At 50.2% G+C, this 144179-nt stretch overlaps 1 protein-coding gene across 1 annotated transcript; it reads left to right on the top strand.

Annotated features, from left to right (window-relative positions):
* The first annotated feature begins 28716 nt into the window (after positions 1-28716).
* Positions 28717-97416, top strand: SLC7A3 (solute carrier family 7 member 3). The gene is made up of 12 exons (XM_085608400.1): positions 28717-28917; positions 71755-72149; positions 72967-73125; positions 74083-74257; positions 75422-75534; positions 77209-77431; positions 78756-78895; positions 80728-80830; positions 89770-89969; positions 93550-93716; positions 94953-95061; positions 96801-97416. The coding sequence occupies exons 2-12, from the start codon at positions 71771-71773 to the stop codon at positions 96929-96931; spliced, it is 1899 nt and encodes a 632-aa protein (XP_085464526.1). The 5' UTR covers positions 28717-28917; positions 71755-71770; the 3' UTR covers positions 96932-97416.
* The last annotated feature ends 46763 nt before the right edge of the window (positions 97417-144179 follow it).

The raw sequence follows: 144179 nt of genomic DNA, 5'->3' as shown, positions 1-144179 counted from the left end.
AATTTTTATGGACCCTGGCCTCCCTGCAAAAAGGAAGAAAAGACGAAACACATGGAACCTACAGCTGGAGCCAAGACTAGGGCAAAGAAAAAGTTGCAGGACCTGTGTTAGACGGACCGGGAGGGTCGGCCGAGGAAAAGGGGAGAGGTCTCCGGGGAGAGCCGTCTCCAGCGATCGTACAGATGAGTAACTTCCCCCCCACAGATGTACACCACACAAGGATAGGATTTAACGTTCTTTATAAGCGATTTCTTAAGGTACGATGGAATGGTACAAGGAGGTCTGGACTCAGGGGTCCCCTCGATTCTAGTCTCTTGGTTTGGGAAAGGGGGTAGCGGGACAGTCTGGTTACCAGTCTGGTAGATGTGCTTATGGATAGCTCACAATCCTCGAGCTCGGTGTTCTAGCTTGGACGGGCCGCGGCAGCGCCAGCAGGTCCCGGTGACGGTGGTCGTTACACGGTCCGCGGCAGCGCCAGCAGGTCCCGGCGAAGGTGGTCGTTACACGGTCCGCGGCAGCGCCAGCAGGTCCCGATGAAGGTGGTCGTTACATGGTCCGCGGCAGCGCCAGCAGGTCCCGATGAAGGTGGTCGTTACACGGTCCGCGGCAGCGCCAGCAGGTCCCGATGAAGGTGGTCGTTACAACGGTCCGCGGCAGCGCCAGCAGGTCCCGACGAGGATGGAGGATGCAGAAGGCCGCGGCAGCGCCAGCAGGCAGGACGATAGTTCACAAGGCAGGGCTACGGCAGCGCCGGTAGTCCGTCAAGACTGAGTTCTTCTCGGTGTCTCTCGACTCCAGGATACAACTGCCTTCCTGCTCTGGAGCTGCCCTAGTTATAGGTCTGGCGCCCTTTGATGTCCGGACCCTCGCACTTGGAGGTCGGGGGGTCCGGGATGAGGGAGTCCAGACACCCAGCAGGGGGTGGAGCCAGCGCCTGGGGGAGCTGGAGGGCGATCGGCACCTGGCAGGGGAGAGCCATCGACACTTCTTTCTCCCATTGACCTGCCAAGTGGTCCGTTCACCTCCTGGGTGGATGGGGGTGCCGGGATGTCGGGGCCGGGCCAGGCCCAGGGTTAGGGTCGAGCGGAGGCCACGCGGCCTCGTGGCGCAGTGTCCAAGATGGCGGCTGATCCGGCCGGGGGAGCCGGTAGTGGTTCGGCCCCATGATACATGGCTGTCCGGGGGCAGGAGTTCCGTTGGGAGACGGGGTGCGGGTTGCCCTTGTGGGTAACACCTGGGAGTCCGGGGCTTGGGCCTTGTCATGCGGGGAGGGAGCAAGCCCTTCATGTGGCCTGTCCAACAACCTGACGCGAGGGCGCTCCAGTATTTGTTCACCCGGTGTCACTGTGCAAGACTCGGATCTCACCACTTTACCTAGTCCTGTGGATCACCCGTTGTCACTGTGCAAGACTCGGATCTCACCACTTTACCTAGTCCTGTAGATCACCCGGTGTCACTGTGCAAGTCTCGGATGTCACCACTTTACCTTGTCCTGTAGATGATACAGACATTTTTATAAATCCACTGCAAGAACTTTTATCTAAGAATCTTAACCCAATCCTGTCGAGACTCGATAAGCTAGAGCAAAATGTGGATCTTATAATAAAATCTGTCACATGTCCCTTGGAAGGGGGAGGGAAATTTCCAGTTCAATCTCAGGGTAGTCCCAACATGACGGGATCTCATGGCACTACAGATACCCAATATAGGCAGGGGAACCAGACAACTGTGGATCGATTAGTAGTACTGCCTAGGTCAGGAGGGGTAACTTTGGGGGCTGTCAATAATTCCCCGAGTATACTAGTTATATCAATGGTTATGAAGCTGTGGGAAATAGGCCCAGGCCTGAAACTATGAGTTCTAACACCACTTTCAAGGGGACCGGTGTACCGAGATGACGGCCCAGTCAGTTAAATGCTTTGGCCCACTCTGCTACTCAACCACATGTGGTGAACTTGGACTTACCACCTGAATGTTGCCCCTATATTGTTATACTCACCAACGTTCCCTTGCTACAGCCCAATACCCTAGAAACCCCAATCCAATTCAATCAATCAATCTATCACTTGTAAAGCGTGCTACTCACCAGTGAAGGTCTCAAGGCTCTGAAATGGGGGGGGGGGGGGGGGCAGCTACTGATCAAACAGCCAGGTCTTGAGGAGTCTCCTGAAAGTCAGCAGGTCCTGGGTCTGTCTCGTGGGTGGGTGGGGAGGGTGTTCCCTGTCTTGGCAGCAAGGTGGGAGAATGATCTGCCGCCGGCAGTCGCTCTGCGGATGCGTGGAATGGTGGCGAGGGCGAGGTCGGCGGAGCTAGCGGTTTGGGGTGTAGAAGTTGAGTCGGTCGTTGAGGTATGCTTGTTCGGTGTTGTGGAGTGCCTTGTGAGCGTGGGTGAGGAGTTTGAAGGTGATCCTCTTGTTGACAGGGAGCCAGTGCAGGTTCCCTTAGGCGGGCGGTGATGTGGCTGTGGCGGGGGATGTGGAGGATGAGGCGTGCGGAGGTGTTCCGTATGCGTTGGAGTCTCTTCTGGAGTTTGGCCGTGGTTCCCGCACAGAGGGCGTTGCCGTAGTCCAGTTTGCTGGTGACGAGGGCCTGGGTGACCGTTCTCTGGTTCCGGTGGGGATCCATCTGTAGATCTTGCGAAGCATGCGGAGGGTGTTAAAGCAGGAGGAAGAGACGGCGTTGACTTGTTGGGTCATTGACAGAGAGGAGTCCAGGATGAACCTCAGGTTGTGTGCGTGATTGGTGGGTGTCGGCGCAGTTCCCAGCGAGGCCGGCCACCAGGAGTCATCCCAGGTGGAGGGGGTGGAGCCAAGGATGAGGACCTCTGTCTTGTCTGAGTTCAGTTTCAGGCGGCTGCTCTTCATCCACTCGGCGATGGCCTTCATCCGTTCATGGAAGCTGGTTTTGGCGGTGGCGGGTCTTTGGTGAGGGAGAGGATCAGCTGGGTGTCGTCGGCGTATGAGACTATGTTGAGGTCGTGTGATCAGATGATGTTGGCGAGCGGTGTCATGCAGACGTTGAAGAGGGTCGGGCTGAAGGATGATCCTTGGGGTACGCCGCAGGTGATCTTGGTGGCTTCGGATCAGAATGGACGGAGGTGGACTCTCTGGGTTCTGTCGGTGAGGAAGGAGGTGATCCAGTCCAGGGCTATGTCGCCGATCCCTGCGTTGTAGAGGCGCATGCGAAGGGTGTGGTGGCAGACGGTGTCGAAGTCGGCCAAGAGGTCCAGGAGGATGAGGGCCGTGGTTTCGTCATTGTCCAGCAGGGCCCTGATTTTGAGGTGGGCGGAATTTGCGAAATTCACTTTCGCAAATTATCGCGAAAATGTTAAAAATCTCCTCAGACATGCAGAAATATCGCGAAGATGCAGAAGTTTTTTTACCGCCAGTTCGCGTCATTTTCTGCGTGGTCGCGGCTCGCCAACTTACCCATGCGGTTGTTCGCGGGCGCGGCCATCTTGTTTTCACTTGTCTCGCGGTGCATGATTGCGAGAAGAAAGATGTGATCGCGAGACGAATGACGTTACTGCGGGCGCGAACTGTCGTGAGACAGCGCAAATGGCTACCAACAATCCAACATCTTGTGGAGAACGCGACCGGACTGGGAAAACTTGTCGGCAAACACGGGGATTCAGGTAAGGCGATCGCGCGCACGCGAGAATGTATTATTTTACAGCGCGAGCAAGCAAAAAATTTCCGGTAAAATGCCGCTTGCGGAAATTTTGACATTTTCACGCTCTCCGCGAAACGCGAAAATGTCAAATTATCGCAATTTCCGCGAGCGGAACGGAATTTTAGCCCAGGCCTACCCTAATGTCGCCGGTGGCGGCGATGAGGGCAGTTTCAGTGCTGTGGTTGCTGCAGAATCCGGATTGGGACGAGTCCAAGGTGTTGTTCTCTTCGAGGAATTGGGTCAATTGTCTGTTGACTATCTTCTCGATGACATTCGCCGGGAACGGGAGCAGGGAGATGGTCCGGAAGTTCTTGAAGTCCTTTGGGTCTGCCTTGGGTTTCTTGTGCAGGGCATGATCTCTGCGTGTTTCCAGCTTTCTGGGAAGGTGGCGGTCTCGAATGAGCTGTTGAAGATCTTACGGAGTTGGGGTGCGATGATGGAGCTCGCCTTGTTGAAGATGTGGTGGGGGCAGGGGTCTGATGGTGAGCCGGAGTGGATGGTGTTCATGGTCTTGATGGTGTCTTCGTCGTTTATGTAGTTCCAGGAGGTCAGGCAACAGGTGTCTGTTGGAGAGGTCTGGGAGTTGAAGCTGTCGTGGATGTCAGTGATCTTGCGATGGAAGAAGGTTGCTAGAGATTCGCAGGGGTCTTGTGACGGCGGGTTGTCGTTGGAGCTGGTGTTGGCGAGTTCCTTCACGATGTTGAAGAGCTCTTTGCTGTTATGAGCGTTGTTGTCGATGCGTTCCTTGAAGAAGGTCCTTTTGGCCATTCTGATGAGTTGGTGGTGTCAGCGGCTGGTGTTCTTGAGGGCTGCCTGGTTGTCCGGTGTTTGCTTGTTGCGCCATGTCTTCTGCGGTTGCGGGCGGCTGTGTCGGTGTGGTCGGCTGGTGGGTTTCGGGCAAGGGTGGTGGTTAGCTGGTCGTTGGTGACCTTGTTCCAGCTGCAGTAGGGGATTCTTTGCTGGTGGTTGTGTGCGGTGGTTGTCATGAAGGAGAAGTGGACACAGTGGTGGTCGGTCCAGTGGAGTTTGGTGGTGTGGCTGACGGAGACGTGGCTGCTGGCAGGGAAATTGGGGTAGAGCGTCTGTCCGGCAGAATGGGTGGGTGTTGTGACGAGCTGTTTGAGACCGAGGTTGGTGAGGTTGTCTAGTAGTGTGGTGGAGTTGCTGTCGTTGGTGTTCTCGAGGTGGAAGTTGAGGTCTCCGAGGAGGATGTAATCTGTGGAGGCTAGGGCGTGCGAGCTGATGGCGTCTGTAATGGAGTCAATGAACTGTGCCCGGGGTCCGGGGGGTCTGTACATGAGGGTTCCTCTGAGGGTGGTGTTGGGATCGATGTGGATCTGGAAGTGCAGGTGTTCGGCGGTGCCGACGATGTCCTCGGTGTTGGTTGAGATTCTGAGGGTATTCCTGTGGACGATGGCGATTCCTCCTCCCGGTCTGTTGGTGCGGTCCCTGTGGGTGATCTTGTAGCCATCCGGGATGGCTATGGCAATGTCAGGCGCCGATGAGGTGTTCCTCCAAGTCTCCGTCAGGAACGCAGTGTCCGGGGAGGATGAGTCGAGCAGGTTCCAGAGTTCGATGGCGTGCCTGTGGACGGAGCGGGTGTTGAGCAGTATGCATCTGATGTGGCTGTTGCCTGCCTTGGTGGGGGCGGGGGCGGGATGTGCTGGTGTACGCTTGCTGGTGAAGCTGCAGTTTTGGCAGGTGAATGGTCCGTGGGTGTGCTTCGGGTTGGCCTGGAAGCAGGCGGTCGATCGGCCGGCGTTGAGTGCGTGGAGGTGGTTGGCGTCGTACCAGCGTCTGGTGTCGTGGTGCTCATGGGGCCAGGAGGTCTGGCGCTGGGCGGGGTCCAGGCGGGGGACGGGCACGAACAGGAGCAGACGGGCTTGCCTTTGGCGCGTCAGCGGCGCGAATGCACAGCGGTCGCCTTATAAGTAGGGGAGGGGGGAGGGGCTTGCAGCTGGGAGGCGGGGGCGGGACTGGAAGCGGCGGGAAAAAACGTGGAAGAGCGTTAAGGGCAGCGGGGGAGCAGGCGATAAAAATTAGAAAAACCAAGAGCCAAGCCAGGCACCCAGCAGGGAGGAGGCTCGACCCCTTCTTTGATTGGACCTAAGCCAAGCGCTGTCAGACGGAGCTGTGGGAGGAGAGCTGATCTCTGACCGAGGGTCAGGGGTCTAGCTCGCGCGCCCCACAGCGGTCGCCATATAAGTGGGGGAGAGGCTTGCGCTGGGAGGCGGGAGCGGGGCTGGAAGCAGTGGGAAAAAACGTGGAAGAGCGTTAAGAGCAGCAGGGGAGCAGGCGTAAAAAAATGAAGAGCCAAGCCAGGCCAAGATAGGGACCTATCAGGGATGAGGCTCGAACCCTGCTTTGACTGGACAAAAACCGAGCGCTGTCCGGCGGAGCTGCGGGGGGAGAGCTGATCTCTGACCGAGGGTCAGGGGTCTAGCAATTAAAAAACATGACCTGACACTTTCTTTCACACTCGACGGATTTTAACATCTCATGCTATAAAGATATTTTGATGGTAAGAAGAGTGAGTTGGGTTGGCCCCCTCAGTAAGTCCATCGATGGTGATTGTGTGATTGTAACCTGCCGGAACCCGGATCTTGTAGGGTTTATAAGACTTCCAGTAGGGGCTCAGCTCAGGGGATAGGTATTATGCCATTAGGCTTTTTTTATAGACACCTTAAAACAAGAACCCCATCCCACCCACAAAATGTCTGTCCATCTCGACCCGACCAGTTCACAGAGGCACCCTTCCCCACCCAAACCAGCAATAGATATGAGGCACTATCAGGTTTGGACAAGGTCGATTGACTAGAGCTTAGCAAAGATGCCCAAGTAAGTCCGCAAGGGAGGCCTCTCCAGGGTCTTATCCAGGCCGGCCCCATTGTTGAGGTGCTGTTACCCCCTATTTCTATCGAACTAGAGACTAATAACCTAGCTAGTATACCTGCCAAGAGGCCGTCTCTTACATGTACAATCGGCCCTACACTCGAAGTATGGCAGACAGTGAGGGGAGGCTCCTCTATCGATGAGCAGCTGCATATTCTCTCATGGAACACAGCAGACCTACGCTCTAAACTTAATGATCCCGAGTGGGGCACACTTGTGAATAGCTGCCATCTGTGCCTTTTCCAAGAAACGTGGGCCACTGAACCGATCTCTAGGGTGGGCTTCGTCTCCTTTAGTATTGAGGCAAAACAATCCCCTTCGGGCAGACCTGCGGGAGGCATGCTGATTTGGGCTAATATCACTCTAGCATGTACAATCAAGCGCCTTAACATAGACTCCCAGGAGATACGGGCTATCGCCTTGGGGTCACTAAAAGGGGATACTCATGTCAGGATTTTTAATATTTACAATAGGTTTGCAACCCCTCATAAACCCTCCAACACCATGACAACGCTAGTACATTTTTTGGAATCCGATAGGAATGAATCCCGCCTTATTATAGCTGGAGACGTCAACACCTCGTATGAGCCTATGGACTATGTGCAGGAACTAGTCCTGGAGGAGGAAGTTGCTAGAGGCATCACAAAGCTCCAAATCCCACCACTCAAAAGATGTACTTGTGTAGCACGGCGAGTTTTATCGCTTACTCTTACCTATGCAACGCTTGCAACGGGAGGACTCTCTCAGACCCTGGGTACGATTATACCTTTAAGAGGGGGAACACCAGAAGCAGAATACATTACATTTTAGACGATCTCGATCTCTGGCCACAGGTTATGGATATGGCCGGCATTGATTGAAATGATAGTGACCATAATGCCCTGCTTTTATGCTGCTCGGGGCTACCGGTTTTAAAATCTCAGCGTAGTCCAATGAGGGGTCTGGTAGTAACTACAAACAATAATAAGAGAATTAAGTGGCCAAACGTAGTCTCTGATGGCAAGCTCCTTGCCGGAATTTACAAAGAGGTGACACAATTCCTACTGAAGTTATCGAATGCTAACGTAAATGATGATAGCATTTTAGCCAGCTACCTAGACCTGTCGAATAATATCTCTCCATTTTTCAAATGTTAGGGAGGTTTGCTTCCGTATAAGCAGAAAAATGAACCCTGGTATAATAAGGAATGCAGGCAGGCAAGAGTCGAACTGACGGAGGTAGTAAAGGAGGGGACGAGGCCTAACATATTGATTAAAAGGAAGAACTATAAGAGTATACAAAGGGACACCAAACGTAACTGGGAAACCGAGAGTTGGCGCACCCTCGTTAAGGCATTTACGCAAAAAGATTGCCATTTAATTTGGCATCTACTTTCTAAGGGGGTAATCTATCAGATTGCCGAAAATGACTCTTACATACAGCCGCACACCTGGGAAGGGTATTTTCAGACATTATACTCCTCGGAGGATGGTGAGGTTGCGGGTATTGCAGGGTATGTACCCAGGGGCCAAAATGCGTAGTCTGAATTCAAATGAGGATGTGAGTTTCTCCCCTATGGAAGTTAAAAATGCAATCGCATCCCTCCAAATTTGCAAAGCCCCCGGCCCTGTTAGACTTCCTGGAGATCTTTATAAATCTGAACCCAATATCTGGGGCCCCCTGCTTCATGCTGTTTTTAATGCTATTACACATGGAGGTCCCATACCGGGTACGTGGCAGGGTGCTGAAATTATCCCGATATATAAAAAGGGGATAAAGGGGACCCTGCAAACTATAGGCCTGTTAGCCTTATAGACGTGGCTCAGAACATTTTTAGAACATTCATTTTAACTCGTATTCAAGATAGGGCAGAGGACAACAATACTATCTCGCACCTGCAGGCGGGTTTTGAGTCGCCACTAGCACTCTAGACCAAGTATTTCCTTTTTTAATGCTTATATGGAAAGAGGTCACACTCAAGAGAGGTCATCCCTACGTAGTGTTTGTTGACCTGAAAACCGCTTTTGATTCCATTGACCGCACCCGGCTCTGGACCACCCTGAGGGACATGGGACTTCCCCATGCCCTACTCCACCTTTTAACCCGGTTACACCAGGATAATTATGCCAGAGGCAGATGGAACCAAGATGGGAGGCAGTCTGGAAATATTTTAATTAGGAAAGGAGTACGCCAGGGGTGCGTGTTAGCTCCGACCATGTTCACTTTATACATGAATGAGCTCATAGATTAGCTATATGACTGTGGTGGTGACCCACCGAAGTTGGGTGGTAAGCAAACACCTGCGCTTTTGTTTGCTGACGACAGCTACTTATATCCAAAACACCGAAGGGCATCCAAAATGTTCTAACTAAATTCTCAAAAGCGTGTGAATCTAGGGGTTTGAAAATCAACTGTCTCAAAACCAAGTAAATGGTTTTCAACCCCTACAAATCTGCCAAGGGAAAAGTGCGGTTGGAAGGACAACTCCTAGAGCAGGTTAAAGCCTTCGATTATTTAGGCATTAGAGTTAGCGAGAACCTGGCATGGTCTCCCCAAATTCTGAAAAGCGTTCTGACACTACAACAAGCTGATGGTGCAATTGTTAAAAGAGCCAAACGCTCAGCCTTTCGCCCAGTTTCCCCTGCAATAGAAATACATAGAGCAAAGGGCTTGGGCGCAGCACTCTACGGGGCAGAACTCTGGGGCTCAGAGGACACTAAACAATTAGAAGTTGCCGAAAATAGATTTTTAAGAGCTCTTTCAAACATCCCAAAGAATGCTCCCCTATTGCCACTACGCGCTGACCTTGGGTTAAAATCAATCTCCCATTGTGCGGCACTAAAGGTGCTCGTGTTTTGGGTGAGACTGTGGACCAACAAAACCCAAACACCCGTAAAAGATGCTGTGGAAGAATTGTTGTCCATATAAAGGAAATCAGGTCTCCTGCCCTGGTTTGGGAAGGTCAAGAAGTGGCTCACAAAATAGGGATGAGGACCCTCTGGGATGACCCTCGCTCCATATCAAGGACAATGCTTCCTCAACTAAAAACAATGTATTGGAATTTTATTAATCCTGGTTGCATTAAATTAAGGTCACCAGGTATTTTAACAACACAATTTTTAAATATCAAACGTTGCTCCAAATTTGAAATGTACATGGATGATGTAGACCCCCCACAAGCACGTGCACTTTATATTCAGTTTAGATTTGGCACACTTCCCATAACCGAAGTGAGAAGCACATGGTTGAACTCCACTTTTACCTCAATGTGCCCGTTTGTAACTCTGCCTCCGAAACCATCGCTCATTATCTTTTTTTTTGCCCTGCTTATGCTACATTGAGGAAAAAACTGATTGTTCCCGCATGCCGTGTGCTGTCCTTTTCCTGCCACTCAGAGGCTTTGCGTGTTTTTACTTCGGACACTACTGAATGGCTTGTTTTTACTTTATCCAGACACCTCCTTTATTCCTGGAGGTTGAGGGCCAAGGTGATTAAAAGAACTCTTCCCGCGGGATGGGAGGCACTCTAAGGGTTGGCCATGATTGAAGCCCTGTGCAGTTTGTTAGTTGTTTTTTTTAGACACCTTTCTAACAAATATTTGCTTTTGTATGACTGTGACTCATTCTTATTTTGCACTAAATTAAAATGGGTGATTTAAGCTGCTATATTCCTTTTTAAACAATATTTCATCCTCTTGTGTTCTTAAATCCTTGAACTGATTATTACTTATTTATACTAGCTGCATTTTATGTATGATATGTGTGTATGATCCTGTTATTGATCGAATAATAAATATATATATATACAATTACAATTTACATTTACACCCCTCACCCAATCACAAGCTGGATTTCATCAGCTGACCTCTGAAAGTCCAGCGGAACTGCCGAATGACGCCGGGCCAAAGAAGGCGGGGCTGGGGGGGAGACTTTAGCGATGGGGCTGAAGAAGGGCTCTGGGGGGGAGACTTGAGCGATGGGGCTGAAGAAGGGCTCTGGGGGGGATGGCTAGTGAGCAGGGAGCACTAGCCACGGTGACTACCTCGGCCCACCAAGAGAGCTGAGGCCCCACCCGGCTCTAACCCTTTCTAATTACGGCCTTCTGTCTGCCCGAAACCAAAACATATCAACTCTGTAAATACCAAATACTGGGTGCTGTAACACATTTGGGGGCCACACCAGAAGGGCAGTGCATTTTGTGTAGTTTTATATAGCACAAACATGGGCATCAGAGCACTTTGTATGGGTACCAGTTACATCACACAAGGACACACTCATGTTTTTAGGCACAGGGAGATTACATGATTTGCCCAGAATCACAGGATGTTGAGCAGACGCTGGGACTTGAACTTGGTTCCCCAGTTCCAAAGTCTGCAGCCCTGGCCAAAATAAGGCCACATCCCCTCTCTGTTGAACATTGGTGTTCAATGTATAGAAATCTGTGTGGTTTTCGATGCCAGGCTCATTTATGACGTTCTATCTTTAATTTAATCATATGGGATGTTATACCTGTCGCGCGCCTAATGTATGCATGCCCTCTCTTCCTAATCTTCCCTAACCTGTTACACTGTTTGAAATGCTCTCACGCCCCCACTGCGCGTGCCACGGGTTCCGCCCTCCCTGTAAGATTAGCAGATTTCAACAGAACACGTTTGTTTCTGTCTCAAACGGATCAATAGTTGCTCAAACAGATGTGCCACACACTGCAGCGCACACTGGTCGCTTGTTGCGTTCCAGCCTTCCATAATGAGCTGCAACTTTGTTCCAGACGCTATTAATGTCCCCAATTGAGAAACTTGGGAAGGGAGTTTCTCTCCAGGATGTAAAAATATCCTGGCCTATTTATGTTTTTATCTTTAGTCACAGTTTTTAAACAAACACTCTTTGTAACACTCACTGCCGCGAGCAGTTACAGGTCTGGATAAATCATTCTGTGTTATATAAAGTGAGCCGCCCCAGTTAATGTTCACTCGTTCGTGCTACACATCGTTCATTCCTGCGCGGTTTCCACATATTTCCTGGAGATCGTCTGTCCGTGTCTTCTCTTTGGTCCTCAATTTTAAACGTCCTAGTATGTTTTCAGTAACTATGTGCAGGGCCACTGGAATTATGCAGAAGAAGACCAAATTATTGCAGCAGGGTTGACTAAATTATGTGGCACAAAATAGCAAATTATGCGGCATAATGCACCATATTTTGTGATTGTGATTATAATAGTTCATTATTTTGTCATTTATACGCCTGGTAACAGTGTCTGAGAAAATAGTTCACCTTAATTAGTACCAGGGGCGTAACAAAGGCGCCCGCAGGCCCCAAGGTGTGGGGGCCTCCAAGCTCCAGGGGCCCCCCTCAGAACAGCACTCGGGCTGCAAAGCTCCTGATTGGGCCCTGAGAGGGCCCCTCCACGTGCCGTGCAGGGAGGCCCCCTCGCGTGTTTCGTTACGCCAGTGATTAGTACCAACCTTAATAAGTACCAATTTAACACCCAAATACAGACTAAGCAACACAAAGAGGACCCGCCAACCTTTGCGAGAAGCCTCATGGCACCCGTGTCGCCATGTTTTGTAACTTTTGATCTATTGAGCTAGAAACAACATTTGTGTTTGTTAAAATCTGCAGATTCTGCAGCAGATGATGGATTATGTGGCAAATACGGTAAATCTAGAATTATGTGGAAATCACCGCAGCCACAGAATGGCAAAATTCCTGCGACCCTGACTATCTGTTTCCATCGGCGAGGGCCTTTTAATGCACAGGTCGGTTGGGAACAGTGACGCTGCAGTGATCATTCATTTACCGTAAGGGTCTGATGACGTCCCTGGGGTCCCAGGCCCGTGATCACGTGTGTTCCCTGAGTGCATCACGCGCAGGCCTCCAGGGTACTGCTTTGTATGTTACCCCTTCTGTTCCTGCATCGCCTGCAGTCCGGGGCAGACGGGGGTTTATTTGTGTTGCCCTGGACCCTGCCCCTGCCATGTTCCGTTGCTTCTATCTGGCACTGCTGTTGCCGAGTGAGTTCCAGGCATATTTGCTGCTGAGTCCTCATTCCGCTGAAGTCTAGTTGGGCCGAAGAGTTTCAGGCAGAGCTCTTTTGTAACCGCTGAAAATGTCATGCTTGATGGCTTCCCTGAAACTATGCGTTCTGATATTGAAACCATATTTATTTATTTCAATATTTATTTACTTATATATGTATTTCAATAAAATTCACACCATCTGGAAAGCGCGCGCACACAAGCACACATACACGCGCTACGCACCCACACACACAGTTATTTCAGGAGGAGGACACCTGAGTACAAAGTAATCCCAAACTCTTTCTCTTTTTGAGGCGAGGCGTCTTTTGTCACACACTGCCCCCTAGCGAGACACTTGCGTTACACTCGTTGAATTTACGATGCTGTTCTGCAGGTCGCGACTACACGCTTCTAAAGTGGAATCAAGAGTCAAATAACAGACAGGAACAGTTCTAATATTTTATGTCACAATATGTGGACTCGTGGGCCTGGTTTCTTCAAAGACAGACAGTGTATGTCATATACAAATATTTCACCCTGTGAACTAAAGGGGGCAGTGTTCGGAACGGCGTTTCTGTGCGTCCTGCAGGACAACAAAATGATTTTCAGAGAACAACGTTTTGAGCAGGATCTTGCGACTTCCTTTCGTATCTATGATTCAAAACGAGTAAATATTCAGATAGGGCTGCCACAGACCGCGGTGCACCAGGGTGCACAACTTGCCTTTCTTGATACATACTTTTGCGAACACTATTGCATAATTGGCCCTCCACTGCTGCATACTAGGACCTCCACTGCTGCATACTAGGACCTACACTGCTGCATAATTTGCCCTCCACTGCTGCATAATTGGCCCTCCACTGCTGCATAATCGGAGCTCCACTGCTGCATAATTGGCCCTCCACTGCTGCATAATAGGACCTCCACTGCTGCATAATTGTCCCTCCAATGCTGCATAATTCGCCCTCCAGTGTTGCATTATTAACCCTCCACTGCTGCATAATAGGACCTCCACTGCTGCCTAATTGGCCCTCCACTGCTGCATAATAGGACATCCACTGCTGCATAATTGGCCCTTCACTGCTGCATAATAGGACATCCACTGCTGCATAATTGGCCCTCCACCGCTGCATAATTGTCCCTCCAATGTTGCATAATTCGCCCTCCAGTGTTGCATTATTGGCCCTCCACTGCTGCATAATTGGCCCTCCACTGCTGCATAATAGGACATCCACTGCTGCATAATTGGCCCTCCACTGCTGCATAATAGGACATCCACTGCTGCATAATTGGCCCTCCACTGCTGCATAATTGTCCCTCCACTGCTGCATGATAGGACATCCACTGCCGCATAATTGGCCCTCCACAGCTGCATACTACGACCTCCACTGCTGCATAATTGGCCCTCCACTGCTGCATAATAGAATCTCCACTGCTGCATAATCGGAGCTCCACTGCTGCATAATTGGCCCTCCACTACTGCATAATAGGACCTCCACTGCTGCATAATTGTCCCTCCAATGCTGCATAATTCGCCCTCCAGTGTTGCATTATTAACCCTCCACTGCTGCATAATTGGCACTCCACTGCTGCCTAATTGGCCCTCCACTGCTGCATAATAGGACATCCACTGCTGCATAATTGGCCCTCCATTGCTGCATAATAGGACATCCACTGCTGCATAATTGGCCCTCCACCGCTGCATAATTGTCCCTCCAATGTTGCATAATTCGCCCTCCAGTGTTGCATTATTGGCCCTCCACTGCTGCATAATTGGCCCTCCACTGCTGCATAATAGGACATCCACTGCTGCATAATTGGCCCTCCACTGCTGCATAATAGGACATCCACTGCTGCATAATTGGCCCTCCACTGCTGCATAATTGTCCCTCCACTGCTGCATGATAGGACATCCACTGCCGCATAATTGGCCCTCCACAGCTGCATACTACGACCTCCACTGCTGCATAATTGGCCCTCCACTGCTGCATAATAGAATCTCCACTGCTGCATAATCGGAGCTCCACTGCTGCATAATTGGCCCTCCACTACTGCATAATAGGACCTCCACTGCTGCATAATTGTCCCTCCAATGCTGCATAATTCGCCCTCCAGTGTTGCATTATTAACCCTCCACTGCTGCATAATTGGCACTCCACTGCTGCCTAATTGGCCCTCCACTGCTGCATAATAGGACATCCACTGCTGCATAATTGGCCCTCCATTGCTGCATAATAGGACATCCACTGCTGCATAATTGGCCCTCCACCGCTGCATAATTGTCCCTCCAATGTTGCATAATTCGCCCTCCAGTGTTGCATTATTGGCCCTCCACTGCTGCATAATTGGCCCTCCACTGCTGCATAATAGGACATCCACTGATGCATAATTGGCCCTCCACTGCTGCATAATAGGACATCCACTGCTGCATAATTGGCCCTCCACTGCTGCATAATTGTCCCTCCACTGCTGCATGATAGGACATCCACTGCCGCATAATTGGCCCTCCACAGCTGCATACTACGACCTCCACTGCTGCATAATTGGCCCTCCACTGCTGCATAATAGGATCTCCACTGCTGCATAATCGGAGCTCCACTGCTGCATAATTGGCCCTCCACTACTGCATAATAGGACCTCCACTGCTGCATAATTGTCCCTCCAATGCTGCATAATTCGCCCTCCAGTGTTGCATTATTAACCCTCCACTGCTGCATAATTGGCACTCCACTGCTGCATAATTTCAGTGGTCCCAGGTCCAGAATCATGTCATGTTATGCGGCCTCATAGCAGCGCTCAGCAGCACCCCTTCCCCATCTTCTGATATTCCTGGGTTTCCAGTTAGCCTGCACATAGGTGACAGGTGTGCTCTGAGGCACTTCCCTGTGCACACCGCTCCTGGTTGCACATAGGTCTCTCGCTGCCTGGTGCCTGGGAGGGCTCAGCCAGGTCTAATATGGGACAGGAAACAGAAGGTCTGTTTTATGGCACCTTGTGTAATGCTATTTATTGGGGGCTGAGGAGGCGGCCTGTTGGGGGATGCTCACAGACCCACGGCAGGACGTTGTACAGTCCACCACTTACCACGTCATGCCATCCCAGGTGCTTGGCCGAGAATCCCAGGGGAGGGAGGGGCAGGGCCGATGCCATACTGACGGAACACAGAGCAGACCTCGTGTGGCTCTGGGCATGTCTTGATCCACTGAAGCCTTCCTCGCTGCAGGGGTGTACGTCATCCAGGCCCACCAGATGCAAAGCCAGGGAAAACCCACGCGCGCTGTCAAGAAAGCAGAAACCTTTGGGCTGGAGGAGGGTTAGAAAGGTTTTAAAAGGCTTCTAAGGCCTTAGATGTTGGGCTGACTTCAACCTCACGTGGTCACAAGGCCCCTCTCCACGGGTGGCCGCTACCACAATCCCCAAAGCCTCAATATTTCGTTTTTTTATAAAGACTTCTACAACCTTCGATGGTGGTTGGCGTCCGCAAGGTCCCACGGTCGCAAGTCCGAGCTCCCACAATCAACAAAACTCGAAGTTTGGTGTTTTCGAAAGAGTTGAAAGACTTTCGATGGTGGTTGGGCTGGCGCCCGGCGCCAGTGCTGCCTAGGGTGACCAACTGGCATTGGTGCAAATTCAGGACGGTGAGTGTAAAAATTCAGGACAGGAGGTCAAAATTCAGGACAAAACTTCAGGACAATAGGTAAGTTTTACAGACACATCAGAGGAGGCCGCGCAATAGTATATAAGTAAGCCCAGCCATATCCAAACATATTTAACCATTTGCAAACCTATCCATCGTGTATCCTTCCGTCTATCATTTCACTCATCCATCCCTTCATCCACCCTTTCACTCATCCATTAATTATCCATCCATCCATCCTTTCACCCTATCCATCGGTACACTCATCCATCCACTCTTCCACCCACCCATCCATCCATTCACTCATCCATCCAGCCATTTACCCTTTCACCCATCCAGCCATCCTTTCACTTAGCCATTCTTCGTTCCATCCACCCACCCATCCATCTACTCATCCACTCATGAATCCATCCATTGACCCTATCACTCATCCATCCTTTCTCTCATCCATCTATCCGTTCACCCCTTCACTCATCTATTCATCCTTTTGTCGATCTACCCTCCCTTTCACTCACTCATCCATCCTTACATCCACCCTTTTACTCATCCGTCCATCCATTCACCCTTCAATCCTTCAATCCATCCATCATTTCACTCATCCATCCACCCACTCACTCAATCATCCACCTTTTCACTCATCCATCCACCCTTTTACCCATCCAGCTACCCTTCCACCCATACATCCAGCTATTTACCTTTTCTTTCATCCATCCTTCCACTCACTCATCAATACATCCATCCTCTCTCATTATCCATCTATTCAATCGTTCATTCATCCATTCACCCTTTCACTAATTCATCCAGCCATCCCTTCACTTACTCACTCGCCCACCTTTTCATATTCATTTTGAGCTGAGCTTTTTGAAAACAGGCCCATCAAGAACTTCACCCTCACTGCAGGAGCCATTCCAGGACTGGGACAGAAGCCACCCAGGGCGGAGACAGGATCCACCACGGGGGGGGGGGGGGGGGAGACAGGAGCTATCAGGGGGGGGGGCAGGAGCCACCACATGTGGGGACAGGAGCCATCACTGGGGGAACAGGATCCACCAGGGTGGGCACAGGGGTGGACATGCAGTATTCTAGGTCATTTTCTTGGTCTCTTCCAGGGTGTAATCAGGGCCGGTTCTAGGGTGTTTGGGGCCCTGGGCAGAAAGGGAATGTGTGAAGTCCCGCTAAGAGACATGACACATTCAGGGCTGTTTGCATCTGAATAGATGCCCCTGCGCCTGAAGCCGCAGCCCCTCCCTCTCAGTCACCTTCAAGCACCTCTTAACAGCTCATCAAGGGCTGAAGGTGTGAGGGTGGCCATCCCGCTGTGCCTCTCCAATGCTGCTGGGTATCTGAGCTTTGGTACTGCATCGGAGTCAAGCAGGGAGGTGGGTGGAAGCTGTGCCGGCTTTAGGGTGGAGCGACCGGTGCCCGGTTAAAATTACGGACAAATAGCGTCCGTTAAAGAATCCTTCACGGACAACGGACAGACGGCCGAAATTACGGACTGTCCGTGAAATTTACGGACGGTTGGTCACTCTAGTGCTGCCAGGGCCCGGCTTGTTTTCTAACTCCCATGCTGTCTGTCTGCTCATCTGCTGTCTTAGAATTCACTTGGAGCCCAAAGGAGGCTTGTGTCCCTACCCAAACCAGATAGGACCATTATTAAATTGTATTCACGCTTTTTATCTAGTTGCATTACTGAACCAATTATATATTATTTAAATAAGCGAGCCAATGTCGGCAATTCAAACAAACTGAATACCATTGTGCTTGTATGACAAAAGCGCGGTCCCGAACTAGGATGGAAGACACTGGGCGGAGAGAAGGAATACTGGCAGATTCATGTCTCCTGTCTCCTGCCAGGCATTCGATGACAGAGCGGTGTCAATCGGAGAGTGTATTTACTGAAAGATCTCTCCTAAAACACACGGCCAAGGTCTTGTCCCAGAGGCGAGGGTCGACGCGTTTCAAACCCGACATCCTTTTGGGGTTTTCATCAGGGTCTGCACCTGGTCCTTCTAGTTAGGGAGGGGTCATATTTGTCATACAAGCACAATGTTATTCAGTTTGTGAAAATGTTTTATTGATGTTCAGCATTCTCTGTTTTTTGTCAATTATATATATGTCATTTTTTTGTATATGTTACATTCTTGCACATGTTCACTGTCTGTAATTAAGTTGAATCTGTTGCCCTTTATGATGACGTGATTTAAATGCATCAAAAACTTTCTTTGAATAAGAAGACATAAGAGTGAAATAAATCACACAAGCTTTTGAACTGCCGACATCGGGTCGTTTATTGTAAATAATGTTGGTTCAGTAATGCAACTAATATAAAATTGTGTAGACAAAGTCTTAGAATTCACCCCAGACAGCATGGAAAGTCACTGATTAGAAGCACAATTTTCAGTATTTTTCCGCTTTAAAAAATAAATACACGCAGGAAACACTTTGTTTTCTTTCTGTATATATTTACAAAAATCTGTCAGAACTGACAACTGGGGCCATATTTATACACACCTTGATTGACATCTGCAGGGGCGAGGCTGAAGGCCGTTTCTCGCTGTGCCTAGCAGCGGGTTAAAAAGGTGAATAGTGATCATCCAATCCTTGGCCTCTCAATAGAGTGCACAGATTCCAGTGCTCGCATATTCCAGTTCAAATTGTGTTTCTGTGCAAATGTGTGTGAAAGAGGGACACAGTTGTCAAAATATTAAGAAGGCAAAAGTAAAAGAAAATGTAGTGTTTACAGGTGAGTGGGAATCACAGAAAGGTAGTTTACATGTTTAAGCCACACCCTTAACTACACAGGTCACTCCGCTGTTAGAGACCCACTTAAAGCCCTGTTCACACTCACCCTGCCCCTTTATCCATCCAGCTTACAAGTTCTTTTTCATCTCTTACTTACTCTCTTTTGTCACAGTTTTTCCGGCCCCTCTTCCTTTTTCTCTCCGTCGAAGTCTGAGGAGGAAAAGTTAGTGCCGGTACCCAAAAATGAGTGCCGGTGGGCCACATCTACAAACACAGGCTCTTTCTACTCCCATTCGTATTGTAAATAGTTCCAGGGCTTATTACATTTATTTTCTCTGTTCATCAGGGACATAGCTTGGACAGTGAGATTGGGGGTTGGGGGGGCTGGTAGAGTGTCCGATTGTCCAACAATCACGTTGGTTTATGTTAAAATACGTTACACGACGAGCAGGGCGCAAACAAGGGGCTTAAGGGGCAGTGGAAAGCAGCACTTAATTTGTAGAAAAAATATAAGTGCCAGGCTGCATGGCATTTTGCGATGCAGCGCGCGCTACGAAATTCGTTTTATTTATTTAATTGTTTACTTACCTGTAATTATCCATATTCCGGTTTTTGGAACCCCCCACCCTGCCCCTCCCCCGGCCCACCTTAACGCCCCACGGAACTCCCTCCACGGGCCGCGGCTGGTGCCAGGGCCCTTGCCAGGACGCCACTGCAGCGTGCACCACACAATGCGCCTGCCATGCTGCCAATGACAGAATCAGCACAACTGGTAACCATCACATCACTACAAAGACGGCACATCTGACTATTTCAGGCTCCCAAGCTATAAGAACGGCTTGGGTAGCAGGTACTACTTGTCATTTTTAATGTATATTGAATTAATAATTAACTTTTGTTGTGGCCATCTCTAAATTAGCCAGACAGTGCCATTTTGTGGCAGACTGTCACAAGTGTCGGTGTTGACAATTTAGAGCCAGTGCTGAGCACCATAAAACACAGGCTCAAATTAAGCACTGGTGCAAAGGGAGAGGAATGCAGATTGGTAGGAGTACTAAATAAGAGAAAACAAAATATTTTGTACTAAAGTACCCAACATCTTTGAAGACTTTCAAACCAGAGAGAGAGAGAGAGAGAGAGTGTGTGTGTGTGTTTATGTGTGTGTGTATGCAAAAACTCATGGTGAGTTTTGACAGACACCACACCATGCCCAACTGAAAGCAGCTGTGCCCAACAATATACCAGAAAATACATTTCTTAGGGGGGTGTAAACCCCAAACACCCCCACTGAAATTGCACACCTGGCCATTCCGATGCTTCCCTCCTTGCCGTTAATGTATTTTTTTTTATTTTACAATCGTATTTGGTCGAATTTAATAATTCCATGTTCTTGGGTTCTTGAAGATATGTAACTGAAATGTGTCTCAGCAAAGAGAATAAAACAAAAACATATGTGGCTGGCCTACTTTTGTGGCCCGCCCCCAGCTCTCGTTTACATCCCTCCAAAGTCACGTGTTCCTCTTGCCCTGCCCACCAAGGCAGGGTGTGGCAGCAACCTAAGGGTAGAACCTAGGGTGGCACCAAACAGCAGCAGCATGCCACCTTTTCATTGTAGTGAGAGTACTCTAAATACAAAATCCTTCCATCTTTCCTAGCCCCGTCTAGTGCCCCACTCCTCCGCCCCCCAGGCCACGGTGCACACTCGCCGCCGGTCACTATACCATTCGACAGCATCTTATGGAAAGCAATGTATGGGACGAAACCCCAAAGAATGCATTGGGAATGCTATGGAGGGCACATGCACCCTCACAAAACACCCAGACCCCTCCTTGGAGCATTCAGCTCCCTAATGCAGGAACATGGCTGTGGGCAGACAGGAAGCGGTGCACGGGGGATGGTCAGTACTCTGGGAAAAGTACTCAGCACTGTCTGCGAAGCACTGACTACCATGTGGCAGGCACACACCACCTTATAGAAAATCCACTGAGCGCTTCTGGAAGCATCCAGCAGCAGTCCAGTGCTTAATTTGTAAAAAATAAAAAGTGCCAGGGCCTTCGTTAGGAGGCCACTGCCGCTTGCACCGCCCATTGCCCCCTCCAGCACCGCCATTGACAGCACCAGCACAACAAACCAACTCCTACATGCGTGAACATTCAGATGAAAAATTACAAATACCCGCCGCCCAAGCTCTTCTTATAGCTTTGGGAGGCATATATTAGTAATTTTAATGTATATTGAACTATTAAGTAACTGTTGTTGTGCTCATCACAAAATTAGACAAAGTGCGCCACCATGTGGTAGGCTGCCATAAGTGCCGGTGTTGACAATTAAGTGCCAGTGTCGAGCACCGAAGGTCACAGGCTCAAAAAAGCACTGATTACCTCCACATTAGGCCCCCAGTGGAAAGTGTTGCGGGAACGAGCTTCATGGTGAGCTGGTCACCCCTTCTGAGATCAGACCTCATCTCAGGCAGAAGAGGAACTGAAGAGTAATTTAAGTGAAGGGTGGACACCTGGGTGTAAGTGGAAGCCGGGCACTACCACCGCTCCTGGTTTTGAACCCGTTGTCACAAAATATGTTGACTTACCACCAACATGTCAATAACTTTCACTGTTCAATAACAGTTTGGCCTGTCCGTGAAATATTTAGAGATACTCCTAAAAGCATGCCTGGTTAGACTTGACAAGTCGAAAGCTTTGTTGAGGATTTTTTAGGTGTAAGCATAGGATTCTGGGAGTCAAGGAGCCTTTCTGGGATGGTGCTGTTACTAGTGGACACTGTGAGTAGGGGTGATCTGTAGGAAACCCGAGCTGAGGTTATTACTGGTGGAAGTGAATTCTCGAACTGTGGCTAGGTTGTAATTTGCGCAAAATCAAAGAAAAGTACACAGCAAGTGAATAACAATGAGAAAGATGGTGGAAGTGTATTGTATTGTATTAAAATGTATAAAGCGCAAGCTGTGACTCTACGGGTATCCAGGCGCTCTGACAAAATGGGGTCACCAATGCTGAGAGGAGTCGAACAAGGAGCCATCAGGCTACTTGAAAGAGTCAGGTCTTAAGGCTCGTTCTGAATTCCATTAGCGAGTTCATCTGTCTAATTCCCTGAGGGAGCTCATTCCGGTGAACAACCTTTACAACGCAACTTTTACACCGCACTACCATTACAACGAAACTATTACAACGCGAAATCTGTTACAACGCATGCCATTACAACGAAATGCACTAGATGGCGTGCTAACATTAGAAATAGTGTAGTTTTACTATCCAAACACCTTCCCTACTGCAACGTGGACTGGAGTTAGAATAGTAAATTATACATTTCTAATGTCAGCACTCCATCTAGTGTACGTCGTTGTAAAAGCATGCGTTGTAAAGGCTGGCGTTGTAACAGATCTTGCGGTGTAAAAAATGCGTTGTAACGGCATGCGGTGTAAAAGCATGCGTTGTAACGTCATACATCCGCTCATTCCACATCCGAGCACCCACCACACTAAAGGCTCTTCCACCCATCCTTGAACGTTTAAATCTAGGTTGGGCCAACAGACTGGCGCTAGAAGAGCGCAGCTGTCTTGTGGGGGAGTAATAGGTAAATCTTTCCTGGAGAGGGGCTGGGCCCATCCTGTGGGTAGACAGAGGGACTTAAAAAGAACCCTTTCTATAACTGGCAGCCAGTGGAGCTCGTATAGCGCCTGAGCAGAGGAGGAGTCATGCTTGCGGTTTAACACCAATTTCGCAGCAGCTGACTGGATTCTCTGTAACCCCTGCAGAATATATTGAGGGGCTCCTAAATACAAGGAGTTACAGTAATCCAGTCTGCTTAGTACCGTACTCCTTACAACCGTGTTACGGGTGTTATTGGGCAGAAGTGGAAGGATTCGGCGGAGAAGCCGTAGTAGCCCAAAACAGACGCTGGCCGTCTTATTTGCCTGCGAGTCCAGCTGGACATTAGTATCGAACAGAAAACCAAGATTCCGTATTGTTTTGGCTGGCACCAGTGGAGCCTCGTCCGGAACGAGCCTGAAGTCCACTGGTGAGTGTTGGATCTGTCTTAACAGTGAGTAGTAAAGTAGCTCGGTTTTATCTGCATTGAACTGCAGGCAGTTATTCTGAAGCCAGTCAATGGTCATCCTCATGCAGGTCTGAAACTGTTCAAGGGGGACTGACTGTCTTCCTTCCAGTGAAAAAACCAACTGCGTATCATCTGCGTAGTTGATTAATTCCACCCCTGACGCCTTGATGATCGCAAACAACGGCTGTAGATATATATTAAACAATATGGGGCTGATGCTAGAGCCCTGCGGTACTCCAAGGGCTACGGGGGTTCTTTCTGAGGAAAAAGGCCCCAGGGTCACCACTTGGTGTCTTCCCGCCAAATAGGAGCGGATCCACTGTAGTGCCCAGCCCTTCACCCCAAACTCCTCCAAGCGCTCCAGCAGGATTGAATGGCTCACTGTATCAAATGCGGCTGACATATCCAGGAGCACTAAAACAGCAGTGCTCCCGTTGTCAGCCCGCATTCGCATGTTGTCCAGCATGGTGACCAGAGCTGACTCCATTCCGTGACCGGGACGGAAGCCAAACTGGTCCCTATCCAACAAATGGTTTTCCTCTAAATAGTCGGAGAGGGACCTACTCACGACCTTTTCTAGGATTTTAATAGGAAAAGGAAGGAGAGAGATGGGTCGGAAGCTAGCCGGATTAGTAGGGTGCAGGGTAGGTTTTTTGATAAGGGGTGAGACCATTGCCTGTTTCCAACCCTCTGGAACCAGACCCACTTCCAGGGACTGGTTGCAAATCTGGCGTTGCCAGGGGAAGTTCAGGCGGCGTGGAGGTGTATGTGAGGAGTGAGCTGTGAGGAGTGAGTGGCGTACGTGAGCGATGTACGTGAGGAGTGGAAGATGTGAGGACTGAGAAGATGGCGATGGTGTATGTAAGGAGTGAGTGGATGGTGGAGGTGTATGTGAAGAGTGAGTGGTGTATGTGAGGAGTGAGCAGATGGTGAAGGTGTTTGTGAGGAGTGAGCAGATGGTGAGGGTGTATGTGAGGAGTGAGCGGATGTTGGAGGTGTATTTGAGGAGTGAGAGAATGGTGGAGGTGTATGTGAGGAGTGAGCGGATGGTGGAGGTACATGTGAGGAGTAAGCAGATGATGGGCGTGTGAGGAGTGAACAGATGGTGGCAGTGTATGTGAGGAGTGAGAGAATGATTGGGGTGTATGTGAGGAGTGAGCAGATGATGGGGGTGTATGTGAGGAGTGAGCTGATGGTGAAGGTGATTGTGAGGAGTGAAAGGATGAGGGGGTTATTTGAGGAGTGAGCAGTGTATGTGAGAAGTGAGCGAATGATGGAGGTCTATGTGAGGTTTCAGCGGATGGTGGAGGTGTATGTGAAGAGTGAGCGAATGATGGAGGTGTATATGAGGAGTGAGCAGATACTAGAGGTGTATGTGAGGAGTGAGTAGATGATGGGGGTCTATGTGAGGAGTGAGCAGATGATTGGGGTGTATGTGAGGAGTGAGTAGATGATGGGGTGTATGTGAGGAGTGAGCAGATGGTGAAGGTATATGTGAGGAATGTGCGTTGTATGTGAAGAGTGAGAGGATGGTGAAGGTGTATGTGATGAATGAGCAGATGATGGAGGTGTATGTGAGGAGTGAGTGGATGATGGAGGTGTATGTAAGGAGTGAGCGAATGATGGAGGTAAATGTGAGGAGTGAGCGGATGATGGAGAGTATGTGAGGAGTGAGCGGATGGTGGAGATGTATGTGTGGAGTGGGTGGTGTATGTGAGGAGAGGATGGTGGAGGTGTATGTGATGAGTGAGCAGTGTATGTGAGGAGTGAGTGGTGTATGTGAGGAGAGAGGGTAGAGATGTATGTGAGGGGTGAACAGATGATGGAGGTGTATGCGAGGAGTAAGCAGATGGTGGAAGTGTATGTGAGGAATGAGCGGATGATGGAGGTGTGAGGAGTGAGCAGATGGTGGCAGTGTATGTGAGGAGTGAGCGGATGATGGAGGCATATGTGAGGAGTGAGCGGATGATGGAGGTGTGAGGAGTGAGCGGATGGTGGCAGTGTATGTGAGGAGTGCGAGAATAATTGAGGTGTATGTGAGGAGTGAACAGATGGTGATTGTGAGGAGTGAGCGGTGTATGTGAGGAGTGAAAGAATGAGGGGGTTATCTGAGGAGTGGGCAGTGTATGTGAGAAGTGAGCGAATGATGGAGGTCTATGTGAGGTTTGAGCGGATGGTGGAGGTGTATGTGAGGAGTGAGCGAATGATGGAGCTGTATGTGAGGAGTGAGCAGATAATAGAGGTGTATGTGAGGAGTGAGTAGATGATGGGGGTGTATGTGAGGAGTGAGCAGATGATGGGGGTGTATGTGAGGAGTGAGCAGATGATGGGGGTGTATGTGAGGAGTGAGCAGATGATGGGGGTGTATGTGAGGAGTGAGCAGATGATGGGGTGAATGTGAGGAGTGAGCAGATGGTGAAGGTATATGTGAGGAGTGAGCGGTGTATTTGAGGAGTGAGATGATGGTGGAGGTGGATATGATGAATGAGCAGATGATGGAGGTGTATGTGAGGAGTGAGTGGATGATGGAGGTGTATGTAAGGAGTGAGCGAATGATGGAGGTGAATGTGAGGAGTGAGCGGTATGTAAGGAGTGGGCGAATGATGGAGGTAAATGTGAGGAGTGAGCGGATGATGGAGAGTACGTGAGGAGTGAGCGGATGCTGGAGATGTATGTGAGGAGTGAGTGGTGTATGTGAGGAGAGGATGGTGGAGGTGTATGTGATGAGTGAGCAGTGTATGTGAGGAGTGAGTGGTGTATGTGAGGAGAGAGGGTGGAGATGTATGTGAGGGGTGAGCAGATGATGGAGGTGTATGCGAGGAGTGAGCAGATGGTAGAAGTGTATGTGAGGAGTGAGCGGATGATGGAGGTGTGAGGAGTGAGTGGATGGTGGCAGTGTATGTGAGGAGTGATCGGATGGTGGCAGTGTATGTGAGGAGTGAACGGATGATTGGGGTGTATGTCAAGAGTGAGCGGATCATTGGGGTGCATGTCTAGAGTGAGCAGATGATGGAGGTGTATATGAGGAGTGAGCAGAGGATGGGGGTTATGTGAGGAGCGAGCAGGTGATGGAGGTGTGAGGAGTGAGTGGATGGTGGCAGTGTATGTGAGGAGTGAGCGGATGATTGGGGTGTATGTGAGGAGTGAGCAGATGATGGGAGTGTATGTAAGGGGTGAGCGAATGAGGGAGGTGTATGTGAGGAGTGAGCAGATTATGGGGGTTATGTGAGGAGTGAGCGGATGATGGGAGTTATGTGAGGAGTGAGTGGTGTGAGTGAGTGGATGTTGGAGGTGTTATTTGATGAGTGAGTAAATGTTGAAGGTGTATGTGAGGAGTGAGCGGTGTATGTGAGGAGTGAGCAGTGTATGTGAGGAGTGAGCGGATGGTGAAGGTGTAATGTGAGGAGTGAGCAGATTATGGAGATTATGTGAGAAGCCACAGCCCGTGCAGGTAAGGGCAGTGAAGCGGTGGAGCCGGGTGGGGGGGAATTTGACAGCCGACGAGGGAAAATTCATGAGTGAGTGGATGATGGGGGTTATGTGAGGAGTGAGTGATGTATGTGAGGAGTGAGCAGATGGTGGGGTGTATGTGAGGAGTGAGCGGATGTTGGAGGTGTATGTGAGGATTGAGCAGTGTATGTGAGGAGTGAGAGGTTGGTGGGGTGTATTTGAGGAGTGAGTGGATGAGGGGGTTATTTGAGGAGTGAACAGTATATGTGAGGAGTGAGAGGATGATGGAGGTGTATGCGAGAAGTGAGCGAATGATGGAGGTGTCTGTGAGGTTTGAGCGGATGGTGGAAGTGAAGGTGAGGAGTGAGCGAATGATGGAGTTGTATGTGAGGTTTGAGCGGATGGTGGAGGTGTGTGAGGAGTGAGCAGATAATGGGAGTGTATGTGAGGAGTGAGCAGATGATGGATGTTCCGTAACTGGATGATAGACCCCGAGAGTGAGTCGGCCCAAGGCCAAGGGATTCTTTACAAGGCCTTAGATCAAATTTATTGAGGTGTGTGCTGGGTTTGTAGGAAGATGTGAGGTATACACAGAGGATGGAGGTTTATATGTTTAAGTGGAGGAAACAGTTGGATATGGTGTGAGTGGGGGATGGAGCTGAATGTGAGGTGTATGTGGAGGATGCAGGTGTATACTGCCGTGGAAGTGGACCATTGAGGTCGATGTTTGGTGTAAGCAGAGAACGTAGGTAAGCAGATGGTGTTTGTAAGTGGAAGAAGGAGGCGGATACCAGAAATTTCAAGTCTCACTCAATACGAGTGTGTCTACCACATTTTAGATGAGCTTTCACTCACAGCAGCCTAAATGTCAAATCTGTAGATGAGGACGAAAACTTGAACTTTAATAGCTGCTTTATGATTTCTTCAGCGCTGACCTCCTGGGATGCGAGCATTTATCAGACCAAGACCAATCGGGGCTCGCCCAGCCGAAATTGGATGAGCGTAAAACAAGGCTCCGGTGGAGGGGGGTTTGGAACAGTTTGGGAGTTCAAACTTGTCAGCAGGGCATTATAGCAGTGCTTAATCCAAACAACACCGCCTTAAACATACTTTTTGTATGCAAGGAGGACAAATTTAGTCAGGCGGATGGCTGACTAAATTTGTCCTCCTTGCAAACAAAAAGTTTAGAGGCTTAGGCTATCCACTGGGCAGTTCGGCAGTACCACCTATTATGCACCCTGGGTAATGCGCCCCACCCAGCCCATCTCTCCTGCCCTGTACCAGCACCTTATAAGCCCCTCCCCAATGGAAGCAATGCCGAAAGCTGCAATTGTGTGCCTACTTCTTGCTCTAAAGTGTGTCTTTGAGAAGGTGCTGGACATAACAGATTTGCAGCTTTTTGCAATGTGGTGCTCAATAAGGTTAGAGTTATTTATATTTAAGGAACAATTATCTGCTACTCTTCAACACCAGTAACTTTATCAAAGTCACCAGACGTAATCAATTTGCTGCCAATACTTGAAGGCACTTGTCTGATCATTCTATATTCATGTATTTACTATATTTTATCTGGCTCTTTTATTTTGTCCTAGTATTGTGCTTTCTTTTATAAATGTGAGCAGCTGTTATCACTATTGCACATTGTTAAGGGTTTAATGGACCATATACAATAAATATGTCTTATCTTCTGCTGTGCAGGAGCCTCCAGATACATCAAAAAGCAGCCTTGCTCCAGTGGAAGCCCTGCTACAGGCCTCACCAGTTGATAGGGAGCCGTGCCCTTCACACATCAGATTGCTGCTCATCAACTTCTGCAACTTCCAGCTACTTTAAAGTGCGGTATTATTGTATTCAATTTACGTGTAGCTTGCTGTCGTTTCATTTGGAGTCACTTTTTATTTTATCATTGGTGTCAAAGGTTGTATGACATCACTTCCTGTGACGTCATACACATTGTAATTAGTTCTCTCTGCTGTCCTAATAAGTCTCCAAACTTGAACAAGGAGCAGGCGGGGGTGGGGGCTGGGGTTATTTGAGTGTGCATGGGGGGGGGCTGAGGCCCAGGGTAGGTGGCACGCGCCCCCCTCCCACCCGCCAGCCCGCCCTGTGGGAGACTGCGTAGTTACGGAGCTCGCACGCTTGTGTTGTGAGTGACGCTGGTCCGTGACGTAACGCCTTGTTTGACACGGTTCCCGCTCGCTAGGGCACTGCCCCGCCCACGAGTATGAAAGCTCCTCGCGCTGCCTGCGACAGCCGCGGCAGTTAGAAGTGGCGGAAGGAGACAGACGTGGGCAGCGCGCGCTCAGTCTCTGACGGAAGCACCCGAGCAGGCGCTCGCGCACGGCCACGAGGACAGGCTACGTCTCGCGCTCCGGACTCAGCGCCTCGCGAACCCTCGTGCCCAGACTGCCCTCGCGCCTCCTGTCGCCAGCGGGCGCGCGGTTCACGAGCACCGGTGAGTGACGGAGGGGGCGGGGCGCGGGCTCAGGGGGGCCAGCACCACATGTCAGAGAGAACCGGTGGGGGTGGCACCATGCTGCCCAGGATCCCACCTAGTGTGCCCGAGGAGTTGGGATGAGTGAGTTATGGGTAATCCTGCTCAGGATCACACCTGGGCAGGATGGTGGGGTGGTAGATCACACTGCCAAGGATCACACCTGGTCCCGTCGAGGACCTGGTGGGGGTTTTAGGCCAGTCTGTCCGAGATCACACGGTGTCCGCGAGAAGACGGGGAGAGAGATGCCGGTGGGTATTTCTGACCATGCGATAAAGGCGCTGGGACTCCAGCTGGGGGATGTGGGTCAGTGGGTACTGCCATGGATCACACCGTGTGCCAGGGAGGCGCTGGGACTCCAGCAGGGAGTTAAGGCGTGGAGTACTGCCATGGATCACACCGTGTGCCAGGGAGGCGCTGGGACTCCAGCAGGGAGTTAAGGCGTGGAGTACTGCCATGGATCACACCGTGTGCCAGGGAGGCGCTGGGACTCCAGCAGGGAGTTAAGGCGTGGAGTACTGCCATGGATCACACCGTGTGCCAGGGAGGCGCTGGGACTCCAGCAGGGAGTTAAGGCGTGGAGTACTGCCATGGATCACACCGTGTGCCAGGGAGGCGCCAGGGTTCAGCCTAGTCGTTGGCCTGGAGTTGGTTATGTGGCGGGCGGATGACGAGGGTTACATTTGGAGTCTGCCACGATCCCATTTGGAGGATACCTTTGCACAAGATCACATTAAGGAAAGATGCTGTGCTGTGAACACCGTGAACCGGTGAAGTCTGATTGGAACTGGCAGCAGTAGTGCCAGCAGGACCTAAGGGTGTTAATTGATGGAGCAGCGACCCTACGAGCGGGCAACGGTGCAACCAGAGGGCTGGAGGGGTCCGAGCAGGCGCTCCCGGTGCGATGGGCTGAGGCTGTGAACACTACGTGTAAGACTGGTGCACTAGGCATGCAGCCACCTGTGCGCTGTAGGGGGTGACAGTAGGGCGTGTGCCCACTAGTAGTCCCACCACCCCCCCCTCCTGTCACTACACAGCCTAGGTGTCTAGGGTGACGCGCACTACTGTAACAGCTTGACACCACTGACAGTGTGCTGAGGCCTTCTCCCACCTTTGTCAGGTTGGGGGGGGGGCGTGCCCCCGACAATGTGGTGTTAAGGGGGCACTGGTGCTCGTAGCCTCCCTTGGAGTTGGGGTGTTGTGTAGTGTGGCACTGCTGCCCGTGCTCGGCAGCCTTGTAACTCTGAGATGTGGACAGTCTAGTGTGGATGGGCTGGCGCTGTGTACCACTGCCTGCACGAGTGCGGTGGCCTCCCCTCCCTGGTGATGTGCAGTCTGGGGGGGGGGGGTGTTCAGTGTGGCACTGCTTTATCTGCTGGGTGGGCTTGTAAACACTGCGGTGTCTCTAATGGACAGTGTGGTACTTTGTACCACTGATTGCTCTATTGTGGTGACTGCACGTCCCCAGGTGTTGTAAGGAGCTCGTAATTATTCTGGCGCCACGGCATCACTTCACGGATGTTGTGTAGTCTGGAGGGTAGTGTGCACATGGCATCACTCTCCTGGTGTTGAAGGGGGTGGTGTGTGCGCGGACCTTTGATTCGGACTCAATTCTATAGTCTTAGGTCCGTGCCGTGCTACTTGTGAACAGGTGGAGGCCGGTTATTCATTACTTGCGTTGCTGTTGGAAGTATTTTCTTTTAGCACAGTACAAGGGCAGTGTGTACATGGCATATCATTCTCTCCCCTGGTGGTGTGCAGTCTGGAACCGTGAGAGGGTAGTGTGTACATGACACCCCTCCCCTGGTGGTGTGCAGTCTGGCAGCGTGAGAGGGTAGTGTGTACATGGCACCCCTGGTGGTGTGCAGTCTGGCAGCGTGAGAGGGTAGTGTGTACATGGCACCCCTCCCCTGGTGGTGTGCAGTCTGGCACTGTGAGAGGGTAGTGTGTACATGGCACCCCTGGTGGTGTGCAGTCTGGCAGCGTGAGAGGGTAGTGTGTACATGGCACCCCTCCCCTGGTGGTGTGCAGTCTGGCACCGTGAGGGTAGTGTGTACATGGCACCCCTGGTGGTGTGCAGTCTGGCAGCGTGAGAGGGTAGTGTGTACATGGCACCCCTGGTGGTGTGCAGTCTGGCAGCGTGAGAGGGTAGTGTGTACATGGCACCCCTCCCCTGGTGGTGTGCAGTCTGGCACCGTGAGAGGGTAGTGTGTACATGGCATCTCTCCCCCGGTGGTGGGTAGGCTGGCATCGTGAGAGGGTGGAGTGTAGTCTGTGAGTTTTGCCATGGCATCTCTCCCCCGGTGGTGGGTAGGCTGGCATCGTCAGAGGGTGGAGTACAGTCTGTGAGTTTTACCATGGCATCTCTCCCGGGTGTTGCATCACCCTCTCTGGTAGTAAAAGCCAGCTCTTCCCTGCTGTAACCCGCCGGCCTCTTGCATCAGCTGAAGTCTCTACTTCCGGTTGGGCTTCCTGACGGGGCCCCGCCCTGGTGTCCCGCCTCCGCCCCCACCACTATTGTTAGCAACACTCCGGCGCCCAAATACAACACTCTCCAACAGCCAGCGCCGGGAGGCGGCTGCCGGTGGCTCTAGGCGCTATAGCATTCTTTTATATAGCGCGTACTACTGTGCTTCGAGAGATTCTGAGGGCTATATGCACATTCGTTCTTTGCCCGCTCGCATGCAGAGCAGTAGCGCCAGGTAAACGTAGGCGCTCTTGTGCAAGAGACGATGCACTGCTTGTGCAGCACTAACCGCAGCGCCACCTCAGATGCACGTTAGTGTGCGTCTGTGCGCACACCACAAAACACACTAGTTGCTCAGCACTTTTACCACAACAAAACCAATAGTACTGGTAATTGGAGAAAAGGCGCTGTGTGCGGACCCGGCGCCAAATGTTATTCCGCACAATGTCCAACCTGTGTTACGGTTCATGGAGCGCCAAGAAGCCTTTAGTGGCCGTAGGGCCCCTACCCCAGCAGCACAGCTTACCCTTGCTCAACCAACCCTTTACTGTTCCTTTGTGGGCCAGAGGCTATTAGTGGCAGTCCGTTTTACCCCCACAGTAACCCTCTGCACTAGGCCGTTTGTTGTTCGGTTTATGTTAGTGCCGAGAAGCCGCCATGTCAGTCCAGCGCTAAAGAAAAGCGCCTGACAGCAGATCTAGGAGGGTAGTTTGGTCTTTGGGTGGGTGCGCCCATCCTCTATGCTCCTAGGCACGTGCATTAACCCATGAGTGTTCTGCCCAAGTTCCCAGCACCTGGGGGCAATGAAGGGCAGGAGGAGCCCTCACTACCCTCGGGTCTCACTCATAGTACCCCCAGGGGCATCCCGCTTTCCCCCCTCCCCCAAATTAGGTTACCCAATGAAAACACAAGAAACAGTTGTAAGTGGGTAACAAATGCTGCAGGTTTATTACATAATTCCAGTATATGTAATGGGTGGGTTATCTTACGGGCGATCCAAGGGCAGGCGACCATCTACTTCACCTGCCCGCCTGATGAGCCGGGCAGCGCGGGAACGACCCGCAAGTGCTGCCCCCCAAGTGATTCTTTTTACGATCACGTGCCGTTGAAATTCTACTCACACCCCCCCTCTCGGGGCGGAGCGTCGCATAGCAAGCCCCCGGTTGTTCAGGCCCACAACCGCCCGCAGGACTAGCGGGGCACCGACACGGCTTCCGGGACCTCTCTGGAGGCTCCTCGTTTTGGCTCAGGCGCCACGTGGTGCCGCGCAGAGGTACCCTTTGTACCGGCCTGCTTCCAGATCGCCCTGTAACTCCGCCTGCAACGAAAAGGAAAACATTACAACGCTCAGGAAAACCCCCCCCCCACCCACGCCTACGCCGGGTAAGCGGTAGGGAGGGAAAAGGCGAGGTGGGCGACAAAAGAGGTCGCCAGTGAGGGTGGGGGAAGGCTAAATAGCCTCCCCCTCACACCTGGGCCCGGAAGTGACGCGCATTGCGCGTCACTTCCGGCCCTGACACGGAGGGGGGCACCAGTCTGTGTCCCTGCCCCCCCCCTCCACCCCCCCCCCGAAGGGAGGGAGTGGGGAGGGGTGACCGGGGCCACTAAGGCGCCGACCGCCGAGTGGCCCCCTGCGGGGGCCGCGGTCAGCGGCATAGTACCCCCAGGGGCACCCCGCTTTCCCCCCTCCCCCAAATTAGGTTACCCAATGAAAACACAAGAAACAGTTATAAGTGGGTAACAAATGCTGCAGGTTTATTACATAATTCCAGTATATGTAATGGGTGGGTTATCTTACGGGCGATCCAAGGGCAGGCGACCATCTACTTCACCTGCCCGCCTGATGAGCCGGGCAGCGCGGGAACGACCCGCAAGTGCTGCCCCCCAAGTGATTCTTTTTACGATCACGTGCCGTTGAAATTCTACTCACACCCCCCCTCTCGGGGCGGAGCGTCGCATAGCAAGCCCCCGGTTGTTCAGGCCCACAACCGCCCGCAGGACTAGCGGGGCGCCGACCGGCTTCCGGGACCTCTCTGGAGGCTCCTCGTTTTGGCTCGGGCACCACGTGGTGCCGCGCAGAGGTACCCTTTGTACCGGCCTGCTTCCAGATCGCCCTGTAACTCCGCCACAGCCCTGGAGGCGGCTAACCGTCGCAGCCAGGGCCCCCCACCAACCCACTATAGTCTTACCTGCACCTCTCCTATCTAGGGCTTCCTGCAACTAGCTGGAAGGGAACCATCCCTGCAGACAGAAGAGTTTGACATTCTGCCACCTCATGACAGTTTGACAGTGCTCGCGGGACTCGAACCCTTGTCCTGTGAGACCATTACAACCGTAGGCACAAGACTTATTGAGCTATGGCTCCTGGTTAAAGAAGAGTTTGAAATTTTGCCAACTTATGACACTTTGACAGCGTTTGCGGGACTCGAACCCAAGACTTACCATTGAGCTATAGCTCCTGGTGTTGTAGATGGCCCCATCTAAGCCCCCAAGGCCCGAGACGCTATCCTAATCGGAATAGGGTCTGCTGAAATAAAGGACCCATTGGGCCTGGGGAGATGTGCCAAGAACTATTCGCCCCCCAAGCGGGCAGGTTACCCTCTTCACAATTCTGGGCCTGCCCTCTTAGGCTATGAAGGCGAGAAGGGGTTTACTTAACCTTTGGCCAGCCCCTCTGATTGCTAAACTCGGAGCACAGGAGTGCTCCTCGCTGCCAGCGCGTGACCATGGGCAAGGGGCGACTCCTGCCCCTGCCCACCATCCCCTATTCCTTATGGGAATTATGCCCCTACAGATCCCTCAGTGATGTAACCCCCTAGGCATACCAGCTTCGGGAATCTGTCCGGCTTAAACATTGCGTGCTGACAGTAAAGTTCCCTGCCCCCCCCCCCCCCCCCCCCCCCCCGAAGGGAGGGAGTGGGGAGGGGTGACCGGGGCCACTAAGGCGCCGACCGCCGAGTGGCCCCCTGCGGGGGCCGCGGTCAGCGGCAGACTCTCAGCTCATGGGGGCAGTGAGGAGCTGAAAATCCTGACTGCCCTGCAGTCTCACTCGTGCTCCCCACCCCTGAAGGCAGTGAGGGGAGGAAAGCCTCACTGCCCTGCAGTGTCTCTCTCATGCTACCCGCCCCCAGGGCAGTGAGGGGAAGAAAACCTCACTGCCCTGCAGTGTCTCTCATGCTACCCGCCCCTAGGGCAGTGAGGGGAAGAAAACCTCACTGCCCTGCAGTGTCTCTCTCATGCTACCCGCCCCCAGGGCAGTGAGGGGAAGAAAACCTCACTGCCCTGCAGTGTCTCTCATGCTACCCGCCCCTAGGGCAGTGAGGGGAAGAAAACCTCACTGCCCTGCAGTGTCTCTCATGCTCCCCGCCCCTAGGGCAGTGAGGGGAGGAACACTGCCCTGCAATGATTCTCATGCGCCCAGCCCCCGAGGGCAGTGAGGGCCAGGAAAGCCTCACTGCCCTGCAGTGTCTCCCTCATGCACCCCGCCCCCGAGGGCAGTGAGGGGAGGAACGTCTCTCTGCCCTGCAATGACTCTCTCATGCGCCCCGCCCCCCGAGGGCAGTGAGGGGCAGGAAAGCCTCACTGCCCTGCAGTGTCTCTCTCATGCGCCCCGCCCCCCGAGGGCAGTGAGGGGCAGGAAAGCCTCACTGCCCTGCAGTGTCTCTCTCATGCACCCAGCCCCCTAGGGCAGTGAGGGGCAGGAAAGCCTCACTGCCCTGCAGTGTCTCTCTCATGCACCCCGCCCCCGAGGGCAGTGAGGGGCAGGAAAGACTCACTGCCCTGCAGTGTCTCTCTCATGCACCCCGCCTCCGAGGGCAGTGAGGGGCAGGAAAGCCTCACTGCCCTGCAGTGTCTCTCATGCACCCCGCCTCCGAGGGCAGTGAGGGGCAGGAAAGCCTCACTGCCCTGCAGTGTCTCTCATGCACCAAGCCCCCTAGGGCAGTGAGGGGCAGGAAAGCCTCACTGCCCTGCAGTGTCTCTCTCATGCACCCCGCCCCCGAGGGCAGTGAGGGGCAGGAAAGCCTCACTGCCCTGCAGTGTCTTCCTCATGCACCCAGCCCCCTAGGGCAGTGAGGGGCAGGAAAGCCTCACTGCCCTGCAGTGTCTCTCATGCACACCGCCTCCGAGGGCAGTGAGGGCCAGGAAAGCCTCACTGCCCTGCAGTGTCTCTCATGCACACCGCCTCCGAGGGCAGTGAGAGGCAGGAAAGCCTCACTGCCCTGCACTCTCTCATGCTTGCAGCCCCTAGGGCAGTGAGGGGAGGAAAGCCTCACTGCCCTGCAGTGTCTCTCGTGCACCAAGCCCCCTAGGGCAGTGAGGGGCAGGAAAGCCTCACTGCCCTGCAGTGTCTTCCTCATGCACCCAGCCCCCTAGGGCAGTGAGGGGCAGGAAAGCCTCACTGCCCTGCAGTGTCTCTCATGCACCCAGCCCCCTAGGGCAGTGAGGGCCAGGAAAGCCTCACTGCTCTTCAGTGTCTCTTATGCACCCCGCCCCCGAGGGCAGTGAGGGCCAGGAAAGCCTCACTGCCCTGCAGTGTCTCTCTCATGCACCCCGCCCCCGAGGGCAGTGAGGGGAGGAAAGCCTCACTGCCCTGCAGTGTCTCTCTCATGCACCCCGCCCCCGAGGGCAGTGAGGGGAGGAAAGCCTCACTGCCCTGCAATGATTCTCATGCTCCCCGCCCCCGAGGGCAGTGAGGGGCAGGAAAGCCTCACTGCCCTGCAGTGTCTCTCATGCACCCCGCCCCCGAGGGCAGTGAGGGGAGGAAAGCCTCACTGCCCTGCAGTGTCTCTCTCACTCAGCCCCCTAGGGCAGTGAGGGGAGGAAAGCCTCACTGCCCTGCAGTGTCTCTCTCATGCACCCCGCCCCCGAGGGCAGTGAGGGGCAGGAACGCCTCACTGCCCTGCAGTGTCTCATGCACCCCGCCCCCGAGGGCAGTGAGGGGCAGGAAAGCCTCACTGCCCTGCACTCTCATGCTCGCAGCCCCTAGGGCAGTGAGGGGAGGAAAGCCTCACTGCCCTGCAGTGTCTCTCATGCACCCCGCCCCCGAGGGCAGTGAGGGGCAGGAAAGCCTCACTGCCCTGCAGTGTCTCTCATGCTCACAGCACGTCGTCTGCTTCAGGTTCATTAATCTTTATTTCATCAGATGTCTTTTCCTTCCCGGCGAGAGGGGGGAGGGGGGGCGTCTAACGACAAGATTTCATTATTGGATCGAGGGATGGTTTGGGAAACTGCAAATTGGTTTGTGCGAGAGCTGTGGAAAGATGCGGGCGTTGGTGCCGGGGCTCAGCCTTTCACCATTAATGAGTCGATGAAAGGAGTGCCAGCGGCGCTTCTTTTCTGTGCTTGGGTATTTTGCTCTCTAAGCACTATGTAATCCGCGTCGTTTCCCAGTAGTTCGCGTGTGGATGGCGTTCTCCTATGGCCTGTTGGTTCATGCCGATAGGTGTTACATATAGAGGGTGGGGGCACGCATCTACACATTCACGCAGGGTAACCTGGGCATGCTGCGGGTGGGCACCAGTTGAGGACCCTGGACGTGCGGACTGGCAGGGAGGAATGCCGAGGTTGATATAGTCTGCAGGAGGGTACCCTGGCATGCTGATGGTGGCATAGACTGGCTGAGTGGTATCTGAAGGAGGGCACCCTGGCATGCTGAGGGTGGCAGAGCCTGGCTGAGGGGTATCTAAAGGTGGGTACCCTGGAATGCTGAGGATCACGCAGTGTGCCTTAGGGGTAGTCTGCACGAGGGTACCATGGTACTCTGAAGGTGGCAGAGGTGCAGTTTCTGTCAGTGTACCCTGGGCATGGGATGCAGCCAGCAGACGCTGTAGTTGTCTCCCCTGGCTGTGTGTCTGGTGTGCACTCCTGCAGGTTACACACTGTGTTGCTGCTAGGGTGGTTTGTGCACCCTCGGCCGCCCACAGGATGGAGTGAAGGTGGATCCAACCAGCGGCCCGGATTTAGCAGCATTCAAGATATATGGTGGCTGGAGAGGGGCTGCCCACTGTAGGGGTCGCACCTCTGTCCCATTCTTTCACTGTTGGCCAGGTTCAGGCGCGGGGGCCCCTTGTGTGTGTTTGGGCAGGAGGTGGGGGTCACATTCACTCTGCGCCCCTCATTGTGATTGTATTTATATAGCGCTTACTACCCCTGACGAGGCGTCAAAGCGCTTTTCGACAAGTAGCACGCTACTCCTGAACCCAAAAAGGATTAGTGGTGGATTTGTAGTGAAACATGACTTATTTTGAGCGTTGGAAGAACGAGTCTGTTAGCTGGTTGAATAGGATAATGGAGGGAGAGAAGAGGGAAGACTCTAGAAAGGGTTACTAGAGAGTCAATAGTAGCAATGAACGTTTAGGTGAAACAAGGAGGGGAGAGTCTAGATAGGGTTATTTTGTGGATCATAGCAGTAGAATAAGGTTTGAGATGAGTCAGAGAATTGAGGTAGAGGATAAAAAAGCGCTTTGACGCCTCGTCAGGGGTAGTAAGCGCTATATCAATGCAATTACAATATATTACAAAAATGTATTGAGTGAGATAGAATAGCGCATTGGTGCAAGTCAAATGTGTTTTTTCTTATTTTACAGTGGGAGTAAATTAATAAATATTTAGATACATAACGACATAGAAAGGGTATAGCTGTATCCTAGATAATAAATATCGAGGCGTAAAGTTGTATAGTATAGACTCCGACTCTCAAGTGTCGCTGAACTTGTAGCCAACGTGTGCCATTTTTTAACCTTGGGTATCTTTTCCTCAACGTTTCAGTTGTGAAGCTTTTGTTAAAATACTTGCATATTGTGGTAGTTAATAGTGTCGTTGGCACCTCGGCTACAGCGTCTTTCAGGCCTTGGTGGGGGTGTATGTTTGCATAAACCTCGCTGTGAAGCACCTTTCCCAGAGCCGGAAATGTGGATAATGTAATGTTAGGGTCAAAGCTGCCGAATGTGGAGCTATGGAAATAGGTTTGAGTCCCAGCCTCAGCTCAACATCCTGCGATTCTGGGCAAATGACTTCATTGTGCTAGGCCCAAAATAAAAATGAATTTGATCTTCTGTAATATAACTGGTGCTCATATAATTGCGCCCTTTGGCCGAGGTTACGCTATATAAAACTACAATAAAAAAATATAACCTTCTGTTTGCTAATTTTTTAAGAATCTGTAAAGGCTGGAACTTTATAATGAGAGAGGATTCTTTATTCAATAATAAAAAAGTCTGTATTACTTCTTAACATGGCTTTTCTTCCTTTGTTTAGTTTTAACTATCGGTCACAGATCATTAAAGAATCATTAGACCACATTTTAAGCTGCTTTCACCTTAAGTTTACCGTGCAAACTTCAAAGTACATATCGATAAAAGGGGAGAAAATGCCAGCTTTAGCTGGTTTTCTTCATTTTCGTACTGGCAAGGGTGTTAAAATACTGGTAATGCTAGTTAAAAAAACACAGCCAGCTGGAAAACATAGCCATATCATGGGTTGTGGCCTTTGGGACACTCTATTTCTCTTCGCCCATCCAGCCAAAATCTAGCGCTTCTAGTTTTCACCGATGTTTCTGGCTCTATGAGCTTTAAAATACATCATTTATCAAACATTTCTCTAAAAATGAGCCAGATGAGACTAGCCAAATGCTGTTTCGTGAACGGGCGGGATTCAGGATTGTGGGACACTTTTTGGGGAGTGCCCGGGCCGAATTGTGATCCCAGTCCGACCAATGTGTTCAGATACTTTGCTGACTATGCTTGAGACCTGTGTGTGTTTTGTGTTTTCACACCCCTGAGCAGCAGCACATGTTCGGTATCTTTGTTAAGTTGTGTCGTGGCACCCCATGGAGACAGACAGCACGCTGTAGCGTTGAGTACACATTCACTTTGGGATATGACTGCTTGGCGTTTGTCCAGAATCACACAAACTGTTGACTGACATCTCGGAGACGCTGGGAGCAGCAGTGTGTTCCTTTGGTGAACTGCCCGTGTATCACCGCGGGGGCTTGCCCCAGACTCGCCTTGTGTTCACACAACACAGTCCCAAGGTAGGTCAGTGGGTGTCTGTCCTGCCCCACTCTTACACCTGGCGGAAGAGGTGCAGCCCGGCCTCGCTAGTGTTCGCTTTGACTCTTCTCTTGTATGGGGCTGGCGTGTGGGGCCACCATACCCTTTGTGGTAACCGTATCCAACTTGACGAAAACTCATTCTTGAGACGTCTATTGCATGCCCCCGCATCAGCCTCTACTGAGCTTATTCATAGAGAAGTGGGTCTAGATTACATCAAAGATCTTGTAGCTTTACGGCCACTGGCCTTATGGCGATCTATTTGGTCTAAAACTGAAACTATATTCACCCCAAAAGTAATCAGAGGCTGCCTAAGGCTGGACCACTGTTTGCATATTCCCTGGCTCAGACACATCCATTACTGGTATAAGCTACTTTTTAATTCAGATCCTTTTTAGGTCTCGGGACCATCCGGTCTGCCGAAGGCAGAACCGGAAGTCCGGAGATTTTTTTTTTTTTTTTTTTTTTTTTTAAACCTTTATTTGTGCATAGTAAAAGAACAAATACGGGCCTACAACCATCAGGCCGGCCACAATACGGTTGAGCACAGAGACAAACAGTACATCCCCTGTGCGTCAAGGTCAAGATTAGCAATGATTCAGGATTCATACACTGGAGGGATCCTTGACACCAGGGGAAGGAGAAGTGAAGGTTAATTTTAAGGTTTTCAAAAAAAAAATTTTATCGAGAAAGAAATCAGTAAAGGATAGAAACAAGGAGATTCGAGTCCGCCAGTCGGCTTCATACACTGGAGAGCAGCAGCATCATTAAAACAGCCATAGAAAATCTCATACAGTAAGGCGATGCAGTTAGATAACAGGATCATCACAGTAGTAAATACGCACCCCCTAAAAGCCGCCCCCACTCAATCCACCCCACACCCGGACCCCGAATCGAAACAAGTATAGCGCAGAGACATGAAAGAAAGAGGCCCATAGAACTAAAAAGAAACAGTAAATTACCCCCCCACCCTACACCAATGCGGAGGCTATCGCCTGCCCCCCCCCAGCATAGTGCCTGTCGCCCAATGAACCCGAAATATAGACGAGAGAAAAAGTAGGAATAGAGTAAAGAAACTAAGAGAAGAGAGAAGAAAGGAGGCGGGGAGGAGCCCACATATCCTCGGAGCGCCCGACACCACCGGCCAACCAAGCCTCCACACACTGAAACCCCACTACACCCAAAGGCGGTCGTGTGAAGATAGCATGTAACAACAAGGAAATGAAGGCAGACAGATCGCGACGAGTGCGCACAACATATGCAAACAATTCCAGTCCCAGTCCAGCCCGTCCGTGAAACTATGATGATAGAAAGTAATCTAGCCCTGGCCCGATCGCGGGCTTACGATTAGACCCGCCCCCTCGTGAATGCCCCGCATCCCGAACAGACAAAGACAATATGGCCGCTTGGAAGAAGATGGAGAAGTAGAGTCACAAAATGGCCGCCGATCATCTATTGAGGTCCCCTTGCACACCATATAAAATCCAGACCTGGCTTGTAAAGTACATGAGTTCCACATAAAAGGAGCCGTAGGCCACCGTGAACGGTTCCTCGAGGTCGTCAGGTGTAGTTCAGCAGGAAGGTCCTGCGGGCACGATGAGGCAGGCAACAACAAAGCAGGCAGCAATGACCGGGGAAACAAAGTATCCGCCATTGAGCAGGAGAGCGATTGATCCTGAGCGCCGGGAAAGCCAAACGCAGACACCAGTGGAGCACCGCTACACCCAGTCGTTACTTCCCCGCAGGAGGACCACAGCACTGGCAGACTCACGTCTTGTTGATCACAAACGGGGCGCTCACGACCCGCAGCAGACAGTGTAGAGTCGAACCGCTCACTCAGCGTTTGCAAGCCGACACACAATTGCAGACGAAAGTCCCGCAGGGCAGCCAGCACGGAGCCGTATGTCAGCGGAAGCTGCGCCCCCACAGCGGCAGCAATCCGGGACGGCACTGGGGAGCTGGAGTCTGATAGAGGGCGGGCGAAGCGGGCAGCGGGCGAGACCGGAACATCACCCCCCAGCAGCGAGCAGGCAATCAGCGCCATGTTTTACCGCTGAACGGTACCGTGGCCAGGGGGGGGATCGTGACAAGGAGGCAATTCCCAACAGGTCTGCGCCGCAACAGGTGAAAGCCAACAGTCGCTTCCCCTCCCTCGGGCTCTCTTGCAGCCGACTAGACCATAGAAGAAGGGGGTCTGCAGCCTTCCACAGCGTGGTCCACAGAGCGGGGTAGGAGACCCGTCCCGCCGGGGCTTACCCTCTAGCTCCAGCCCGTCAGGTGCAGGAGGTGTCCGGGCGCCTCTCCCCCGGCTCCCCCGGCGACCGTCCGTGGCGTGAGGCGGGATCGGGACCTCGGGGCTCAGATTTGCACCAGCGGGTCCGGTGACTGCGACGCTTCCAGGGGGCCGGCCGAGGCCACAGTAGAGCAGGGGTCCAGTGCGGGGAACAAAGGCACCAAGAACTCCGGCATCCGGGCGGGCTAAGACTTCGGGAAAGCGGCGGCGAAGTCAGCGCATCGTCGCACGCGTTGGACCTCGAAAATCGGCAAGGATAGGAATCAGGATGATAGTCCGAGGCCAAGGGCCGACGGAGCCGGGCGCTCAAGCGACTGCTCCGGTCGCCATCTTGGCTCCTCCCCCAAGTCCGGAGATTTAATGTTTTGGAGAAGAGGGGCTTGAACCCGCCCCTCTTCTCCCCTCTTCTCCATTGGCTGGCCTCTTGAATGCTGGCCAGCCATTGGAGAAGAGGTTTGTCTCTCCGATCAGGCCCCGTCCTTTTCGGATTCGGGGGCGTGTTTTTTGGCTACTTTTCTCATTTTCTCCTCCAGCCAATGGCAAGAGGAGAGAAGAGAAAAACACGCCCCCGAATCCGCCGCTGCCTTTCTCCGAGGCATTTCTGCTTCGCCTCGGAGAAAGGCGGTGGTGTCTTCCGGTGCCCTCGGCTTGTTCCTCTTTACTTACGTGTGGTCACTCTTTAGCACAGCTCGTGTCAACAGGCTGCCATGTCCGCAATAATTGTTTCCATATTTCAGACTTCGCACTCAGGTCAGATGTCACGGTGCAGGACTGGAGAGGAAACACGTTGGATTGTGTCACAGCGTGGCTCGTGGTGTTCCTGCCTTTTGTTGTATTGTGCTATGTTACAGTTGTGTAAAGTGGAACTGATCCACACGTGGCCTCCTGCCGCTTAGAGGCTAAAAGTCAGTCATAACAAAGTGTCCTTCTATGCACGTCATGCTCCCATACCACTGTAACCCTGTCTTCAAAATGGCGGTGATGAGAGAGATGGCAAGGCCAGGGCCTCACCAAGGGTAAGGTGTGCGTGCTCCCCTCCTGCTCTGCTCACTCTCTTACAGCGTCCACCACCTCCTTGGACTCCGGCGCCGCTTTGCTTGCAAGCGCATTATTTGGCTTTGTGCACAAGACATGAGCTCTGATTAAAGACATACAGAGGAAGGTTGGGCGCGATGGTGCAAGTGAAGCTGCACAAGGAGAGCACGTGCAGGGAATCAGTGAGATACCTCCGCGAAATAAAGCATCTCTTGGGGAGATCTATGCGTAACTGAAGGTCACAGGTCAGAGTCCCAGTGCATGCACTCAAACTTTCATCCTTCTAGGGTCGATTAAACGAGTACCACCCAAGCAGGTAATAATTGACACCTGCTATCAGCAAAGAGAGACCGAAGCATGCGCAGGAATGAGCTACATAAGTGTAGCAGCTGTTAATCACTGTGCTCCACAAACAGAGACTTCGCGGCGCTGTAGAAAAACGCAGGGATGGGGACTGCTCAGCCCACGTCACAGTGGTATTCGAGGCTCTCCTAATTAGCCGCTCCGTGTAGCTGCCCCTGGCTGCTCTCGGTAAAGACGGACAGGTCAAAGCCGTGAGCCCGCATCTCTGGCACGGCGGGGGCCTGTGCGCAGGGCAGATAAGGGATTCCTGGCTCTGAAGATGCTCTGGGAGGCAGAGATGCCCCTCACACCAGCTCCCGTGTCTTGGGGGAGCTCACCTCTGTTTATCTCTCATCCGCAGAAGGCAGCCCGCGGAGAAGCCGGCATGGGACAGCATCAGATCGTATCAGTATTATGAGTGTCCCAGGTGCTGAGTGTGGCATCGGAGATCTGATGTACAACAATTCATTATCCGCTAGCCCAGTGTGATCCTGGGCAAGTCGCCTGCGTCTTGGGTCCCTTATCTGCAAAAACGGGACAGCTGAGTAAAAGGCTGAGCACTGTACAAAGCTCGTTGTGAAACAGATGGGCATTTACAGGCCATGTTCCGAACGATAAGAGTTCTTGACCTGTGCTAAGAAAGGTCAGAACTCACCCCTGTCACCGGAAGACAAACTGCCCAGATGGTCTGCGCAATTCGGACAGCGAGAGAGAGAGTTTTGTTCAAATACGGATGAACACATACTAGATACACAGGCCAGTGCTTTCACACACCGATGTGGTTTGCAGTCTCGCTAATAAACATTTACTAATGTTGTATGTGTCGTGCAGTACCTACATACTGATGCAAATACACAGTATGTTCACTACTCTCTCCTTATGCCATCTTTGTACGCAATTATTCTCTGGTGTTCCAAGCTCGCATTTTTTAAAAGCGCCCTGAAACTCACTGGGATTTAGTAGAGCTACAATAAAAGCTATAACACTGAACAGTTAAGAAGGCTCCTCCTACCTCTTATCGTTGCAGCAAAACATGATTTTAGCGCTATAAGCACTACAAGAACAGCTTGTAATAAGAGGAATGCAAACATCACAGCAACAAAAGGCTGCACACGTGTGTGTGTGTCATGGGGCGGTTTTCTTCAAGGGCGCGTGACTATGCGAAGGCCCAGATTAAACGAGTGCTTGTCCTGTATCATCTATAGCACCTCATTCAGTGTATGTTGGCGCTTCTACGGAACATATGGTGCAACCACTAGAGCCACTGGGCCCGGGCAGTCCATGACCGTCTTCAATGACTTTCAGCTCTGCAATCAGTACTCGCGCTGCTGTGCCTGGCCGGGGCCTTTCATTATGCAGCTCTGTGGTGTCGAAGACTCAGTCGAAATATGCATCACGCATAACTCTAAAAAGCACTTGCAATGCAATAGGTCTCGCGTGTACACAAGTTTCAGCTAGTGGCATTGTAAAATAATGACAACACCTTTTATGTATGCTTTGTTATTTAAAACAAAAATAGAAGGCATTGTCATTTACAATGCCAAGAGCTCAAGCTTCCGTAACTCCGGGACCTATTGCATTGCCAATGCTTTTCTTTTCGGATGCAGTGGGCACATACACATGCTATCTTCTTCTGGCCAACGATGCCACATACACAGCGTGTTTTCCTCTGCTCGCTGAGGGAGGCACATACATGGGACTGTACCACATACACGTGCGTGTTTGTCAGACCGCGGGCACGTGCACAAACCCCGTTCCGTTCGCACAGCCTCTCCTCGGGGTCTCCGCAGGCCTGTCTGCCTGCGTGACGTCACGGGTCTGAGCTCTCATCACATTCACAGAGAGAAACACTGTCACTGCCGCAAGGAGGACAGCAGCCGGTGCGCGTGGAGAACAGCCACCCAACCGTCTACAGGGAACCAATTCAATATAATGACCTCCCTTTTCAGCTAGAGCTCCTTTCTAAGCGCTATAAATTACAAGTGTCGTAACGATTCCAAACGATGATGGTATTTAAGTTTCTCCTAGGCTTTGTTCCCTGTTCCTAGAGAAGTAATAATAACAGCAACAATAAAAAGAATGATGACGACATCCTGACTATGAGCAACAATTAGTAATACGATAAAATAAAGAATAAACACAGCTGTGTTACTATTGCTGCTGCATGGACTAGAGTGACTGTTACGAATGTCAAGCGTCCTCGAAGCTCAGACTTGTCTTTGACAGCTGCCGCTCTACACCCTTCAGGGGCGCTCACGGCAGGGCCCTGGGAGAAAGCATGCCCACTCTGCCAGCTCTGGAGGTGCCCGTATCTTGGCAGCGAGGCTCCTCCCACAGAGCCACCTCACCAGCTTGTGAGATGTACTGTTCTGGGTTAATGCGACGCGATAGTGACATTTCTTCTTTAAAAAAAAAATATATTTTTTAAAGGCTCGTCGTACTCAAGAGCTAACATTGTCTTAGAGTTATCTTTGCTGAGCCTCGCGCCTGCTTTCTGGCAGAAGCGCCGGGCTCTTGTTCTGGTAACTCACGCTAGGGTGGGCACAAGGACGGTCGCATGCAGGCACACACCAGACCAGGAACCCGCATAGGTATGCGCTCACATACACAGGCACATACACACCTTCACAGGCACGCACATAGGACATTGGGTCATCAATGTCATGAGCAATGCCAATAGCTCTAACTTTAACAATGCCGAGACCATTGCATTGTAAATGCTTGTTTAATGTTGGATGAAGCTGTCAGCATATCTAAATCCGTGCTCAAGGTGACCTTTCTATGTAACTCAAGAAAATCTAGAGAATCAGACTGTGCAAAACAACGTACCTTTGTCTTTTACTGTGAAAACAACGTGAATGTAGGCTTCCAGTTATATCTTACGGAAGTCTCAAGAAATTCTCACCGTTTTGTTCTTACTCGTTTAAGGCTTGGTATAGTGCACCATCTTGTGTCTTTCCCTGTTATTAGGCAGCACAGCAACACTCTATGCCCCTGTGATGATCTATCCAAACAGAGTTGTTGCCATTTTATGTTGTTTTGTGAATTTTATACCTTTTTAAGAAGACACTTTTTAAAACCTATCTTTTTAAAATATAATGTTCGGTCTACCAGGAATGTGATGCAGCTAATGTTTACCCTGGAAAGCGCAGATATATGTTTTTATGTAGCTACTTATATTTTAAAATGTATGGCCACCAGAAAATCTATTGTTATTTAATCACCCAGTACTTTAGCAAGTCGCATCTGTCACTTTGTCGAGTACAGCAACATCTGTACTTGCTCCGACATGGGAATTGCACCTTATATAGCGTATTTTGTACATTACTTAGCACTTTAGTAGCTAGCACATGTCAACTTATTGAGTTTATCAGAGCCTTCTCTCCTTGTATTTACACCGACAATTTTAACATGTATTGGTATTGTTAGAGGAGATTGTATCCTAGCTAGTATGTCTTGCACACATTTTACGTATTTGGCTAATATTTTTGTTTTTATTGTTTTATTGTCTGTTTCTTTGTATGATTGTTAGATGTTTTATATTTTATGTCTGCTATATGGTTGTGCAAAACAAACCGAATAAAGCATTATGAACTGAACTGAACTGACTCTTCTCTCCGAGTGAGTGAGTGAGTGAGGGGACCCTAACTTCTGTCCCCCTCCTCCGTGTCTACTCAGGTGTCCGGGCTCCTCCATATGCCCCTGGGTGGCTCACGGGTGAATCGTAAGCGCTTCTGCCCCGCCCACCCTCTGGCCTGTAGTATTCTAGCGCCTCCATATGGCCCTGGGTGCCTCTAGGGTGCACCTTGCTTGCCCTTCTGCCACTTCTGACCTGTAGTATTTTAGCCCCTCCATATGGCCCCTGGGGTGCCTTAAGGGGGTACCTTGCATGCGCTTCTGCCCGCCTCTGACCTGTAGTCTTCTAGCGCCTCCTCTGGCATGTAGTATTCTAGCGCCTCCATCTGCCACCTCTGACCTGTATCATTCTAGACCCCACTTGCGCTTCTGCCCCCTCCCTCCATCTCCACCTGTAGTCTTCTAGCCCACCCCACGGTCTGTATTATTCTAGCGCCTAGATATGCCCCCTGGGTGCCTCAAGGGTGTTTTGCATTCACGCCTGCCTCCCTCTGACCTGCAGTACCCTAGCGCCTACACATGCGCTTCTGCCCTCTGACCTGTAGTGCTCTAGCGCCTACACACGCACTTCTGCCCTCCTCTGACCTGTAGTGCTCTAGTGCCTACATATGCGCTTCTGCCCCCCTCTGACCTGTAGTATTCTAGCGCCTCATGGGTGTACCTTGCACACCCCGCACTGTGCCCGCCAGGCCTCTGGTTATTTTCGGCCCCGCGAGGCATGGGACAGGGGCACACCTGCGGATGGCTCGCTCGTCGCCGGCGTGCACTGTCCATTGACCGGACTGCGGTGGGTCCCAGTGCAGACGGCGCTGGCAGCGCACTGGAAGGGCTGCAGCCTGTACATTGGCCGGGTGGCAGTGGGCCCCGCTGCAGAGGGCGCTGGTAGCGCACTGGAAGGGCTGCAGCCTGTACATCGGCAGGGTGGCAATGGGCCCCAATGCAGACGGCGCTGGCAGCGCACTGGAAGGGCTTCAGTCTGTACATCGGCTGGGTGGCAGTGGATCCCAGTGCAGACGGCCCTGGCTGCGCTCTGGAGGGCTGCAACCTGTACATTTGCAAGGCTGCCCGGGGGGGTTGCGCAGCAGCCCCCCTTCAAAGGGCAGCCGCCTTGGTGCCACAGGAAGGCACTGGAGGCACCGGTCTAGTCCCTGGGCCACGGCCAGGGAGGACGTCCGGCTAACCCACTTCCGGGAAAGGGGGAGGGGACAAGGGTATTTAGGCTGTCCCTGCGCGATGTTCGCCCTCTTGTCCCTCGGCGTCTCGCCTTGTCGCATCGCCGGTCGCAGTGTCGTTGTCCTTCGAACGGTGAGTCTGCTGGCCTCCTTCCCCCGCCCCGGCCCTGTCCCTGGGCAGCACCAGGTTGACGGGGCCCTGTGGTACGGATTACCACGGGGGGGGGGCTGGCATCGAACGTGCTCCGAGGGCCTACGGCCGGGGGTACAGGGGTATGCGGTGCCTAAGGGGGAGTTTAATTTGTGGCGGGCTTGGTACCAGGACGGCGGTACTGTCTCCGGAGCGAGCACCACGGTGACCGGGGAGGCAGTCAGAGCCTTCCGGCTCGTAGCGTGCTGGGACCTGGCCCGCCTGGGCCCACGAGTGGCAAACCCCCTGGTCGGGGCTTTGGCCACGCGTTCGACCCCAAGTAGCTCACCATGATCGTTTAGTGGTTAGTGTGGCCGCAGCAGCCACGGCTCGATTCCAGACACGGTATTGCGGGTGGCAATGTCATGGCAGTTGGGTTTGTGGCCCACGCGGTGGCGGGTGCCCGCGGCCCGCGTGGCTCAGTCGCATGAGGTTCCTCTCTTCGCTGCGCCCTCGGAACTATTTCGGGGTTGAGGTGCGTGGGGGAAGGGGAGCGCCGGTTGGCGCAGTGCAACGAGGCACTACCTTGGTCTCAGCCAGGAACCAGGGATCGAGCATCTCGGCTGTGTCCTCATCTTGTGTTCATGGAGCAAAACAGCCACGCACCGTGAGCGACTATGCTTGTTCCATGGGGCCTAGGCCATCGCCCTTATCCGGCGGGTCGAGCTCGCGCTTTCCATCATCGCTGCTCGCACCTCCCTGATCGCATTTGTGGTCCGTCGACTGCGCCGCAGCCTCGGTGGTAGGGATCCAGGGTTCGAGCCCCGAGGTCGCGTCCACATCCTGGAATTCTGGGCATATCCGCTCACCCCCACCCGGCGCCTGTATGTGTAGTAAACACGGAGCCGCCAGCGCTCCAATACCTTCCGGTTGTGTCCGCGCTACATAAAGATGCAAAAAAACAAAATAAATATGGGTGAATGAGTTCGATCACTTTGGGAGGGGAGGATGTGGTCCGTCGGCTGCGCTGCCGCCTCTGGGCAGGAAACCAGGGCTCGTGTCTCGAGGTCGCGTTCACATCATGTGATCCTGGGCAAATTACTGATTCTCCCAGTGCATGAGTGTGTAATGCAAAGACGATGCTATGTAAAGCGCTCCAATACCTTCGGGTCGAGCTCGCGCTATATATAAACATGCAGTGAGCGGTGGCGACGGGCCCATAGCGGGTTTTTGGTGCACGCGGACGCTTTGTGGCCCGGGCAGGCGCAAACTGCTGAAAAAGCGGGGTCTGCATTGGGCTGAACCAGAGACTGCGACGCTCGGTTGGTGGCAGCAGTTGCAGGATACTCGGGTAGATGCTCTCTTGTCCTGCACGGTCCCCTCCTCGAAACAAGATGCCACTGTTCCTTGGACCTTTCGCTCCACTTGCGTCTGAAGAGGTTTGCATTAGTAGTGTTATTGGTCTACTCTCCTTCGTTGGGAATGTTGTCGGGAGCCGGATTGTATTTGCGATGAGCCGTTTGGCTTTGGCGCCTCGATGCCCTTTTGGGCGAATGTGCCAGTTGTGGGGAAATCAGCTAGTCGCTCTGGCCGTCACACGAGCCTCCGGACCATGGGGAGGTTTTGTCATTTGAAAAGTGAGAACCCTGGTTTGCAGATACAGTGGATGTCTTGCGAGGACACGATATACACAGAGTTTCTTAGGACACAAGCCGTTGTCATCGCAGGTTGCTTATTGCAGTGAAGGGAAATGGATAGCAGACGCCTAGAGGGCATCTCTGGCTTGGAATGTCATACGGCCATGCGAAGACTGTCCCTTAGCACGTTTCCTTTTTGCATCTAGGCCGGTACCCCTAACCTTGAGTCAGAGGGCCTTTGTTACACAGTGTGCTCTGTTTCCAGTGGGGACACACCCGGCCTGCTTTGGGTCCATACACAATTTTAAGAGTAATGATTGCGAGGCGCTTGGTGACGGGAACAGAGGGGGTGTGCATCCAGTGCCTGGTTTGGGTGCTCGACATCAGTGCTTAAAAGATGGTCACTGTGACGGCCTGCCGCGCTGTGGCCCTGTCTGCCAGGTTTGGGACGTGAGCGCGACAACAGCTGTTGATTGGTTTAATATACCTGGAGCACCACTAGCGCAGGCCAATTTTAGGCTTTGGTGTCTGGTATAGTATGAATTGTCACGCTTGTAGGAGTGCGATGGTTAGTAGTTATGTTGTTGCTGTCATTGGCGGCGCTCGCGGGGGGCATTGGATAGTGCACACTGCCTTGCCCGCTTGACGAGAGCTCTGGCTCTTGTAGTTTTACAAATTACCACTGTGTACTGCCGTCCCCCGGCTGGTGCTGCTCTCAGGTTGGCGAGCGGCTTGTTGGCGTGCCATACGGCGGCCAGGCACAAGTGTTCTCTTGGATCGCTTTTGACAGCGGGGGGCTCCAGGATGGCTCACCTTGGTTGTGTTTCACAGATCAAGGGAGGAGAACGAAAGTGACAGGTGAGACTTCCTTGTGTTGGTTTTGCAGATCCGGATGGCGCATGTCTCATCTGTGGTGTTGCGCTGGCGAATTCAGATTCAGCGCAACATTGAAAGCTTTTGGGCGGGGGTCGCTGTGAACTTGTGCATTGCACTGCCTTCAGTTTGCGTGGCGGGGTGTCCACCTTGGCTAGAACAGGACGGGTGCCCATCAGTTTGGGGGAGTAAGGGTGCAAACTTTCGGTACTGCTAGGGTGCCATAAGTGTGGAGGCCATATGGGGGCAGTGTGGCTCGCGTTGGCTGAACTAGAAGTTTTATTGTGTTCAGTCGCTAAGACCGATCAGGGGTAGTGCACTACTCAACCTCGCTAGCAGGTCGGGTATGGTTTCTCATACCCCCTACATGGCTGTGCGACAGTGCATATCTTGCTGAAGCGGTGGAATACACAGTCAATTCTTGTTATCATTATTACCTGGGGCCCAACTCTAACAGTCAGTAATGTGCACAAGGCATACAGGTCGGGGGACCAGGGTACCATCTTGATTGCAAGGGACCTGCTTTTCTGCGGTGTGCTTTCTAACGCTGATTGTGCAAATAAGGAAGTCTGCTTGTCACCCTTCTATTGGTTTGCGTGCATTCCACAGTTTATGTACGACTTAGGCCACATCCCACGAGTGAAGGCTATATACACAAATTAGTCGAGCATACTGACCCTGTAGGGGGTCCTGGTAGCAGGCTCAGAACCTGGTAGGTACACTCAGCAACTCTTCCTTCAGAAGTCGTCTATTCAAGTGCCATTCAGTTGGGTGGCCTCGTTACCCTTGCGCCAAGCTATCCAGCGGGTAACATTTACATTTAGTCTGGGAGGAAAGTTAAAGGAAATTTGCAGAGAGCTGCGGGGCTGGTGGCATGCCCTTATTTCTCTGAAGCAATAGTTGGGGGCGGAGGGGTATGCGAGTTAGTAGGCCAGAGCGATCCACCCCCTGCTGTTTTTGGAGTAGGCTGAACCCAGTTTTGCGCTTAATTGGCCATCTCCATGTATGGGTCGCCGCGAACAGTTTCAAGTCTGAGCTGTTTTAGTCTTCCTTCAGTTGGTCTTGCGGTGCGTCTGCCGGGGCGGTAACCGGACAGGGTACCCAGGGTGGGGGTAAAACAGTATATCAGTCTGGGGTTGACGATTGGGAGTTAATTCAATTTCTACTGCCTGGGTGCCTTAAAGTGGGAAGGCCACTTGGGGGGGGGGGGGCAGAATTTTTGTCCTTGGGAGCATGAATGATTGTCTTCATGTACATACACCAACAATGGGCATGGCTCCATCCTTCTCAGCGAGGAAGTCCTACGTCGGAGGGAGGCTGCTGAGTTGCCCTAGCATGGTTTTTCTCGCTTCAGGGCCAGTTGGGGTTACGGTTCAGGGTAAGGTTAGACTTCTTGGTTGTGTCTGGATACCTGAAAGGTTGCCCTTGCGCATGCAACCCGGCCATAAGTGGTATTTTTGTGGGGTGAACTTGGTGTCCTTCAAGAAACTCATTAGATCTGGCAGTCCCGCCATTGTTGATCATAAGGTTGGTCTACATTCTTCAAGGAAACCATTATTAGCAGGAAGGTATCGAACCATGGAGAGCCAAGGGTTGTGGGTCATGCACAACAGTAGTAAGGGATTTTCACTCAGTTAACAGGCTATGTGCACCTTCAACAGCACCAGCAGCTGTATAGCTTCTTTTTCGCCAAGGATTGGGGCTGGCCATGTCACCTAACTTGCAGCCAGACACGGAATAGGCAAAGACATACTGTGTTGGTGCTACGTGCATTCAGCAGTAGAGTTAGCTGAGTGTCATCATACCCTGGTATACGTCAGTGATTGTAGGTTAGGGGCTACACTCATACAGGCACTTGCTGTCAGCTGGGGCGGGAGTGTGCCAGGGCCAAGAGGGTGTGGGTTGCCTGGTTAGGGCTGATATGGTGGGAGGGAGCACTAATCCGGACAACCACAAGAGCACATTTTGCAGTCATAGAAGGTTAAATTAATAACTGGATGGCATAGAAGCAGTTTTCTCAGTTATGCGCATTTTCCTTGGCATTTGTCAGCGAACATTCAGAATACAACGTTGGTGGTTAGCCTGCTGTCATGCCTTTCAGATGTGTTTTAAGTCAGGCATGGGTTAGATTCCTGAGGTCTGCCCCGGGATACAGGTTCACAGGCAGGTGGAGCGGCAGAACTTAGAAGGGCTTGGGTCCGACCTCTGGTTCAGGTGCAGATCTTGGTAGGTCCACTTAGTATCCCGTACTCGGGTTCGTTGATACAGGATCCTTTGATTTGTGTGACGATATTGTGTGCTGGCAGGGTTGAAGATGCCTTCCAACCAGGGCGACGTGGTACATAGGTTTGGGGGGAAACAAGATGCAGATCCTGGTTGGTTCTCTTGGTTTCCCGTCCTTGAGTTCGATGAAACAGGTACCATTGATTTGAGTAACGGTAACGGATATTTTCTCCCGCCCTCCAGCACTGGCTGGCAGCTATGCAGGTTGTGGAAGTGGCCTTCCAACGGGGGCGATTGGGTCCATATGATTGGGGGAAACCCCTGGGAAACACATTTGTAATCACACTAAGAGGGGGACCAGGAGCAAGAGTTAAGAAGAAGGTCCTGTACCAGCGCTCCTAAGATAGCTTAATACCCTATGATTGGCAGTACCAAAGTGGTGAGCTGCCTGAGGGGTTGGGAAGATAGTAGTGATAGGTAAGGTTCGTGGTGATGTCTAAGGTGTAGGCCAGGTACTCCTAGGTGGTTTTCCAAGTGCCCTCACACACCCTTGCGGGTGCAAAGCATCATCATCGGGCGTTGCTCCTCGTGGGGGTGGCGCTGCAGTCCCTCACGGGCCCTTCAAGAGGGCTCTCTTTCGGAGATCTTTTGATTGGAGTAGCCGTAGTTGTGCGTGCGGGTGTGTGGGGATGGTGGGTGATGTGGTGAGGCTAAAAAGACCTATAGGAACCCCAAGTAGTTTATTAATGAGGCCTATGGGTCTGGTTAAAATCTAACGGGGAGTGGTGCCTGAATAGTACTCAGGAAAAGTAGGGGGAAGGTAGGTAGTTCTGTTACTCTCGACCCGTATATAGTGAAGTTAGAGTGAGAGTGAGAACGTGTGGTGGGTGGTCAACATGTTTCGCGCTTCCCAACGGTCCCTAACGGATCCGTAGCGCTTCGTCAGGACCAAAAGAAAAATGATAACAAAAATAGTAGATATAGGTCAATACGTATCCTATGTATCCATAGTTAAGGGATCCCGTTGTATTCGAGTCCCTAAGAGCGAACCTAAAAGGAGAGGGAGGGGAACAAAGAGGGAATAGGGAGACAAAAAAGAGAGGCAAACTGTAGTGGTCAGCAACAAATCCAGGGGGCGTGATACATATCCCTGGTGTCAAAACCCGTCCGTGCGAAGAAATACTCGCATGATGGTTGTGCCACATGCCAAGGGAGGGGGGTGGGTGCAAGAAAGACTAGTAGATCTATCGACTCTGTGGGTGTATTGGTCGCGCAGACTAACTCAATGCGAGGCGCATGCATTGTGGACAAATCCACAGTGCTAAGTTCATGCAGGGTCATAGAGGAAGGCATAACTGAGCATGTTGTGCTGGTGTCTAATAATCGACTGGTGACCAATGGAGCTACTTGTTGCCGACATCCCTCGTGGTCTACCATAGTGCATAGTGAGTCGTGCGGGGTTAAGAGGGGGTCATGACTGCTATGGTTGAACCGGTGTCTGAAGGTCGATATGTGTCAGGTGAGACAGCTTCATAACGACAAGTCTAGATGTCTTAACATGTGAGATAGGATATAAGAGCCGGTGAGATGACTCAGCAGTTACCCGTGCACGAGACTATTCTACGTGGTGGGGGGCGGCAAACTAACGTGAGTAGTAAAGCTGGTAGACCTACCCAAAGGAATTAGGGTCCAGGCTATACCGGATAAAGATCAGCTGGGGCGAGGGGCGCCAGCTAAAAAAAAAAGACAACCAGCGTAGGATTAGCAATAACACTGCGGGGAAGGGGGGAGGGGGAAGAGGGAGAGAGAAAACATATTAGTTTAAAAGAGCCCTGTGGGACTGACTGGGCAGGGTAATGATAGTACAAACAGAGCTCAGTACGGTAGCTGAAGTCAAGTACTTACTTAAGCCCCGGGTATTCTGCTCTGAACACCTACGTGCCTCCAGGATCGCCGGTAGTCGACATGGTTTGGAGGCACAATTTATGTCCAAAGTTAATTGGATACTCGACCCGGAGCAGCGAGGATTGGGCACTCAACCCGGAACAGCTGTGTGTGTCGAGGAAACAGTAGGAGGACTGTCTTGGAAAACCACCTAGGAGTACCTGGCCTACACCTTAGACATCACCACGAACCTTACCTATCACTACTATCTTCCCAACCCCTCAGGCAGCTCACCACTTTGGTACTGCCAATCATAGGAACTGATACCATTTTGTGTATTAAACACATTTGGGCTACAAAGTATCAGGAGAACAATTGGCATTCCCAGTAGTCAAAATTTAGAGGTATTTTATACGTTGGTTCCCCTCTAGGTCACACTGTCCTGCCTGCCCCCTGGGATACTATCAGAAGTTTGGGAGGGCAAGGCTTCACATAGGGTGGTGATTGACGGAATGCGATGGACATACTCCGACTAGTGCTAGACTCAGACAACTGAGTGAAAGAGGAAGTAAGGCGGGCTTGTCAACTCTTACCTCCTCCTGCACTGGCACTTCCTGGCATGAGTCGCTTGTCTAGGTATTGTTCTTCAGCCAGGCAAAGGTAACATGGGGCCAACGCCTATTTATAGGTCAGGTCACCTCAGTCATAAATCCACGGGGAGTTTAGAAAGGATGGGGGGCACTTGTCCTGAAGGGGCATGCTGGCCTCCGGTCCAGTATGGGCTAAGACTTGTTTTGGCTGGACCGGGAGAAGCCCGGTAATCAGCATGTTGTAAGTAAAAAGGACTACCTTGGTGGGGGGCCCTGGTTGTGACGGTGGCCACTCCCAGGGCTGTGGAGGAGTTACAGGGCGATCCAGAGTCTGCAGATACCATGGGGTACTTCATGCAGCAGCACAGCGTGGTGCTAAGCCAGGATACCCAGGGATGTCTTAGCGTTGTCCCCTGGAAGAACAACGGCGCCCCGTTAGTCCTATGGGCGGTTGTGGGTCTGAGCAACCGGGGGCTGCCATGAATGCTCCGCCCACCTCTTTCGGGGGGAGGCGTGAGTATGCAAGTGGACTGGTGGTCCACGAGTGGGAGGGGTGGCCCCTCCCAATATTTGGCATGCACCAATTGGCGTCTGCCACGGTGTAATTTAGGCTTATCAGACGGGCAGGCGGCATAGGGGTTGGCCTGCCCTGGGATCGCCTGTAAGATAACCCACCATGTTTACATATTGGTTATGCTAATAAACCTGCAGCAATATTTCTCCACTTACAAAAGTGTTGTGTGGTTTATTGATGTATGATATGTGTTATGTGACTACATTTGCTGATATTGGCACTATGCAGGGTGGCAGTGGGCCCCGCTGCTGATGGCGCTGGCAGCACACTGGAAGGGCTGCAGCCTGTACATTGGCAGGGTGGCAGTGGGCCCCGCTGCAGACGGCGCTGGCAGCGCAATGGAAGGGCTGCAGCCTGTACATTGGCAGGGTGGCAGTGGGCCCCGCTGCAGAGGGCGCTGGTAGCGCACTGGAAGGGCTGCAGCCTGTACATTGGTAGGGTGGCAGTGGGCCCCGCTGCAGAGGGCGCTGCGGACGGTGCTGGCAGCGCACTGGAAGGGCTGCAGCCTGTACATCGGCAGGGTGGCAGTGGGCCCCGCTGCAGAGGGTTCATGCCCATCTGTGCCCTGTGAAGTCTGCTCAAGGTTTGTACTGGTTGGGCGGGGGGGCGTTATGCCTTGCCCTGCCCTGTGAGGTCTGTGATCCAAGCCTGCACTGGTTGGGGGGTGGGGGGGTCATGCCCTGCCGTGCCCTCTGAGGTCTGCGGTCCAGGCCGGCACTGGTTGGACGGAGGGGTCATGCCCATCTGTGCCGTCTGCGGTCCAGGCCTGCACTGGTTGGACGAAGGGGTCATGCCCATCTGTGCCCTGTGCTCAAGGTCTGTACTGATTGGACGACGGGGTCTCTTGCCCTGAGCTTCGCTTCAGATCCGGTGACTAAAGCACACTGCCCTGTTGAGGCCACACTAACCTGGGGTCACGCCAAGGGAAGTAGCTTCAAGGCGCATTTCGGATGTTGCTTCCCCCCTAATAAATGTATTTTCTGATAAAGAGTTGGGTTTAGTTTCTGGTCGTGGGGTCCCCTTCCCGCCTGGGGTGTGGTCTCCTGTCGTGGGGTCCCCTTCCCGCCTGGGGTGTGGTCTCCCGACGCGGGGTCCCCACCACCCCTGGAGTGTAGTCTCCTGTCGTGGGATCCCCTTCACTTCTGGGGTGTAGTCTCCTGTCTCGGGGTCCCCTCCCTCCCTGGGGTGTAGTCCCCTGACGTGGGGTCCCCTCCACCTCGTGGGGTCTCCTCCACCCCTGGGGTGTAGTCTCCTGTCGCGGGGTCCCCTTCACCCCTGTGGTGTAGTCCTCTTTTGTGGGGTCCCCTTCACCCATGTGGTGTAGTCTCCTGTTGTGGGGTCCCCTCGACCCCCGGGTTGTTGTCTCCTATTGTGGGGTCCCCTTCACGACTGGGGTGTAGTCCCCTGTCGTGGGGTCCCCTTCTCTCCTGGGGTGTTGGCCCCTGTCGTAGGGTCCCCTTCCCGCCTGGGGTGTAGTCTCCTGTCGTGGGGTCCCCTTCACCCCTGGGGTGTAGTCTCCTGTCGTGGAGTCCCCTTCACGGCTGGGGTGTAGTCCGCTGTCGTGGGGGTCCCCTTCTCTCCTGGGGTGTAGTTCCCTGTCGTAGGGTCCCCTTCCCGCCTGGGTGTAGTCTCCTGTCGTGGGGTCCCCTTCATGGCTGGGGTGTAGTCCCCTGTCGTGGGGTCCCCTTCTCTCCTGGGGTGTAGTCTCCTGTCGTAGGGTCCCCTTCCGGCCTGGGGTGTAGTCTCCTGTCGTGGGGTCCCCTTCACCTCGGTGGTGTAGTCTACTGTCGTGGGGTCCCCTTCACCCCGGTGGTGTAGTCTCCCGTCGTAGGGTCCCCTTCACCCCGGTGGTGTATTCTCCTGTCGTGGAGTCCCCTTCCCCCCTGGGGTGTAGTCTCCTGTCGTGGGGTCCCCTTCCCCCCTGGGGTGTAGTCTCCCGTCGTGGGGTCCCCTCCACCCCTGGGGTGTAGTCTCCTGTCGTGGGATCCCCTTCTCCCCGGTGGTGTAGCCTCCTGTTGTGGGGTCCCCGCCACCCCTGGGGTGTAGTCTGCTGTCGTGGGGTCCCCTCCACCCCTGGCGCCCCTCCACACAGATAGCAGCACCCTTCCATGCCCCCTGGATCCCGGTGACTGGTGCCTGTCACTGGTACCCCACTGAAGGCTGTCGCCTCGATGGGGTCGCGCCCCCTCCTGGGGGTGATGGCGGGGGGCACTCGCTTGTCAGTCAGCGCCGAGGACGGGGTGACATGCTGGGGCCTCCATGGGCGCCTCCTCGCTCCGCAGCATCCCGTCTCCTTGGAGATTATTAATGTGTCCAGGCTGAGCATCGGCGCGGGCATGCTGCAGATGTGATAACAGCCTCTTCTGGCTGGGGGGGGGGGGGGGGGGGGGGGGCAGCGCGGCCTGAGGCTGCGATAACGGCCTGAACGGGAAATTGACAAAATGCTTCTTCAGGAAGCGTTCTGCAGAATAATAAATTAAGCGCCTCGAAGCACTATTCAATAAAGGCGGAACGCGTTTATCAGGCTCTCTATTCGCTTGAGATTGAACTGACTCCAGCGGTTCTCCTGAGGTGAGGGCATTAAACCACTCATGCCAGGACCCCTGCCCTCCGCCTCCTCCTTATGGAGGCCCCCCTCCCCAGACATGACTAAGCGGGATGAAAAAAAGTAGGGGTCTCTAAAATGGGGAGTGTCCTAAGTGATTAGAGTGTGGCCTAAAGCTAGCCAAGTGTCTGGGATTTCCTGGTGTGCCACCTGACCTGACCAGTGGTTTGGTGCCCCCTGCACTTTCTGTTATTGCAGCCAGCTTTGCCAATGCTCCTTAGCTATTTAAGAGAAATCAGTAAAGGGCAATATTTATTTTAAATAATATTGACAGAGTTATATTTCTGAAATTATGAGACTGAATAAACAGCACCGAGCCCGTGGAAGGTGTGGTCTCAATCACTCACGTTATGGTCACTTTGTTAGACATGTTCACCATTTTCTCTCCACATCTCCGTGTTGGTGTGGCCTCTTCAGCAGCCTCTTCTTATCAGTGTCTCCTACACATTCCTGTATCTCCTTCGCTTCACCACCCCTAGACACACAGGGCGTGGCCCACCCCCCTACAAGCGCTGCATTTTCTAATGCACAGAATCACACTTGTAACTGGAATACATGACCACTGCTCAGAGCACTCGGCAGAGAGGCCAGGGATTGGATGGGCACGTTATTTGAACACCTTTCTGACCCAGTGACAGGTGATCTGAGAGTCAAATTGCCTTCAGCCTCGACTCCAGAGCTCTCTGTCGAGGCAGACAGAAACATCTGGACACGACTCAGTTCAAAGTGTGCCCCGCGCAAGGGTTCGAAGTATACAGAACGTCACCGAAACACTGCGAAAAAGCCAACGGGGAATGCAAGATACAGCAAAGCATAAATTATAAATGGGAACTAAACCGCTGACCTGGGTCACCCTAGCGTTTTTACATTCACACTTGAGAAATTCATTGGTATTTTTTCAGAAACTTACCGACATGAATATAGAGCTCGATACGGACTCGTTTCAATATTCGTTTTTAATTACTAACGGGATGAGACCCGGAGGGACCCGGGCCACTTAAAGCCCTGCCTATGGTCCACTATCGATGAATGCCTCCTGCCCCTCTATGTCACACCCCGTCGTCCATCATTTGCCCCGCTCGCCACCATTGCCGACGCGTGGTCTCTGCATCGTGCCATGCAGCTCGCCCTACCATGGCAGGGTTCGCCTCTAAAACACCGCGTGCACGTTCGGGCTGCTGGCTGTGGCCACGTGGCTGGACTTGTGTAGAGCTTAATTTGTCCAGGAGCTTTCTTATCTAAAGGCCCTTCTCCTGTTGCCAAAGGTCACTCCCTATCCTCCTCAGTGGGCAGGACCATGACCCTGGCAGCTCTGCATGGGGTGCTGTGCCAGCGCAAACATTGTCATGCCCACTATTGGCTGCGTTTTATTCCCGGTGCCAGCAGTCGGCTGTGCAGGGGTTCTGGCAGTGGGAGTGACGTCGAGGCCAGGGATGTGCAGTGAGGAAGTCTGAGCAAGTAACACCGCAGGAACCCGGACCACAACGTGATGTTACTTAGGATGAAGAGGCGAGGAGGGAAAGAGAGGTTGTGAGAATTTGAGTCTGCGGAGACATTTCTCGAATGTCAGCGGCCACCAACCAGCCCTGTGGAGGAATGTACGTGTGTACCACCAGGTGGTATCTTTCTTGCACACATGTGGACACTTCGCTGTCGGTGATCGCAGCTCTAAGTGTGTGGCAGTGCCCCGGCCTCAGAAGGCTGTGCCTGTGTCCCACCCCGTCGATGCTTGCCCCTCTGGGCTGGGCCAGGTGCGGTTGGCAAGCTCCTTGGGGTCTGCCGGGAGATCGGCGGTGGCCCCTGCTGGGTGCATGGCCGCTGGTCGTGCTGTGGTAGCCTCACCTGTGGCGGTGGCCTCTGCTTGGTACGTGGCCAATGCTTGCGCTGTGGTAGCCTCACCTGTACCGGGAGATCGGCGGTGGCCCCTGCTGGGTGCATGGCCGCTGGTCGTGCTGTGGTAGCCTCACCTGTGGCGGTGGCCTCTGCTTGGTACGTGGCCAATGCTTGCGCTGTGGTAGCCTCACCTGTACCGGGAGATCGGCGGTGGCCCCTGCTGGGTGCATGGCCGCTGGTCGTGCTGTGGTAGCCTCACCTGTGGCGGTGGCCTCTGCTTGGTACGTGGCCAATGCTTGCGCTGTGGTAGCCTCACCTGTGCCGGGAGCACGGCGGTGGCCCCTGCTGGGTGCATGGCCGCTGGTCGTGCTGTGGTGACCTCACCTGTGCCGGGAGATCGTCGGTGGCCATTGCTGGGTGCATGGCCACTGGTCGTGCTGTTGTAGCCTCACCTGTGGCGGTGGCCTCTGCTTGGTACGTGGCCAATGCTTGCGCTGTGGTAGCCTCACCTGTGCCGGGAGATCGGCGGTGGCCCCTGCTGGGTGCATGGCCACTGGTCGTGCTGTGGTGACCTCACCTGTGCCGGGAGATCGGCGGTGGCCCCTGCTGGGTGCATGGCCGCTGGTCGTACTGTGGTGACCTCACCTGTGCCGGGAGATCGGCGGTGGCCCCTACTGGGTGCATGGCCGCTGGTCGTGCTGTTGTAGCCTCACCTGTGGCGGTGGCCTCTGCTTGGTACGTGGCCAATGCTTGCGCTGTGGTAGCCTCACCTGTGCCGGGAGATCGGCGGTGGCCCCTGCTGGGTGCATGGCCGCTGGTCGTGCTGTGGTAGCCTCACCTGTGGCGGTGGCCTCTGCTTGGTACGTGGCCAACGCTTGCGCGGTGGTAGCCTCACCTGTGCCGGGAGATCGGCGGTTGCCCCTGCTGGGTGCATGGCCACTGGTCGTGCTGTGGTAGCCTCACCTGTGGCCCCTGCTGGGTGTATGGCCGCTGGTCGTGCTGTGGTGACCTCACCTGTGCCGGCAGATCGGCGGTGGCCCCTGCTGGGTGCATGGCCGCTGGTCGTGCTGTGGTAGCCTCCCCTGTGCCGGGAGGTCAGCGGTGGCCTCTGCTTGGTACGTGGCCAATGGTTGCGCTGTGGTAGCCTCGGCTCTGCTGTGAGATCGGCGGTGGCCCCTGCTGGATACGCGGCCAATGGTCGTGCTGTGGTAGCCTCGGCTCTGCCGGCAGACGGGGGTGGCCCCTGCTGCACCTGTAGGAGTGTGATGGTCAGTAGTTGTGTTGGTCCTGTCATTGGCAGCGCTGGCAGGGGCCATGGGTGGTGCAAGCTGCTTTGGGCTCCTGACAAGGGCCCGGGCATATTTCTTTTTTTTTCTTAACAAATTAAGCACTGCAGTCACCGTGCAAGTAGCTTCTGCCCCTTTCCGGCCACGGCCTGGCACCCAGCGCCAAATACGACTCCAGCCCAGGCTGCAGCGGGTGCTGGCATCTCCTGCCCTCTGCTCCACAGACCCACCTGTGTGACTCCAGCACCCAGGTCCAGTTTGGAAAATAAACACGAATGCCTTCGCCCCCTCCCCCGCGGGCAGCTGGACTGCTCCCGCTTTTACAGATAGACTCGGGAGCAGCACAGGACGTGCTTTAAACCCCTGCCACTGACCGGAATCAAATCAGGCAGTGCTTTAAACCCCTGCCACTGAGAGGAATCCAATCAGGAATCATAAATTCGGATTAAAGAGCTTGTAGTGAGGCTCCCTGCTTGCTGGGCGCTGAGTCTGGCTCCACGGCTGGATGGGCTCTGCCCCCTGCTGGCGCTGCCTTCTGTCTGGACCCCTTACAGCGCCCCCCACCACCCCATGGTGCTAGAACTTGCGCGGGCCTCCACCTCCCTGCACACTCCGGGCAGCAGGCAGTGCCCTGAGCCCTTGTGCCGGTGCAGAGGCGCCCACAGCTCCCCAGTTGCACCTTTAGGGTTTGGGAGTGCGAAGCCGCGTTAAGTGGCTGCCCTTCGGTGTCTCCTGTGGGTGGGCAGATGCTGTGCCAAGCACGTTGCCAGGAGGCTTGGGCAGCAGGCGCCGGCTCCCTCGCCCCTGCGTGTGCCCTCTAGCGGTTGGCACACCTGGCAGGACGGCGAGGCTGAGCCAAGGACCGCTCGCGGGCGGCGCTGGCAGAGCCGCTGCGAGGGCAGCCGGGCCCTTTCTAGCCATAATGACATCATAAGAAGATTTCTTGCGGGACTTTATTTCCCCGTCATTAATTAGCTAATTAAGAGGTAGTGGCGCGTTACCGTGAACTACATCTCTGATTGGTCCTAAGCGGGCGTCTTGCAGTGACCATATGTTTATCATTACTCGGTCTGGTTTCTTGAGCCAGAGCCGCCCCGTGCCCTCGCTGGGTGGCTGCCAGCAGTGTCCCTTGCAGGGGGTCTCTCTCCCTGCCTCAAATCAAATCAAAGGATATTTATTAAGCACACATATCACTAAAAAAGTCTCATGGCGCTGGTGGATAACTCAAAGATTAGATGGAATTTGTGCAATTAGATGTCAAACAGGAATGTCTTCAGCTTCATACGAAAGCCATTATGATCCATAGTAGTGCGTAACTGAAGAGGCAATGTATTCCAAAACAAAGGGGCCAAAAAAGAGAAAGATCTACCTCCGTTAGTGCCGGTGCGAATTCTAGGAGATACAAGAAGGGCTGTGTTACTGGATCTCAGAGTCCTACCAGGGAGATACCAGCCAAGCTTTTTAGTCCAGAAACCAGGACCTTTTACGTACATGTTCTTATGTGTCAGGCAAAGAATCTTAAATTGGGTACGCTTCCTGACAGGCAACCAATGCAAGAGTTTCAGAGTGGGAGTCGATGAGGATCTGGGTGGAAGATTAAGTACCAGCCTGGCCGCAGTATTCTGCACAACCTGAAGCCTTGACAGTAGATTAGCATTTATGGCTGCAAGTAAAGCATTACCATAATCCATTCTACTAACAATTAGTCCCTGAACTAAGGGCCTTCTTGCATCAATCAGAATCCATTTAAAAACTTTGCGCAAGTGGCGCATAACACCAAAACAGGTGCTAACTGTCTTGTTTACATGGTCTTTCATGGCCAATTTATTGTCCATTTGAAAACCAAGATTGCGCACTGTTGTCGTTGGAGTGGGACAAGGGCCAAGGTTACAAGGCCACCAATCATGGGACCAAGACTCTCGAGCCCTACCATAGAGCACTATCTCTGTCTTTCCTCCATTTAGCTGCAGGTGATTAGCACACATCCAATTCTCAATGTGAGACATACAGTTTTTAAAACGGAGCCTAGTTTCTGTTGGGTCAGGACCAATGGTGATCAGAATCTGAGTGTCGTCTGCGTATGAGACGACATCAAAACCAAAGGATCTAATCACCTCGGCCAGAGGGGTCACATAAAGATTAAAAAGAGTAGGGCCCAGAATAGAACTCTGGGGCACTCCCATCTTAACTGATCTGCTAGAAGAGATGGTATCATCGACCTGGACAATTGTAGTACGATCGGAAAGATAATTTTTTAGCCACAGCAGGGCTTTTCCTCTGACACCAATCTCCCACAGTGAGCCAGACCCACCCCGTGCCCTCGCTGGGTGGCTGCCAGCAGTGTCCCTTGCAGGGGGTCTCTCTCCCTGCCTCGTGGTGACATCTCCCCTCCTATTAATGCGGCTCCGCGCCTGGTTCTGTAACAGCTCCCGACAGGCCTGGCAGGAACCACAGATCCGGGCTCTCTACAGGCCTCTATCACCAACCACAGGTCCGGCTCTCTACAGCCCGTGGCAGGAACCACAGTTCCGTCTCCCTACAGGCCCCTGACACCAACCACAGATCCGGCTCCCTACAGGCCTCTGTCACCAACCACAGTTCCGTCTCCCTACAGGCCCCTGACACCAACCACAGATCCGGCTCTCTACAGCCCCCTGTCACCAACCACAGATCCAGCTCCCTACAGGCCTCTGTCACCAACCACAGTTCCGGCTCCCTACAGGGTATTGATGGAATCACAGATCCGACTCCCTACAGGCCACTATCACCAACCACAGATCCGGCCCCCTACAGGCCCCTGCCACCAACCACAGATCCGGCCCCCTACAGGCCCCTGCCACCAACCACAGATCCGGCCCCCTACAGGCCTCTGTCACCAACCACAGATCCGGCTGTCTACAGCCCGTGGCAGGAACTGCAGATCCGGCTCCCTACAGGCCTCTGTCACCAACCACAGTTCCGTCTCCCTACAGGCCCCTGCCACCAACCACAGATCCGGCCCCCTACAGGCCTCTGTCACCAACCACAGATCCGGCTCTCTACAGCCCGTGGCAGGAACCACAGATCCGGCTCCCTACAGGCCCCTGTCACCAACCACAGATCCGGCTCTCTACAGGCCCCTGCCACCAACCACAGATCCGGCCCCCTACAGGCCCCTACCACCAACCACAGATCCGGCCCCCTACAGGCCTCTTGTCACCAACCACAGATCCGGCTCTCTACAGCCCGTGGCAGGAACCACAGATCCGGCTCCCTACAGGCCCCTGTCACCAACCACAGATCCGGCTCCCTACAGGCAGTGGTATGAACCACTCGTCCTGCTCTGCTCTCTTGCGGCATCTCAGCGGGTACTAGAGAGGCCTCTGCTCTCCTGTGGCTACTCGTTGTGTATATAGAACAATGGTACATATAAGGTCACGCTGGTCCTTAAAAATCCTGAGCTAATATGATTTTAGAGGGCCACACGGGTCCTTGAAAGGCCTGAGCTAGTATGATTTTAGGAACTGTATTAATCAATTTTACCTGAACTGATGGTAACAGACTTGTTTTGCAATATACGCAGGGACACACGATTGTCATTGTATAACATTTATTAACTTCAAAACTGGTATATCAATGTATACTGTTTGAATATTAGTTTCAGTGCTCACAGAACAAGCGCAAGGTGCGTGATGTGACGAGCGCTAGTGGCATTAAAACATTCCATCGCATTGACAACATTGTAAAACTCCATGTGTGAATTAAACAATTAAAGGAGGTTTTTTTTGTGTGAAAGGGTCGACGGCGTTTCGATCCCATTTGTTTGAGATCTTCATCAGGACGAAATGTGAGCAAGAAGAACCGCGGGGGAGGGACGGTGGTAAGTCCGGTGTAGAGTTGGGGTCGCGGCGGGGAAGCTCGGATCAGCGACGTCGTGGTACACGAGGAGAACTGTGCATCCAGGGGGTCACTGAATGGACGGCAATGGAAGAAACAGTGTCCCGTAATAGGGGCGGGTTGGAATTACTCAGGGCGCACCATCAGTAGGTGGAATCTTCCACCGAAGACGGAGCAACGGCCCAGTCGGGTCCCGCCAGCTTAGCAATGTGTACCTCTACCAATTCCTCCGACACCAACCAACTGATGGTACTAGAGAGGCCTATGCTCTCTTTTGGCATCTCAGCGGGTACCAGAGAGGACTCCGCTCTCTTTTGGCATCTCAGCGGGTACTAGAGAGGCCTCCGCTCTCTTGTGGCATCCCACCTGGGTACTAGAGAGGCCTCCGCTCTCTTTTGGCATCTCAGCGGGCACTAGAGAGGCCTCCGCTCTCTTGTGGCATCCCACCTGGCTACCAGAGAGGCCTCTGCTCTCTTGTGCATCTCAGCGGGTACTAGAGAGGCCTCCTCTCTCTTGTGGCATCTCAGCGGGTACTAGAGAGGCCTCCTCTCTCTTGTGGCATCTCAGCGGGTACTAGAGAGGCCTCCTCTCTCTTGTGGCATCTCAGCGGGTACCTGAGAGGCCTCCGCTCTCTTGTGGCATCCCACCTGGGTACTAGAGAGGCCTCCTCTCTCTTGTGGCATCTCAGCGGGTACTAGAGAGGCCTCCTCTCTCTTGTGGCATCTCAGCGGGTACCTGAGAGGCCTCCGCTCTCTTTTGGCATCTCAGCGGGTACCAGAGAGGACTCCGCTCTCTTTTGGCATCTCAGCGGGTACCAGAGAGGCCTCTTCGCTCTTGTGGCATCTCAGCGGGTACCTGAGAGGCCTCCGCTCTCTTGTGGCATCTCAGCGGGTACCTGAGAGGCCTCCGCTCTCTTGTGGCATCCCACCTGGGTACTAGAGAGGCTCCCGCTCTCTTGTGGCTTCTCAGTGGGTACTAAAGAGGCCTCCACTCTCTTGTGGCATCCCAGCGGTACTAGAGAGGCCTCCGCTCTCTTGTGGCATCTCAGCGGGTACCTGAGAGGCCTCCGCTCTCTTGTGGCATCCCACCTGGGTACTAGAGAGGCCTCCGCTCTCTTGTGGCTTCTCAGTGGGTACTAGAGAGGCCTCCGCTCTCTTGTGGCATCTCACTGGGTAAAAGAGAGACCTCCGCTCTTGTGGCATCTCAGCGGTACTAGAGGCCTCTGCTCTCTTGTGTCATCTCATTGGGTACTAGAGAGGCCTCCCCTCTCGTGTGGCATCTCACTGGGTACTAGAGAGGCCTCCCCTCTCGTGTGGCATCTCACTGGGTACTAGAGAGGCCTCTGCTCTCTTGTGGCATCTCAGCGGGTACCTGAGAGGACTCCGCTCTCTTTTGGCATCTCAGTGGGTACTAGAGAGGCCTCCCCTCTCTTGTGGCATCTCACTGGGTACTAGAGAGGCCTCCCCTCTCGTGTGGCATCTCACTGGGTACTAGAGAGGCCTCTGCTCTCTTGTGGCATCTCAGCGGGTACCTGAGAGGCCTCCGCTCTCTTTTGGCATCTCAGTGGGTACTAGAGAGGCCTCCCCTCTCTTGTGGCATCTCACTGGGTACTAGAGAGGCCTCCCCTCTCTTGTGGCATCTCACTGGGTACTAGAGAGGCCTCTGCTCTCTTGTGGCATCCCAGCGGGTACCTGAGAGGCCTCCGCTTTCTTGTGGCATCTCAGCGGGTACTAGAGAGGCCTCCCCTCTCTTGTGGCATCTCACTGGGTACTAGAGAGGCCTCTGCTTTCTTGTGGCATCTCAGCGGGTACTAGAGAGGCCTCCCCTCTCTTGTGGCATCTCACTGGGTACTAGAGAAGCCTCTGCTCTCTTGTGGCATCCCAGCGGGTACCTGAGAGGCCTCCGCTTTCTTGTGGCATCTCAGCGGGTACTAGAGAGGCCTCCTCTCTCTTGTGGCATCTCAGCGGGTACCTGAGAGGCCTCCACTCTCTTGTGGCATCTCAGCGGGTACCTGAGAGGCCTCCACTCTCTTGTGGCATCTCAGCAGGTACCTGAGAGGACTCTGCTCTCTTGTGGCATCTCACTGGGTACTAGAGAGGCCTCCTCTCGTGGCATCTCAGCGGGTACCTGAGAGGCCTCCGCTCTCTTGTGGCATCTCACTGGGTACTAGAGAGGCCTCCGCTTTCTTGTGCATCTCAGCGGGTACTAGAGAGGCCTCCTCTCTCTTGTGGCATCTCAGCGGGTAACTGAGAGGCCTCCGCTCTCTTGTGGCATCCCACCTGGGTACTAGAGAGGCCTCCTCTCTCTTGTGGCATCTCAGCGGGTACTAGAGAGGCCTCCTCTCTCTTGTGGCATCTCAGCGGGTACCTGAGAGGCCTCCGCTCTCTTGTGGCATCTCAGCGGGTACTAGAGAGGCCTCCGCTCTCTTGTGGCATCTCACTGGGTACTCGAGAGGCCTCCGCTCTCTTGTACCTGAGAGGCCTCTGCTCTCTTGTGGATTCTCAGCGGTACTAGAGAGGCCTCCGCTCTCTTGTGGCATCTCAGCGGGTACCTGAGAGGCCTCCGCTCTCTTGTGGCATCTCAGCGGGTACTAGAGAGGCCTCCGCTCTCTTGTGGCATCTCACTGGGTACTCGAGAGGCCTCCGCTCTCTTGTACCTGAGAGGCCTCTGCTCTCTTGTGGATTCTCAGCGGGTACCAGAGAGGACTCCGCTCTCTTTTAGCATCTCAGCGAGTACCTGAGAGGCCTCCGCTCTCTTGTGGCATCTCAGCAGGTACCTGAGAGGCCTCCGCTCTCTTGTGGCATCTCATTGGGTACTAGAGAGGCCTCCGCTCTCTTTTGTCCTCTCATTTGGGTACTAGAGAGGCCTCAGGCATGGATTGGCACAAGCCTGGCAGGAGAGTGGACTGCAACAAATCTGACAGTAGATGGGTGGGTTGGCACAAGGCTGGCGGGAGTGGACCGGCAGTGGGCGTGGACTAGCACAAGTCTGGCAAGGGGTGGTCTGGTACAGGGCTGGCATGGGTGGTCTGGCACAGGGCTGGCAGGAGGGTGGGCTGGCATAGGGCTGGCAGGAGGGTGGGCTGGCACAGGGCTGGCCGGGGGTGGTCTGGCACAGGACTGGCAGGAGGGTGGTCTGGCACAGGGCTTGCATGGGTGGTCTGGCACAGGGCTTGCATGGGTGGTCTGGCACAGGGCTGGCAGGAGGGTGGGCTGGCACAGGGCTGGCCGGGGGTGGGCTACAATCATCTATGAGATCTACTGTTTGACATCTGCAATAACGAAAACCATAAAGAAGAATACCCACATATTTATGGATGGGACTCTCTTCTTCGTAAACCATTACATTTCTGATTAATTACTGTTACTCTTGTTTGCTCGGGAATAACCCAATGTTTGTGGGCTGGCACAAGGCTGGCAGGGGTGGGTTGGCATAAGGCTGGCAGGGGGTGGACTGGCACAGGGCTGGCAGGAGGGCGGGCTAGCATTAGCCTGGCAGGGGGTGGACTGGCATAAGGCTGGCAGTGCGGTGTCACCAAAAAGTAGCATTCCTTTGGGTTGTCCACAAGTGAGTGAGCGCCGGGCCCGCGGCGTGGCCTGTGTCCGGTGATGGATGGACGGTGACATTCTATCTACAGGTCCAATTAAACCCCGCCAGGATCCCCACAGACGGTTGCCGGGGCCGACAGCCCATTTGTATCCGAGCCCTGGCATCGATCGGGGTGTCAGCAGGCACCCCGCCTCTGATGCAAAGGACGCGAGCCTGGGTCCCCCAGAATCCTTCCCCTCGTGTTCGAGGCCCCCGGGGTGAGTGTGCCTCCTTTACAGTGGGCGGTCGAGGGTAGCGCCCAGAGGTGTGGCATTTAGTATGGAAGCGCCCACGAATTTCTTACAAGTCATACTAGAGGGGGTTGTGACGGGCTCTTTGCAGCTTTCCATCTGTTTCGAAGCGCTCGCCGAGTTTTCAGGCTGGCTCAGAGCTGCTGTAAGGACTGCCCTCCTAGACCCACCCCTCCTCTAAAGCCAAGATTGCACGACCCTGTGCCCACACCGCGTCTTACTGCTGCAACCTTTCTGTCTATCCAAGGGTTTACTGCCCACACTCCCCGCTGTCTATTCAAGGAAGGTTTTACTGCCAATCATGTGCCCTTCTTCCTGTCTATCCAAAGTTTACAGTCCACCATATACCTTCTTGTCTATCCAAAGTGTTTCTGCCCTTCGTGTACCCATCCTGTCAATGCAAGGTTTCACTGTCCAACCTGAACCCTTCATGTCTATACCAAGGTTTTACTGCCCATCATGTACCCCCCTGTCTATCCAAGCTTGCACTGCCCATCCTGTACCCCTCCTGTCCATCCAAGCTTGCACTGCCCATCACGTACCCTCTTGTCTGTCCAAGGTGTACTGCCCATCACGTACCCTTCCTGTCTATCCAAGCTTGCACTGCCCATCACGTACCCTCCTGTCTGTCCAAGCTTGCACTGCCCATCACGTACACCCCTGTCTATCCACGCTTGCACAGCCCATCGCATACCCTTCACGTCTATCCAAGATTGCACTGCCCATCACGTACCCTCCTGTCTGTCCAAGCTTGCACTGCCCATCACGTACCCTCCTGTCTATCCAAGGTTTACTGCCCATCACGTACCCTCCTGTCTATCCAAGCTTGCACTGCCCATCACGTACACTCGTGTCTATCCATGCTTGCACTGCCCATCGTGTACCCTTCACATGTATCCAAGGTGTTACTACTGCCCATCACGTACCCTCCTGTCTATCCAAGGTGTACTGCTCATCACGTGCCCCTCCTGTCTGTCCAACCTTGCACTGCCCATCGTGTACCCTTCACATCTATTCAAGCTTGCACTGCCCATCATGTACCCTATTGTTTGTCCAAGCTTGCACTGCCCATCACGTACCCTCCTGTCCATCCAAGCTTGCACTGCCCATCACGTACCCTCCTGTCCATCCAAGCTTACACTGCCCCTGTTCCATACTTTCTTCCCCCATACCTTCATATCAACTGCACGATGAATTGGCCACTGCTTGGAGTGGAAGTCTCTTTCCTGTGGGAACTCTCTCTGTGCTGTCTGTACAATGGCAGCGTGCAGTTACGGTTCTCTTGTTCGTCGCACCTGGTGGTTCCATGGCACCTACGTCTGCTTTAGTTCTATCCATAGTGTCCTTGGCACCCACACCTTCGGTTTGGGTCTGTGTCTGGTGTCTACACCTTCTGTCTGTGTAAGAAATTGGGTTATTATTTGCAAAAGGTGTGAGTCCCAAGCAAGTAATAAGTCATCCATTGTCTTTTTCTTGGAAACCAAGTCCCCCTCGTAGCACTGGACTCTCAGAGCAGAGCAATCCACGGCCTGCTCAGGGGAGGTGGCGTGAGCCGGCAATCCCGGTTCACTGACGCAACAACGCTCAATAAACGATTGTCCAGGCAGTGTTGGTTTCTTTTATAAAGGGAGGGACAGTACATTTATTATGCAAACACTACTAAATACTACACATGAAATTCAGATATTTACATTCAGGTGGATGGAAGTACCTTTGGTGACGCCATCATTTTACATTTCACCCTAGTGGGTCCTGAACCCCAGAATCACAATGCCTCCCCCCCCACCCCCCCAACCTATACAAGATGCAACATCACAATATAATTTACCACATGTGAAACTCACTCATAGTAAAGGTGCCAAAACTGGATAGTCGAAGCAAAAAGATCTGGTGGGCTAATTGGACGTAACTCACGTGTTGCACTGTTTCCATGGCACCCACACCTTCTGGTTTGGGCCTGTGTTGGTGCCTACACCTTCAGGTTTGGGTCTTTGTCGGTGCCTAAACCTTCTGTTGTATGTCGGTTTCAAACACCTACATCTTCCGTTTTTGGGTCAGTGTCCGACATCTTCACCTGCTCGTTGGGGGTCTGTCAGACACCTACACCTTCTTTGGTTTTGTGTCCAGTGCCGACATCTGTTTTGGTTCTTTATCCATGGTGCTTAGACCTTCTGTTTGGGTTCTGTTTCCATGGTGGCCATAGTGCTTACACTTTCTTTTTAGGTTCTGTATTCATGGTGGCCATGGTGCTTACACTTTCTTTTTAGGTTCTGTATTCATGGTGGCCATGGTGCTTACACTTTCTGTTTAGGTTCTGTTTCCATGGTGGCCATGGCGCTTGCATCTTGTGTTTGCATTGTATACCCATTGTGGCCATGGTGCCTACACCTTCTGTTTGGGTTCTGTCTTGAAACGTAACCCTGGCTAACGGTCTCTCTTCTCTTCCTTGCAGGTGAAGTCACAAGAACATGGCCAAGATGCTGGCGGGAGCCCTGTCCAACTTTGGGAACAAGCTGATCCGCAGGCGAGTGGTGGACCTAAGCAGCAAGGAGACCCGCTTCGCCCGATGCCTGTCCACTTTGGATCTCATCGCTTTGGGTGTGGGCAGCACCCTGGGGGCAGGAGTCTACGTTTTGGCTGGTGAAGTAGCCAAGGAGAAGGCCGGGCCCTCCATCGTGCTGTGTTTCCTGGTCGCCGCCGTGTCCTCGGTGCTGGCTGGACTCTGCTATGCTGAGTTTGGTGCAAGAGTCCCCAAGACCGGGTCAGCCTACCTCTACAGCTACGTGACCGTAGGCGAGATCTGGGCCTTCACCACGGGCTGGAACCTCATACTGTCCTATGTTCTAGGTAAGGGAGCCACCTGCTAGCACATAGGATGAAGGTGAGGGCAAGGGTCGTTTGTTGTAGCCAGCCTTGACACTGGTTAGTTTTTTTTATCCCAGTGAGTGTTGCTTGGTGCTGGTGACTAGCAGGTTTGGATAGGCCCGACACACCTGTGTGACTCACAGCCACGCGACGCCAAGCACGGTGGTGCTGCCCTGCGTGATGGCACAGGAAAGCATTCCAACAAGAGAAATGCCCATTTTACACTGGCAGAATGCCACTTTGTCGCATTCTTGCACGCACTGGTCATGGTTTTTGTACCATCCTTGGGTTAAGGGATTACGGACCTGGTTTGGATCTTGGCGAATGGGATACTCCGTCACAAGCGGAAGGAATTGTCACAAATGTGACGAATATTCCGTCTTCTGTTTTACAAGTTGCATAGGATATAATGGAATTGTAATTTGGCGGGTGGGACATCTCGGAGTAACAGAGTCCGCAAAACGCATAATCAGTCTCTATGTTATAGTTACTGTTGACCATCACCTACCATACACCAGTCCACCCCGACCGCCTCCAATCCAGACTATTCTACCTGCCCTTGTGGTGGGCGGGTCCATCCTCATCTAAACTAGAGGGGCCATCGCGAAAGTATTTTAGCAAACTTGTCCCATAATTTGAGACAACAGCTCATTTCATTACATGGCGTGTATTTTCCATAGATTTTCTTGGAGGTGCGGTTCCGCTCACCTGTACCTGCGACATGTTCTGTAAAGTTACTTGGAGGTTCTTGGCTTCTGTCCCCTTGGCCTCACCCTCTTGTCTTATGGAACTTGAACAGGTACTGCCAGCGTCGCCCGCGCCTGGAGCTCTACCTTCGATAACCTCATCGGGAACCAGATCTCGACATTCTTCAGGGAGCGCGTGAACATTAAGGTGGAACATGTCCTGGCCGAGTACCCGGACGTCTTTGCACTGTTGATTGTCCTCTTGCTGACAGGTGAGACGCCAGAGGTTAATTAAACTTGTTCGATGCACGGCAACTTTGCAAAGCGTAATTTAACTTTTAGGCACCCATTATCCTGCAGGTAGATGTCTTCGTCTAATAACATTTTTTGCAGTTTCAACCACTCCCTTTTTTGGGGTTATTATAAGGGCCACTAGAAATATGCGATTGAGCGGCTGCAGCGTTTCTCGCATAATTATACATTTGTTGCATTTTTTCCTCATAATCCATCATCTGATGTATAATCTGCAGATTTTAACAAAAAATTGTTTCCAGCTCAAACAATTCAAAAGTTACTAAAAGCGCAGCGACACGTGTTGCAGCGCAGGGGCTGGCCCTATGCAAGGGGTGACTGGTTACCTTTCTCTTGTTTATTGCTATATTTCGGTGCTAAACCGGTACTAGTGGAGTGCAACCAATGTCCAAACACTCTTAACAAGTGTAAGAATGACAAAATAATGAGGTAATGCTACCATAATATTTGCTGCTTTACGCAGCATAATTTGTCTTTTCTTTCAGCATAATTTACTCTCCCTTCCACATAATTTGGCCCTCTCCTGCCGCATAATTCCATTGGCCCTGGTTATAGTATATGACCATGTGCGATGACTGGGGAAAAGGCCAGCCCGTTTCTTTGTGTTCTGTGGAGCTTTACTACCACAATTTGTCATTTCTTCAGATATTTTTCAGAGTTTCCAGTCCGGGCCATTTTAGTCGAATCTTTAAACTACAGCTTGGAGCCTTCAGTGCGGCTGAATTGTACTCACTTTTCTTGTAGAAACCACATCCGAGAATGTTCTCCTTAAAATCCACCCCCCCCCCCCTCCCTTGGCTGTTTTCTTGCAATAAGAACCAAAGTGTTGTCAAGTCTGTGCAGCTTTGAAGGGTGTGCAGAGAGGGCTTTGGCAGCCCCGTCCACAGCTCGGCCCTAACCTCTCCTCGTCCCTGCAGGCCTCTTGTCCTTTGGGGTGAGCGAGTCTGCGCTGGTCAACAAGATCTTCACTGCGGTGAACCTGCTGGTTCTGGGCTTCATCATCATTGCCGGATTCGTGAAGGGCGACACGAAGAACTGGAGCCTGAGCGAGGAGGACTACAGGAATGACTCGTACACCTATAACAGTTCCAGGTAGGAGGGGCTCTCCGCTCCCGCTCCACGCTCTGCACTAGGGGGCAAGGGGTACATGCGTGACGCAGGGCTCTCATTTCGATTTATTAAGCCACGCAAAACCACCCTTTGAGTTGCCTCAAATCATGAGTAAGGCGACGCAGCACAAATCGATGCATCACCTTACTCTGCCACCAGGAGGCTTTCCATGGGCGTTGCGGTGGGGTTTTCCATGCATCACCTATGGAATTTGACCCTGTCCCGGATTTACAAAGTGATGTAATCCTGGGGTAGCACAAAATTCGCACGCCTCCCGAGATAGGTGTAACAAGGAGAAATACGTTCATTTCTCTCCGCTTTTTCCTCTTTCCATGTATTCTGCAGCACATATGAGTGAAAACGCCTCGTAGGATTGTTTTGTGCAGGACGTTGCTCCTTCCTGCACAAAAAGAATCCTGCCTGCAACGGGGGCACCCTTGCACCTGCAAGGGTGCCTACGTTGGCGCTAGGCTCCTGAAACGGCTCACGCGCAGGGAGAAAGGGCAGGACTGCTCCATATTGCTTAAATATGGTGCATTCCTGCACTTTCCCTTTGGGTAACTTGCAGCGCTGCCCTATGCTAAAATGCAATAAATGAGGCTCTAGGTACCTGCTCCGCGTGTTTGGGCTCATCTTGTCTGTCTTTAAGGTTCAATGCTTATTTTTGTGCACATGCTTTAAGTTGTCACACTCCTTTCCCATTTCACTATTTCTCACCCTTCCTTCTCCCCCTCGTACGCCCCGCACACCATTGAGTGCTGACGCCTTCTGCTGATTACATTCCTCCCTTTTCACACAATAGGGGCCGGCTCCCTTTCACGCCCACTGCCCCAGTCCAAGTTGCTTCGTGCCTATACCTTCCAGGGCTAATGGCAGTGACTAGAGCTTCCTCCAGTCGGCATTGAACCCCTCTATCTATTCACTGTCCTTCGCCACCCCACTCTCCTGCTAGCCTCATCCCTTTGAGCCTGCGCCCTACTCCACTCGCCTAGTGTTACCCACCCCACTCTTGGACTCGAGTCCTATTCCTTTCTCCATTCCATGCGTTACTTCCACCTTGCATTCTCGTCCTACCCCAGCCCTGACTTAGAGGAGAGCAGTCCAAGTCTGGTTCCACACTGAGTAATCCCATTTCTTTTTTTGCAGCATTGGAGAGTTCGGGTCTGGTGGCTTTTCCCCGTTTGGATTCAGTGGTATCGTGGCTGGCGCTGCCACCTGCTTCTACGCCTTTGTGGGCTTTGACTGTATCGCGACTACAGGTAACCTGTCTGGCGCTGCCACACATTCCTTCCTTAGAGATGACCATTTCTTAATGATACTCTACAGTTGAACTGGAATCACAAGCATTCTCTAATACTTGTCTGACGCGCTCCTTCAACTGTACTCCAGTCCTGCTAAACTGCACAAGTTGTGTGGAGCACCATGGCTCTGGCACAGCAGTTGTGAAATGTGCTGAGGAGGGTACTATGAAGCTGTTCTTTGTTTAGAATTTTTGATTAATGTCAATTCAGGTGGGAAGAAGTATGACTGACGTCCATGTGTAGACGTACTTTGGAGACAAGCAGATGGTCTGACCACTCGTGGTGGTGAAGTCGTCTCACCGCTGTAGATGCAGCGACTGCGGACAAGGTTCTCTCATCTGGTCTCTGGGCTGGAGCTAGCTCCTACCTTTGCCGCCACTTTCGGATGTAGCCATGAACACGTTTGCTTGTCCACATCTCAGTTCACTGATGTCCATCTTTTGACACCTGCAGAAGGACATTGTCCTATGCTGGCTGTATTACACAGGACTCTATTGGTGCGTTGCATGGGCCGGTCAGCGGCCACTGCTTAGGTCGTCAGTGTTTACTTCTTGTGCTTGAACGTGGTTGGTCTTCGTTTCACTTCAAACACTGAGGTCTGATCTCTTATCCCTTCAGAGTCGATGTCCCTTTAGCGTAGGTGCGGTGATCAACATTGAACGCGATATTAACCAGTATCAGTTAGAGCGTTGATGGAGCGCTCTCATAGCTTGCTGTCATTCATTCTTCGTGGTCCCAGATCTGGGCAGGAGGTCCTCAGTGGAAAGATCCCATTAGATCGAAGGCCCTCAGTCTCTTGGTAGATCCACCGAGGTCCTTCGACCTGAAGCCCTAGAAGTGACCTCCATCATCTCGCCCTTGAGCACTGAAAGGCCTGTCTTAGCCCTCCTCAGGACACAAACTCTACATGCTCAGTACCTCTGGTGGCTGTGTCATCGCACCACATGTATGTACGGTTTGGTACTGATAACTCAACCCTACATCGAAGCCCGCAGTAAACCCTAGTGGGTGGCTGGAAAAGGATACAAGATCAGCTTCCTAAGATGGGATTTATCTATTACTCCACCACATTACGTGTCATGCCACATTTACCATCGTATTGCATACAACACATATTTACAATTCTAGGCATAAGGAGATTGTGGTTCTTATATAAACCACACCCTTTCCAATCAAGCGCTGGAGCCGGGATAAAAACCCTCTCTCCGGGTCGGCAGCTTTACCCCGAGACCTCATCTCCTGCGCTTTTATGCCTCATGGAACTTGTCTGAACCATTTAACTAAATATAAAATGTACCATTCACGAATGCTAGATCCGGGGGACCAGGGATTCACGACCCAGCACCCTCCAGTGGCTAGGACGAAGGAGCTGTGGTCACGTCACTGCTGCTCCTAAATTGTGAAACGTGTTGTACTGACTTTTCGTGCTCACTTCGGAGCACTTCAAGGTCCGTAATGTCAGACATGAGCCTTGCCGACTATGGCTGTACGATGAGTGTATGCGTAGTCCCTGACTTTGTAAGCGTGCATGCGTGTGTGTGTTGCCTCGTTGTGAAGCGTAGCATTGTCATCCATTGTGGATGCAGAGGGGGTGGGCAGTTTTCTCACCTTCAGTCTGTTGCTCTTTTCCAGGTGAAGAAGCCAAGAACCCTCAGCGCTCCATCCCATTGGGCATCATCGTCTCTCTCCTCATCTGCTTTGTGGCTTACTTCGGCGTCTCCGCTTCGCTCACCCTCATGATGCCCTACTACCTGCTCAACAGGGACAGCCCTCTCCCGGAGGCCTTTCATTACGTAAACTGGGATCCTGCCCGCTACGTGGTCGCTATTGGGTCCCTCTGCGCACTCTCCACTAGGTAAGAGCAGAAAGGCGCAGGGACTTCTCTGAGCGTTGAGGGTGAAGTGAGGGAATCCAGACCGATTCACAGTCACAGACCTGCCTCGAGCCAGGTTCCTGGAAGGTTTCAGTTGTCTGCACTTGGCTCTTCCATTGAGACTTTTACTTGGCTGCAACCCACATATCCTAAGAAAGAGGCTGCTTGGCGGAAACCACTAGTATTCTGAGGCTGTTTTGGGGTGGCTGGGCTGCAGGGATCCAATGTTTACCACTAGGGATGTTGTTTCTAGCTCGCCAGGCTAGATTTGATTTAATGTCTCAAGATCAGCTACACTGCAGCACGGAACAGAATGTGTTCCGGAGCATCTGACTCTTGTCGTTTCATCTAAGCGTCCATACACTGTTCCTCTAGATGAGGTTCAGGAGTGATTGTCTCCTGGAAGAGTGAAGCAGACCATACCCCTTGTTTCTCTCACGGTTTCTCTTGGCACGTCTGATTGTGCCAGTTCAAACCGAGCTCTGCGCACCCAACACAGAGAGAACGCAATGGCAGGGGCGTAGAGCCTTGTATCCTCTGCAGAAAAGGGTACCCAAGTAATGTGGGAGACTATATAAAAAACCTGGACAGAGAGACGACTCTGGCCATATTAAAGTAAGAACCTGTGAATGACCAACCAAGCGCTTCCTAGCTTGACTAAATCCTTTTCTTCAGGGTGGTGTGTAGTTGCTGTTCTTTGTGATTCACTGGGTTCAGGTGTATGTGTAATGAGCTGCTGTTTGTGTGTAATAGAATGTGCTCACTTTGCACCTCTGTGGGCTCTGAAGTAGAAAGCGCCAGGACTCAGTCATTTACCCCCAGAGCAGGTCAAGCACACCGGCTGGTTGTGTTTTAGAGGTTACTTTATGTCCAGCACTATGACACGTTTCGAACACACATGAACGTGCTAGGTCCTGAGGCAGGTCAAATGTTGGGTAGTACAGTCACCAGCGTTCTGGTTCATGCACGCCTTGTCAGGAAGGGTATTGAGAGAAGAAAAGTGCAAATTACGCTGCGGTGGTGGATTCCTGCTGCACCCTGCACACCCATGACAGCAGTAGGCTGCGCTTATCTTGACTACCCCTGACGGTTGGCTGCTTTTGAATTTTTGTTAATCCTAAAATGGCACCAGTTTCCACCTTTTCATAGAAGTTTTAATATCAGTGCATTTTAAGATGGGGGCACAAGCCTGTCTCTGGTGTAAAGGGTTGGCTTCTGTAGGATATAGGGCAGCGTGCAGGTGAAGTGAAGCATTTGCTCTACTTGCGACCTGTAAGGGGCTCACTTAGTTTCTTTTCTCAATTAGTCTTCTGGGCTCCATGTTCCCGATGCCGCGTGTGATCTACGCCATGGCTGAGGATGGGCTTCTCTTCAAGTTTCTTGCCAGCATTAACGAGAGGACCAAGACCCCCTTGGTTGCCACCATTGTGTCGGGCATCATTTCTGGTAAGGATTTAAAGGGCTGTACCATTTGGTACCTGGAATGGAATAGCTGCTACTGTAGGTGTGTCCAATGTGTGGGCAAGAGCAGGATTTGGGATGGAAACGTCACTGGAGCATTGCAGCCATGGGGGGCCGCCTCTGAAGTCAAAGGCCCTCGAATGGTTCCATCGCTCAGGTTTGCTTGCTCTGAACCTCCTCTTGTCCATGCTACTACACATCGTAGGTTCCGGGTACACAGCAGAGGCGGCCTCCAGGGCCTGTAAAGCGAAATAGAACCTTGAAGCACCCAACTCCACCACCTACCAGTTCCATAAACTCAAATCCCATCCCACCAGTTCCAGAACCTCTACACATCCCAATCTCACCACCCACCAAATCCAGATCCTCTCTACATTCCCTCCCACCACCCACCAAGTCCAGATCCTCTATCCATTTCCACCCACCAAGTCCAGATCCTCTATACATCACCACCCACCAAGTCCAGATCCTCTATACATCCCCTCCCACCACCCACCAAGTCCAGATCCTCTATACATCCCCTCCCACCACCCACCAAGTCCAGATCCTCTATACATCCCCTCCCACCACCCACCAAGTCCAGATCCTCTATACATTCCCTCCCACCACCGTCCAAGTCCAGATCCTCTATACATTCCCACCCACCAAGTCCAGATCCTCTATACATCCCCTCCCACCAAGTCCAGATCCTCTATACATTCCCTCCCACCACCCACCAAGTCCAGATCCTCTATACATTCCCTCCCACCACCCACCAAGTCCAGATCCTCTATACATCCCCTCCCACCACTCACCAATTCTAGATACTTTAAAGCTGGTGTCTCCAACCAGTCGACCATGAGCTGCCAGTAGCTCACAGCCTTCCTTTTCACTGTAGCTCTCACTACTGAAAAGGTTTGAGACCCCTGCTCTATACGTTCCCTCTCACCACCCACCAACCCAGATCCTCTATACATTCCGTCGCCACCCATCAGTCCCATAGCCTCTATATGGAGCGTCAGTTCTATAATCTTTCTGCGTTCCTGTCCCGCTCCCCATCATTTCCATAACCTCTATACCAGGGTTCTCCAAAGTCGGTCCAGGAGGGCCGGATCCTTGTCAGATTTTTAAGATAACTACATTTATCTTGATGTGGATATGCTAAAAATCTGGCATGGATCCGGCCCTCCAAGACCGATATTGGAGAACCCTGCTCTATACATTCCAGAGACTCCGCACCCACTAATTCCATAAACTCTGTTATCGTCCCACTGCTCAGCAATATGCCCCCTTTCTGCTAATTCCTCAAGTACTGTGTCACTGATACGATGTACATTGTTTTTTTGTTGACTTGCTTTTGCTGCTGAAGATTGCTTTGCTGTCTGTGGTCATGGAGCTGTGCATGAGGTCATGGCCTGCGCGTCTACTAGAGTCGCTTTGTTACACTATTGCGTCTCTTTGCTGGAGGCCCTTTATTATCCACCACCTGGCCTTATAATACTGCCCCAGCATCTCATACTGTTGGGTTGTTTGATTGTGTTTACACCTACTTTGGATGGATGGGTGGGTGGGTGGGTAGGTGGGGGGGTGGATGGCAGGCAGGCACCGCGCTGCGAGTGGCCAGCCCCAGAACCTTCCATTCCAGATCTGGTGCTCTGGTGGATGGGTGGGTGGGTAGGTGGGTGGGTGGGTGGGTAGGTGGGTGGGTGGGTGGATGGCAGGCAGGCAGGCACCGCGCTGCGAGCGGCCAGCCCCAGAACCTTCCATTCTAAATCTGGTGCTCTGCATGTGGCCGTTGTAGCTCACATGGTCCGACTCACCCCATCTCTTGTTTCCAGCACTCATGGCTTTCTTATTCGAACTGAAGGACCTCGTCGACTTGATGTCCATCGGCACCCTGCTGGCGTACTCCCTGGTGGCGGTCTGTGTTCTGATTCTCAGGTGGGTACTGTTCTCTAGTGATTGCATTTGATGAAGGGTTGGGTGGGGTGAGGTGGGCTTCTTCTCTAGACTTCTTAAAGGTTCTCGTCCAGCGACTCTTTTAGGAATCTACTAGGAGTACGGCTGCAGCCATCTCATGCAAGCGGAGCTAGGGTGGCCATGCTCTCGGTCACAAAGCTAGGGTTGGACCTGCAGGCTGCTGGTTCCATAGTGCCGATGTATCCTTCGGGTTCACCTCTTTGGTGGTGTCACCACAGCCAGGCCAGGCACGTGCTCCAGCAATGGAAGGGTCTGGTCTTCACATACCAACCATGGCCCCAGGGCGCCATTCTTTTTAGCCACCATAAACGCGCTTCATGGAACTGCTCCATGCATTCAACCCCTGGTACCTAAAGGAGGCGCAGTAGAGTAGAAAAGTCTGGGGTTCCTAGTGTTTTGAGGGGACATGGCCTAACATAGACCCAAATCCCTTCTAGGGATTTCCATATGGGTGGTGCCCTTCTTAATAGTATAAACAATCTAGGAAGGCTGAAAAAGTAGGCAAAGGGAACAGCCAGTAGTTTACTGTTTTCAGGTAGAGGAACCTCTCCCAGTTATGCAGTCTCAGTGGTCCTGCTCTTTGGTACTTAGAACGTTGTCTACCCCGGACTTTAGAAATCCTACACTTACGGGTCTTCACGGGACCGCAAAAGCATCGTCCACAAGGGCGGAATCCATGCCAGATTTTCACAGTTGCCATTGGCTACGCTAAAGCGACCCCTTTACTCTTTCAAAAAATTTGTTTTGTCTAGCTATCCATAAATGTTTTTTGTCTAGATATCCTGGGACATGCTTTGTCCAGCCCTCGGCCTACCGTTGGGCACTGGTGTTAAATCCACTATTGCCAAGGGCTGGTTTCCCCAGACCGCCCTGTATCCCCACTGTGCCAGAGCCCGGGTTCTTTAAGGAGCTGTCTGTCTGTGCAGTGTTTGCAGGAAGTCTAAAGACCCCAGGGATCAGTCCAAGGCACTGCACTGCCAGAGCCCTGGTGCTTTAAGGAGCTGTCTGTCTGTGCAGTGTTTGAGGGAAGTCTAGACCCAGGGATCAGTCCAAGGCACTGCACTGCCAGAGCCCGGGTGCTTTAAGGAGCTGTCTGTCTGTGCAGTGTTTGAGGGAAGTCTAGAGACCCAGTGATCAGTCCAAGGCACTGCACTGCCAGAGCCCGGGTGCTTTAAGGAGCTGTCTGTCTGTGCAGTGTTTGCAGGAAGTCTAAAGACCCCAGGGATCAGTCCAAGGCACTGCACTGCCAGAGCCCTGGTGCTTTAAGGAGCTGTCTGTCTGTGCAGTGTTTGCGGGAAGTCTAAAGACCCCAGGGATCAGTCCAAGGCACTGCACTGCCAGAGCCCGGGTGCTTTAAGGAGCTGTCTGTCTGCAGTGTTTGTGGGAAGTCTAGAGACCCGGGGATTAGTCCAAGGCACTGCACTGCCAGAGCCCTGGTGCTTTAAGGAGCTGTCTGTCTGCAGTGTTTGCGGGAAGTCTAGAGACCCAGGGATCACTCCAAGACACTGCACTGCCAGAGCCCTGGTGCTTTAAGGAGCTGTCTGTCTGTGCAGTGTTTGAGGGTAGTCTAGAGACCCCAGGGATCAGTCCAAGGCACTGCACTGCCAGAGCCCTGGTGCTTTAAGGAGCTGTCTGTCTGTGCAGTGTTTGCGGGAAGTCTAAAGACCCCAGGGATCAGTCCAAGGCACTGTACTGCCAGAGCCCTGGTGCTTTAAGGAGCTGTCTGTCTGTGCAGTGTTTGCGGGAAGTCTAAAGACCCCAGGGATCAGTCCAAGGCACTGCACTGCCAGAGCCCGGGTGCTTTAAGGAGCTGTCTGTCTGCAGTGTTTGTGGGAAGTCTAGAGACCCGGGGATTAGTCCAAGGCACTGCACTGCCAGAGCCCCGGTGCTTTAAGGAGCTGTCTGTCTGTGCAGTGTTTGAGGGAAGTCTAGAGACCCTAGGGATCAGCCCAAGGCACTGCACTGCCAGAGCCCGGGTGCTTTAAGGAGCTGTCTGTCTGTGCAGAGAAGTGTGGCTCAATGATTAGAGCGGCAGACCCTGATGCAGGGATCTAGCCCGGGACCAGGGTTCAATTCCCCGCCTTGGCGGGTCTTGGGCTCAAAAATTCCACGGACCTGATAATTCTCACCTCGGTGCCATTCCAATCATGGAGTCCCACTCTGCAACTCTGGGCAATAGCTTGCTTAATCTCCACAACGGCCCCCACAACGCTAAGGATGCCTGGCCTCCACCTTGGGGGTGCCCAGGAGTGGGCGCCTCACAGGGAAAGCCAGGATGGGTTCCACAGCGGTATTCGTACAAGCGCCTTGAGACCCTTGCGGGTGAGTAGTGCGCTATAGAAGTATCAATTTACATTTACATTTTTTATTTTGCAGTGTTTGAGGGAAGTCTAGAGACCCCAGGGATCAGTCCAAGGCACTGCACTACCAGAGCCCGGGTGCTTTAAGGAGCTGTCTGTCTGTGCAGTGTTTGTGGGAAGTCTAGAGACCCCAGGGATCAGCCCAAGGCACTGCACTGCCAGAGCCCGGGTGCTTTAAGGAGCTGTCTGTCTTTGCAGTGTTTGTGGGAAGTCTAGAGACCCCAGGGATCAGTCCAAGGCACTGCACTGCCAGAGCCAGGGTGTTTTAAGGAGCTGTCTGTCTGTGCATTGTTTGCGGGAAGTCTAGAGACCCCATGGATCAGTCAAAGGCACTGCACTGCCAGAGCCCCGGTGCTTTAAGGAGCTGTCTGTCTGTACAGTGTTTGAGGGAAGTCTAGAGACCCCAGGGATCAGTCCAAGGCACTGCACTGCCAGAGCCCGGGTGTTTTAAGGAGCTGTCTGTCTGTGCATTGTTTGCGGGAAGTCTAGAGACCCCAGGGATCAGTCCAAGGCACTGCACTGCCAGAGCCCGGGTGCTTTAAGGAGCTGTCTGTCTGTGCAGTGTTTGTTGGAAGTCTAGAGACCCCAGGGATCAGTCCAAGGCACTGCACTGCCAGAGCCCCGGTGCTTTAAGGAGCTGTCTGTGTGCAGTGTTTGAGGGAAGTCTAGAGACCCAGGGATGAGTCCAAGGCACTGCACTGCCAGAGCCCGGGTGCTTTAAGGAGCTGTCTGTCTGTGCAGTGTTTGCGTGAAGTCTAGAGACCCAGGGATCAGTCCAGGGCACTGCACTGCCAGAGCCCGGGTGCTTTAAGGAGCTGTCTGTCTGTGCAGTGTTTGCGTGAAGTCTAGAGACCCAGGGATCAGTCTAGGGCACTGCACTGCCAGAGCCCTGGTGCTTTAAGGAGCTGTCTGTGCAGTGTTTGCAGGAAGTCTAGAGACCCCAGGGATCAGTCCAGGGCACTGCACTGCCAGAGCCCGGGTGCTTTAAGGAGCTGTCTGTCTGTGTCGTGTTTGAGGGAAGTCTAGAGACCCCAGGGATCAGTCCAAGGCACTGCACTGCCAGAGCCCTGGTGCTTTAAGGAGCTGTCTGTCTGTGCAGTGTTTGTGGGAAGTCTAGAGACCCTAGGGATCAGTCCAGGGCACTGCACTGACAGAGCCCGGGTGCTGTAAGGAGCTGTCTGTCTGTGTAGTGTTTGCGGGAAGTCTAGAGACCCAGGGATCAGTCCAGGGCACTGCACTGCCAGAGCCCGGGTGCTTTAAGGAGCTGTCTGTCTGTGCAGTGTTTGCGTGAAGTCTAGAGACCCAAGGATCAGTCCAAGGCACTGCACTGCCAGAGCCCTGGTGCTTTAAGGAGCTGTCTGTCTGTGCAGTGTTTGTGGGAAGTCTAGAGACCCAGGGATCAGTCCAAGGCACTCACTGCCAGAGCCCTGCTGCTTTAAGGCGCTGTCTGTCCGTGCAGTGTTTGAGGGAAGTCTAAAGACCCCAGGGATCAGTCCAAGGCACTGTACTGCCAGAGCCCTGGTGCTTTAAAGAGCTGTCTGTCTGTGCAGTGTTTGCGGGAAGTCTAAAGACCCCAGGGATCAGTCCAAGGCACTGCACTGCCAGAGCCCGGGTGCTTTAAGGAGCTGTCTGTCTGCAGTGTTTGTGGGAAGTCTAGAGACCCGGGGATTAGTCCAAGGCACTGCACTGCCAGAGCCCCGGTGCTTTAAGGAGCTGTCTGTCTGTGCAGTGTTTGAGGGAAGTCTAGAGACCCTAGGGATCAGCCCAAGGCACTGCACTGCCAGAGCCCGGGTGCTTTAAGGAGCTGTCTGTCTGTGCAGAGAAGTGTGGCTCAATGATTAGAGCGGCAGACCCTGATGCAGGGATCTAGCCCGGGACCAGGGTTCAATTCCCCGCCTTGGCGGGTCTTGGGCTCAAAAATTCCACGGACCTGATAATTCTCACCTCGGTGCCATTCCAATCATGGAGTCCCACTCTGCAACTCTGGGCAATAGCTTGCTTAATCTCCACAACGGCCCCCACAACGCTAAGGATGCCTGGCCTCCACCTTGGGGGTGCCCAGGAGTGGGCGCCTCACAGGGAAAGCCAGGATGGGTTCCACAGCGGTATTCGTACAAGCGCCTTGAGACCCTTGCGGGTGAGTAGTGCGCTATACAAGTATCAATTTACATTTACATTTTTTATTTTGCAGTGTTTGAGGGAAGTCTAGAGACCCCAGGGATCAGTCCAAGGCACTGCACTACCAGAGCCCGGGTGCTTTAAGGAGCTGTCTGTCTGTGCAGTGTTTGTGGGAAGTCTAGAGACCCCAGGGATCAGCCCAAGGCACTGCACTGCCAGAGCCCGGGTGCTTTAAGGAGCTGTCTGTCTTTGCAGTGTTTGTGGGAAGTCTAGAGACCCCAGGGATCAGTCCAAGGCCCTGCACTGCCAGAGCCAGGGTATTTTAAGGAGCTGTCTGTCTGTGCATTGTTTGCGGGAAGTCTAGAGACCCCATGGATCAGTCAAAGGCACTGCACTGCCAGAGCCCCGGTGCTTTAAGGAGCTGTCTGTCTGTACAGTGTTTGAGGGAAGTCTAGAGACCCCAGGGATCAGTCCAAGGCACTGCACTGCCAGAGCCCGGGTGTTTTAAGGAGCTGTCTGTCTGTGCATTGTTTGCGGGAAGTCTAGAGACCCCAGGGATCAGTCCAAGGCACTGCACTGCCAGAGCCCGGGTGCTTTAAGGGGCTGTCTGTCTGTGCAGTGTTTGTTGGAAGTCTAGAGACCCCAGGGATCAGTCCAAGGCACTGCACTGCCAGAGCCCCGGTGCTTTAAGGAGCTGTCTGTGTGCAGTGTTTGAGGGAAGTCTAGAGACCCAGGGATCAGTCCAAGGCACTGCACTGCCAGAGCCCGGGTGCTTTAAGGAGCTGTCTGTCTGTGCAGTGTTTGTTGGAAGTCTAGAGACCCCAGGGATCAGTCCAAGGCACTGCACTGCCAGAGCCCCGGTGCTTTAAGGAGCTGTCTGTCTGTGCAGTGTTTGAGGGAAGTCTAGAGACCCAGGGATCAGTCCAAGGCACTGCACTGCCAGAGCCCGGGTGCTTTGAGGAGCTGTCTGTCTGTGCAGTGTTTGCGGGAAGTCTAGAGACCCAGGGATCAGTCCAAGGCACTGCACTGCCAGAGCCCGGGTGTTTTAAGGAGCTGTCTGTCTGTGCAGTGTTTGCGGGAAGTCTAGAGACCCAGGGATGAGTCCAAGGCACTGCACTGCCAGAGCCCGGGTGCTTTAAGGAGCTGTCTGTCTGTGCAGTGTTTGCGGGAAGTCTAGAGACCCAGGGATGAGTCCAAGGCACTGCACTGCCAGAGCCCCGGTGCTTTAAGGAGCTGTCTGTCTGTGCAGTGTTTGCGTGAAGTCTAGAGACCCAGGGATCAGTCCAGGGCACTGCACTGCCAGAGCCCGGGTGCTTTAAGGAGCTGTCTGTCTGTGCAGTGTTTGCGTGAAGTCTAGAGACCCAGGGATCAGTCCAGGGCACTGCACTGCCAGAGCCCTGGTGCTTTAAGGAGCTGTCTGTGCAGTGTTTGCGGGAAGTCTAGAGACCCCAGGGATCAGTACAGGGCACTGCACTGCCAGAGCCCGGGTGCTTTAAGGAGCTGTCTGTCTGTGCAGTGTTTGCATGAAGTCTAGAGACCCAGGGATCAGTCCAGGGCACTGCACTGCCAGAGCCCGGGTGCTTTAAGGAGCTGTCTGTCTGTGCAGTGTTTGCGTGAAGTCTAGAGACCCAGGGATCAGTCCAGGGCACTGCACTGCCAGAGCCCTGGTGCTTTAAGGAGCTGTCTGTGCAGTGTTTGCGGGAAGTCTAGAGACCCCAGGGATCAGTCCAGGGCACTGCACTGCCAGAGCCCGGGTGCTTTAAGGAGCTGTCTGTCTGTGTCGTGTTTGAGGGAAGTCTAGAGACCCCAGGGATCAGTCCAAGGCACTGCACTGCCAGAGCCCTGGTGCTTTAAGGAGCTGTCTGTCTGTGCAGTGTTTGTGGGAAGTCTAGAGACCCTAGGGATCAGTCCAGGGCACTGCACTGACAGAGCCCGGGTGCTGTAAGGAGCTGTCTGTCTGTGTAGTGTTTGCGGGAAGTCTAGAGACCCAGGGATCAGTCCAGGGCACTGCACTGCCAGAGCCTGGGTGCTTTAAGGAGCTGTCTGTCTGTGCAGTGTTTGCGGGAAGTCTAGAGACCCAAGGATCAGTCCAAGGCACTGCACTGCCAGAGCTCTGGTGCTTTAAGGAGCTGTCTGTCTGTGCAGTGTTTGTGGGAAGTCTAGAGACCCAGGGATCAGTCCAAGGCACTCACTGCCAGAGCCCTGCTGCTTTAAGGCGCTGTCTGTCCGTGCAGTGTTTGAGGGAAGTCTAAAGACCCCAGGGATCAGTCCAAGGCACTGTACTGCCAGAGCCCTGGTGCTTTAAGGAGCTGTCTGTCTGTGCAGTGTTTGCGGGAAGTCTAAAGACCCCAGGGATCAGTCCAAGGCACTGCACTGCCAGAGCCCGGGTGCTTTAAGGAGCTGTCTGTCTGTGCAGTGTTTGCATGAAGTCTAGAGACCCAGGGATCAGTCCAGGGCACTGCACTGCCAGAGCCCGGGTGCTTTAAGGAGCTGTCTGTCTGTGCAGTGTTTGCGTGAAGTCTAGAGACCCAGGGATCAGTCCAGGGCACTGCACTGCCAGAGCCCTGGTGCTTTAAGGAGCTGTCTGTGCAGTGTTTGCGGGAAGTCTAGAGACCCCAGGGATCAGTCCAGGGCACTGCACTGCCAGAGCCCTGGTGCTTTAAGGAGCTGTCTGTCTGTGCAGTGTTTGAGGGAAGTCTAGAGACCCCAGGGATCAGTCCAAGGCACTGCACTGCCAGAGCCCTGGTGCTTTAAGGAGCTGTCTGTCTGTGCAGTGTTTGTGGGAAGTCTAGAGACCCTAGGGATCAGTCCAGGGCACTGCACTGACAGAGCCCGGGTGCTGTAAGGAGCTGTCTGTCTGTGTAGTGTTTGCGGGAAGTCTAGAGACCCAGGGATCAGTCCAGGGCACTGCACTGCCAGAGCCCGGGTGCTTTAAGGAGCTGTCTGTCTGTGCAGTGTTTGCGGGAAGTCTAGAGACCCAAGGATCAGTCCAAGGCACTGCACTGCCAGAGCCCTGGTGCTTTAAGGAGCTGTCTGTCTGTGCAGTGTTTGTGGGAAGTCTAGAGACCCAGGGATCAGTCCAAGGCACTCACTGCCAGAGCCCTGCTGCTTTAAGGCGCTGTCTGTCCGTGCAGTGTTTGAGGGAAGTCTAAAGACCCCAGAGATCAGTCCAAGGCACTGCACTGCCAGAGCCCGGGTGCTTTAAGGAGCTGTCTGTCTGTGCAGTGTTTGAGGGAAGTCTAGAGACCCACGGATGAGTCCAAGGCACTGCTCTGCCAGAGCCCGGGTGCTTCAAGGAGCTGTCTGTCTGTGCAGTGTTTGCGGGAAGTCTAGAGACCCCAGGGATCAGTCCAGGGCACTGCACTGCCAGAGCCCGGGTGCTTTAAGGCGCTGTCTGTCTGTGCAGTGTTTGAGGGAAGTCTAGAGACCCAGGGATCATTCCAAGGCACTGCACTGCCAGAGCCCTGGTGCTTTAAGGAGCTGTCTGTCTGTGCAGTGTTTGTGGGAAGTCTAAAGACCCCAGGGATCAGTCCAGGGCACTGCACTGCCAGAGCCCTGGTGCTTTAAGGAGCTGTCTGTGCAGTGTTTGCGGGAAGTCTAGAGACCCCAGGGATCAGTCCAAGCCACTGAATGCAAGTATTGTGAGGGGCTATGATTAATGTCCTTTCCACCCTTTGGCATCCACTCTCAGCTGATACCGTGATGCCTTTCTATCGCTGAAGTACCTTCTTGCTTCTGTGTTCATCGTTCAAGGGCATCAGGGGTACCCAGTCTGCTGATTTCTTTGCCCCTTGTTGGACAAAGGGCACTATAGAGTCTCCGAGGGTTATATAAGCCCCATTCCATTTTTAGGGTAGAATAGGCCATTTGCCAAAGGCTCAGGGTGGCTCTGTCACAGTCCCCTGCTGGTGAGGTCAGATGCAGGTGGTGGCTTGGACCCTGCAGACCACTGTCCTTCCAGCCCCCTCCAGTCCAGCTTGAATATCAGTTTATGACCCTCCATCCTTTGGCCTAGTCTTCCCCTGTTCATGAGAGCAGCAGTGCCTCATTCGAGATCCGGTTCTGCTAATCAGTGATTCATTCATTCAGTGGGGGTGGACTGGAGGGCGTACACGCACCATTATGAGGGCCTGGAACTCGCTCCTTCTCTTGAAAGACTCTCCTTCATGTTCATTGTGGACACGCGTGTGCATTGCACGGCTGTCGTGTGTTGTGCAGCTATGGTGTGTGGTACGAGTTTCACCAGAACTCCTTGTGCGCTGTGCTGACCACCAGCCGGGCTGGCCCCACAGGGTACAGCTTGAGTGGGCAGCATCTACAGGCTCCTCCTGCAGGAGGCTGCATTCACCCTGGCTTCTTTTGTGTCAAGTGAGACTGTGTGTAGTTTGTTGATCTGCATTTTTGATTTTTCTCTATACTCAGGTATCAACCAGACCAACTCACCGGTGTGGATCTGGATGACCTTACTAGCCCAGAGTCTGAGAAAGTGGCCATGCACCTAGACGACCTTTCTGACCCCGGCCTCCCACCCAAATTCCAACTCAAGTGCCTGTTGGTGCCCCACAAAAGCTTTCCCACAGATGTCTCTGGCCGCATCGTGTATGGCTGCGTCTCTGGGATCTGTAAGTCTAATGGGGACTCTTGAATGGGGTGCGGTGGGAAGAAGCTCTTCGAATGGGTGTGTCTGACCCCCAAGTCTGCATCTATATGGCTGTCTCTGGGATCTGTAAATGTGCTGGGGACTCTGGAATGGGGTGCAGTGGGAGGAAGCTCTTGGAATGGCTGTATCTGACCCCCAAGTCTGCATCTGTATGGCTGTCTCTGGGATCTGTAAGTTTGCTGGGGACTCTGGAATGGGGTGCAGTGGGGAGAAGCTCTTGGAATGGCTGTCTCTGACCCCCAAGTCTGCATCTGTATGGCTGTCTCTGGGATCTGTAAGTCTGCTGGGGACTCTGGTAATGGGGTGCGGTGGGGAGAAGCTCTTCGAATGGGTGTGTCTGACCCTCAAGTCTGTATCTGTATGGCTGTCTCTGGGATCTGTAAATGTGCTGGGGACTCTGTAATGGGGTGCAGTGGGGAGAAGCTCTTGTATGGCTGTCTCTGACCCCCAAGTCTGCATCTGTATGGCTGTCTCTGGGATCTGTAAGTCTGCTGGGGACTCTGGTAATGGGGTGCGGTGCAGAGAAGCTCTTCGAATGGCTGTGTCTGACCCCCAAGTCTGCATCTGTATGGCTGTCTCTGGGATCTGTAAGTCTGCTGGGGACTCTGTAATGGGGTGTGGTGGGGAGAAGCTCTTGTATGGCTGTCTCTGGGGTCTGTAAGTCTGCTGGGGACTCTGGAATGGGGTGTGATGGGGAGAAGCTCTTGTATGGCTGTCTCTGGGGTCTGTAAGTCTGCTGGGGACTCTGGAATGGGGTGTGGTGGGGAGAAGCTCTTGTATGGCTGTCTCTGGGATCTGTAAGTCTGCTGGGGACTCTGGAATGGGGTGCAGTGGGGAGAAGCTCTTGGAATGGCTGTGTCTGACTCCCAAGTCTGCATTTGTATGGCTGTCTCTGGGGTCTGTAAGTCTGCCGGGGACTCTGGAATGGGGTGTGGTGGGGAGAAGCACTTGTATGGCTGTCTCTGGGGTCTGTAAGTCTGCCGGGGACTCTGGAATGTGGTGTGGTGGGGAGAAGCTCTTGTATGGCTGTCTCTGGGGTCTGTAAGTCTGCTGGGGACTCTGGAATGGGGTGTGGTGGGGAGAAGCGCTTGTATGGCTGTCTCTGGGATCTGTAAGTCTGCTGGGGACTCTGGAATGGGGTGCGGTGGGGAGAATCTCTTCGGATGGCTGTGTCTGACCTCCAAGTCTGCATCTGTATGGCTGTCTCTGGGATCTGTAAATGTGCTGGGGACTCTGGAATGGGGTGCAGTGGGGAGAAGCTCTTGGAATGGCTGTGTCTGACTCCCAAGTCTGCATCTGTATGGCTGTCTCTGGGGTCTGTAAGTCTGCTGGGGACTCTGGAATGGGGTGTGGTGGGGAGAAGCTCTTGTATGGCTGTCTCTGGGGTCTGTAAGTCTGCTGGGGACTCTGGAATGGGGTGTGGTGGGGAGAAGCTCTTGGAATGGCTGTCTCTGACCCCCAAGTTTGCATCTGTATGGGTGTCTCTGGGATCTGTAAGTCTGCTGGGGACTCTGGAATGGGGTGCGGTGGGGAGAAGCTCTTCGAATGGGTGTGTCTGACCCCCAAGTCTGCATCTGTATGGCTGTCTCTGGGATCTGTAAGTGTGCTGGGGACTCTGGAATGGGGTGTGGTGGGGAGAAGCTCTTGTATGGCTGTCTCTGGGATCTGTAAGTCTGCTGGGGACTCTGGAACGGGGAGAAGCTCTTGGAATGGCTGTCTGGCCTCCAAGCGACAATAAGATCCTGAGAGGGCTGGCCATAACTCTTCATAGTGCTTGAATTGCTGTTCTGGGTGAGGTTGGGCATGTGTTCTCTGAACTGGCTTCTCTGGTCTGTTAACATACCTGCAGCATTATTTAAGGATGCCCTTGGCCCCTGAAGTGAGTCTTTTTTCTGAGCCTCCAGAATCCTTGCATTCCGGATTTCCTGTGTGGATATTAGTCTGTATCACCCCAGGTGCTGTTCTGCAGAGTTATAAATGTGGCTCATACCCTGTGGCTGATTTTCTGCACCCTCACACAATGTTTTATTCAGAAGTTAACTTAGGTCGTTTCCATAAATTACTTCTGAAAAACAGGAGCCCTTGAGGGCCCACAAAACACCTCCCTAACTACCAGATGGCACAGGTCTGAAGAGTCCTTCTGCAGTGGAGTCTTGCTGCCTCTTATCACCTGACTCTGCAGGACCCCCAGCAGCTGCCGATGAGGCCTGGAAGCAGCTCACCCCTCTGCCAGGCCTACAAGTGGCATGGTGACTTCCCTCTTGAAACGGAACCATTACATGTAAACCCCCCTTCTGCTGGAGTGTTTATCTGTACCTACTCCTGTTCATAAAGGGAGATTCAACCATGACATTTCAAGTTTGGAGGATTTGTAAAACTGTCATAAACGGAAGAAGGGCGAGAGAAAGCTGGCTCGTCTTCCCTTGACTGTATCTATCAAACAGCAAGAGCGGGGACTTCCTGTAGCTAACATATCACCCTCTGGACTCTCTCACTTGCAGACATGCAGGTTAAAAGAACCTTCACTCACCAGCCTGCTTGGTGACCTGCCTCATGGGGGTCCCACCCTGGAAGCCGAGCGCCTCCACGGGGTGCTTCGATGCCTGATCACAGCGGACATATAAATAGCACAAAGAGAGGCAAAAACTCCAAAGTGTAAACACTGTACAGTGGACACTCGAGTCCTCAAGTGTCTACTGTAAAGTCTTTACACTTTGGAGTTTTTGCCTCTCTTTGTGCTATTTATATGTTCTAGATTTGTATGGTCTTAAGGCAGTGGAACAAAGAGGTGGGCAAACTGAATTTACAAATTCTGTTCATATATGTGTGTATAGGAGGGCGGTGCAGCTGGTGTCTTCCCTAACTGCCTCATTTTGCTGTTTGCAGCGGAGCTGGTTTTTGTTTTGAGTGAAGTAAAAAGGTGCAAGTGGCTTAAAACTGACTCAAAGTCACCTTCCATAAAGGTATTTTAATCTTGGTGATCTTGGCGAGGTTAGAATCCGTGTTTGGGTACCGCTGAGATCTCAAGGGTCTCACGTTATAAAACGGGTCGAAACTAAAATCCCGCAGTAGACGGGACTGGCTGGTAGAAGCAAATTTCAGTTTTGAAGAAATCTGCCCCCAGGTTTCCATGTGCATTAACATATATTAAAAGCAGCGCCCAGACTGAGGAATGCTGTGCACAGAGCCCTGAAGGAGGGGTTCACTGCGCTAGAATCACCCCTCTCCTCTCTGAGCTAAGGTTACCTTTCATCCTGGAGGTGCAGAGAGCTGGTGTTTTGTTATGGACGGGGGGGGGGGGGGTTGATGTTAACACATTGGCACCTCACCCCTGCTGAAAATTCTGCCTGTAGAACTAGGAATGTCCTCATCCGAGGCCTACGATTTGGAATATCACCTCTCGGGTGACATGCCGCGCTGCACGAGTCCCCTGATTGATTGATTGATTGATTGATTGATTGGAGATCATGGAAGCTGAGATGCGCTGGAGGCCCTCCTCTAACGAGAGCTCGCTGGTTCTCCCCGTGTTTCTTCTCTTGCAGCTCTTGTGTTCATCGTCCTTTGTATCATCTTGTCGGTGAAGCTCGACGCGCTGCTGGCGGGCAGCGTGGGCTGGATTGCGGCATGTGTTTTCCTTCTGGTGGTCTGCGCTGTAATCACGGGGCTGATTTGGAGGCAGCCGGAGAGCGCTGCTCGTCTGTCTTTCAAGGTAGGACCGAGTGTGCGAGAAGTGTGGTCTGTGTTTTCTTTCTGCTCTGTCCCATCTCTGCCTTTTGTTTTGCTGTAGTGCCACTCTGCCTCTGCTGCATTCCTCTTTTGTTTCTCGGTACCTTTGAAATCAGCACACAGTGCTGGTGTTCAGCCTATCTGGAGGCTAAGGAGGCAAAGGGATGTGATTGGCCAGTGTCAGAAGCACGGTTAGGGTCTCTTCTCATGGATTCACTGTTGACTATTGATCGAAACCGGAAGGCGACGTGGGCAGATTAACGGACCTCCAGGGGGACTACAAACTGAAACGAATGTGTTTCTCCCCTTGACGACGCGCCATGTACCAGATGATGAGGTTTTTTATATTAGGATTAGGTTACCCCCTTGATATCAGAATACAGACAAATAGGGGAACCAGTAGTGGGTGGGTAGTCAATTTACACCCACCCTAGTACACCACACTGTAGATAGTTCTTGCACATATCACTATTGTATCACCGGTCCTGACGAAGCGCCAAGGGATCCTCCTGACCCATTGGGCGCGAAACATGTTGACCAGAAGAGTAGAGCGCAGCTAGCCACTCCTCCCTTTGTGAGGACTTTAACTTTAACGCCACTCAACCTTTTTAATAAGGTGGTTTACTGAGTCAATAAAGTCGTACTTCAGACTAACCAACCTTTTTTACTCACTCGCACACATCTACACGCACGGGCCCTCACACGCACCAAACGGCAGGTAACAAAAGATCTCCGGCAAAGAGCCCCTTTATGGGTGCCCGTCGGGTATTGCACCGCCGACCCGACGAGGAGCAAACCCAGATGATGAAGCATGACACCTAGCTTGCTGGGTGTGTGAGGGTTTTAGTTCCACCCTTAAGGGACCCCCATCCCTTGTGCACTCACATTCCATTGGTGAGAGTCTGGTTTTGGATAACCCTTCTCCTCCAGACCTTCCACTTTGTAGGAACTGCACATCTTTCTTTGTTGTCCTGTCTACAATACAAAGCATTTTCCTGTCATTTCAAGACCGTCTCCATATTTTCAGCTTTGTGCCGTACTTACGCCCTCCTTCTGTCCTTCACTTGTGCAGCGTCCAGTTTGAAAGTCCAACATTGAGAGCTTCTAGAAGGCTTGTTTCCTTGAAGTGACTTGTTTCGCTTGTGTAAGCGCGCGCGCTGTGTGTGGCAGCGCACCGGTTCCTGGGTGTTGACTTACCTCTTGCCTTGTTGTCTTGCAGGTGCCTGCTCTCCCCCTCCTCCCTCTCTTCAGTGTGTTTGTGAACATTTACCTCATGATGCAGCTGGATGCCATGACTTGGGCCCGGTTTGGAGTCTGGATGATAATAGGTAAATATTGCACCTTGGGTGGGAGTCTCCTTGCACAAGTGCTGTGGGTTGACCAGTGGGACGGGTGGAAGGATTGTAAGATGGAATATTTGCATTGTGGGTTGGATTCCCTGTGCACAAGTGCTGTGGGTTGACCAGTGGGACGGGGTGGAAGGATTTTAAGATGTGAAATTTGCATTGTGGGTTGGATTCCCCGTGCACAAGTGCTGTTAGTTGACCAGTGGGACGGGTGGAAGGATTGTAAGATGGAATATTTGCATTGTGGGTTGGATTCCCCGTGCACAAGTGCTGTTAGTTGACCAGTGGGACGGGTGGAAGGATTGTAAGATGGAATATTTGCATTGTGGGTTGGATTCTCCATGCACAAGTCCTGTGAGTTAACGAGTGGGACGGGGTGGAAGGTGTGTCAGATGGGAAATGTGTAGTGTGGGTTGGATTCTCCATGCACGAGTGCAAGGATTTTAAGATGAGATGTGAACTTTGTACTGTGGGTTGGATTCTCCGTGCACAAGTGCTGTGGGACGGGTGGAAGGATTGTAAAATGGAATATTTGCATTGTGGGTTGGATTCCCCGTGCACAAGTGCTGTTAGTTGACCAGTGGGATGGGTGGAAGGATTGCATTGTGGGTTGGATTCCCCGTGCACAAGTGCTGTTAGTTGACCAGTGGGACGGGTGGAAGGATTGTAAGATGGAATATTTGCATTGTGGGTTGGATTCCCCGTGCACAAGTGCTGTTAGTTGACCAGTGGGACGGGTGGAAGGATTGTAAGATGGAATATTTGCATTGTGGATTGGATTCCCCGTGCACAAGTGCTGTTAGTTGACCAGTGGGATGGGTGGAAGGATTGCATTGTGGGTTGGATTCCCCGTGCACAAGTGCTGTTAGTTGACCAGTGGGACGGGTGGAAGGATTGTAAGATGGAATATTTGCATTGTGGGTTGGATTCCCCGTGCACAAGTGCTGTTAGTTGACCAGTGGGATGGGTGGAAGGATTGTAAGATGGAATATTTGCATTGTGGGTTGGATTCCCCGTGCACAAGTGCTGTTAGTTGACCAGTCGGACGGGTGGAAGGATTGTAAAATGGAATATTTGCATTGTGGGTTGGATTCCCCGTGCACAAGTGCTGTTAGTTGACCAGTGGGACGGGTGGAAGGATTGTAAAATGGAATATTTGCATTGTGGGTTGGATTCTCCGTGCACAAGTGCTGTTAGTTGACCAGTGGGACGGGTGGAAGGATTGTAAGATGGAATATTTGCATTGTGGGTTGGATTCCCCGTGCACAAGTGCTGTTAGTTGACCAGTGGGACGGGTGGAAGGATTGTAAGATGGGATATTTGCATTGTGGGTTGGATTCTCCGTGCACAAGTGCTGTTAGTTGACCAGTGGGACGGGTGGAAGGATTGTAAGATGGAATATTTGCATTGTGGGTTGGATTCCCCGTGCACAAGTGCTGTTAGTTGACCAGTGGGACGGGTGGAAGGATTGTAAAATGGAATATTTGCATTGTGGGTTGGATTCCCCGTGCACAAGTGCTGTTAGTTGACCAGTGGGACGGGTGGAAGGATTGTAAAATGGAATATTTGCATTGTGGGTTGGATTCCCCGTGCACAAGTGCTGTTAGTTGACCAGTGGGACGGGTGGAAGGATTGTAAGATGGGACATTTGCACTGCTGGACAAACTCTGGTGAGTCTTTAAATTCTGGTAAAATGACTCCTCATTCTAATGCCTTGGCAGGTTTCGCAATCTACTTCGGCTATGGAATACGCAAGAGTGTTGAAGGGCAGAACCGCGAGGAGTGTGAGTTGACGCTAAAAGCCATCTACCTCAAAGCCGACTCCACGGGTCCAGTGACGTCCACCATTTGACCACGTCTTCGGGACACTGGCCCAGGCGCTCCATCGCTACTGTTTTAGTCTCTGGGACCTTTAGTACCGCCACCTGTTTACGGGTGGAGTTGCCAAATGAAGACTGGAGCAATATGTTATGTTAACATAGTGTTTGAGTCTCGCTCCATATAATGTATGCACTCGTATGTTCGAGGGGCTGAGCCCCTACGCTACATCTGAACATCATGCATCTTCTGTAAAGGAGTACTTGTACAGAAAAATGCTCGTCGCGTTTAGCATTGCACTAGTTGGTAAAAATGGCCTTTTGTCCCTTCCCTGCTGTCTTACAATCGCAGTTGTATTTAATATTTATCAGAATGCTATTAGACTGCCCACTGTTCTGCTATGTAACTTGTACATGGTTTTTAATGTTTTATAACTTTTTTTGTACTTTATTTTTACTGTAAACTTGTTTATATATTATGTGAAGAAAAAAGTTGGTAAAGTTTTTTTGTACAAAATAACTCCCTGTGGTCGCTTTATCATTATCATGAGAACTTGCTTATTTAATTTGGAAAACTTGACAAAAATCGTTATTCTCTTCCTGTGTGCGGCGCCTCCTAACACTTTAGTAACAGAAAAATAAATCTTTCTAATATTTTTTTTAAAAAAATCAACTTTTTTTCTCTTCATTACATGTACGTGTTTACAACATGTATTGCTGTAGATTACATGCTGCACACACCTGCCACCTTGCATTGCGCTTGGAATGTAACAAGTTGTTTTTCAAGGAAGTGCTTTCGGTTTGGAGGTAGCACGGTACCTCCCCAGAACCCAAAATGCTGCTGGGTGCAGACCCTTCTCAGATTAGATCTTGACCTGCTTCAAGTGCTCGGCTAAAGCTGTACCCCAGAATATTTCAACCCCAGAGGACTGAGGCGCTGAAGGCTGATGCTGCTGCATCAGGCCTTAATTTGAGCCGGTGGTTTCCGGTGCTCGGCACCAGCAGTTAATTGTCAGCACCGGCTCTAGGGATAGTCCACCACATGGTGGCACGGTTTTTTAAGTTTTGAGATGAGCACAAGTGTTTTTTATAAGTCAAAACAAATCAAAATAGCCAGAACAGAATACGCTTTATTCGATTTAGGACATATTAAACCATAAAAGCACAATGCACCTAAAACATAAATTACATCATAACAATTTAAATAAAAGGAAAAAGAATCACAAGCGATGTAGAGGAAAGAGGGGCCATCCCATGTCTAACCACCCCTTTCAAATATTTAGCTATGTGATCACTCACAGTTTCATCATTTAAAAGATGCAACTTTAAAAAAGCAGGCCGGCATTGTCTCAAGCCGTACACTTTTAAAATAGGTAAAATTCATCTTTTCCTAAGCAGAGTATAAAACGTACAAAAAAACATAACATGAATTGTGGACTGTACAGACATATTATCACAGGGGCATAGGCATAAGGAACGAGACCAGTCGTTTATATTTGGAAAAGTGACCCTAATGTGAAAACGTCCTAGGCGTAAACGGGTCAATGGCAACCTATCGTAAATTCCTATGGTGTTTATCAGATGGGGCTGCGTTCCTGATTGGGTCAAAATCAATTGATTTGCTCAAACTGAAGGCGTCATTCTATTTCTGGACAATCTAGTATTCTCCAAATGATCAATGCAGAACAACTTGAATTCATTCCTGGTGACATGATTCAAACTGTCAGGATTAACAAAATACTCCGGGTGTCCTAGGTCATTTACGAATTTCTTAACATATGTGATCCAGGGAATACAGTCTACCCCATGAAGAGACAGACAGTGGTTAATCACGTCCCGATTTAAGGTAGTTGAAATGCCTGTCCAAACCTTATGCCATAATAGGATACGCTGCATTTTAATCAAGCCGGACACGTCAACTCAGCATGACAGATAAAAATAGCAGTGCTACTCGCTACTGCTAAAAGGTATCTTAGGAATCTATTTTCTACCAGCTGTAAAGACGCAACTTTGGCATAGCCCCAGATGCCAGCTCCATACATGGCAATAGGTATGCATTTGGCTTTATAGATTATTAACAAATCAGCAATTGAACGCTTCCCTAGCTTTCTAGTAAAATGTATCAATGCACCTATGGCTTTGCAAAATAACAATTTTCTGGAGTCAATAGCTTTTGCCCATAGGCCCCTTCTTTCAAATACAACTCCCAAGTAAGAAAAGTGACGAGTGAAGTCCAGTTTCCTGTTATTATTATAAAAATTGCGGCACTTCACGTTGGGATTACAACATTTCATTGTGAATGTTTTATTAATGTTTACTTTAAGGTCAAGATCTAACATATTGGCAGAAAAGCTAGAGACAATTTTCTGTAGGCCAAGGGGGGTACGGGTCAAGAGGACAGAATCGTCCGCATACAGCAATGCTCCAATTGGCCGAATACCAATGCCTGGTTGGTCCTGGCGTACACTTCTCAGAGTTGCTCCCAAGCTGTTAATATAGAGTGTAAACAGAAGGGGGGCTAGCACACACCCCTGCCACACCCCCTGCCTAACAGGGAAACTCTGGCTGAATTTGCCACTTCTTCCGTCTCAAACCCGGGCCCTAGCGTCTAAGTAAGACGGCTTTAGAATTGACAAATCCACCCCCATGGTCTCTAATATACTCCATAGCTTCTGGTGATTGACGCAATCAAAAGCTGAGCTCAAATCGACAAAACACAAAAATAAACTCCCCCTTTTGGCCTAAATATATTTTCCCATCAGGAGATTCAAGTTCAGGCTCTGTTCGACAGTACCCGGGCCTTGACGAAATCCATACTGTAACTCTGAAATTATATCGTTTTCCTCCACCCAAAGCTGCAAACGATTTAAGACAACACGCACGGCCACCTTTACAAGAGAATCCAAGAGTGATATGGGTGTAACAGGCGGGGTCATTACGGTTGCCTTTCTTATTAATGGGGACAAGAATGGACTCCGTCCAAGTTGCTGTGAATCCCTGGGTACTGCAAGCCCTCAGGACCATAGTTAACAGTGGGCCCCAAAGCACGGGGCAAGATTTAAACAGATCCACGGGTATACTATCCGGGCCCGGTGCTTTGCCTCCCTTACTCGCATTTATAGCTACAATCACCTCATTAACATTGAAGTCAATATCAATTGAAAGATAGCTTGGGGGGTTTATTCTCAAGACCTCTTCATTTTGGGGATCTACCAGATTACAATAGAGACTAGAGAAATGAGTCACCCATTGATCCTCCCCCAGTGTGATTTCAATACTAGGTAATTTCCTAGAGACAAGAAATGGTGCATTCACTGCCTTCCAAAAGCCTTTTGTATCTTTCAGATCTGAGGCTTGCTTAAGATTTTGCCATAATTCCTATGTCCGGTCTTTGCCTTTTTGATAGTAATTTGTTTTGTATGGACTGGGATATATTTCTAAAAGAACTAAGAACAGTCAACTTGCTTGTAGTTTCATTGAGACAAACCAAGAAGTCATCTTTACAGCTACTTAAAAGTGACTTACATAGTTGTAACGAGTCAACGCCCACCCACTGAACTGTATAATCATTCAGTCTGTTGAAAACGATATCTTCCGCAAGTTGAATAGCCCGGCTTTTACCGGTTAATACCTTAGCAGGAAGGTCTATGAAGACACTAACAGGATAATGCTCACTAAAAGCAACAGGATGTATTTTAAAATGATGTATTCTGTCTGCATATCTATTTGATTCTAATATGTGATCTATAACTGAAGACAGACCACGCCATTAAAAGTACTGCTAAACGGGATTGGTGGCAGACAAAGATCATTTACAAAATCCAAATCCAAAGCATATTTAAGCAGATTTAGGCAGTCGCCAAGAGCAGAATGCAGGAAATGGGACAAATCATTATCGTCACATAGTGCTATACCACAGATATCTCCTGCAGCGTCTAGACAAGGTCCAGTATTAAAATCCCCTCCGCAGATTATACAAAGATCTTTATTACTGATCTTGTGGATATTATCCAGATCTTTCTGTAAATGCTTCAGAATTTGTTCAATGTCCAAAACAGGTATGTTATTATAAAAATGTATTAATACTGTTCAATGAGAATTATCTATGCACATTTTAAGCACCTGGTAATAAGTTTTGGACTCCACAAAATCTATCTTACATGCATTCAACCTATAGGAGATATATATACATAAACCACCCTTTTTCCTTCCCTGGCTAGATGGAACCGCCGGGGTAAAAAAAAGTTTTAAGCCCATTAGTATTTTTTGTTTGATCTACCCAGGTTTCTTGAATACAAATAATATCAAATTTGTCTAAAGAAGGCAAGATGGCGCCTGAGTGAGAGGTCGGTTCAGTCTCACCTTGTGTGGCTCACTCCTGTGTGCAGAATGTGAGAAGGGGAAGGAGATGGAGTGGACGAGAGAATAAAGAGATGTGGAAAAGGATGGGCTGACTAAGAGGAGAGAAAACGACGATGTAGTAAGGATTACGACCGGCAACGAACGACCTGCTAAACTGTTTGTATTGAGTTGAAATTTGCTTGCCTACGTCCCTGAGCTTGTTTCTGAGCCTGAGTCCAATCTAGTCTAATCTAATCTAATTGCCCGCCCGTCTGTCTGCCTGGCATCGGTCCCTTTTGAGATTTGCCAATTATTGTCTGCTCTTGCTGTATATAATCTACATCTACATCTAGCATCTACTAGTATTTACTAGTTTCTACTATCTATATACCGCTTACCACCTGTAACTGCACTGGGATCCCGGGTGTTCGGTGAAATACGTTAAAAAAAAAAAACGGCAGGCTTTTGAAAGCAAGACGATATGTGCAGAGTGCTGAGTGAGACATTGAAAGACATTAAAGGGGCAACACAGTGGAGCTACGGGACACGATTCTCTTAACTAAAAAAACCACAGAGAAAGTACTTACTGGCTCAATGATAAACTCTCATTGTGCGGAGGATCGTTAGAGCGTCTGTGTGGGATTTTCTCTCGAATCTGCAGCTCCCGATATTGAGCGTGGTCGCATTTTGTTTGTGGCGTTGTGTTCACGCTGTTGCCGGTTTCTTTGTCTTGGGCGTCATCAGCAGACTCGGAGCGACCGTATTTATTTCTGTGTCGGCTACGTGTCACGCGCTACGCACGCACGCTGGCACACCTGTGAATTTCCTGGTATTGCATTGCATTGCGTCGCCAAGGAAACCCCTCGGCCTCCAAGTGATTTAGAGTGCCTTTGAATGCTCTCGACAAACCCAGGGAATGGGAGAGAGACAACGAGGGAAAGAGCTGGTTTGCGAAAGCAGCTAGGAGCTGAATCTTATGACCCTGTTGAACTCTTTGAGTCCTTTGAATCCACGGTGATAACAAACAGTCTAAATATAAGCAGTTTGAACTCTGTTATAGTACATAAAACAAGTAAACAGAAAAAAAAGAAAAGGAAAAAGAAAGCCTGGCTATACTGGGCAATCGAATAGATAAAAACGAGAGAAGGGACAAAGAAGACAACGGGGGCTGTGGAAATACCAATAAACCGTGCCAGTAAGCCACAGATACAGAATAGCAGATCCATTCAGATACAGATTAAGATACAGATAAAGACACGGATAGTACGAGATATGGCAACAGCAGCAGTAGAAGATGATCCAAACGCTCTGATGCAACATGAACTTACAGCATCCGCTGAGAAACATGAGAGACATGTCCCTGTAACGGTTATTCAATTGACGGGCGGTGAGCAGAATTCACAGAAGAAACAAAGAGAGGTAGATATACAATTATCTGCAAATACTAAAAAGAATCTGAATAACATAGAAGATGCTCATAACGTACATGATGCACATGACTTAGGGAATTCTATGATTATTCAACAGATGCGAATATCACCAATATCGCAAAAAAATAATGGGCAGCTAAAGGGACCGGAAACAAGAGGGTCTAAGGCTAAAGAGAATAATGTTGAAAGGAATACAAGACTTAAGGTTCAAGAAACTCAAGAGCGAAATAAATGGAAAGAGAAAAGTAAAGAAAAGGAAAAAAAACCTACAAAAAGAAAAAGAGAATGAAAATGGAAAGGTAAAGGCGAAAATAAAACAAAAAGAATTTACGGATGAGAAAAGGCAAGAGGATATTTCCGACACGGAATTGTTAGTTAAGAAAGCACAACGACTCCAAACAATCAAAAACCTAAAAGCTGCTGCTAAAATTACTGGGCAACCGATAACCTCCCAACCTAGAATATCTACTATCTTTAGCCCTCTACCAAAGGATTGTCTTAGTAAATCTGGAGATTAAGAGATACATGACAAAAATCCTAGCGGTCCAAATAGCGATATGAACAGTGCCAGAGATGAATTCCCGGGATGTGCTGACACTATGGATCTTGGATCTTTAAATTCTGAGAAAGATATCGATCAGCATTCCGCCTCTGGCAGATTTATCCCTGTACCTACTCAGAAAAAAGAAGGGGCAAAGATTACACTAATCGAACACAAAACAAGAATTAAGCATCAAGTACCAAACAATAGCAACAAGGATCAGCCGATAAGATCAATACTACAGGAACTTGCCTCTGATCATGCCTCAGGTGAGAATCAAAAACTGTCCGCAAATAAAGCAACTACTGAGGAAGACTCGGACTCCGATATATACGAAACTGGATTGTCTACATCAAGCGAACCTAGTGCTATTACAGATTCAAGCGATTTGAGCTCTGGACAAATTGACGATAATTTAAACTCCCCTGATTCTCGAAAATCTGGCAAAAACACTCCCAGGTACAACTCCCAGGAAAAGATTAGGGAAAAAAAGATCTAAACATCAAAGACATAACAAAGCAATTCACAATGAAATTAATGATCCCGGTATTGGAACTGACATGGTCAAAAGAAAAATAGGTTCTACACAGGAAAATCCCCTCTTACAGAGTATGGATGAAATGAAACAACAATGTTCAGACTTGGAAGAGATAAAAGGGGGGAACTTCAATCTGAAAAACTCTGGTTTAACAGTGGAACCATCGCTTGGTGAAATCCTGAGTTCAATTAATTATCTCCACAAAGATCTTAAGGAAGACAACCAAAGAAATCATGATGCCATCGAAAAACTGCAAGGTGCAATTAAGAAAATTGGTAATACATGCACTGAGATCTCAGACAGATTGGTCTCTGTAGAAACACGTACAGAAAACTTGGAAACCGATGTTATCGATCTCCGCAAAAAAGAAATAGAACATGACGGGATCATAAAGGACCTTATGCTTAAAATCGAGGATTATGAAAACAGATCGAGAAGAAACAATCTGCGGTTTCTTGGAATTCCCGAAGGATCCGAAGGAAACGTTGCAAGAGGTTTCATGATCACGCTTCTTAAATCCACCTTCCCGGAACTTGAAGGTTGGGATCTGGACAAGGAAATACAGAGAGCTCATCGATTCCCTTTGATGTTATCTAAACATTCTCAGAAACCTCAACAATACCCTAGAGCAATACTAATTAACTTTGGGAACTTCCTCCTTCGTGAATCCATTTATAAATTAGCCAGACCAACATCTCAAATAGAATATAAAGGATTTAAATTCTTTGTTAGACCAGATTTCGCACACTCCACCATAGAGAGACGGTGGAAGATGCGACAGTTATTTACACCCTTTGAAAAAATGGGTGCAACTGTTTACCTTCAAAATCCAGCGAGACTAAAAATAATCTATAAAGGCACTACGAGAAGCTTTATAAGTGATATCCAAGCACAAGAATATTTAAAGGAAATATCTGAACCCGAACCAAGATATTTTGATAATCCATCCAAAGGAAAAAAATTGTAGACAGAAAATGATATTTGTGTAAAAAAGTACCTTAATTCTGATTGTTTGAAATATTGGAGTGAAAAGGTCCAAGGGGTCCGCTATCGTAACAATCTATGAATCCAGATTATAATAGAACAAACTTAGTTAGTCTATAGAGATGATCTATTAAATTTGTCATCACTCGCTTTTCCATGGTACACAGGAGTGGGCCACTTGGGGGGTGAATCACTCAGACGCCCATACTTGGGTACCTCGGCACCTAGGATGCCTCACTTGTTGGCTGGGAGGGAGGGGGGTGGTGGGTTGGGGAGAAGGAGGAGGAGAGAGGGGGGGAACAAGGATTCACTCAAAGGGAAGGAGAGCATGATTCAATACCATCACAAACTATATAGTTATCATTTAGAGATTATTAAAAAAGAAAAATTCAGTAAATCTGAACGTGTCGGGAGAATAAAAAACTATAATGGCTAGACTCATCATATTATCTATGAATGTCTGCGGTCTTAACGATCTAAAGAAAAGACAGAAAGTTTCAGAAGGTCCTAAAGCTACTGGGGCTGCTATTGCTTGTCTTCAAGAGACACATATCGAGGGGGCTCAACATCATTTACTAAAAACACTCGGATATCGAATGATTGCCGCCACAACTCGGGGGACACGCACTAAAGGGGTCACTATCTTAGCGAAGGGCGGGGGAGTGCAATTCCCTCGAACTGTTGCAGATACACTTGGACGATTCGTAATAGCCGAATGCCATATTAATAATGGGGAAGAAAAACTAACTATATGCACAATATATGGAAGTAATAGTGATGATCCAGAGGTATTGATCCAGATCTCTAATGAGTTAACACACTGGCCTCTACCCATGATTATTTGTGGAGATCTAAACATCCATTTACCTAACGGATGGCTTTCGGATCAAAGATTTATATATCAGGGTAGGAAACGTAAAGTTTTTAATGCTTTAAAAGAAATGTGCCTGCTTCATGGTTTAATTGATGGGTGGTCAACTAAATATCCTACAGATCCTGGATATACTTTTTTCTCATTCCCTCATTTAAAACAGGTACGTCTTGATTATATGCTTATGTCCAATTCTCTGAGATCAAATTATCATATCGACAGATTAGCTAGAGTTCTGTCGGACCATAATCCTCTAATACTCAGCCTCATGATTTCTCCAACGAGATCCAAAATTAATATATGGACATTTGAAAGAGCATTACTCTATAATGATGCATACTGTCAACAAATGTGTACATGGATCCCGGTTTTCCTTGAAGAAAATGTTGGATCTACTTCAATCGATGTAGTATGGGATACCTTGAAGGCTTGTGTGAAACTTTGAAATTCTCCTTAAAAAATAATAAAAGGGAAAAACAAAACATGGCATTATTAGAGCAAGATCTACGAAGAGCTGAAGAGGATCTAACTAAAGCAATACAGGAAGGCAGGACGATAGATAATGAGATGGGTAAAGTGACAATAGATAAAAATTATATCTCCGAAATATTTGTTGGAAAAGCTATTGCTCGGGCTAACGCCAATATGAAAAAAATATACGAGTTTAACGAAACAGTGGGGCATCAGCTAGCTGTTAGAACTCGAGAAGCAACTTCATCCGCTTTAATTAAAGAAATTAGAGATCCAGATATGGGCCTAAGATCTGAACCCGCGGAAATAAGAATGGCTTTTCAGAAGTTCTATAGGGAATTATACCATGAAGATGATAACGATAGCGGGGACCCCAAAACTTATTTAGATCGGTCAATCCCTGAATACTTGCAATCAGATGACCAGGAATTCCTAGATAGCCCAATTTCCTGGGAAGAAATATTAATGGCAATTACTGGCCTATCTAAGGGAAAAGCTTCGGGCACGGACGGAATCCCTACTGAATTTTATGCTAAATTTGCCCCTCAACTAAAAAACATTCTAACACTACTTTTTCAACATATTTTTCAGGGAGGGAACCCACCGAAATCTTTGTCAAACGCTAAAATTATTGTCTTCCCGAAAAAAAAAAAGACGCTAAAGAAATGGGCTCTTATCGTCCGATTACTTTGATTAATGGGGATTCAAAAATTTACTCTAAAATCTTAGCAGCCCGATTGGCACCCATTATTCATAAAATTGTCTTGGAAGAACAACACGGCTTTATTCCTGGGAGATCCACAACCGATCATATACAAAGAGTAATTTCCCTTTTTGACTACACAGGAGTGACAGGTGACCCTATGTCGCTTATACTGTTGGATGCAGAAAAAGCATTTGACAGGGTATCCTGGAAATTTTTATGGGCAGCAATGGCAAATTGCGGGATTGGAGCAAAATATATACAGGCAATTAAACAACTCTATATAAACCCCACTGCCCGAGTCTTGATAAATGGCATATTGTCTGACAGCTTTACCATTCATAGGGGTACAAGACAGGAATGCCCTTGTTCACCCCTCTTGTTTGCCATCTATATCGATGTATTTATACAAAGATTAAAATTTAAAACTTCAATACCTCCCATTAAAATACGCGATCTAGAAATAAAATGCTTGGGCTACGCAGATGACATAGCTATTGTTACAAGTGATCCTATCGAAGCGATGAAACATATAGAGCTAGAGGCATTGGATTTCGGCCAAATCTCTGGATATAAATTGAATTCCAGCAAAACCCAGATAGTAGTAAATAATAAAATCATTATGAATGATATGAGGATTGTTGATAAAGCAACATATCTCGGGGTAAGCATTAGTGCTAAAATCGAAAACCTTGTGGAAGATAACATTCAACCCCTAATAATTCAAACTAAAAAAGAATTATCTCGGCTACACAATCTACATTTAACTATTGGTGGAAGATGTAATGTGGTTAAAATGTTATTTTTTCCTAAATTCTTATATTTTTTTAGAGCCATCTGTCTTGAATTTTCCCCACTAATTTTTAAAAACATCGATTCTATGTTTTCACATTTTATTTGGGGATATAATAAATCACGTAGAGCACTTAGATGGATCACTTTACCTAGAGAACGTGGGGGATGGTCACTACCAAACTTTAAACTATACTATTGGGCCACTGTACTAAAATACAGCAATAGTCTCTTAATGGAGAACCCAATGGGTCACATTACACCCACCCCGCAAGAACTAATCTTGGGTGAAGACAGTATTGGTTGTCTGTGGCGCCATATGAACGATGACTACTTCACTATTTCCAGCATTTTCGAAGTATGGCGTAATATAAAAAAACTAATCGGTCTAGGTCGATATTCATATTATACCCCCGTACTTCAGAACGTGGATCTTCCAGAAATATTTCATGACATATATATACAAAGATGGGCTGAACTAGGTGTTAAACGACTAGGTTGTTTTTTTTCTGATAGGGGAATAAAATCATTCAATGAATTAAAAATTGAGTTCCATCTGACAAATCAGGATTTTTTTAAATTTCTCCTGGTGAGAGATTTTTTAAGTAGGAAAACGGGTGGCCCTATCAAATTTCATCGGTGTGATATTATAGAAAAATTGAGACTAGTTAAGACCCCTAGAATTGGAGAGTTATATGCAGGATTAAATGCTCTATTACCCGATGATATGAACAAACATCTGACGACATGGCAGACCAGACTGGGGGTTATATCTCAAATCCCTTGCGAGGCCTATGATATGTCATTAACTCATTTAATGTCTATGAAACTTCAGGCACAATTTTTCAAAACATTTTTCTCACTTTATTACACTCCTGAAAGACTCGCAAAATGGGGGACGGGGAATGGAACATTTTGTCCAAGATGTGCTCTTCCGGCAGCCGATATAACGCATATGTTTGCTTCATGCCCTGTTTTAACTAAAGTTCTATCTGAAATCTCCGACTTTCTATCAAGGATTCTACATTGTAAGATTAACATTGCAAATACAGAAGTATTGTTGGGGGTTTCCAACAACGGCCGTCCAAGCGAGCAACAGGGGCTGATATTTGTTGGTATGGCCATCTTCAGGATGTGTGTCGCCTCAGCCTGGATAGATCTAATACCCCCATCATTCTTCGAATGGAGAGCTCGGCTATTGGCGACTTGCAGTCTAGAGGTTGCCATTTATAAGAACAAAGGGAGGGATAAGAGGATGAGGGGTATGAAGATCTGGGCACCATTGATTGCCTGGACGCAAGAAAACTGATTGCGGAAAATGGATATTGATATGTCGTATATCGCAAAATTCTGTTTGCCTTTCATGTCTTGTTTTTTTTCTTTTCTTTTATGTACAAATCAGCTCTCTGTTGGTTAAATATATGAGTTACTTGTTCCCCGATTGAGGGTCCGGGGGGGGGGGGGGATACTGTGTTGTTTTGAAAAAAAAAAAAAAATTAAAAAAAAAAAAAAATTGTGAATAAATTCAAGCCAGGCAGGGTTGGTCAATTTAGTCTTCAGGCCCGCCACATTCCAAAAGAGAATTTCAATTTGATTGGTCCTAGACACACACTGAGATACACAGTCATTGTGAGGCGAGTCAACAATGGAAACACTAAAATGATGACCATGACTATTAGGTGATCATACGTAAGAGGTGTTAAGAATTTTTTGGGATTCCCCATTCTCAGTGTTAAGATCTGCACGAGTATCTCCGGCCTCGGCATCAACTTGTTGAACATCAACCAGGGGCGCTATAATTTGTAACATTTGACCAGGTAAATTAATTCTGGGAATTTGTATTTGGGCCACATGGCTACTTCCACTTAAAAGTCAATCAATATCCTCCAGAGACGAAAGCATATCAAATATATTACACAAAGGTAAGCTGAATTGGGGATGGTTCGAAGGCTGAGAAAAGCTCTGCTGTGTTACATAGGGAATGTAGTTTATTGGAGGGTAAAAGAAGTCCAAAGGCAATACATTAATTCCATAATTGGACACGTGATTGGAGCCTTTTCTACGCAGGATCCCTTGTGTTAAACTTGGCGTTCTGAATGTGAGCACAGCACAGTCTCCAGAGAGCGTTTTTTCTCTTTTTCCCACCCATCCCACTCTTCTTGCCATTCAATTCAATTCAATTTATCTTTATTCGGATATAATATATATCCATAAAAGTACAACATCACTATTAATTCACATATAACTACAATCATCTCTCATGAATAAAATAGTTAAAAAATATAGATGAATTTATAAATTGAATGTCATAAAACCTGTACATACAGCTTATCAGTGCAGTTTTTAAAAATAAGTAAATTTGACCGATAATTCATACAAGGACCAACAACCTTACTGTGCAAAAAACGCAAGTGTAAACTTTTAAACACTGTGCAAAATGGGCAATTTGTAAACATCCGACTGTGAAGAAAACAGACTTGTCACATGTGTTACAATCTGTTGGGTACCAGAAGGCCCTGTATATACCTATATTAATGAATTACAAATAGGCAATAATTTGCCTTGTGTGAACCATAAAAGTGTCCCCAACATTACTGTGCAAAAATCGCAAGATGTAAACATAATCATAGTACAAGTAAGCGGTTTATACCGACCAACTTTATACAAGATAGACATATCGTAAATAGACATAGTCAAATGAAAATTTTTAGCAAATTGATAAAACCTATCACGGGGCAGTCATAGAGGCTCGAGATTTGACAGCTGCTTGTAAAAAGGGGCTAACACGGTAAATCATATCCTCACAGCCCAGTTGTAATATTTCTTGATATGCAGAGTTATGATTAGTCGTCTCATTTGCCTTAAAATAGGGGATTAGATATTGTTTTGTGTACCTTACATAAAATTTACAGGAGAACAGGAAGTGTGGTAGTGTTTGTTTACAACCATCACCACATGGACAAAATGTCTCCTCCAGATTTTTATTAAAACCAATCGGAAAGGAGAGTAGATATTTTACACTGTTATCCCTAAGTCGGAAGAGCAAGCTCCTGTTCCATCTCCCAATGTTTTTCCTTAAATACTCCTGTGGTTTAGAATAGTTGGTACCTGCTGTCCTCAAAATAGGCATATATCTAATAATAGATGGCTTACAAGACTCGATCTTTACTCTATCTTTGCGATATAGGTCGTATAAAGCGTCCCTTGCTGATTTTAAAATTATGTTTTCAACAGCAGTGGGAAAAAGGAAAGTGTGTTCTAAATGAATGCTGGCTAGGCTTTTACGTACAGCATTAAGCCAAGGTATATATTTACCCCTCTCACATCTGAGGCAATCAGTGATGATCCGTTGGGTTAGAGTGGCAGCAGGATTTCGCCATATCTTTAACCAAAATATGGCGGGGCGGGATTTAATAAAGTCCTCGACATAGTGTAGGTTCAGTTCTTTGTGGCATATAAAGGTGGGTGATGAAATTTGTGCCCCAAGTAACCTTCTGCAAAATCTGTTTTCTTCCACTTGTATGCCACTGCAGTCTGCGTACCCCCAAACTTCAGAACCGTAGGTCGCAGTAGGCAGACACTGGGTTCTATAAATCTGCAGTAATGGGGACACCACTTCTGCCTTTCTGGGTTGTCGCAGACTAATTATGGAGTTAATTGCTGTGCCAAGTTTATTTCTACCTCTAGCTACATGCGATTGCCATGAGCCCGTGTCAGAAAAGACTAGGCCCAGATAGGGGAAAGTGCTAGTGCTTTTTAAGAGATCACTTCCGATTCTTATATTCGTTATGCAGTACTTTTTAGGTCCACATGACATTATGAAAGATTTGTTAAAATTGGTACGTAATCCCAACTCTTCCATAAAAGAGACAAAACCTGAAATTAAAATACGTAATGTTTTAGGTGTGCGGCCCATAAGGACCGCATCATCTGCATATAAAAGTGCGGGGTACAGGTAACCATTTATTTTTGGTACATCACTAGTCAGTTCAATCAGGGAATTATTCAATTCATTAATATAAAGAATAAAAAGCAGGGGGGCCAGAACGCACCCTTGTCTGACCCCCCTGCCAATTAAAATATCCCTGGAGACCTCGCCTTCATTATTAATCCTCACCCGTGCTTTCAGGTCTCTGTGCAAATATGCCAAAAAGTGCACAAGTGCATCGTCCAGCCCATAATTTAAAAGAATCTCCCATAAACGTGAACGGTTAACGAAATCGAAGGCCGAAGTTAAGTCCATGAAACCCAAATATAAGGGTACTTTTTTTGCTACTGTGTATTTCCCCAATATAAGGTTTACATTTAGGCACTGTTCAACTGTTCCAACGTGGCTCCTAAAACCCAATTGACAACAATTTAAAATTTGTTTCTCTTCTGCCCAATTCCTGATTTTGTTAAAAAAGACCCGGCCCAAGATCTTCAAGGTGTTATCAATCAGAGATATTGGGCGATAGAAGCTAGGGTTCGATCTATCCCCTTTCTTAAAATGGGTACTATTATGCTCGTGGTTTCTGGAATTGAGGTATTGACCAAGTTATTAAAAACATTACATAAAAGAGGGGACCAAAGATCGGGTTCGGATTTGATAAGATCAATTGACAAACCATCTGGGCCTGGAGCTTTGTTCCCAGCGCTTTCATGTATAGCATCTTCAACTTCAGATAATAGTATGATCAAGTTGGAGGGTGAAGGGAGACTGTCGATGCTTACTGTTTTAGCTGAGTATATTTTAGAGAAATGCTCCACCCATGTGTTGCTCAGTATGTTACAATTTATTGGAGTGATATTTGATCCAATAGACCTGAATGCTTTCACCTCTTTCCAGAACCCCGTGACGTCTTTGAGGGCTGCAGCGCAGGCTAGGAAATCCCACCGTTCCTTTAGCACCACCTCCGCGCGTGTTTTAGTTGCTTTCTTGTAACGCTCTCTCAAAAGTTTTACTAATGCCATGTCCCTTGGTTCGGCTTTTAGTGCATCACGTAGGGCCCTATTGGCCCTGGAGCAGGTGCCGTCAAACCATCTGGGGTTCTTGCCCTGAGTTATGACAGGTTTAGAAATTTCTCGTTTGATTCCGGCACATAACCTAGTAAAAGCCTGAATAATGTCTGTTCCAGGGCATGTGCTAGACAGGCATGTCTCTATAAGTGGTCGGTGGGATTTTATGGTACGAGCCAGTAAAGCTTTATTATCTATCCCTCTCCAGGTTACTTTCAACTTGTCAGTAGATGGTGTCAGATCTTTTGCCCCTATTTCTTTTCGTTTCCTAAATTTGTTAAAAAATCTAATAGTAGTAAAAATTGGGTTATGGTCGCTGTGACTAGTGCCTAAAACTCGGCCTTTAATAAAAAAATTTCAAGGGAAGATGAAATAAAGATATAGTCAATGGTGGATGAACAACCACGACCTCTATAGGTAGGCAATGGACGATTATCTGGATCGTACCCAGCTTTTGTCATTACATCGACTAGGTCATGAATGGATAGATAATTGTTCAGTTCTTCACCTCTTCTACAGGGGGTTTTCCCAACACATCTTATATCAGGTATATCTGTACTATTGTACAGATGGGCATTAAAGTCCCCCCCCAGACAAATACCGTCTAATTTACCATATTTGTCTTCATGCACTAAATTATCAATAAATTCAAATAGCTTAATAAATTTTTTATTTGGCAGCGAGATGAAATCATTATTATAAAAATTTATTAGGCATATCGTAATTCCATGCGTGTAAATCTAAGCCTGGAAATTGTCATTATTAGTCTCTATTGATTTTATGCTGTTGCCTTCAGTGATCTTTATCCATATAGATAGGCCCCCACTTGGTCTACCAAGGTCGGGAGTGGGTACAGTTTTATTATGGCAGGCAAATCCCTCAAGTAGTAAACCACTGGTGCACCAGGTTTCTTGGAACATCAGAATATCGAATCGACTGACCATGTTAACCCATTCATTAATGGTCATTTTGGCTTTTAGGCCTGCGATGTTCCAACTAAGTATATTCAGGTTTTGTACATTGAGTCTTGGATCAGTGGTCACAAATGGAGTAACTAGTACTGGTTTTGCCTGCCGTAATTCTTGGGGGTTATCGATAGGGCTACATTCAACTATGCCAAAATTATCGTACGGTGGGCTCGGTTGTTCTGTTTCAACATTACCAGATCTATAAGTTGGTCAATCCTGGTTCTCCAAATCAGATAAAATACTAAACCTATTAGATGACTGAGGTATCTGGATGGCAGTATTGTATGTCCTGGGTCGGGGGTCTATAAAAGAAGCCCAATGGTACTAAAATGATGTTTGTAGGACTAGTAAACGGATCAGATGGAGCGTTCAACAGCCATTTCGCCAATGAGGGGAACCTTAATGATACAACTATGCAATCGCCCGTGATGTTTTTAATGGAGGATCCCACCCAGGACACCCTGCGGACCATTAGGATATCATTAGCAATCTCCCGCCCTACACCCTTATGTTTACACAACCAGTCCATACATTTATTTTTGAGCTGATCCCAAGACTCTATTTGATCGTGTCTAAGGGGGGGCACGCCAGCTAATATTATTACATAGGGACAAGCTTCTGGGGGCAACTGAAGAATAACTTCCGCACATTTGTTAACCTGTGGGATAGTAACGGGTCTATTAGTTATCTCAGAGGATGTTTTCACAGAACCTAACATAGGTACTGTAGTTGGTGCAATAGAGGGAGGTACCAGGTTGGCGAGGGGGTTGTCCACAGTGTGAGCCTTTTGTGGTAACGGCATACTAGCCACAAAACTATGCGGGGGATTAGTTGGTAATGAATTTAAATGTATCCCCCCTATGCATTCTTTACACACATTAGTTAGTCCAGACGATGCACTATTACTGATGCTGATACCCTCTGCGATTCCTTTATGGATGGCGTCCAAGTCTTTTAATAGCCTGTCGCCCCTGGTTTGTTCAATAGTTATAGTCCCTTTTCTCTTTATTTCCTCTTTTTTCACCAGGTTCTCCAATCTGTCAAGTCTTTTAAAAATGGCGTTAAACAGTTTTTCCATTAAATCCTTCAATCGATTGAAAGTGGAGTCCACTATGGTATCAATTAAATTTTCATTCGGGCTGCCTTGTGTACCATCCCTCCGTACAGACTCAGTTTGAGTAAAGGCAGAGGTACGAGCCGTTTCTGCTATGGTAAGATCTAAAGTGCTGGTTGCTGGTTGCATGATGCAGTTAACAGATGCCCTACTGGGTTCATCTGCACCTCGTGACCACATACTCATTGGCGTTGGTTGAGATTTATTGCAGGGGGGCTGTTTCCTCTTACTTCTAGAGGATTTTCCGGGGCCCCTCTTCCTTTTCTCTCCCGCAGTCTTTTCTGATGTAGTTGCTGAGTTGGTGTTACCTACAGCGTTGGGGGCTTTGCTGGGAGTCAAGGATGGCGATTACATCCTCGGTGGTTATAAGAGCCTCGGGTATGATTTCGGGATGTAATGGCTTGTTGACTATTACAGTGGGTGATAATGAAGGGGGGCCACAAGTCCATCTACCCATGAGCCCTCTGATGATGGTTGGTGTGGGGGTATGTAGCCCATAGAGAGTCTCCTCTCAGTGTTCTCAATTTCTATATTTACCCTATTCACAGCGTCCTCCAACATAATCTCAAATGAAGACGTAAACGTGTTGAGACCTCCAGATGCGGGGGCAATTGGGGTGAATATGGGTGTGGGGAACACACGTGTACTCATCGTTTATAATTATGGCCACTTACCGGCACTCACTGCTTAGAGGGGTGACCCAACCCAGCCTCAGCCAGCCCCGGACGGCCACAGAGGGCACGCCCTTTGCCCGGGCTTAGCCCGCGACGCGGGGTGTGGTGTTATATTTAAAGCGCCTCCGGGCGCTGGGCAGGTGACGCTGCGTCCGGTGTGTGAAACCCGGGGAGCCTGGGTGATGTAGTCCTCACTCAACCTCCCTCCACGCTGCGGCCACGAAGTTCTGAAACGCGGCGGCGGGAGGGGGGGAGGGACAATGCAGCAGCAGCGAGATGGCGGGAAACAGATTTCTTGCCATTTTAAACTCCCTAAATAAGGCATCTGATAGGCCAGTTTTGGACCCAAGCCAACAAAGGGCCTTATTTCTTAGGGACTCCCAAGATTCAATTGACTTTGGGGTAAGTTGCGGGACATTCGTCAATATTATTGTGTAGGGAGTGGCCTCAGGCGGCAAGTTTAAAAGCACCTTCTCCCCATTTTCCCTCTCCCTTGAAATTAGCCGGGGATTAGACGACAGTGAAGAACCTCTTGGCCTTGCTTGGGCTGGGACTTATTTATGGTTTAAATTAGGAATACTATTGCAACCGGCACGTACCCCGGAAGCCGGTTGTAAATTATCAGCCAGAGAGGGCAGAACTGCCTTGCTGTCAATCAATACACAGCTTGGGCGGTTTAGCAAGGTATTATTAAGACCTGCACTTTACTCAATAAATCCTCAATAGCAGATGTCATAGCCAACAATTTCTCTAAGGGAACCAGGGCTGACTTATGGTGAATGGGGGATTATCAGAACCCGGGCCCTCCCTCAAGGTCATGGAATTCACAGAAGTAGTAGGGGGCTCTATGTATCCAGACAGATTGGTCAATGCACTGTCCAAATGCTCTAGACGACCATGCAAGAGGGCAAAGTTTTTGTCTTATCGATTCATTGATCCGTTCAAGCTCAGTGACCAGGCCAATCACACCAGCAGCAATCATAACCGTTTTATTCTCCTGAATAGTATGCAACGTTAAAGGGGAGACATACATAGTCTGTGTGCCGATGGAGCAGCACCGCACGATCATCCTGATGCACCTTTTTTAGGTCTCGCCTGAGCCAGCGCATGCGTTGCTCTGGCGAGACATTTAGTAAGTGGGCTTTAAATATCTGACCACACACTTTTTGTGTGGCCTAAAGCGTGCCATCTGGCTTTCCTCTCGCTCTTGCAGACTGCTCTCCCAAGCGCGCGCGCCTCGCTCCGCCTCTCCGTCTTGCTCGCGCTTCAACGCTCCTCTCCCACCACAGAGCGGGTCTCGCGGCCACGCGTCTTGTTTTACTTTGCGTCTTGTTTTTTAATGTTGCTTACACTGCAGCGTTTATTTCATTATCATGGTGCCCGCTTTACAGGCCACCGCACTATAACTTTTCATTTACTACACTGAAGGTCAGCGCAGTGGTACCTAAATATCTGACTCGCTGACTCCCACAGCATCCCGATTTGGGCACAAAGACAAGTCGTATCTGGATCAAGGTGCAAGTTTTACAAACTTACCGCACTCCAGACATGCTTTCATGTTGCGCATTTTACAAGGAAGAATCTTTTTACATTTGTGAGGAAAAAAGTTTAGAAAAAGTAAAACGTCATTCAGGTGTGCAAACCCTGATGCCGCATGTTAGGCATCATTTCATGTTCCCCAACTGGCAATGATGTGGTAATGGCAGATCCTGTATTATTTTTGCTGTTGCCTCTGAGTGTCCTTTAGGAGCTGCCCGCCCTCGCTTTGCACTTAGGCCCCCTGCTGCCCCTCTCTAATCCAGCCTGTGCTGCGCCATCGTATTCAAACAATAGCCCCAGCACTCTAAGCCGTCTGCCAAAATAGTGTCAGAAGCAGCACAGGACCGAGCGCAGTCTCTGCTCCTCTTCCAAAACAAATCAAACCAGTGAGTTCAGAACTTTCAGAACTTCATCAGTTCCTGACAAGAATGCTAGGTGTGTTCATTCCACTTAAGGTCCTGTCTGTACCTCTCCCACCATCATCGGGAGCTGCTTACTCTTTCGCTCTCCTGCTGCCCGTACTCTCACTTGCCCTCTCCCTTGTCCCCGTGTTTCTTGTGCGCACACTTAAAATGTGAAAGCATCTGGTTTCACTGGTTGACGAGCCTCTATGAGGGCTTTCAACAACTTACTTTCTTCCCTAATTTAAGTGGTTGCTTTATAAAGTTCCATGTGCCGTTATATCGATTTTCACTTCACTCTTTGTTTTTATAAACCTATGGGCAGATTTACAAGCCCCGTGCGCCGCCATTGAGTCACTTCTGTGACGCAGCAGCGGCGTAAAGCTAGTGCCATGCTGCGGGGGATTTCCAACGTGACGCATCTAGGGAGATTTGTCACGCTGTAAAGCCCTGCGCCACATGAAACCTGCGTTCCGGCACGGGGGGGGGGGGGGCTTTCCGGTGCAGGAACACCTCGGAAAAGTGCCTGAGTGAAATCTACAAGATTTCACTCAGTTACTTTTCTGATCCTGCTGCGCCAAAACCTTGCGCCTGCTTCAAGCAGGCGTAAGGTGTGACGCACCATGTGCAAGATAGGCCAGGTTGGCACAGTGCTGTAGTTGTGACATAACTCCAGCACTGTGCCAATGTTACGACAGCAGATGCGACACGCATCTGCATTTCCTTGCGCCATTGTAAATGCGGCACATCCGTGGTGGCGCAAGGATTGTGATGCGTGACGCAAGATCCTGGCGCATCCCTGCTGATTTGCAGGGATGCGCCAGGAATTGTAAATCTGCCCCATAAAGTGCAACTCTGACAGCATGCCTCTTCTCATTTAGGTGTGTTCTTTTTAACAATCTCGGCATTCACTTTCTGTTGTTACACACACCTCTGTTATTTTGGAAACCTAAATTGCATTAGAGCTATTGAATGATGTTCCGAGAAAATACACGTTTGCTCACCTGTAACTGTTTGGAGTTATGCTTTTGTTTTGTAAAGCATAGATTTTGGTATCCTTTAACGTGATGTTCACCCACAGTACAGTTTGAATACTTTATTTTATGCATATTGTTCTGTCTACTGCTCATGAATAACCACTATAAATAATTCAGAGACATTCAAATATTTTAACCATATCACGTTGATACCTGCTGTTAATATGAGATGCCAGTTAATTTACTCTCATATATCGTAGGACAAAAATAAACGAGCATTAGCATAGCAATAGGTCTCGCCTTTGGGACCTTATAAGCGTTTAGTTATCCAGCGCAATATCCTTGGTGCAACAACATCAAGTGTTGCATGGCTAAACACTTATAAGGTTCCAAAGGCGAGACCTATTGGCTATGCCAATGCTTGTTTGTTTTGATTTCTGTGGACCCATGCCCTTCTTACGATTCACAGATGTCTTTGCCTTCTTACCCACTGAAGGGAGTTTGGAAGTCCGAGTCCTAGATGCTATACTAAACCCACTGGGAGTATCTGTGGGAGGTTCTATTCATTCATCATGTACCGGGACCGGAGTAACCGGAGCCATCCCTTGAACAGATCTGAGGTTGAGGGAGACAGCCCGAGATATGCATGCCCAGTGAGGAGCGCCTCTGCAGGATGAGAGATCCAGAGAAAGCCGCCTCTCCGTTAGTTCAATCTCGTGGCAAAGTAATGTCTCCGCCCTCTTAATAACTCCCTTAGATTTACTCATTGCTGAATTACTCATGTTCAACATAGTAAGATGCGCCTACGCCACAAGAGTAATTACAAATCTCGGATCACACAAGCAGAAAGAAAAATACTGCTGTACCCGGGTTCATGTGAATCGGGAGATGGTGACAAGGGTCCTGTTGTTAGAGGGTGGGCCCAGCCCAGTCTCCTTCGGGCTCAGACGGGCGTGGACGGGCCAGCCATTGGCCCGGGCGCATCCCGCGCCGTGGTAGTCCTGGGCTCCTTTTGTGCACCTCCCGGCGCTCTTGATGACGTTTGCGGCGTGCAAGCCACTAAGGCAACCGGGAAATGTAGTGCCTCCCTCCCGCATCACCAAAGAGCAATTCACGACTGTTGGAAGGTGGGTTATTGGTAGGGGCAAATGTATGTCTGCCACTGGCAATAAGGCCACTAACACATGATAGGACCCAGCATAGGTCTTAGAAAAGTATTCCTATGCTCAACCCTTGGTAACGTGGCTGCGAGCAGACAGGCTTAACTTCAAAGACAGGTATGTAAAGCATTCAAAAACACCATTTCAGTAAATAATTAAGACACAACACAAAATAAAAATCCAACACCAATTTATAAAAATATGTAATATTTGTATCTTTTAAATGAAACCAAAACGAAAGAAATCCACTGTAGGGAACCAAAGATATGAATTTTTAAAGATTAGTCACTTTCTAGGGCTTAGAAACCAACAGTGCCCCTTTTGGTCATTTCGTTTTCTCTGACAGGGACACACCTTTAGAAACGGTTCTGGAGAATATCTCACCACTGTGTAGCCTTCTCCAGCAGGCTGGGTCCAGTTAGAACTCCTTCCTGAAGTTCTGCTTGCGGGTCCCAAAGTATCCAACACACAGTCCAAGGTTCTGGAATCTCCGAGAGGGTCCTTGAAAGTGTGAAACTTCAATTCCGCAATCCACTTGAACAAAACCCTTTCAAATCCACTGGTACTCCAGGCTGGGGATTCTTTGTGGGGATGTCCAGGTGAGCTCTGTTAACCTGTAGCTTGCAGGGAGTCTACTTCCTAGTCCTTTTGTAGCAAGGTAATCCACAGGGCTGCAGTTTTCTGATGGTGAAGTTTTCAGAGGTCAGGCCTTAGAAGTCTTTGCACAGCAGAACTTCGCAGCAGGGCACGTCTTGCTTCAAGTAAGTTTCAAGCAGCAGATCTGGAGGGCTCTGCCCCTCTCAGATACTTATTCAAATTATCTGGGTCAAGCCACAGGTAACCTCTGACCAATGAAAGCAGGGTAACTCCTCATAGTGATGACCACATCCTGCAGAGTGTGGCATTTTGTTGTCCCAGAGTGCATCATTCTTCCAAATCCATAATGGCTGATTTTCCAGCAAGGAGGTAAGAGCTGGCTAAACACCCCCCTTGGGATGGCTTATTTCCATGGACTCTCCCCCTACCATCTGCACATACCTCCCTTAAGCCTAGCCCTGACTCCTGGTCAAGAGTGTCAGAGTGAAACTGAAACCCAGGCCTCCCCTCTGCCTTTGAAGAGCATAGTTTATGACTCCACCTCCGGGCCTGGCATACCTATAGACCAGCACACTGCCCTCCCAGCAGAGTGGTCCTTTATCACCTCTTCAAAGCAGCCTGGCTAATCCACTTAACTCTGACCAATCAGGGCAGACCACTGGAAGGCTGAATTTGGACTACAAACAAGAAAGTCTTATAACTTCTTGTATGTACATGTTAGGAGAAATTCAACAATATAATATTGTTGGATTTACTACTACCATTCTGGGAAGTCTTTGAATGGTCCTGCTAGTCCTCTCCTATCCATATTTATTAATCATTAACTTCCTACCATGTTAACCTATGGGCCATGGGGTTTGCAATGGGGAAAATGAATTGGGCCAGTCTTCTAGCACCAGGGCTTATAAAAACATATTTTATAAGTATTTCCCTAATTTCTACAGCACCCCTCACCCCCTGTGCAACTAGGGGAGACTTTAGGGGTTCTGAATCTGTAGCAATATTGCGGATTCTCCTTTTACTGTGTTTCTAGTATGAAAGTCGAATTTGACCAGCAATTTACTGTTTCAAAGCAGTCCTGGCACCCAGTGCTGCTTTTAAACTGACCTCAGGCTTCAGCACTGCACACATGCTAGTGCAGAAAAAGCTGCTGGCCTCTAAACTGCCACACCCCAGGGTACTGGGGACTTCTAGGTAGTTTCAATCCCCTGCCCTATTAGATACTAGAGGCTTATGGGGTAGGTCATACCCATTACAGGGGTACCCCACCATACCATAGTGTACCCTAGTGTATGTTGGGTGTTTTAACTGTATTCTAATGTGTTCCTTTCAGCTTGGCACTGGGCCTGGTTAGGCAGAGCCCAGGGTCAGTCAGAGTCAGTTACCACCAGTTCCAGTCAGCAAAAAGTTGGGGGGTGCCCAGGGCACAGGATGACTTTGCAACAACGACACACTGCAGCAGTGCTGCATCCCCTCCGAGCGTCCAGAAGATGAAGTCAGCGATGGCAGGTAACTCTAGCAGCAAATGAATATGAGCCTATCACTTGGAGGAGTGCGATGGTGGTGCCATGGGCTCCCGAGAAGGGCCCTGGCTCTACTTTTTTTTTTTTTTACAAATTAAGCACTGTTGCATTCAGGGGTGTAACAAACACCCCCGCAGCCCCCGCAGTGCAGGGGGGGCAGTCTTCAGTAGGTGAAGGGGGCCCCCTCAGCTCTTCGGTAGAGAGCTGTGTGTCTCACTCTAAAGCGGCTGCCTGTGCAGCCTGCCCTGAGCTCCTGCGCTGACCCAGGACTTAAGAGAAACAAAGTTACAAGTTACACTGCCCGGAACAAGGCTGGGGGTGGGGGCCCTCCGAGTTACAGGCCTTGGATGTGCATTTAGAGGGATCTCTGCAAGTAGGCTGTTAACCCAGTGATCAGGGACATCTTAAGAAATTTGGGGGCCCAGGGCCACAGATTTTATGGGCCCCTGTTCAGAACAGTTTAGAATTTCTGTTCCTGTTTCAGCTCTATTATGCCATCTTTGGCCAGGTCACTGAAAATGCACAGTCTCACTCATCCAAATTCTAAATGTGTTTATTTCTAAAATTCAGGGACAGTGATGTGTTGTCAATATTGTGACACAGAGGCAGCTCACTAATTTCACTGCATATAATCTCTTGAGACCCCCTCCCATTTCTCATACATGGGGTCTGGTTTTGATCTAAAAGAAAAATATTTATGGATGTTTGATGAAACCTAAACACGACATTCGTCTGCAAAATGCCCGTAATAGACTCTCACACATCACCCACATTAAAAATAAATTAAAGGTAAACTGTATTTAAAAATGAGTCAAAGTCATCAGGGCAAGACTCTGCAGAACAGAACAGGCTCTGTAAGGGGGCCACTTGAAAGGGTGGGGCCCTGGGCCAGAACCTACTTTGCCCATGCGTTAAAACGTCTCTGCCAGTGATCTTTCTGCGTGGGGTGGAGGCGGGAGGAGGGAGGGGGGTTGCATGTCCCCATGTGTCCCAGCCGTGCACCTACTTGCACACATCCACGTGTCCCACCCGTGCACCTACCTGCATGCACCCGTGCACCTACCTGCATGTACCCACGTGTCCCACCCATGAACCCCTACCTGTGACTGCACCCCCAGGCCACCACCTGTGGTTCAAATTTATGGCGTGTCCCCTGCCTACAGGGAGAAGGAGACACACTGTGCGCCCCAGGCTTAGCTCCACCCTCACTCCCGGGCGAGAGAGGTGCTACCCACGCACCCTATGCAGGGCTTTTCAGTAACTAGGAAGTGCCTCTGCGGAGAAACGGAAGACGGACAATCAACAAAAGCCACCCAGGCACCAGCTGCAGGGGCACCCAGCCGCTCACTCCTCCTCATCATCCGCACGGTTTAATAATCCTACGACCTTCCTGTTACTGGGTCGAAAAAGTTGTTCAGAAGACAGCCATCCAATTGTTGGCCTCTCTGTAGAGCGCACAGAGCAATTGGTCACTATTCCAGTGGCCATTTTGTGTAATGTTTGTGCTGGAGATACACAGCTGTCTAAAGGCTGATAAGGCAAAATAAAATACAGTGTTTATAGGTAAGTGGGTGCGTTGTGTGTTTGAGTGATTACAACACTCTGAAGATCACTACAGCTTCCACAGGTCCCACAATTTCAGAATTTAAAAAAATCAATAGTAATTATTTACAGCAAAATAATAGCTGTTACTTATTTATCTTGAAGAGCTAAAGATCATTGATAAAGCCAATAGTCCTGGCTAGGTTGTCAGTGGTGTTATATATCTGGATACATGAACAGAAAGCTCAGAGAGGAACCAAAATACCTATTGGTTGGCACACTATCAGAATCACAGAAATGTAGTTTACTTCTTTGAGTCACACCCTTAATTACATAGACCACCCCCGTTTCAGAGACCCCTGCTTTTTTGCATCCCACGTAAAGCCCTTGTCAGTGGCGTCAAGAAGACTCCGCATTGGACTGGCTGCATCATTCTGCATTAGGCCGGTCCCGACACATTCTTCTGCTGTATCTCGATTCTTGTACGTGAAGTCTTTTATAGCGCTTCGCACCCAACTTAATCGGCTCTAGTTAGGGTGAGCAACTGGCATGGCTGCAAATTCAGGACAGTGAGTGTAAAAATTCAGGACAAAGGGTCAAAATTCAGGACAGGAAGTCGAAATTCAGGACAAAAGGTACGTTTTACAGACACATCAGAGGAGGTTGCGCAAAAGTATATCAGTAAGTAAATAGACAACCACTAAAGTAAAAGTGAAAATAAGTTTATATTAGGTTGAGCCAATTGTGAACTTCATGGTTTTACAGTATGCGCAGCTTTGAGCAAATGTGCAGGTCTTTTTGTGGTAACAAAACCGCGCCCACCTTTCCAGCTCCCAGAGAAAACGCCTGATGCCCGGTCCGGCCAGTCTGGCCTTGCTACCACCCTCCAATGGTGCCCCTAATCTCCACAAAGACCCTCTCTCATGTGTATTTAATTTCTTTTATAGTGCTACTCGCCCCAAGTAAGTATACAGGGTGTTGGGTGCGTCACATCACACACATATTATATAGAGACAATGACTCATATAAATGTGAAAGTCAATCGATAGGAAATGTTGCTTAAGATAATGGGGGTTACAAGGTGTAATCATTCTTTCATCGCTCATTCAGTCTTTCACCATTCATTCTGTCCTTCCATCTGTGCCCATCCATGTCCATATTCAACCATTTACAAACCTATCCCTCACGTATCCTTCCATCCATCCATCGTTCCACTCATCCAGCCCTCCAGCCACCCTTTCACTCATCCATCCCTCAATTCATCCTTTCACCTTATCCATCCGTACACTCATCCATCACTCTTCCACTCATCCATCTTGTCATTTAACCTTTCACCCATCCAGCCATACTTTCACTTTCTCATTCATCCACCCAGTCACTCATCCTTCCACCATTTCACCCTTTGTCATCCATCCATCCTCCCTTTCTCTTTCCATCCCCTTTCACTTAGTCATCCATCCTTCCATCCACCCATCCATCTACTCATCCACTCATGAATCCATCCATTGGCCCTATCACTCATCCATCCATCCATTCTTTCTCTCGTCCATCCACCCTTTCACTCTGTCACTCATGTTATGTTATGTTATGTTATGTTATGTTATGTTATGTTATGTTATGTTAGAAGGGTTTTGTAGAGCGCTCGTTCACCAGTTGGTTTCCTGGCGCTGATGAGGCAGAGGGATCGCCAGTCCGAACAGATTAATTATAGGCGCATGAGAAAAGCCATGTTTTGAGAGACTTTCTGAAATTGATCAGGTTTGTGCTTAATCTGATTTCCAATGGGATGGAGTTCAATAGTTGGGGGGCAAGGGTCGCGAACCTGCAGCCCCCTTGCCGCTTCAGTTTGAAGGTAGGTTCTGCGAAGAGTTGAAGATGGGCTGAGCGGAGGTTGCGTGAGGGTGTGTATCGGGAAAAGCGGTCAGTAATAAATTTGGGGTTTCGATTATTAGGGATTTATACACCAGGCAGGCCATTTTAAAGGTACAGCGTTGGGGGATAGGTAACCAGTGTAGTTTTTTAAGGAGAGGGGAGGCGTGTTGCCACCTGGGTTGTTTGTAGATTAGTCTTACCACTTGATTTTGGACTAGTTGTAGTCGTTTAGTTAGTCCAATTGGGTGTCCCAGGAAGGTGGCGTTTGCATAGTCAAGCCGGGATAAAACCAGAGCTATCACGACCTGCATTAGTGCAGCTTGGGATAGAAGCCTGCTTATTTTCCTTATTTTGCGTAATTGCAGGAAGCAGGTGGAGAGCACTGTGCTTATATACGCTTTGAAGGACAGATCATTGCTTATGGTATGCCCAAGGGAAGAGGTGTGGCGGCAGATTAGCCCAGCACCATGTGACTCTGGGCAATAGCTTGCTTAATCTTCCCGACGGCCCCCAGCGCCTAGAGACCCTTACAGGTGAGTGTTCGCGCTTTACAAATGTGGATATTATTATTATTCTTATTAAGGCTTTTTACTGAGGTGGCGGGAGAAGGTGGGGGGCCAAGGTTGTTAGGCCAGTAGTGTGGGCCCCAGTTATTTTGTGCCGCACCTATCACTATTAGTTCAGTTTTGCTAGGGTTTAGTTTGAAATGATTGTGATCCATCCATTGGCGAATGAAAGTCTGTGTGCCTTCTGTGAATACCATTTTGGTATTCACAGAAGGCACTTACTCATTTTGGTTTTCACAGAAGGCACTTACTCATTTCGGTATTCACAGAAGTTAGGAGTCCTAACTTTAGGACTCCTAAATGCCTTCTGTGAATACCGAAAGTCTTAAAATTAGGATTTTTCTCAGTTTAGTAGTAGTATAGTTAGGACTCCTAACTTTAGGACTCCTAAATGCCTTCTGTGAATACCGAAAGTCTTAAAATTAGGATTTTTCTCAATTTAGTAGTCCTAAATTTAGGACTCCTAACTTTAGGACTCCTAAATGTCTTCTGTGACTACCGAAAGCCTTAAAATTAGGATTTTTCTCAGTTTAGGAGTCCTAAGGTTAGGACTCCTAACTTTACAACTACTAAACTGAGAAAAATCCTAATTGTAAGGCTTTCGGTATTCACAGAAGGCATTTAGGAGTCCTAAATTTAGGACTACTAAATTGAGAAAAATCCTAATTTTAAGACTTTCGGTATTCACAGAAGGCATTTAGGAGTCCTAAAGTTAGGAGTCCTAACTATACTACTACTAAACTGAGACAAATCCTAATTGTAAGACTTTCGGTATTCACAGAAGGCATTTAGGAGTCCTAAAGTTAAGAGTCCTAACTATACTACTACTAAACTGAGAAAAATCCTAATTTTAAGGCTTTCGGTATTCACAGAAGGCATTTAGGAGTCCTAAAGTTAGGAGTCCTAAATTTAGGACTACTAAATTGAGAAAAATCCTAATTTTAAGACTTTCGGTATTCACAGAAGGCATTTAGGAGTCCTAAAGTTAGGAGTCCTAACTATACTACTACTAAACTGAGAAAAATCCTAATTTTAAGACTTTCGGTATTCACAGAAGGCATTTAGGAGTCCTAAAGTTAGGACTCCTAACTTCTGTGAATACCGAAATGAGTAAGTGCCTTCTGTGAATACCAAAATGAGTAAGTGCCTTCTGTGAATACCAAAATGGTAGTAAGTTTAGGATGTTGTCTTAAGTTAGTTCTGTGAATCGGGCCCATGGTGTCTTTGAAATCCGAAATAGACTGGGGGGAGTTGTCGATGTGGAACAGGAGTTGGAGGTCGTTGGCGTAATTGAAAATAGTGACTCTTCTCTCCTTGAGGGCGCTTATTAGTGGGTGGAGGTAGATATTGAACAGGTGGGGGGATAGGGACGAGCCCTGTGGGACCCCACAAGTAGTTGTTTGTTCGGGGGCAGTGAACGGGCCGGAGCGGACTGCCTGAGAGCGGTTGTTTAAAAAGGATTTGATCCAGCAGAGAGCTGGGCCCCTGATGTCTGCCTCTTCTACCCTTTCGGCCAAAATTATGTGGTCGACCGTATCAAAGGCCGCCGAGAGGTCAAGCAGTACCAGGGCCTGTGGCGTGCCTGTATCTGCTTTCTCAAGTAGGGAGTTATGTACAGCTAAGATCACAGAATCAGTGGAGTGTGCAGGTCGAAAGCCGGCTTGACTAGGGTCGAGGAATCCTGTCTGTTCCAGGAAGTTAGAAAGGCATCTGGCCACATGAGCTTCCAATAGCTTGGCCCTGTAAGGGAGCAGAGAGATGGGGCGGTAGTTGGCTGGGATTTATACACCAGGCAGGCCATTTTAAAGGTACAGCGTTGGGGGATAGGTAACCAGTGTAGTTTTTTAAGGAGAGGGGAGGCGTGTTGCCACCTGGGTTGTTTGTAGATTAGTCTTACCACTTGATTTTGGACTAGTTGTAGTCGTTTAGTTAGTCCAATTGGGTGTCCCAGGAAGGTGGCGTTTGCATAGTCAAGCCGGGATAAAACCAGAGCTATCACGACCTGCATTAGTGCAGCTTGGGATAGAAGCCTGCTTATTTTCCTTATTTTGCGTAATTGCAGGAAGCAGGTGGAGAGCACTGTGCTTATATACGCTTTGAAGGACAGATCATTGCTTATGGTATGCCCAAGGGAAGAGGTGTGGCGGCAGATTAGCCCAGCACCATGTGACTCTGGGCAATAGCTTGCTTAATCTTCCCGACGGCCCCCAGCGCCTAGAGACCCTTACAGGTGAGTGTTCGCGCTTTACAAATGTGGATATTATTATTATTCTTATTAAGGCTCTTTACTGAGGTGGCGGGAGAAGGTGGGGGGCCAAGGTTGTTAGGCCAGTAGTGTGGGCCCCAGTTATTTTGTGCCGCACCTATCACTATTAGTTCAGTTTTGCTAGGGTTTAGTTTGAAATGATTGTGATCCATCCATTGGCGAATGAAAGTCTGTGTGCCTTCTGTGAATACCATTTTGGTATTCACAGAAGGCACTTACTCATTTTGGTTTTCACAGAAGGCACTTACTCATTTCGGTATTCACAGAAGTTAGGAGTCCTAACTTTAGGACTCCTAAATGCCTTCTGTGAATACCGAAAGTCTTAAAATTAGGATTTTTCTCAGTTTAGTAGTAGTATAGTTAGGACTCCTAACTTTAGGACTCCTAAATGCCTTCTGTGAATACCGAAAGTCTTAAAATTAGGATTTTTCTCAATTTAGTAGTCCTAAATTTAGGACTCCTAACTTTAGGACTCCTAAATGTCTTCTGTGACTACCGAAAGCCTTAAAATTAGGATTTTTCTCAGTTTAGGAGTCCTAAGGTTAGGACTCCTAACTTTACAACTACTAAACTGAGAAAAATCCTAATTGTAAGGCTTTCGGTATTCACAGAAGGCATTTAGGAGTCCTAAATTTAGGACTACTAAATTGAGAAAAATCCTAATTTTAAGACTTTCGGTATTCACAGAAGGCATTTAGGAGTCCTAAAGTTAGGAGTCCTAACTATACTACTACTAAACTGAGACAAATCCTAATTTTAAGACTTTCGGTATTCACAGAAGGCATTTAGGAGTCCTAAAGTTAGGAGTCCTAACTATACTACTACTAAACTGAGAAAAATCCTAATTTTAAGGCTTTCGGTATTCACAGAAGGCATTTAGGAGTCCTAAAGTTAGGAGTCCTAAATTTAGGACTACTAAATTGAGAAAAATCCTAATTTTAAGACTTTCGGTATTCACAGAAGGCATTTAGGAGTCCTAAAGTTAGGAGTCCTAACTATACTACTACTAAACTGAGAAAAATCCTAATTTTAAGACTTTCGGTATTCACAGAAGGCATTTAGGAGTCCTAAAGTTAGGACTCCTAACTTCTGTGAATACCGAAATGAGTAAGTGCCTTCTGTGAATACCAAAATGAGTAAGTGCCTTCTGTGAATACCAAAATGGTAGTAAGTTTAGGATGTTGTCTTAAGTTAGTTCTGTGAATCGGGCCCATGGTGTCTTTGAAATCCGAAATAGACTGGGGGGAGTTGTCGATGTGGAACAGGAGTTGGAGGTCGTTGGCGTAATTGAAAATAGTGACTCTTCTCTCCTTGAGGGCGCTTATTAGTGGGTGGAGGTAGATATTGAACAGGTGGGGGGATAGGGACGAGCCCTGTGGGACCCCACAAGTAGTTGTTTGTTCGGGGGCAGTGAACGGGCCGGAGCGGACTGCCTGAGAGCGGTTGTTTAAAAAGGATTTGATCCAGCAGAGAGCTGGGCCCCTGATGTCTGCCTCTTCTACCCTTTCGGCCAAAATTATGTGGTCGACCGTATCAAAGGCCGCCGAGAGGTCAAGCAGTACCAGGGCCTGTGGCGTGCCTGTATCTGCTTTCTCAAGTAGGGAGTTATGTACAGCTAAGATCACAGAATCAGTGGAGTGTGCAGGTCGAAAGCCGGCTTGACTAGGGTCGAGGAATCCTGTCTGTTCCAGGAAGTTAGAAAGGCATCTGGCCACATGAGCTTCCAATAGCTTGGCCCTGTAAGGGAGCAGAGAGATGGGGCGGTAGTTGGCTGGTAATTGTGGGTCTGAACCTGTTTTTTTGAGGAGGGGAACTACAATGGTTTCCTTAAAGGCATTGGGTACGCAGCCTTGGACCAAGGAATGGTTTAGAGGGGCAAGAGCTGGGTCTGGAAAAGCCATGAATGCTGTTCTCAGAACATGAGGGGGCAGTGGTCTCGAGGGGAGCCCGATCTGACCTTGGCCAATAGTTGGTACAGAGTCTCTGTGTCGATGGGGGTAAATTAATCGGTTGTGTGGGGGTTCCTGAAGGTGGATGGGGCAGTGTTATGTAATGATGTGGGGGGAATGCTGGCTTTGATGGTGTTTATTTTATCAACAAAGTAGGTGTTCCGGGAGTCGCAGAAGGCTTGAGAGGGTTTTGGTATATTTAATACTCTCTCTGGGTTCGACAGCTCATCTACAATGCAGAAGATTTCTTTGGCTTGATTATTAGAGTTAAGGATACGTGGGGAAAAGTAGGTTGGCCTTTGCTGTAACTATGGCTTTTTTGTATTCCTTCATGGCTCCGACGGAATTGTCTTTCCCTTCTGATGAGTAGTTCTGTCTCCATTTTCTCTCTCATTGGCGCAGGGAGCGTTTTTGAGACTTCAGTTCGGGTGAGAGCCACCTCTGAGCCTCATGCCGACGGGTGGGTCTGACTTGTCTGGGTGGGGCGTGAGCGTTACTGGCTGCTAAGAGCCAGTCCGAGAAAGATTCCTCGTGGTGATTGATGTCTCGTTTAGGGCCGGGTGCGGTGCTGCTTAGTGTGTTGATGAACTCGTCACTATTGATGGTGTTCGAATTTCTTGCAGTGCTGCCTTTCAGGGGGGAATTTTCCCGAAGTTTGGGAGTTTTATGATGAGCTTTATTAGATAATGGTCTGACCAGACGCAAGGCTGTATGGACAGAGCTGAGACCGGCAGATTGGAGATCCATAGTTGGTCAAGAATATGACCTTTGATGTGTGTGGGGGAAGAGATCTGTTGGGTGAAGTTCAGGAATTCGAGTGATTCGGTCAATTCACTTGAGTGTGGACTCATCCATCCATCCTTTCTCTCATCCATCCACCCTTTCTCTCATCCATCCACCCTTTTACTCCTTCACTCATCTAGCCACCCTTTTGTCCATTTACCCTCCCTTGCGCTCACTCATCCAGCCTTACATCCACCCTTTCACTCATCCATCCATCCTTTCACTTATCAATTCCTCAATCCTCCCATCAGTTCACTCATCCATCCACCCATTCCCTCGCCTATCATCCACCCTTTCACTCATCCATCCATTCACTCATCCATCCATTTACCCGTCCATCTACCCTTCCACCCATAGATCCATGTATTTTCCTTCTCTCATCCATGTGTCCACTCACTTATCCGTCCATCCTTTCTCTCATTATCCATCCATTCACCCTTTCATTCATCCATTCACCCTTTCACTAATCCATCCAGCCATCCACCCATCCCTTCACTTACTCTTTTTTTCACATTAATTATGAGCTAAGCCTTTGTCTGCAGAGTTGCAGACAGAAGAGGCCCATCAAGTGCTTCACCCCTGTTGTAGTTCCTAAAGCAAGGGGTGGGACGGGGGAGGGCTCATTATACCCCTGTACATAAGCAATCCAGAAAAGTGGAAGTCATGAGTCATGCATGAAGCACAGTGCTACTGTGACATGGTGTTGTTTCCAGGGCTTTAAGTGGGATGAAAAAACTGGGAGGTCTCTCCAAAGGGTGTGTTCGATGTAACTAAGGGCGTGGTTTAAAACAAATAAGCTAAAAATCTGCGCTTGGCATAGTGTGCCGCCGGACCGGTAATTTGCTTCTTCTTTCATTGCATCCAGATATATAACACAACAAGTAGAGTTACACCTACAAGCCAGAACTATTGTCTTTGTCAATGGTTGTCAGTTGCATAAAATAAAAAAGCAGCAACCATGACTTTGTTGAATATAACACTGAAAATGCGTCCGTTTTAAAATGTTTTTTTTAACTTGTTTCACCGCCTTCTTTTCGTGAACCTGATGCTCGTGTAGCAGCATTGGCGTTTTTGTGCATTTCTTCCACCTGACTGAATGCCCTGCCCTAGACCGAGGCTGCTGGAGGCTCACCACATGCATTAAGAGTACAGACTGTCCCATTGTCATTCTGTATGTGGCACTCAGCCCCACACAGAATGACAATGGGTGGATGGGGCTTGCCTTGCGCTCAGTGTGCTCAGAGGATGAGTGCGTGGCGGCCCCATCAGGGAGGTGAGGCTTCTGGCAGGGCAACAGTGATGTTCCCCAATGCTCAAAACTATGGACAAAAGGCGTCCGTAAAAGGGATCGTCACGGACAACGGACGTGAGATCCAAATACGGACGGTCCGTGAAATTTACGGACGACTCTAGTTGAGTCAAGCAGATCACGTTTCTCTGGAAGAAGTATATGCATTCTATTTTTTTACAGAGCACAAAACGCAAAGCCAGCCTGTTAAATGTATATAGATTCAGTCGTTTCTTTATAAAACGTAAGCACACAGCTGGTCTGCTTTTAGTTATTTAGACTCCGGTCTGCTTTTAGTTCTTTAGGCTCCGGTCTGCTTTTAGTTATTTAGGCTGTCTCAAAACAAAGAAGGGTGTTTGATGTATTTCTTCACTAGTTCTGATATATCGGGCTGTTTTGATTAAATTCCCAATTAATTTTGTAACCGCACTAGATTGTACCGACTCTGTTTAGGGAAATGAATAGCATCTCCAAAAATGCAACAAGCTATTGGCTCGAAGGTCAGGGCTGTCTGGAGTTTGTCAAACCTGGCATAGCTGACTTGGTGTCACATCATTTATTTTTTTAAAGTTTTTATAATTGCAAAGTTTGGCTCTGTTCTCAATATCTATCAGATATACAGTCTCCTCTTCGTCAGGCCCTTGGGCTGGTATTAATGTATAGTAAGTTTATCAGATAGGCCGTGTCACCAGGGGCACCCTATTCAGGACCATTTATTCCTTTTACAAAGCATTGTAATTTGGAATTCATCTACCTGGCCAGAATAGAGAAAAAAGGCTTTACATTTTAAGGATCGTATATTGTATTAATCTTTGCAATCAAGACAACCGAGGAAAGTTTTTCAGAGCGTACATTGCCAGGATGAATATATTTATTTCACAAAACAGAAAGCAGCTGACACAAGAACGAGAAGTTTCTGAAAGTAAACAGTTCTTCTTGGCACCCTGTTTGCCTTCTGCTCTTCATTTTGATCTACCTGCCATGAGTCGCAAGGGGAGTGCCATGGGTCGCAAGGGGAGTGCCATGGGTCGCAAGGGGAGTGCCACAGGTGGCAAGGGGAGTACCACGGGTGGCAAGGGGAGTGCCACAGGTGGCAAGGGGAGTGCCACGGGTGGCAAGGGGAATGCCACGGGTGGCAAGGGGAGTGCCACGGGTGGCAAGGGGAGTGCCATGGGTTGCAAGGGAAGTGCTATGGGTCGCAAGGTGAGTGCCATGGGTCACAAGGTGTTGCAGGTGCGATCCCTGGCGACTTCTAAATGATAGTCCATGGCTGCATCCTTCCTCTTGGCTCTTTTCATTGGCTCCTGCCTCTGCTGCAGGGCCTCACTAGGGGCCCCTGCCTCGCAGCTAGCACTGACTACTAGAGAAGAGCACAAGCCACCAACCGCTGGAGGGCCTAGGATGACGAGGTGTCCTGGATTCGCCAGAACAGTCCAAGTTTTTCACCCGCTGTCCCATTAGATTTCAGCCATTTTAGCACATGTCCTGGTTTTCAGAGAGGGTCGCCTAAAGACATATGGAGCCACGTTTGTGTGTGTTTCATGGGCAGTATGGCGGGTCGCTGGCTTGAGAGCTCTTGACTGGCATAGAGAATGGGGGGCCCCCCTCCATGTACTTTGCAGGGGGGCCCCCTCAAGGTTTGTTACGCCACTGGTTGCATCCAACCCCATCGGAGAGCAGATTGCGCTGAAGAACCCTGGCCCAGATCCTATGAGAATGACTTAAATGGTGGAGGCTTGGGAAACACTATTTTTTATAAATGTGCCCTTGTTACAATATCTAGTTTATTTGTCGGACACTACTAGGGCCCAGAGTTTTCAAATAAATCATGCAGTTCAGCAGGTGAAATAGCTGCATTGCGTAAATGGGAGAGCAGAACAGTGCCGCATCGACAGCAATGTGGAGCAGTTCTGCTCTCCCTGCGCTGGCGCAGTTCATGCTGCCTTGCGTCTACTCAGACACCCTTGCACCACAGGGCAAGGGTGTCTGCGCTGTGGTCAGCATAGTTTTGTGCTGGAAGGTGCCTATTCCTGCACAAAAACTCAGTACACAAAGGTCATTTCCAATATAGCAGCACACATGCAAAGGGGAAAAATGAGGAGAAATAATGTCCACCTGAGGAAGGTGCAAGATTTTGACGCTAGCCCTTGTCTGCTGGTCTGTAGATATGTATTTGTGTCAGAATCCATGGCCGGATGCGCAGGAACGCCCATGCAACGCCTCCTCCGCGATGAAAAGTACCACGAGCTCATTGCGCTGTCACATTATTTTAGATTACAATCCAACACAACATCATTTGCCCTGGAGTGCAGTGGCCTGATAACGAGTTGAGGGGTTATTTGTCACCTTTGATAAATAACGTTACCACGTGGTTCGTTATTTATCGGGGGCGATTAATACCACCTATTATGAGTATCTGGGGAATAGTATGCAGACTTTGGTGTTTAACGCACCAAAATCCACATGAATCGGGAAATGCCATACACATTTACCCTGTTAATATGCTGAAATTTAACAAAGCTTGAGGTATTTAACACATCCGATAACTATCAGGTGCATTAAATACCTTATCGCTCAAAAATGTGTGAACAGGTTTGCGCACCGGTCAGAATATAACAAGCTACTCATAATCGGGTCCCAATACCAACCTAACACTTTGCATTCAAAAAGTTTTGAAAGTTAACAAAACCTGACGCAAAGTGTTTGTGAGTCTGGGCCCGAGTTTGCAGCCACTGATATCGAGTAACCAGAGCGAAAGCTCCTCTTCAGTCTACAGCGCCTTTCATTGGAAAAAGAATGAATTGATAGAAGGTCGTTGCACTTTGCTCATCCGAGTAGCTGTGCGCGTTATAAATCACCACTAACATAACATAACTAACATCATGCAGAACGAGGACTCCCGAGGTTGCAACAGGCGCGGCCGCTGAAGATGTCAACGTATTCAAGTCTGACAATTTGGGGGGCCCACCAATGCACCAGAGGCCCAATAGGAGCACATCTTAATACTCTTTCTGCACCCCACCCTGGAGACAAGAGTTTTCCTTTGGCCCCAGCAATACCTGGTCCCAGGACTAACGCAACACCTCAAATCTCAGGCTTCGACTCAAGTGCCTTCGCAACATCCATGACCTTGCATGGTGCTGGCCGCACGAGTAGCCAGGACCATCCTCCTGAAGCTCGGCCTCGAAAGGATTGTCGACTTCCAACTAAGGAACAGTATTGAAAAGAATGCCTTGCTCTGGTTGAGGGACCTACCTTGTAAAAAGGCTTCAACTCCGCAGTCAATGCCACTTTCAGAGCCTGGTGCGGCAAGACACCAAAAGCAGCCATAGACGCTGGAGAATCGCAACACTGAGATCAAGCAGGCCAACTCTCGGTGCCGAAGTCAGTCTGGTGATATTTGACCCTAAGGGCATATTTATGAGAGCTGTGCATCATGCTTGCACCACGCAGCGTGGTACATGTTTGATGTAAATCTCTCAAGTCATATTTTTGAAGCCATGCACACCGACATTGCACAAATCACAGCGTTGCATTGCTCTGCACAAGGGAGGCGTTCCATGTGTCCTGCGGTGTGTGTTCCCAATACAACACCCATGGTTTTTGACGCATTCCCAGATTGACCAAACCTGGTAAACCTGGGAATGCGCCAAAAAGATACACCTCCCCAGGGGAGGTATAAAGAGGTGAAGTGTTTATTTCTCCTTGTTGTTTCCCCTTTCTATGTGTGCTGCATTCATGGAAAGAGGAAAAACCCTCTCAGGATTGTTAATGGGTTTATAAGACGCTCGATTACCAAACGATGTCTCGGCGCTGCTCTGAGAGGAATTGTCGTGCCGAAACTAGAACTGTTGAGTGATAAGCCAAGTGCTTAAGGCTTTTCTAAAAGACAGAAGACTGGGGGAGTCATTCAAAGTGTGGGGTAGGGTGTTCCAGAGCTTAGCTGTACCAATCACAAAACTTCGTCCCCCCGGCAGGGTGCTTTCTTTTTTTTTTTTTAAAAACCTTTATTCATCAAAAACAGGGACACAGCTATTCAGCCGACAACCCGGAGGTTCGGCAGCTTCAAGAGGGCAGTACAAAGAAGCGTCCACAGTGCATAAAAGGAGAAACAAAAAGGTTCTATTTTAAATAAACACAAACACACACCAAACCCAAGCAAGGCGAAGTACACTGAATACACCTGGTGAATGCCCCTCAGGGGAGACCGGACCCCCCTCGTCTATCAGTCACAGCGCTGTGATAAGAGGAAAAGGGGAAAAGCAGAGGCCCAAGAAGTCAATTAACAATCAAAACATATGTACAGAGCTGGAAAGAATGCTAAGGAGAGAGCTGCTCCTCGGGGGGATCCAGATCAGGGGCAAGGCATATGCCCCCCCTATATTGGTTCCACCGCCCCCAAATGGCATGCCACTTCCGAGGGCGCCCTCTAGCGCAATATACCGTCTTTTCCCTGAACATACTCCAGTCCATGTTTTCAATCCACGCAGCCAATGTGGGGGGTCCCGCGGAGCCCCACAGGCGCGCGATATCTCGCTTGGCCACCATGTTACCCAGAGTCACCCACTGGGTCTGTGCATCATCGTGATCGGTGGGCCCCCAAACGTTCAGGAGACAACACCGCGCCTCCGGCTGCATAACAATGCCCGTCACCTCCCCCATTACCGCATAGACTCTCCTCCAAAATTCCATGATGACGCCACATTCCCAAATGATATGCAGGAAGGTACCCACCATACCACAGCCCCTCCTACATAAGCCCTCCTCAGAAAATCCCATACGAACCAGCCTTGGCCCCGTAACATAGACTCTGTGGAGTATTTTGAGCTGCACCAGCCACAGACGCGATGGGATCGCGACCTCCTTAGGAGAGGAAACCGCAGACTGCCAGTCCTCGTCGTCCAGCTCAAGTCCGTCCCTAGTCCATTGGTCCCGCAGCCCCAATAGCAGGTCCGCCCGAACATTAATCAATTTCTTATAGATAAGAGAGACCGTACTCTCTGGCATATGGCCATCGAGGATCCGGTCCTCCAATGGAGGGGACTCAGGCACCTTCTCTCCTTCTACGAGGACTGACCGCAGGGCATGACGCACCTGAACATAGCGGAAAAACTCGGATTTCCCCAACTCATACTCCTTCTGCAGCTCTTCAAAGGACTTCACCCTCCCCTTAATCAGCAAATCTCCAACCCTGGAAATACCGATCAAGACCCATTTCTCAAAACCTTTCGTATGCCAAAGCTTCCCCAATTTTTCAGAGTCAAACAACGGGGTAGCAAGGGTGAGCCTATCCTTCCAGCCCAGCGAGTCAGTCGCCAACTTCCACACCCGCACCGCCACCCCAGTGGGCCCTGTGAGGGACGAGTCCAGCGACCGCGAGTACAACGCTCTGTGATAATTACCGCCGCGCAACAACCATCGGTCCATGGCGTAGCCGGGGCTTAGAGCCGGACCATAGAAACCATGATTAATCGCGCTCAACTGGGTGGCCCAGTAATAGCGTCGAATGTCCGGAAGCGCAATACCCCCGTCGTACCACGGAAGCGTCAACTTAGCAATCGCTATGCGCGGCCGCCCATCCCACAACAACGATCGTTGGAGGCTTTAGACCTCCCGAAAGTAACTGGCCGGTACCCAATCAAGAGTATTCTGCAAGGCGTAGAGGAACCGGGGAAGAGACATTATTTTGAACAAGGCGGCGCGCCCGAGGAGGGAGAGCGGCATCCTCCGCCAGCCCGCAACATCCCGCCGCAAACGCGCCAGGGGAGGGAGCAGGTTCTTCTCATACCGCAAAGTGGAGTCAGTGGAGATAAAAATCCCCAGGTACACGAAGCCCTGCTGGGCGATCTGGATCGAACAAGTTCGCGGGACGGGTGGAACATCGCCGCTCAGAACATACAGATATGATTTACTCCAATTGATGACGAGACCCGAGTTCTTACCAAAGGATGTCAGAACGTCACAAACCACTATAAGCGAGTTCTTGGGCGAGGCGAGATATAACAGGATGTCATCGGCATAGAGCGAAATACGGTCCTCGTGATCGGGCGACCATCTAAGTCCACGTATATCCGGGTGCCAGCGTATCCACGCCGCCAGCGGCTCGAGGGCGAGGGCGAACAACAAAGGCGACAGGGGGCAACCCTGCCGGGTGCCCCTCCCAAGCTGGAACGGAGTCGACGCCCGCCCGTTTACCACAATACTCGCAAGGGGACCCTCATAAAGCAACCTTACCCAGCTCACAAAACCAGGGCCAAAGCCGAACTTGGCAAGCACAGCCCACAGATATGCCCATTCCACCGTATCAAAAGCCATCGTGGCATCAAGAGACGCCACAATAGCTGGTTCTCGCAGCGTGCTCGCCCTGGCAATCACTCCATGAAGACGCCTAAGGTTTAACGCAGTGTTACGGTGCGGGATAAAACCTGATTGATCCGGGTGGATCAAGTCTCCCAGCACCCTGACCAAGCGGCCCGCCAGAATTTTAGCCAGAATTTTCGGCTCAGCATTAAGGAGTGATATTGGCCGATAGGAGGCACACTTGTCCCGGGGCTTACTATCCTTATGTATCACAAGAATCGTCGCCAGTCGCTGGTCCAACAGAAGGGACCCACTCCCCCGCGCCTCCACGAACATGGCGCGCAGGTGAGGGGCAACCCTATCCGGGAACAGCTTATACAAGTCAATCGGCAAACCATTTGGGCCTGAGGCCTTGCCCGAGTTCAGCGCGCGGATAGCACCCGCCACCTCATCAACCGTTATATCTCCATCGAGGTCATCTCTATCTACGTCAGAAAGGCAGGGCAGAGCGATGTCACGCAGGAGGTCACGCGAATCCTCAGTTGGCCTATCCGAAACCGAGGCGTAAACCATACGGAAATAATCCGAAAAACACTGTACTATACCCTCGGGATCAACAACCACCTCTCCCCCCTCTCTCGTCAGCTCCGGCACCACTCTATTAACACGTTCTTTTTTGTCCAGCCACGCTAGGAGTTTCCCGGCCTTATCGCCAACATCGTACAAGCGACCCTGCTGTTCCCTACTGAGGGTCTTGGCGGCATTCGCCACCAGGTCCCTATATTCCGCTTGCTTCAAGCTCAGATTATGCAGTGAGGCCGCTGTAACCTCCCCCTCCAGGGCCACCTCTAAAGCCGCGATCTCATCCTCAACCTGTATAACCTCGCCATCTCTCCGTCGCTTGGCGGCCACTACCAAGGAGAGGGCCTCCCCTCTCAACACGGTCTTAAATGCTTCCCACAACGACACAGCCGAATCAACGGAACCCTGATTGTCCTTAAAATAGTGATCAACTGTCTTCAACAGCGCACTGCGCATCTTGGGATCACGAAAGTACCAGGGGTTAAGAGGAGCAACCCTGCCCCCTCCCTCGCGGCCGACATCCAGCCGGACCCACACTGGCGAATGATCAGATATGCCCCGCGCCATATGCCTAGCCTCAGATACCAATGAGGCGTGCGCAGCCAGAGTGAGCAGGTAATCAATCCGAGAGAGACTACCATGCGCCCCGGAGTGGAAGGTATATTGGCTCTGTGTGGGGTGCCGGAGCCTCCAGCAGTCTACCAAGCCGAGTGTATCTATAAAGTCTGGAAGCCACTTCTGAGCCCCCCCGGTGTCCCTGGGCGGGTACCTATCCAGCAACCCAGAGCCGACAGCATTAAAGTCTCCCCCCACCACTAGCATACCCTCCGGGAGGTCCAGCAAGGCCCTACCCAGATCTACAAACGTGGAGGCCTGCAGGGCAGGAGGGACATAAACCGAAACCAAAACCAACGTTCTTCCCTCCCACCTCCCCGTCACCGCCACAAACCTCCCCCTATCATCAACAATGGTGGAGTCCACCTCGAAAGGGAGTGAAGCTCTAACAAGGATGCCCACACCCCTGGAGCCTGAGGAGAATCCCGAGTGAGCGATGAATTTGTAACCTTTTCTATTAAGAGCATAACAAGTATTACCTATAAGGTGTGTCTCCTGCAGTAGGGCCACATCCGGCAAAGACCGTTTCAAGAACTGCAAGACTATCCCCCGCTTAATACGATCTCCCAAGCCATTAACATTCCAGCTAATAATATTTAAGCCCCTACCCCCCATCCCCACACACAAAGAGGCCCACCCCACACCCGAAGAGCCACCATTGAACAACCCTGACAACCATTACTACGCCTTGCAAAAACAAACCCCCCAACAACAACCCCAAAATCCCAACACTCCCCCCCACCCTGCACCCCTGCTGCAGCTTACAAAGCCCCCCCAACTTGCAGTGTGCCTGTCGCCCCACCATAACACAAAACTACAAAAAGTACCCTGAGGGAGGAAAGAGCTCCCATCTTCCTCCCGCAACCCTCCGTATTACTGCAATCAGCTCAAGTCAGTGTCCGGAACCAAAGCAAGTCAGTCCGGCTCCAAAGGCATCAACCCTGCCCATCCCGGTCACCCTCCACGTCTGTGGCAGCATCCCCGCCAGTCCGTCGTCGGGGCAGAGCGTCCAACCAGTCTCCGGCCATAGCAGGCGACTCAAAGAAGAAAGTCCGGTCCTCATACGCCACACGTAATCTGGCAGGGAAAAGCATAGCATACTTCAGGTCCCTCTCCCGAAGACGTCTCTTCACCCCCAGGAAACTCTGCCTTTGCTTTTGCACCAGCTGGGTGAAGTCAGGATAGAAACTCACTGATGCGTTCTGAAAAGGGACCGGGCCCGTCACCCGCGATGCTTGCAGGATAGCGTACCGATCTCGGAAGTGAAAGAGTCGGGCAACAATCGGTCTCGGAGGGGCTCCCGCCCTGGGCCTCCCGCCAGGAACTCTGTGAGCCCGCTCGACTGCAAAAAACTTTCCAAGGCCCTTAGGCTTCAGATGGTTAAGCACCAAGTCCTCCACGAGCAGATCTGCGGAGATCTCATCCGAGGATTCCGGGACCCCAATAATGCGCACGTTGTTGCGCCTGGCCCGGCCCTCAAAGTCCTCCAGCCGGCGGGCGGAGAGGTCGTTCTCGGCCTGCAGCTTACGAACTTCGGTCTGAAGTTCCGAGACATCATCAGCGAGGCCTGTGGTCTTGAGATCAAGGGATTTAACCCGCTCATTAGTTTTGCCCAAATCCGCGCGGATCAGGTTGACATCCACCAAGATAGTATCCACTTTATGCGCCAGGGCATCAAACTGTCTCCCAATCGAGGCCTGCATCCCCTCGAGCGCACCCATGACATCCTGCAACGAGAGCTCCGAGGTCGGGGATGAGGCAGCCTTCTGTACGTCCAGCGACTGGCCCGATCCGCCAGGCGATCCCTTCTGCTGGGCATAGCGATCCATATTATTGGATTGGGTATAGGCTCCCCGCCTGGTAGCCTTGGGTTTCAGCCTATCCACCTCTGCTTTACCCGACATGTCTGGCACCGAGCAATCCGGTGCAAAGAGACGACCCTCTCTCAGTCAGAGGGAACAGGAGAAGCCAGATCTGCAATAACCAGTCAGAGTAGGGCGCAATGCGTCCAGAGGATAGTAAAGCATCAGAAGGCACTCCCGGGCCAAGGCAAACAAAGGGCGAGAAAGTGAAAGTGAAAGTACGGCGTTCTCCGTCCGCCAGTTCACACCTCGCCAGGCCGCTGTTGTTCAATTAGAGGCCGGGCATCCTGCCAACGCCAGCCCCTGGCATCCCTCGGAGATAGGCCTCAATCTTCCGCCGTGCACAACTCCGGTTCCCGGTGGGCGATCCGATCCCGGGCAGCATCAATCGCCTCAGCAATGAGTCATCTGCAAGATGCCGTGCATATAAAACAGGATTTAAGACAGGATAATCGACGGAGGGCGCATGGGTCCCGGGAGCTCAAAGCTCACGCGGCCATCTTGGTCAGGCGCTAGGCTCCTCCGCAGGGTGCTTTCTTGAATCTGGGACGGTCACGCTTCTCTTGGTGCTGGAACTTAGAGAACTTACTGAAATGTACCAGTGGAGTGTGTCAATAAGAGTTTGGGGTCCTATGTTGGGACGGGCTGTAAAGGCTTTACACACTGCTTTGAACTTAATTCTTTTCTTGATGCGCAGCCAATGAAGTTACTCAAAGCTTTGGTAGCTGATTGAAATTTGGGGATGCCAAATATAAGCCTTGCAGCAGCATTCTGAAGGGTTTGAAGATTGTTTAGCTGTTTCTGTTTAAGATTGATATAGAGGCTGTTGCAAAGGATTTTTGCGAATGTTTTTTAAGAGAAAGAAAGTTGTTGAGGCCATGTGATTTATGTGGGAGTCAAAAGAGAGCTTGTTATTGAAGATGACTCCCAAGATGTTTTACTTTTTCCTCTGGGGATGGAACTGGGCCCAGATCTTGTGGCCACCAACCTGGGGACCAGAAATCGGCTGCGTTGCCGAACCGCTGAATTACGGCTTTGCTAGAATTCAGTCTTAAGCAGTTAGAGTTCCTCCAGTGACTGATAGATTTCCTACTGAGTTTGAACATTCTGGCAATAGATGCAGGGTTTCTGGGAACAGATACCACGAATTGGGTGTCGTCTGCATAGTATATTACCTGGAAACCTAAGATTTTAATGAGTTTGACAAGAGATGTATAGATTAACAGAGTGGGGCTTAAGGAGGCTCCCTGGGGAACACCACGGGGCAGAGTCGATGATTTTGAGGTGTAAGCGCCAAGGGAGATGTATTGTTCTCTGTCCTTGAGAGGAGGCCTTTAAGAGTGCAGAGCCTCTAAACCCAAGCTCAGCTAGCCGCCTGATGAGGATGTTATGGTCTACGGCAGAGGTCGTCAAACTTTTATAGGTTGAGCCCCCCCCCCCCCCCCCCCCAGCTGAATTATTTTAATGTCGGGCCCCCCCACCACCTGACACATTTCTGGGATCTGGTACACTAAATCAACTGCCACCCGCATATTCCAGGCCATATCCGGCAAATAATGTTCAACACAATAAGAGAGTTTAATAAACTGCAGGTTTGTGAGTGGGTGCGGTTAAATGACAGAGGCTTATTACTCAGCTCAAAACAGTTTTCCAAGATAAAATGTGCACAAAATTGTTTTTACACAGATGCTTTGTTTTACACATGACATAGATTGCTAATAACACCACCAACATTAATGTGACGGGTGTGCCTGTTTTTCGCCACAGAGACGGTCAGTCTGTGGATGGATCTTGCTACTACCATCCTCAGATTTGCTCCACATCCAGAAATTCTAAAAGTGTTTACATCTAATATTCAGAGATAGTGATGTGTGTTTTCACTGTTGTAACACCGCAGCAGCCCACTAATTTTACAGTGAATAATATCTGTGGCATCCTTCAATTTCTCATATGTGAGGACCCGTTTTGATCTAAAATAAACTTTATTTATGGTTCTTGCATCAAATAAACACATTTCTCTGCAAATAGTAATAGACTCTCTCACATCAATCACATTAAAAAGAAATTAAAAAAACAGTATTTACGAGAATCTGTTTAGGAATTATTCCAGACCATCAGGGCAAAAACAGACCTGTCACTATCGAGGGGCCCCCTGAAAGGATGGTTTGCAGTGCATGTAAATATGTACTTTTGTAATTTAGGACAAAAACCTTGATGGGGCACAACATGCCAATACTTGTGTACAAGGGCGCAACTAGATCTGAACTTCGGGGGAGAGGGGTGGGGCTAACACTCAGTCAGGGCCGGCCCTAGCACTGGTCGCACACAGTGTAACAGTCTTGTTTGGTGCCCCCTCCCCCATTTCCTCCTTCTCCATGAATTCCCTCACTACTACTCACCAGCAATGCACCTCATCTCTCAATAGCACCTTTCTGACAAACATTGCATTTTTTATAGCACTACTCATAGTTTACTCACACTCAGTTCTTTGATCTGCATGGTACACATTCTTTGTAGCAGACACATTAACCCTCTGCGCTGTGTGGGTGGCAGGAGTGCCCATGTGAGTGCACGGTGAGGGATGCGACAGTGTGAGAAGGGCAAGAGGAGTGACTGCAAGATGAGTGAGGTGACCATATGTATTTGGGTGTGGATGTAAGTGCAGAGTGGGACGAATGAATGTATGGTTAGTGATGGGAATATTTGAGTGAGATTGCAGATTGAGCAGTGAGGGGGACAGGTGAGTGAAGTGTCACATGAGTGCACGTCACTCACCTGTGTGCTCGTGTGACTGCAGGGTGAGGGACAGGGTGACCAGTGCAAGTGCATTGTGAGTGCAGGTGGAGGAAATAAATAATGTGCTGATCTTGCAACAAACTTCCAGTCTTGTGATTAGGGATGCCGGCTCATTAAATCTATGTTCCTGACTGTACAAAAATAAACAGTCACCTAAAGCCATATTGTCAGCACTTATCTGTGGATACTTGGAACAGCAAATATAAATAGAAAGCATTTTTAATTGTGTTCTAGGGCTGC

This window comes from Triturus cristatus, chromosome 5_2, assembly GCF_964204655.1.
Source record: "Triturus cristatus chromosome 5_2, aTriCri1.1, whole genome shotgun sequence".
Lineage (NCBI taxonomy): Eukaryota > Metazoa > Chordata > Amphibia > Caudata > Salamandridae > Triturus > Triturus cristatus.
This window is presented reverse-complemented; position numbering and strand designations above follow the sequence as displayed.

Bases quoted from the DNA above. Each gene is read 5' to 3' on its own strand.
- SLC7A3 (XM_085608400.1), top strand. From the start codon at position 71,771: ATGGCCAAGATGCTGGCGGGAGCCCTGTCCAACTTTGGGAACAAGCTG. The intron at 72,150-72,966 runs GTAAGGGAGCCA...GAACTTGAACAG, and splicing joins CATACTGTCCTATGTTCTAG to GTACTGCCAGCGTCGCCCGC. The intron at 74,258-75,421 runs GTAGGAGGGGCT...CTTTTTTTGCAG, and splicing joins TACACCTATAACAGTTCCAG to CATTGGAGAGTTCGGGTCTG.